Below are 117,407 nucleotides of genomic sequence, written 5' to 3' on the forward strand. Positions count from 1 at the left end.
TTAGCGGGAGATAAGAGCTACTTTGTTTTGCCATGAAAAAGCTGAAACTGAAGCCTGTCAAATTGGTTTATGCACTTTTATAAATGTAGGTATTGGGGTTTAATGGATTCTTTCAAATAGAATATCTAATACTATAATTTGCTGCACATGCAAATCCACTTAAAAGTGTAAATTGTTTCAAGTAGCAATTGTGCCTGCATAGTAAGTCAGGGAACAGCAAAGGGCTACTCAATATTAGTTAATATTCTAATACTGTTAAATTTTGCTTCAGACTTTATTTTTATACTGTATTGAATTCTTTTTTGTGTATTGATTAACCCACTTTTTGATACCCACTGCACACCCAACCTCCCTGTAAAGGGGTCTCTTTTTGAATTGCCTTTTCAAGGGTTTTTTTTTGGGGGATTTTTTGTTTGTTTTTCCTTGTCTGCCTAGAGAGTCGAGGCAGGGTCTGTTAAAGGCCCATTGCGGCACTTGTGAATTTTTGGGCACTACAAAAATATATTGTATTAGTTTAAAGAGAGGTCTGAACAGAATGCGGTCTCTTCAGTCCAAGTGCAATAGAAACTTTGAGTGCTTCAGGTCCTCTACTCCTATAACTGTCCGAAAATTCAAATGTACACTACCACAACAAGAAAAGGGAAATATATTTTTAAATCTATATTGTATAACTCAATGAATCAAACTCCTAAGATTGGATTAATCGGTGTCAGTTAAGAGAAACCCACTAGTACAATATTCAATATCTTAAACCCATTTAGTGACATCAATTGCACCTCAAGAGTGTACATCGGGTTCCAAATTCATCAGATCTTCATTAGAATACCATTACAGAATGATAGTGTCCATGCAATAAACAACTATCGGCAACAATTACAGATTTTAATTTCCTTGAGTGGATCTGTTTAAGCTTTACACACCTGGATTTAGGCATTGTATCCCATTGTTCCTGGCAGATCCTCTTAAGCTTCATTAGTTTGGATGGAAAGCATCTGTAAACTTCCATCTTCAGGTCTTTCCACAGAGGTTATATGGGGCTTAGGCTGGGCCACTGCAGGACACTCAGACTTGTCCCAAATTCACTCCAGTGTTGTCTGGGCTGTAGTGAAGCTGAACCATCGCTTGAGGTCACATGCACTCTGGAGGAGGTTTTCTTTAAGGATCTCTCTGTATTTGTCTGCATTCATCCTTCCCTTAATTTTGACCGGGTTTTTTGTCCCTGCCTCTGAGTAGCGCGTTCACAGTGTGTTGGTGCTACTGTCACACTTCACCATTGACATGCTACTAGACTAAGATGACCAGTGCCAGGTGTTTGACACACATAGTGCTTGGAGTTTTGCCAAAGGTGTTCAACTTTTGTCTCATTAGACTTGAGAATGTTTTTCCTTATGAGCTCAATGTTCTAAACACTATTTAGCAATCTCCAAGTGGGAGTAAAGGATTCAACCATAAACACCTGATTGGAGTGCTGCTGAGATCGTTGTCCTAACACAGTGGCGTCAAACTCTAGTCCTGGAGTGCAGCAGTGGCTACAGGTTTTCATTCTAACCCTTTTCCTAATTAGTGCCCAGTTTTTACTGCTAATTAACTCTTTTTCCCTTCATTTTAATAGCCTTGTTTTTAAAGATCCAGTCCTCTGAATTGATTCCTTTTTTTATTAAATGACTGTTGTATCCAGACACAAAAACTCATTACACACAGGTTTTGCCCAAACATTTTCTTTTTTTAATTTCAATCTCCTCTTTTCCACAAACCACCAGTTCACCACACCCCCTTTATTCCCATCCTGTCCCTTGTCTTTTATGAAATCAACTATGTACAAAACTTCTAATGAAACACAGAGTTCAATGGACATAACAGACAGCGAAACAGAAATGAGATATGAAATGAGCCACCAGATGACCAGCTAAATTGTGGCTACAAACTCCAACCAATTTCTCTCCAACCAGTTTCTTAATGAGAATCCAGTCCTTGTTGTTGATTAAACCCGTTATTTAATTACATGGCTTGTTGCTGCTCTCATTCTGCCACAGCAGACATTTCTAAAACTTGATTTTCTGTCTTTTCTAAGATCATCATCAAGATGTTTTGGTGACTTAGGGCCTCATGTATAAACGGTGCGTACGCACAGAAATGTTGCGTAAGAACTTTTCCACGTACAATTCGCGATATATAAAACCTACACTTGGCGTAAAGCCACGCACTTTTCCACGGTACCTCATACTTTGTCGTACGCAAGTTCTCCGCTCGGTTTTGCAGACTGGCGGCACTCAGCGTCAAAGCAGTGCTACTGTTCCTGTGTGGTTATCCTTTCTTAGACGCACATTCCTGACGCGGTTTTATAAATACACTGAAACTAATTGCATATTGTTTATTAGTGTAATGCATCTGATTGTAATTAACCTGTAACAATATAATGGTCCAGGGAATAGCCATAGTATTCCAAATACCATAACTGCTTTAGCGTTGTTACTCTCACTTCTCCTTCTCCTTCTCCTTCTTCTTCTTCTTTCAGCTGCTCCCTTTAAGGGTTGCCACAGCGGATCATCTTTTTCCATATTTCTCTCACTGCACCACTCGGAGTATTTATATCACTGTATCTGAGTGGGGAATCACAGCAGCAGCTGATCGGAAAGAGAATTATTGGGATACAGCATCAAGCACACGCTGTCTCAGCCACGGCAAAACGCTTCAGAGACTTTCCTGTACGGACCTCACGATTCAGAAACAGTTTCATACCAAGAACTTTAAACACAGTCAATCAGTCCATCAAGTGCTCATTGTAGAACGGTTTGTACTTATAAGTACAATCACCTCACTGTAAACTTGCACTACAGTTATAATATCGCACAACCTGAGCCACTTTATAAAGCGCGTATTTACATATGATGATGATATAATTTTTAAGATGAAATGCAGCAAAATACATTGATTATATTATAGAGATAAAACTAACTTCATTTAATTAATCTGTATTGTTAACAATTAAACTTGTGAGGACACGGTGCTGCAGCGCTAGGTAGTTCACGGATTGATCCTGATTGATTGCCGTATGCTGGAAGGATAGATGGATAGAATAATTAAACACATACTACGAAGATATTTCAATGTTCCTTAAACGTTTTGAAGAATCGTCGTTGTAAGCTTACAGATGGCTTAACGTCTACTACAGAGCTGATTGTGTGGCGATTGAATATTTGGAGAAATAAAAGTAAGGACAGGAATTGGGTGTTAGTACCTTTGAAAGAGACAGTACCGCCACTGTGTTCCCCTGTTTAATAACATGCTTTCATTCCTATCAACATGAAAAAGATATAATATCTCAGTATTTTAATTATTCAGACAGCTGTAATATCACGAATCTAATGGATTCTGTGTCCTGTCGGAGAAAGAGAAAACCGGTTTAAGAATCACGTGGTGATTCATACACATAGAGCACAAAGAAGATCAAATGCAAAACAAAGCACTTAACATGTTACTTTAGTTATGATGGGATTTGAGAAACTAATAAATTAATCAATTTTAAGATGAAGTTTATGATGTTCTACTTTTAATTACAAAATAAACTATGTGATTAAAGTGGAAATTTCGTGATTAAAGTTGACATTTTGTGCTTTTTTCTTACTGTGTGCCTATTTTTTTTTCTCTGTACCCTAATAAGCTTTAATAAGACACTCAGATGTTGAGCTACGACTCGCATTTGTATATGTGACAACTTCTCTTTTATTTTGGGTACTGTGCGACTTGGTGGACGAGCTTTCAAGTTTCTCTGACACTCTGTCACTCGATCAACTTACTTTTCTTGTTTATTCCACTGTTTAAACCAACAAATAGTAAGTTTTTCCTTTGCCTCCACTTGGTATTTGCTGAAATTCTTATATTTTTCCCCGTGCTTTTCTCATTGTCTTTTCACAGAAGGCTGAGCTTAAGGGCTATTTATATTGATTTGCATATTCAAAGAGGCGTAATTGTGGGAGGAGTTCGGGGCGGGACAGGCGGCGCGTGCACGAGCGTTACTTTTCACGCTGACCGGGATTTATGGAGCGGAAGAACGTGGAAGTTGGAGTACACACAGATTCCTGCATCTGGATTTTTCTGTGCTTAAGCACATTTCGGCTTTTGTGCTTACGTCATGTTATAGTGCGAATTCTACGTACGCCATTATGCATGAGGCCCCTGGGGGTATTTTCTGTACGTTGCTTAAATCATCCGAGATCAGATGACTCATCTTGGATGAGTTAATGCCGGTGAAACTCATCCGGGATAAGTCGGTTTTTCAAACACAGCCGTGTAGTAGATTAGTCTAGCTCAGGGGTGGGCAAAGTCATTCCTGGAGAGCCGCAGTGGCTGCAGGTTTTTGTTTCAACCCAGTTGCTTAATAAGAAGCATTCATTGCTCAAGTAACTCTTCTGCTTCATTTCAGTTGTCTCACTCATTAGGATTTTGAACCCTTATTGCTTATTTTAATCTTAAACAGCTGCTCTCTTGGTTTTTAATGGCTTTTTATTAGCAAAAACATTCAAATGACAAAAGCAAGCAGCATTTCTCCTTTTTGCTTGTTTCCATTTACACCTGAGTGTATTTATCGTGCATTATTTGGTTTAATTAAATACTTGGGAGGAAAGTGAAGAGAAAAAAGTGAAAGATTAAGTATTATTCATACTTTTTAGACTTCATATCATTTGGATGATATCATTAGAAGTAAAAAAAATCTAGGATATGGGAATGGCTTGATATGGCAGAGTTAAGGCAATCACAAGCCATGAAATTGAATTATTGGCAAGGATTGTTTTCTAATTAAGCAACTGGGTTGGAGCAAAAACCTGCAGCCACTGCGGCCCTCCAGGACTGACTTTGCCCACCCCTTGTCTAACTGGATCTAATCATCCGAAATGAATGCGCGCACCCGTGCTGATTGAAAAGCCCATATATATTGAGTCCAGAAAACATGATCAGCAAGTCTTTGATAGGCTGTAACAAAATGACAAAAGAAGGGGAGCTTTTTTTCACACAAGCGGAGCAGGACCTTTCATTCGAAGGATATGAAGAATTTCAAGATTTAATATGCACAAGGGCTGACACTGCAAAAGCAGGCCAAACCAGAACAGACGGCTGGGGAAAAAGTGGCTGACAAATTAAACGTGTAAGTTGTGTGCATTGTGCTTACTGAATGCAGCGATTCATTTCCTATCTGTCAGATTAATTATTATTTAATATGCCATAATTCCTGATCAAACGTGACCACAAGGAGAACATGGGAACTGGTTAAAGTGAAGTACAAGAATATGCTTCAAACTGGTAAATAACTATTTAAAGAATTTCTGACATAAAGAATCATATATAATATAAAAACATTAATTTTAAGACTAATAAGAATGCAGACAAGCAAAAAACAGGTGGAGGTCCACACAGTCCAGACCTAACCCCTGCAGAAGAGTTGGCTCTCCAGCAAAATGTCCATCGCTCAGTTTCTGAGGGCATTCCAGGGGGAAGCTCCTCCTCAGAACCAGTGGCAGGATGCAGTAGTAACTTCATTTCAGGTTAAGGATGGTCATTAATTATTTTTGTCCTCAATGTGTGCTATAGGTATGTTCCATATAGCGCTCTTTTTTTGTTTGGTCAGTTGCAGTGAATGTCATATCCCTAGAACTTGTGTCTGACCAACGAGATATTGACGAAGGTCAAATATTTGATGAAGACACTTTATCTGATCATTTATCAGGATGAGAGGTACATTTTCCAAATAATGTTTGATCAAACTCCACTCTGATCAGTCCCATGTGCCCGAATCACATTTGGAAATCCTGGGTAATGAGAATGTTAGGCAAAAACACCCACAGTTCCATAAAGAATCTCACAATCAGCCAGTGTACCTGCAATGGCATGAAACGCTCCTTTTATTGTCTGCACACGCAGGTGTCCAGGAAACACTATGAAAACCCGAAGGAAATATTTCAGAGCCAAACAGACTTCACGAATTGCCTGGCAAACAGCACTTATAGAAAGATTTTCCACATCGCCTACAGTATATAAAAAAGTGCCGCTTGCAAAAAACCTCAAAGCAAAGCATACTGTCTGTGTGGTTGTGAGAGCCCGACTTCACCTAGCTTAACTTCGAATATAAAGTGCTAATAAATCTTTGAGGTACAATATTCCCCCTCGGCTAAAGCGGTGTCTTTCGTAAAGAATTTCCTCTGGGAGCAATAAAGGATCTTACTGATCGTGCAAAACCCTCTCTATATGAAATTCTCTTCTTATAATTTGCGCACCGATAGCAATTGGTTGCTCATTCATGAGCGGCAAAGCCATGACGGAATGAATTTCTTACACAGACAGTGATTAAGTGTGTGAGCGAATCCTAGTTTACATCGAACAAACCTGCTCCGAGCAGGTTTGAGGATTTGGATCTGCTGCTATGACAACACATCCAGTGAGAGTTAAAAAAAAACCGACAGATCCAGGATCAGGCCAAATCATCAACTATTACATCCGGCTAAACAAGTAATCCACGTACGAAAACTTACCCCCCTGAGCAGAGACCTCCACCTTTCTTTATTTTCAGATATTGTGTGATGACTTGGTCATGTGGTGCCTCGTTTTGTGTCTCATTATTCTTTAGCTGCTAATTAAGGAAAAGAAACAACTAAGGGGCCTGAATCAAGTTAATTAAAACAAAGACAAAAGTTAATTAGCAGCCAAAACTGGTCACTAATGAAGAAAAGAGTTAGAATGAAAACCTGCAGCCACTGTGGCCCTCCTGGACTGGAGTTCGACACCCACCCATGTCCTAACAGGTTCTGCCATGTCAGTAAACGACTTCTAAAGGTCTTCCTTTCTTGCCTGGTTACTCAGTTTCTGTCCTGGCTCAGCAGTACGCTGATAATTATTTTTGGGACAAATCAGGAGATGCATGCAAACGGCAAAACAAATAAAATATAAATGAAATGGCCAAATCCCAGACGAGAGTTAAAAATCAAAATCGAAAACTGGACAAGAAGTGAAAAGCCAGGCAAGACAAGAAGATCAATTAGCAGGATACAAGTTTTTAAGTGTTCAAAGCAGTGGTGGCTGGTGGCAAAAAATGGGGTGGTGTTATTTAATGAAATTAAAACAACAAACTGGCGGAGAACATCAAGGTTGATCTGAATCCACCTTGGCCACTAAATGTTTAGTTCTGACATCGCAGCTGGATCATGAAACAGATCCTTTCACCCTCAATAGCAATTACATCCTTGGAGAGAAGACTTTACATAATGTTGTCATTTGACAAGGAAGAATATACACAAAACGTGTCACTTATTTACTTTAAAGTAAGTAAAATGCCAGTTTAACACCCAGCATAAAACCTTGCCTGAAATGAGCAGGATACTCCAACTGAAAGAATTTTCAGCATTCAAGAGCATGGACAACAGTGTCACTCAGCTATGAATGCTATTAAAACTTCATCCACAAATGGGTTCACTTTAGAGCTAAATGAACATGTTTTTATCGGTGGGTCTTAAACATCATCCTGGACAACCAGAATTTTGGTTCAGTCAAATTTTGTTTTAATTTCACAATTAACCTAAACTAGGCACCCTATGTTCCCCCCAGTTTGTGGTAGGGTATAGGTTAATTTAACCATTTCCTAATTGCAGATATTTTTTTTCTCCCCTATAATTTATTTGAGGAGAATCACAACTTTGATCCAACTTTCCACATGTAATTTATTCCATTTACTACTTAGTGAACCTCTGAGGAAAAAAAAAGGAATTGGAAAATCCAAGCTAGTTAAAGAATATCACAGAATGTGTGGATGCAGAATTCAGAGTCCCAGGACCGTATTGGGGAGCCACAGGTCATGATCATACCATTTCAATTAAACTCTGGTGCCTACTGCCTGTTCAGACATTAGAGTAGCACGTTTGAAGTGATGTGAAATCTTCCTTCAGATTTGACTAATGGTGGTTGGAGTGAAGCCTCACAAAGTCTTGAAACATTTGAATCATTTGTGTTGAAAATTGTGTAGAAGCTTCGAAGCATTTGACACTCACCTCTCTAGGGACATCACCTGGCTATTTGCATTAACTACACAAACTCATCATCAAGGTCAATAAGGTCTCTTAAACTTTTATTTTTCGCTGTAACAGTTTGACAGCAGCTTCCATTGTCTGGTGTGTAAAAAAATACATATAAATAATATATATATATATAAAGAATGCTGACAGGCGGAATGTATTATACAATAAGCAAGAGTTTTCTTCTTCTTCTTCTTCTTTCAGCTTCTGCTGTTAGGGATCACCACAGTGGATCATCTTCTTTCATATCTTTCTGTCCTCTGCATTTTGTTCTGTAACACCCATCACCTGCATGTCTTCTCTCGCCACAGCCATAAACCTTCTCTTAGGTCTTCAACTTTTCCTCTTAACTGGCAGCTTCATCCTCAACATCCTTTTCCCAATATACTCAGCATCTCTCCTCTGCACATGTCCAAACCAACGCAATCTCGCCTCTCTGATTTTGTCTCCCAGTCGTCCAACTTGAGTTGACCCTCTAATGTCCTCATTTCTATTCCTGTTCATCCTCATCACACCCAAAGCAAATCTTAGCATCTTTAACTCTGCCACCTCCACCTCTGTCTCCTGCTTTCTGGTCAGTGCCACCGTCTCCAACCCATATAACATAGCTGGTCTCACTACTGTCCTGTAGACTTTCCCTTTCACTCTTGCTGATATCCGTCTGTCACAAATTACTCTTGACACTCTTCTCAACCCTGCCTGCACTCTCTTTTTTTACTTCTCTTCCACAATCCCCATTACTCTATACTGTTGATCCCAAGTATTTAAACTCATCCTCCTTAGCCAACTCTACTCCCTGCATCCTCACCATTCCACTGATCTCCTTCTCATTTACACACATTAGAACACTCTAGACGAGAACAGGCCATTCAGCCAAACAAAGCTCACCAGTCCTATCCTGTTATTTCTTCCAAAAAACATCAAGTGTAGTTTTGAAAGTCCCCAACATCTTACTGTCTACAACACTACTTGGTAGCTTATTACAAGTGTCTGTTGTTCTTTGTGTAAAGAAAAACATCCTAATGTTTGTGCAAAATTTACCCTTAACAAGTTTCCAGCTGTGTCCCCGTGTTCTTGATGAACTCATTTTAAAATAAGAGTCTCATTAGAACATTAGAACATTAGAACAATCTAGACGAGAACAGGCCATTCAGCCCAACAAAGCTCGCCAGTCCTATACACTTGTTTCCTTCAAGAAAACATCAAGTCGAGTTTTGAAAGTCCCTAACGTCTTACTGTCTACCACACTACTTGGTAGCTTATTCCAAGTGTCTATCATTCTTTGTGTAAAGAAAAACTTCCTAATGTTTGTGCGAAATTTACCCTTAACAAGTTTCCAACACTGTCCCCGTGTTCTTCATGAACTCATTTTAAAATACAAGTCTCGATCCACTGTACTAATTCCCTTCATAATTTTAAACACTTCAATCATGTCACCTCTTAATCTTCTTTTGCTTAAACTCTAAAGGCTCAGCTCTTTTAATCTTTCCTCATAATTCAACCCCTGTAGACCTGGAATCAGCCTTGTCGCTCTTCTCTGGACCTTTTCTAGCGCTGCTATGTCCCTTTTGTAGCCTGGAGACCAAAACTGCACACAGTACTCAAGATGAGGCCTCACCATTGCATTATAAAAGGTTGAGCATAACCTCCTTGGACTTGTACTCGACAGATCAAGGCGCTATATAACCTAACATTCTGTTAGCCTTCTTAATGGTTTCTGAACACTGTTGAGAAGTTGATAGCTTTGAGTCCACTATGACTCCTAAATCCTTCTCATAAGGTGTACTCTCGATTTTCCGACCGCCCATTGTGTATTCAAACCTAACATTTTTACTTCCTATGTGTTATACTTTACATTTACTGACATTAAATTTCATCTGTCACAAATCTGCCCAAGCCTGTATGCTATCCAAGTCCTTCTGTAATGATATAACGGATTCCAAATTATCTGCTAATCCACCTATCTTGGTATCATCTGCAAACTTTACCAGCTTGTTACTTATATTCCTATCTAAATCTCAATCCACTGGACTAATTCCCTTCATAATTTTAAACACTTCGGTCAAGTCATCTCTTAATCTTCTTTTGTTTAAACTTTAAAGGCTCAGCTCTTTCGATCTTTCCTCATAATTCATCCCCTGTAGCCCTGGAATCAGCCTGGTTGCTCTTCTCTGGACCTTTTCTAGTGCTGCTATGTCCCTTTTGTAGTCTGGAGACCAAAACTGCACACAGTACTCCAGATGAGGCCTCACCAGTGTGTTATAAAGCTTGAGCAGAACCTTCTGTGACTTGTACTCCACAAATCGTACAATATAACCTGATATTCTTTTAGCCTTCTTAATGGCTTCTGAACACAGTTGGGAAGTCGATAGCTTAGAGTCCACTATGACTCCTAAATCCTTCTCATAAGCTGTACTCTTGATTTTCATCCCTCCCATTGTGTATTCAAACCTAACATTTTTATTTCCTATGTGTAATACTTTAATTTTACTGACATTAAATTTCATCTTCCACAAATCTGCCCAAGCCTGTATGCTGTCCAAGTCCTTCTGTAATGATATAACGGATTCCAAATTATCTGCTAATCCACCTATCTTGGTATCATCTGCAAACTTATGAAAACTTACTGCTTGATACTTATATTCCTATTTAAATTATTTCTATATATTAATAATAGCAGAGGACCAAGCACTGACCCCTGTGGAACATTGGTCAGTTCTGATGAGGTTTCTCGCATCATCACCTTCTGCTTCCTGTGTCTGAGCCAATTCTGCACCCATCTAAAAACATCACCATGAACTCCCACTTCTTTTAATTTGATGCCCAACCTCTCATGTGGCACCTTGTCAAATGCTTTCTGAAAGTACAGATAAATAATATCATATGCTCCGCTTTGATTATATCCTTTTGTTGCCTCCTCATAGAATTCCACATGTATTCTGTCTTGTTCCTACTGAACTTCATTCCTCTCCTCTCTAGAGCATATCTCCACCTCTCCAGGGTCTCCTCAACCTGCCCCCTATTATCGCTACAGATCACAATGTCATCAGCAAACATCACAGTCCACGGGGACTCCTGTCTAATCTTGTCTGTTAACCTGTCCATCACCATTGCAAATAAGAAAGGGCTCAGAGCCGATCGCTGATGTAATACCACCTCCACCTTGAACGCACCTTTCACTCCTACCACAGATCTTACCACTGTCACACTTCCCTGGTACATATCCTGTACAACTCTTACATACTTCTGTGCCACTCCTGACTTCCTAATACAATATCACAGCTCCTCTTGAGCCACCCTGTCATATGCTTTCTCCAGGTCCAAAAAGACGCAATGCAACTCCACTCCTCAGGCATCCTCTCTCTTTACAATATTCCATTAAACAATCTGGTTAAAAACTCCACTGCCATCTCTCCTAAACACTACCATGCTTCAACAGGTATGTCATCTGGACCAACGGCCTTTCCATTTTTTATCCTCTTCATAGCTGTCCTTACTTCCACCTTGCTAATCCGTTGCACTTCCTGATTCACTATCTCCACATCATCCAACCTCTTCTCTCTCTCATTCATCAGCCTCTCAAAGTACTTTTTCCATCTGCTCAACACACTCTCCTCGCTTGTGAGGTACATTTCCATCTTTATCCTTTATTACCCTAAACTGCTGCATATCTTTTCCAGCTCGGTCCCTCTGTCTAGCCCACCGGTCCTTTTCTCCCTCCTTAGTGTCTGACCTTTCAAACAACTCATCACATGCCTTTTCTGTAGCCTTCAACACCTCTCTCTTCACCTTGCACCTTATCTTCTTGTACTCTTGTCTACTTTCTGCATCTCTCTGACTATCCCACTTCTTCTTTGCCATCCTCTTCCTCTGCATACTCTTCTGTACTTCCCCATTCCACCACCAGATTTCCTTTTCCTCCTTCCTCTTTCCAGATGTAGTAAGGGTGACAGCAAGGAGGATGCTTGGCATGACATCTGCTGTAGTTTCCCAGCTGTCTGGTAACTCTTCACTGTCACCCAGTGCCTGTCTCACCTCCTCCCTAAACTCAACCTTGCTGTCTTCCTTTTTCAACTTCCACCATTGGATCTTTGGCTCTGCCCTCACTCTCTTCCTCTTCTTGATCTCCAACGTCATTCTACAGACCACCATCCTATGTTGCCTAACCTACACTTTTCCCAGCCACCACTTTGCAGTCTTCAATCTCCTTCAGATTGACTCTTCTGCATAGGATGTAATCTACCTGTGTGCATCTTCCTCCACTCTTGTACATAACCCTATGTTCCTCCCTCTTCTTAAAATACATATTCACCACAGCCATGTCCATCCTTTTGGCAAAATCCACAATCCTTTGACCTTCTTCATTCCTCTCCTTGACACCATACCTACCCATCACCTCTTCATCTCCACTGTTCCCTTCATCAACATGCCCCTTGAAATCCGCTCTAATCACCACTTTCTGTCCCTTGTGTACACTGTTCATCACTTCATTCAACTCACTCCAAAAATCTTCACTCTCATCCATTGCACATCCAACTTGTGGGGCATATGCACTAACAACATTCATTATTACACCTCCAATTTCCTGCTTCATAATCATCACTCGGTCTGACACTCTTTTCACTTCCAAAACACTCTTGACATTCTGTTCCTTCAGAAAAACCTCTACCTCATTTCTCCTCCCATCCACACTATGATAGAACAATTGGAGTCCACCTCCGATCCACCTGGCCTTACTCCCCTTCCATTTAGTCTCTTGCATGCACAATATTATCAACCTTCCTTCTCTCCATCACATCTGCTAACTCTCTCTCCCCTTACCAGTCATACTGCCAACATTCAAAGTTCCTACCATCAGTTCCACTCTCTTTACTTTCCTCCTCTCCTCCTGCCTCCGGACACATCTCCCCTTTCTTCTTCTCTTCTTCTTCTTCTTCGGCCAACAGTAGCCCAATTTCTGCCAGCACCCTGTTGGCTAACAGTACTGGTGGTGGTCATTGTTAACCCGGGGCTCGACTGATCCGGTATGGAAATTTGTATTGTTGTCTGCATACTGATTTGGCAAAATTTTACACTACGGGCTTGGGACTGGCACGAAGAAACACACTGGTTTGTGCATCCCCTGTGGCTGGGTTATAAGCAAGACTTTTACTAAAACAAAATAAAAATCTATCTAGAAGACCTCACATGGAGCCCAGCTCTTTTAATAATTATTCCCCTTGTATCATCATTATTGCTGGTTTAATTAGGATTACCAGTAACGTCGTGCAGTGAATACACTTGACTTGAGCATTTCTAGTTTTCATCCTCTTTCTCTGTACGTTTAGCATTCATTTGCTCAGAGGCTGATGTGCTTGCTGCTTCCTGAGCAGCTCTTCTTTTCCCCACTCTAGCAGCCTTTTTCTTCCCTTCTTCCATCGGCATCTTTTCCAGTTAAAACTGATTAAGTCAGTGTTTGTGTTGCAATTACTTAGTACGTTTTCCTTAATTTTTCTCTTAAGCTGGTACTTAAATCTTAAATTTGCCTCAAAAATGATTTAAGATATGAAGAGGTAGGTGAAGTGATGGTGAAGGTGGTAGGGAATGAGAACAGTGCCCGTACGCATGCGCCACAAGGACGCCCTCCAGGCTGCTGCCGAGAGTTGATTCTGTAATAAAACAAGATAAAAATAAAAAAAGGAATTACCTTGCAGGTCATTCATCACCCCGAAAGTGAATTGTAGACGTCAGTTCGTATATGTGTACCAGATTTCAGGTCAATAAGTGAAATGGCTTGCAAGCTACAGGTGATTTAAAATCCTGGACAGAAAAATGGACAGCCACATTATAGGGTAATATATAAAAATACATATTTTCTTGAGATCACATTTAATTGACCATCGCTTGGGAATTCATGGCCCTAATGTTGTAATTAGAATAAATAAATAACAAAATAAAAAAAATAAGCCTTCTCTTTTGTCCTCAAATGCTTTCTTTGTTCTGACTTATTTAAAACCAAGCAGATGGAAAATAAAGGTTTAACCCTCTACTTTGCCATAATATATAGGTGAGCACATTTGAGAAAGAAGATATTAAATTGACAAATGTTATTCAATCAATTGATCTGATATTTCACTTGTTTAATACATTACAGTTTTTTGTGGAGCACAAAATTGAGGAGATCGCTATGAAGAAAAGGCGATATCACAGTCAAATCTGTCACCAGCAAAGGCTGTGCTGTCCTGTAGCTCGATTGACTATAAGAAAGTTGCTTTTGTAGTCTGTGCAGAGTGCAAACCCGAGTTCATGTCTGATAAAAGAGTCCGCTAAATTAAAAAAAGGTAACAAATAATGTATGTATAAAGTAATTCGCTAAAATATTTTTGAGAGATACTGTGGAAAGATCACACAAGAGATCAGTTCTGGTATCATCCCCACTTAGATTCGCCATCAAAATGCAATGACTAATTTGCGGAAGGCAGCTCACGAAGTTATAATAATTGATTGCCATTTGACGTCAAAGAATCCCGTCATTGAATAAGGTGATAACAAACCCACTGTGGCAGATCAAGTTGAATTCGCAGTGCTGCACCCAAAATCAAAAGTGTCAATTCCGGAGCAGGTCAAAAAGTTTGAGAGACTCGGCGCAGATTAGTCACCGGCACACTGTCACATATTGGACACTCCAAGGTGAGCATTGTCAGTATTAATGTAGATGGGATCTACTGTACTGTTTATGTAAAATGTAATGTGAATAAAAGTACATGCTGCACAACTAATCTCAACTGTAATTCATATAGAAACAGAAGCCATATAAACGTATTTGTGGTGAAAAGAGAACACAACATTGCAGGGCAGGGTACTCACCTCCCGGATCCCGTCTTGCCGAGGCCCCCGCCTCGGTGTGGCCTTTTGCGTTGCCACGCCGGCCTGGCTCTCCATCTCGACAGCGTGACTTTCGGAGCCCACTGCGCTCCAGCGATGTCTATTCCTCCTCCCGGGGATATCCATGCCGCGGGGTTTTGCACGGGCCGCTCCTGCGGCAAGTGTGTGGAGTCCCCTGCTGCGCCGGGTCATTCACAAAATATTTATCGATATGGGGCCCCCGTCTTGCACCAGACGGTTGGCCCCATGTTGGGCGCCATTGTGAACTTGAACCCGGACAAAGACAGACAGACATCTTAAATTCACCACACACTTGTTTATTTACACTATATACAGCAGTCCCGCGCTCAACTCCCCAGTGCCTCTTGCACCGATTCCCCAAGTCCAGGCCTTACAATGCCTCTCTCTTCTGGCCGCCTCCAGTCCTCCCGCTAGCTCCGTCCTCTTCCACCCGACTTCCGCTCTCAACTGAAGGGAGGTGGCCCCTTATATAGTGCTCCCGGATGAGCACCAGGTGTTTCCGGCATCCAATCCTTGGCCACGCCCCAGCGTGGCGGAAGTGCCGGCTGTCCTCCCGGCAGCTCTCCGGTCGCCACAATAAGTCTTCCCCCCAGCACTTCCTGGTGTGGCGGAAGTGCTGGGCTCCAGGGTTCCTCAGGCTCCAGGGCGCCGCCTGGTGGTGGCCACGGGCCCCTACAGGATTGGGCTTCCAAGCCCTCTACCGTGGCCCCCTACCCAACCAGGGCGATCGCCCCCTTGCGATCTGGAGGAGGCACAAGCCCTCCTCTGGTCTACCTGGGTGTCCCGGCCGGGCTCCATCCTCGGCCCGGAACCACACGGGATAAACCGGCATCGGGGCGCCGCCTGGCGGTGACCTCGGGTCCCTACAGGGTTGTGCTTCTAAGCCCTGTACCCGAGGCCCCCAACACAACCAGGGCGGACGCCCCCTCGCGTCTGGAGGAGACACAAGCCCTCCTCCGGTCCTCCTGGGTGTCCCAGCCGGGCTCCACTACGGATATATATATATATATATATATATTCATTGCATTCGAAGTCTTGAGTCCCGACCTGATTGTATGGGTGGTTACCTACCAGGTAACGCATGTGGTTGGTCTGCCATGTGTCAAACATCCGCCACGGAGCCCTCTTTCAGTTGCGAGAAGCAGATCATGAAATGTGGATGACCGAGGTTTGATCCCCGCCAGGGGTGCAGTGAGTGTGTACGCCTGATGAGTCCAAATGCGGGCGAAACACATGTCGTGTACTCTTTGCATTACTTGACAGTAAACTATGCAACACACACACATATGTGTATATATATATATATATATATATATATATATATATATATATATATATATATATATATATATATATAAAACACGCATATCAAGCTAAAAGTAAAAAATAAGTCTCTCATACATCACTGAAATAAAAGCGTGGCTTTTCATCAATCAACATTAAAAAAACACTTCTTAAAATCTTAGAAAAAATATTATGGAGAGGGAGGCGTCGTGACTCATAAAAATAAAAATCTTATTTGCATTATCAGTATTGTGCATTCTACCAGACTTGTAAGATGTATAATTTATAGTTTTGTTTCTTGTCACTAAGTATTATCAGCACAGTCATTCAAAATGTATTGATCTTCCATAAACATTCATTTCGCCTGACAATTCTGTCAAGTTTTTGAAATCTTGTGATGCCATATGTACTTGAAACGTATGAATACTGATTTGAGGCACTGAACACACGTTAGACACACGTTAAAAGAGGCTCTGCAAGTCTCAACACATTCAAAGGCATTGTGCTCTATATTTTTGAGAGTCTATCTGTAACCTTCTAGCTATATTTTGCAATTTTATTGACATTAGACACTTCAGCTAATATAGTTCAGTGACGGTCTGAAATGACAATTAAGGTAGTTGATGACAATTCAATTTTGTTATTGTGGCTTGCTGTGATTTCCTTTAGTGTCAAAGATATATCATATATCAACTTTATATAAAAAGATTAGCTAAATCGTGCAACCTTTTCATGCAATGCTCAATTTTCTCCAAAACCATACGTTATATAGTATGCAGCTCTATATTTATTTTTTTCGTCTTCATTAGGAGAATACAACAATGATACTCTTGTGTCAATGAAACCAATTTAACGAGCATATGTCAAACAAAATACATTGTCTACATCTACATTGTCTAAGATCAGCAGTAGTTCAGTTGTGTGGAGCTCATTAAGTACTCCAATTTGGTGGCTCAATGGTATCAATGGCATTACAGTTGTCTCTCAGTAAAGACACCAGTGGCCTCATGTATAAACGGTGCGTACGCACAGAAATGTTGCGTAAGAACTTTTCCACGTTCAAATCGTGATGTATAAAACCTACACTTGGCGTAAAGCCACGCACTTTTCCACGGTACCTCATGCCTTGTCCTACTCAAGTTCTCCGCTCGGTTTTGCAAACTGGCGGCACCCAGTGTCAAAGCAATGGTACTGTTCTTGTGTGATTACTCATTATTTTCATGACGCTGCTTTATAAATACACAGAAACTAACCGCATATTGTTTATTAGTGTAATGCATCTGATTGTAATTAACTTGTAACAATATAATGGTCCAGGGAACAGCCATAGTATTCCAAATACCATAACTGCTTTAGCGTTGTTACTCTCACTTCTTCTTCTTCTTCTTCTTCTTCTTCTTCTTCTTCTTCTTCTTTCAGCTCCTCCCGTTAGGAGTTGCCACAGCAGATCATCTTTTCCATATTACTCTCACTGCACGACTCGGAGTATTTATATCACTGTATCTGAGTGTGAATCACAGCAGCAGCTGATCGGAAAGAGAATTATCGGTATACAGCTTTAAGGACACGCTGTCTCAGCCACTGCAAAACGTTTTAAAGCCTTTCCTGTACAGACCTCGCGGTTCAGAAACAGTTTAATCCCAAGAACTTTAAATGCATTCAATCAATTGCACCTTGTAGAACGGTTTGTACTTATAAGTACAATCACCCCACTGTAAACTTGCACTACAGTTATAATATCTCACAACCTGGGCCACTTTATAAAGCGCGTATTTACATATGATGACAATATCATTTTTAATGTGAAATGAAGCAAAATATGTTTGTTAAATTATACAGATAAAACTTTAACTTCATTTAAATAATCTATATTCTTCACTGGGAGTGTCGTGAAGGATAGAATAATTAAACATGTACTACGAAGATATTTCAATGTTCTTTAAAAGTTTTGAAGAATCGGCGCTAAGCTTACAGATGGCTTAACGTCTATTACAGAGCTGATTGTATGGCGATCTGTTACTTGGGGTAAGAAAAGCAAGGACTCTAGGGGCGGCCACGCCAATATATATTGAATATAAAACAGAAAGAGAAAATAACAACACAGCTAAAAACGCAGCGACAAATTTCGACAAAAGATAAATGCTTGTCATGAGCACGAGGCTCATGAAACACATGTTTAATAACGTGCTTTAGCTCCTATCATCATGAAAATGACATCACGTATACATCTCAGTATTTTAGTTATTCAGAGAGCTGTAATATCACGAATGTAATGGACTCTGTGTCCAGTTGGAGGAAGAGAGCCAGTTTAAGAAGCAAGTAGTGATTCACACACATAGATCACATACGAGTAGAAGATCAAATACAAAACAAAGCATTTAACGTGCTACTTTAATTACGATGTGATTTGAGAAACTGGTTGGTTAAACGATTTTAAGATGAAGTTTATAATGTTCTACTAAATGACAAAATAAACTACGTGATTAAAGTGGAAATGTCGAGATTGAAGTTGACATTTCGTGCTTTTTCTTCACCGTGTGCCTTTTTTCTCTGTACCCTAATAAACTTTCATATGACACTCAGACAGTGGGCTTACAACACTTCTTTTCACGGCAACTTTGATATGTGACTTCTTTTTTATTTCCGGCACAGTGCGATTTTGTGAATGTGAGCTTTCAAGTTTCTCCAACACGCTATGTCACTCGATCAACTTCCTTTTGTTGATTATACCACGGTTGATTTGAACAAATAGTATGTTTTTCCTTTGCCTCCACTTGGTATTCGCTGAAATTCTTATATTTTCCCCGTGCTTTTCCCATTGTCTTTTCACAGAAGGCTGCGCTTAAGGGCGATTTATATTGATTTGCATATTCAAATAGGCGTAATTCTGGGAGGATTTGGGGCGTTACAAAATGCGCGTGCACGAGCGTTAGTTTTCACGCTGATCGGGATTTATGTAGCGGAAGAACGTGGAAGTTGGAGTACGCACAGATTCCTGCAAATGGATTTTTCTGTGCGTAAGCACATTTCGGCTTTTGTGCTTACGCTATGTTATAGTGCGAGTTCTACGCACGGCATTATACATGAGGCCCCAGGGGTTCTCGTCATTGATCCTCCTCTTGTAAAAAGTTTTTTTTATTTTTTTTTATTCCTCCATTTAACAAAAAAATCCACTGTACAGGGGGCACACACCAATAATTATATTGTGCATTTTATGTAAAGTGTTTCACTGTAAAACGTAATAAAATTTGAGTTTTTGGAGGCTTGACATAAACTACAGTCCAGAAGGCTTAAATGTCTGTTTTCGTTTCTGATCGCTATACTGCACTTACTTCCCTAGGGCAATTCCCTATAAACAGTTTCCGCCAATCAGCGCCTTCCAAACATGCAGCATGACAGTGTGTCGTTATGCTCTAGAGTCATAAGTCTCGGTAAACAGTAACAAATATTTTTTCTGCAAATTAAAATGAATCATTTTTAAATAAAATTAATAATGATAAGGTGAACAACTCACAGCTGTTAGTAACGTGTGGCGAATTCATTTATCTCAATGGCACCCTAAAATTACCGGTATTTATTTAAATCCGTCTTCACTGTCCAGTATTTGTCCAAGGCCTGAAACATCATAACTAAAAAACGGGACGTGCTCGACGAAAACAGTTTTCAGATTTGGAGTCAGTAAAGGAACTTTGTTAAAAGGATAGGATATGTGAAAGAATCCCAGTAGTGAAATGCTTGTTGACCAATGTGATAAAAAATTTGATTAAATCGAAGCGACATAAATATTCAATAAAGACTTTGTAGAGGCGCCCACAAAAACACTTGACTACAGGCAAGTTAATTACATTTGGCAATGATTTTATTTACACAAGTCTTCCATGTTAGCTTGCAATGTACCAATACGCCCACAATTTTCCTAAATTAAATTATTCGGGTGATGCCCTGAAGAAGTTTAGTATACTTTCTTCTCTTTCGCAAAGCAAATAAGTTTGGTTTTAATTATCGAGAGATTTAAAACCCCAATTGCTTGCCCGTGTAAGAACTGTCAAGTTACTGCTTGAGATGATCTTACACTTTTACGGCGGTTTTTATTTATGATGCTAATTTTATCATCTTCTTGGCTTAATTAACCTCAGTATTTCATGCGTCTTGTTTATTACAAACACGATTGGTGTCTGATTGGCAATCGTTTTCTCCGCACGTGTTACTAACATTAAGAAGTCGAACGCCTTCATTCGTGCATATAAAGACTGAGCTGCACTTCTTCCTTTATTGCGTTTTGCTGCTTTTCCCTTTTTTTGTTTCAATATGTGGCTTAAAGGTAAGGGTCAGATAGCCGTGGTGTTGCTGCTCTTTTACCTCTGCGATGTTTTTGCTCAGCCCCGTTTCAAAGGACGGAAGCTTATCGCAAAGCAACACAAGCCGGCTGTCGTGCAATATGTTGAGTCGAGAGCTGGCGCTCCGCAGACCGTAACCGCTCAGTGCACCGACAGCGAGGTGATCGTCACCATCAGTCCGGACTTGCTGGGCATCCAGAAGCCGGTCCAGCCATCTGATCTTTCCATGGGTGGGTGTGGCGTCACAAGCCCGGCAGGTGCTCAGCCTTTTGTGATTGAAGCCCCTCTGCAAGGCTGTGGGAGCACCGTGGAGGTGAGTGGCTTCAGCACTCTCGCACTTGTCTTTAAATTGGCACTTAATTTCTCAAGGTGACCGTTACCGAAAGTTTTTCTAGCAGGTGGCCGGGGTCTGTTTATTGTTTAGTATTTACTGTTAAGGCGGTCAAGTCACAATTGAGCAGGCACACATTAATGAAATCTTTGTCCCATTTGTGTCCGTTTTGTGAAAGATATATATATACTATTGCACGTAGACGGTGTTGCACTGGAAAGAAATGAGATTTGGCCAGTTAAGTCTCCGTTACATGTCCAGACCCTGGTGTACTAGCCACTCTAACCAGGCACGTGAGCCCACATTAAGGTCAGAGTGCACACAGGTAGATTGAAATCTGATTTATGCAGCACAGTGATTGGTCTAGCAGCTACTTTTGAAATGTAGCCCTATAAGGTTAAAACCTGACACAAAATTCAAGAGCACATAAGGATTAATAGTCCTACTCCAATCCCTAAGCAGGGTACTTGGCTGGTCAGGTTGTGCTTTTCTTCGGGCATTGCTGTGGGTTTTCAGCTGTGAAACTCAAGCTGCTAATGTCTAATCCAACTTGTTGCCTGTATGGAATCTTAAATGGCCTTATCAAAAGATCCTGAATTTTCAAATTGAGAAAGCAGATTTATACTTCTAATTCTCGATGCCTAATCTACAAGACTGCAAAAATGAAACCAAGGCAAGCAAATGGCATTTAGTTATTTGAAATGTAGATCTGGCCCCTAATGTATGTTCCTGTTTTTAAAAATTCTTGGGAGGCTGGTGTGCTCCAGTTTCTGATCTAAGATGACTTGGAGGGCCACCTACAATATCTTGCAGCTTGTAATTTTTCAGGTTATAAAGTGAGCTGTTTTGAGTAATTGGCTAGGTGATTAGGTTTAAATTCTGCAAAATTGCAATAGCACTTACAAATTGACTAAAGTCAATCGGTTAAATAGCTTTAAAAAAAGCTTTAGTTCAAGTTGTTGGCTCATCTCTTTAGATGCTGGGAGCTTTAATTGTGTACACCTTCACCCTTGACTACAATCCTTCTCCAATTGATGGTCTTTCCATTGTAAGAACAAATCCAGCTGTGGTGCAGATTGAATGCCAGTACAACAGGTGAGATGCCATTTAAGGCAAAAGTGGATTTGGCCTACAGTATACTAATCCAAACATGGAACCAAGTGCCAAATACTGACATTGTGCTGTGTTACACTACAAGAATCTGCCCTGATTTGAAGACTTGTCCTGTGGCTCACTTTTTTTTTCCCTCCAACCCAGGCTACATAACGTAAGCAGCAATGCCTTAAACCCCACTTGGGTTCCCTACACCTCCACAATATCTGCTGAGGATATTCTGGGCTTCTCGCTTGTTATAATGAGCAGTAGGTGTACACATTTAAAAATCCTACTTCCCATTTGCACTGATGTGATCTGAACACCTTGTAACATTCCTGTCTGCAGGTGACTGGAGTGGGCCGAGTCCATCCAATACCTTCTTCCTAGGAGACCTCATTAACCTTCAAGCGTCTGTGGACAGCACTAACCACGAGCCTCTCCGTGTCTTTGTGGACAGCTGTGTGGCCACTCCTGGGTCCAATGCATCTGCCCCAGCCTACACCTTCATTGGCAATAATGGGTGGGTGTGAGTAATAGTCTGAACAGATCTTGGTTTGGAAATGTAATGCTATGGTCCCTCTTGTGTATTGCAGGTGTTTCTTAGACAGCCAACTGACAGGTTCCAATTCACAGTTCGTGTCCCCCAGAGTTGCCCAGTCTGTAATGCAGTTCCAGCTGGATGCCTTCAGGTTTTATGGCCTGACTACTAGTTCAGTAAGTCCTCTCCTCCCATCTCCTTTGGAGGAATCCCATTGAATCTCCCAGGTGTGACTATTTTCTTGCATGTCTGCTTTTAGATCTTCATTACCTGCCATCTGAAGGTGACCTTGGTGTCTGCTAATGTCGATCCTTTGAATAAGGATTGTTCATACAACTCTGCACTGAGCCAGTAAGTGACTGACTGGGAGGATGAGGGTGCACCTGCTCAGATGAGGTAGCAGGTTGTGATTGGTGGCTGTGCTTTCAGGTGGATCTCAGTGGATGGGGACAATGCTGTCTGTAGCTGCTGTGACACAAGCTGTGCCAACCCCCCTCCCTTCAGGAGGGGCTCTGGTACCCCTAAACACAGACCCAGGAGAGCAAGTAAGTGACCTCACAAGCAGACTTCCCAGTTTCTAGATTGGGATACACAAGCTGCAATTGTATTTTTCAGGTGAAGTGGGTGCACCAGCTGGATGGAAGGAGACCATTTCTGTTGGTCCTCTTTTTCTGGAGCAGGTCTCTCCTTTGTCTTCTGTATCACAGTCCCTGTCTGTTCACCAAGATAAAGCTTCTCCAGGTAACTTGTTTTGACAGTCTAAATGGAAGCCATGTTGACTTGACTTGGTTTCTAGTCTGAGCATTGCTGTAGTAATTTTTGCAACTTTCACAGCTGAAAAAGCTTGTCCAGAATTTTTAAATGGCCTTCCAAATTTCAGGGTGAATAGATAATCTAGCAGTGTTTAGCATTTGTTCATTCCTAATGCCTTTTTCTCCTTGCAGGCTCCCAATTCCAAGATTCCATCCTTGGTACTGTTGTAGGTGTCCTGGCTGTCTCGTGTGTGGCTGTACTATTCTTGGCCTACAGAAAAGCAAAGGGTGTTTAATACTAAGTAATAAAATTTTAAAACTTGCATTGTCTGTGTTTTTTTTTTTGGGGGAGAGGTGGGGTATGAACACCTTTAATATAATCTGACCTTGCTGAGGGATCTTCATAGATGTGACCACATGTATGGTCATTCAGATCAAGGGTTGCCTAGGAGTACAGGAGATTGTTCTGTCTCGGATATCTCTCTCAAATATAATATGCCTGATCTCCCTTTGCTAGAAAGTGGCATTTGCATAAATAAGCCCACTGCCCTAAGCAATAGTCTCCACTCCAGCTTCCCAAAATCTGAGTTCATCCTTAAGATTTGATGGATCTTTTCAAAGCTGCTGTAATGCCATTGCCTAGAGAGAAAATGACAATATCAAGATCGGTTTCCCAAATAGTCCTGCATTTTGAATCCTGTAGCTCTGATCTGATGTTTAGCCAGCTTGTGAGTGGGGTTTTCTTTTTAGTGTTGCTTCCCAAATTCCTTTATAGGGGAAGGAACCTGAGATTTGGGTAAAGGCTAAAATAAGCATCCCTAGTTTATGGTAAGAGTCAATTTTTAAAGTACACAATTAAAATTCTGGGTTTCCAGGATTAAGTTTGTGACCTCACTGAGCTAAACATTGTGGCTTTGCTCTAAAGTGTTTTTAAAGGCAGTCATAAGTGAGTGACTGGACATGGTGAAAGATCATTAAGATGGGTTTTTTTTTTTTTTTGAATATTCTGGTTGCTAGACACATTCATCAAAGGAACTGATTAGTCAGTGGATTCTGGTCAAATGGCTTCATAATGTAACGGGAAGGATGTAGTTGCTATTAGATGTAAATCGGTTTAATGATCCACTTTGGATGTCGGAACTGAAGATCTGCTGTCTGTAGTGAACACAACTTGCCCGTGATATTCTCTGGCAGTTTGGGTTAATTTCATTTAAATAAACCTCTAGAGCAACACAGTGCTGGTTCCTTGTAACAAGGGGTACCTATCAATTTGGCCTGGACTTTTATCTCCTTCTGCTATAACTACAGATTTTGAATTTTTAGTCAATGTGGATTTTATTTTATATATTTTTTTGGAGCCTATTTTGATTAGCTTTAACTCCAAGTTTGGTAGCTTTTTGCCCTACTGTTTTTGGTTTAAAGTTGGAAAAACCTTTAAACCCAACATGCATTTAGCTTATTTGGAGTAAAGCTGTAAACTGACATTTCAAACTGTCATGGTACCCAATCTGAGTGGTATACTTGTGTCCTTGCCGTAGAAAGGAAAATGCATCATCTAACACTTGCAGGGCTACCCTTGACAGTGAAAGGATCTCTCCAGTCTTGATAGTGTTGGGTTGCTGCAGAAGAAACAGAACTAATGGTGGAGGTGGGTTATCAAGGAAGTAGTTAGTAAGCCTTGCCATTTGGTCAATTAGTAATTGGGTAGGGTTAGGATCATTTTTCTCAGTGTCCATTCTGGTAAATGAAGATCATGAAGTCTCTGGGCTGTGGATATGTCTTGATCATTGACTCTGCATACAGTCTTCTCTGAAGGTTTGGATGTGGCGTTTCAATGGAAGGGCAATTTTAGCAGCTCTGTAAACCTGAGCTGACTTTTGAGAAAAATAGGCCTGCAAATTACATGAGAAATCTTAAGACAATGTCTTATTGTTTAGCGGGAGATAAGAGCTACTTCGTTTTTTCATGAAAAAGCTGAAACTGAAGCCTGTGAAATTTGGTTTATGTGCTTTTATAAATGTAGGAATTGGGGTTTACTGGATTCTTTCAAATAGAATATCTAATACTATAATTTGCTGCACATGCAAATCCACTTAAAAGTGTAAATTGTTTCAAATAGCAATTGTGCCTGCATAGTAAGTCAGGGAACAGCAAAGGGCTACTCAATATTAGTTAATATTCTAATACTGTTAAATTTTGCTTCAGACTTATTTATACTGTATTGAATTCTTTTTTGTGTATTGATTAACCCACTTTTTGATACCCACTGCACACCCAACCTCCCTGTAAAGGGGTCTCTTTGAATTGCCTTTTCAAGGGTTTTTTTTTGGGGGATTTTTTGTTTGTTTTTCCTTATCTTCCTAGAGAGTCGAGGCAGGGTCTGTTAAAGGCCCATTGCGGCACTTGTGATTTTTTGGGCACTTCAAAAATATATTGTATTAGTTTAAAGAGAGGTCTGAACAGAATGCGTTCTCTTCAGTCCAAGTGCAATAGAAACTTTGAGTGCTTCAGGTCCTCTACTCCTATAACTGTCCGAAAATTCAAATGTACACTACCACAACAAGAAAAGGGAAATATATTTTTAAATCTATATTGTATAACTCAATGAATCAAACTCCTAAGATTGGATTAATCGGTGTCAGTTAAGAGAAACCCACTAGTACAATATTCAATATCTTAAACCCATTTAGTGATATCAATTGCACCTCAAGAGTGTACATCGGGTTCCAAATTCATCAGCTCTTCATTAGAATACCATTACAGAATGAGTGTCCATGCAATAAACAACTATCTGCAACAATTACAGATTTTAATTTCCTTGGGTGGATCTGTTTAAGCTTTACACACCTGGATTTGGGCATTGTATCCCATTGTTCCTGGCAGATCCTCTTAAGCTTCATTAGTTTGGACGGAAAGCATCTGTAAACTTCCATCTTCAGGTCTTTCCACAGAGGTTATATGGGGCTTAGGCTGGGCCACTCAAGGACACTCAGACTTGTCCCAAATTCACTCCAGTGTTGTCTGGGCTGTAGTGAAGGTGAACCATCGCTCCAGCTTGAGGTCCCATGCACTCTGGAGGAGGTTTTCTTTAAGGATCTCTCTGTATTTGTCTGCATTCATCCTTTCCTTAATTTTGACCGGGTTTTTTGTCCCTGCCTCTGAGTAGCACATTCACAGTGTGTTGGTGCTACTGTCACACTTCACAATTGACATGCTACTAGACTAAGATGACCAGTGCCAGGTGTTTGACACACATAGTGCTTGGAGTTTTGCCAAAGGTGTTCAACTTTTGTCTCATTAGACTTGAGAATGTTTTTCCTTATGAGCTCAATGTTCTAAACACTATTTAGCAATCTCCAAGTGGGAGTAAAGGACTCAACCATAAACACCTGATTGGAGTGCTGCTGAGATCGTTGTCCTAACACAGTGGCGTCAAACTCTAGTCCTGGAGTGCAGCAGTGGCTACAGGTTTTCATTCTAACCCTTTTCCTAATTAGTGCCCAGTTTTTACTTCTAATTAACTCTTTTTCCCTTCATTTTAATAGCCTTGTTTTTAAAGATCCAGTCCTCTGAATTGATTCCTTTTTTATTAAATGACTGTTGTATCCAGACACAAAAACTCATTACACACAGGTTTTGCCCAAACATTTTCTTTCTTTAATTTCAATCTCCTCTTTTCCACAAACCACCAGTTCACCACACCCCCTTTATTCCCATCCTGTCCCTTGTCTTTTATGAAATCAACTATGTACAAAACTTCTAATGAAACACAGAGTTCAATGGACATAACAGACAGCGAAACAGAAATGAGATATGAAATGAGCCACCAGATGACCAGCTAAATTGTGGCTACAAACTCCAACCAATTTCTCTCCAACCAGTTTCTTAATGAGAATCCAGTCCTTGTTGTTGATTAAACCCGTTATTTAATTACATGGCTTGTTGCTGCTCTCATTCTGCCACAGCAGACATTTCTAAAACTTGATTTTCTGTCTTTTCTAAGATCATCATCAAGATGTTTTGGTGACCTGGGGCCTCATGTATAAACGGTGCGTACGCACAGAAATGTTGCGTAAGAACTTTTCCACGTTCAATTCGTGATCTATAAAACCTACACTTGGCGTTAAGCCACGCACTTTTCCACGGTACCTCATACCTTGTCGTACGCAAGTTCTCCGCTCGGTTTTGCAGACTGGCATCACTCAGCGTCAAAGCAGTGCTACTGTTCCTGTGTGATTATCCTTTCTTTTTTAGACTCACATTCCTGACGCGGTTTAATAAATACAATGAAACTAATTGCATATTGTTTATTAGTGTAACGCATCTGATTGTAATTAACCTGTAACAATATAATGGTCCAGGGAATAGCCATAGTATTCCAAATACCATAACTGCTTTAGCGTTGTTACTCTCACTTCTCCTTCTTCTTCTTCTTTCAGCTGCTCCCTTTAAGGGTTGCCACAGCGGATCATCTTTTTCCATATTACTCTCATTGCACCACTCGGAGTATTTATATCACTGTATCTGAGTGGGGAATCACAGCAGCAGCTGATCGGAAAGAGAATTATTGGGATACAGCATCAAGCACACGCTGCCTCAACCACGGCAAAACGCTTCAGAGACTTTCCTGTACGGACCTCACGATTCAGAAACAGTTTCATACCAAGAACTTTAAACACAGTCAATCAGTCCATCAAGTGCTCTTTGTAGAACTGTTTGTACTTATAAGTACAATCACCTCACTGTAAACTTGCACTACAGTTATAATATCGCACAACCTGAGCCACTTTATAAAGCCCGTATTTACATATGATGATGATATCATTTTTAAGATGAAATGCAGCAAAATATGTTTATTATATTATACAGATAAATCTTTAACTTCATTTAAATAATCTGTATTGTTAACAATTAAACGTGTGAAGACACGGTGCTGCAGCACTATCTAGTTCACGGATTGATCCTGATTGATTGCCGTATGCTGGAAGGATAGATGGATAGAATAATTAAACACATACTACGAAGATATTTCAATGTTCCTTAAACGTTTTGAAGAATCGTCGTTGTAAGCTTACAGATGGCTTAACGTCTATTACAGAGCTGATTGTGTGGCGATTGGTTATTTGGAGAAATAAAAGTAAGGACAGGAATTGGGTGTTAGTACCTTTGAAAGAGACAGTATCGCCACTGTGTTCCCCTGTTTAATAACATGCTTTCATTCCTATCAACATGAAAAAGATATAATATCTCAGTATTTTAATTATTCAGACAGTGTCCTGTTGGAGAAAGAGAAAACAGGTTTTAGAATTACATGGTGATTCATACACATAGAGCACAAAGAAGATCAAATGCAAAACAAAGCATTTAACATGTTACTTTAGTTATGATGGGATTTGAGAAACTAATAAATTAATCAATTTTAAGATGAAGTTTATGATGTTCTACTTTAATTAAAAAATAAACTATGTGATTAAAGTGGAAATTTCGTGATTAAAGTTGACATTTTGTGCTTTTTTCTTACTGTGTGCCTATTTTTTTTTTCTCTGTACCCTAATAAGCTTTCATAAGACACTCAGATGTTGAGCTACGACTCGCATTTGTATATGTGACAACTTCTTTTTTATTTTGGGTACTGTGCGACTTGCTGGACTTGAGCTTTCAAGTTTCTCTGACACTCTGTCACTTGATCAGCTTCCTTTTGTTGATTATTCCACTGTTTAAACCAACAAATAGTAAGTTTTTCCTTTGCCTCCACTTGGTATTTGCTGAAATTCTTATATTTTTCCCCGTGCTTTTCTCATTGTCTTTTCACAGAAGGCTGAGCTTAAGGGCTATTTATATTGATTTGCATATTCAAAGAGGCGTAATTGTGGGAGGAGTTCGGGGCGGGACAGACGGCGCATGCACGAGCATTACTTTTCACGCTGACCGGGATTTATGTAGCGGAAGAACGTGGAAGTTGGAGTACACACAGATTCCTGCATCTGGATTTTTCTGTGCTTAAGCACATTTCGGCTTTTAGTGCTTACGTCATGTTATAGTGCGAATTCTACGTACGCCATTATGCATGAGGCCCCTGGGGGTATTTTCTGTACGTTGCTTAAATCATCCGAGATCAGATGACTCATCTTGGATGAGTTAATGCCGGTGAAACTCATCCGGGATAAGTCGGTTTTTCAAACACAGCCGTGTAGTAGATTAGTCTAGCTCAGGGGTGGGCAAAGTCATTCCTGGAGAGCCGCAGTGGCTGCAGGTTTTTGTTTCAACCCAGTTGCTTAATAAGAAGCATTCATTGCTCAAGTAACTCTTCTGCTTCATTTCAGTTGTCTCACTCATTAGGATTTTGAACCCTTATTGCTTATTTTAATCTTAAACAGCTACTCTCTTGGTTTTTAATGGCTTTTTATTAGCAAAAACATTCAAATGACAAAAGCAAGCAGCATTTCTCCATTTTGCTTGTTTCCATTTACACCTGAGTGTATTTATCGTGCACTATTTGGTTTAATTAAATACTTGGGAGGAAAGTGAAGAGAAAAAAGTGAAAGATTAAGTATTATTCATACTTTTTAGACTTCATATCATTTGGATGATATCATTAGAAGTAAAAAAAATCTAGGATATGGGAATGGCTTGATATGGCAGAGTTAAGGCAATCACAAGCCATGAAATTGAATTATTGGCAAGGATTGTTTTCTAATTAAGCAACTGGGTTGGAGCAAAAACCTGCAGCCACTGCGGCCCTCCAGGACTGACTTTGACCACCCCTTGTCTAGCTGGATCTAATCATCCGAAATGAATGTGCGCACCCGTGCTGATTGAAAAGCCCATATATATTGAGTCCAGAAAACATGATCAGCAAGTCTTTGATAGGCTGTAACAAAATGACAAAAGAAGGGGAGCTTTTTTTCACACAAGTGGAGCAGGACCTTTCATTCGAAGGATATGAAGAATTTCAAGATTTAATATGCACAAGGGCTGACACTGCAAAAGCAGGCCAAACCAGAACAGACGGCTGGGAAAAAGTGGCTAACAAATTAAACGTGTAAGTTGTGTGCATTGTGCTTACTGAATGCAGCATTTTATTTCCTATGTGTTAGATTAATTATTATTTAATATGCCATAATTCCTGATCAAACGTGACCACAAGGAGAACATGGGAACAGGTTAAAGTGAAGTACAAGAATATGCTTCAAACTGGCAAATATTGGTATATAACTATTTAAAGAATTTCTGACATAAAGAATCATATATAATATAAAACATTAATTTTAAAACTAATAATGCAGACAAGCAAAAAACAGGTGGAGGTCCACACAGTCCAGACCTAACCCCTGCAGAAGAGTTGGCTCTCCAGCAAAATGTCCATCGCTCAGTTTCTGAGGGCATTCCAGGGGGAAGCTCCTCCTCAGAACCAGTGGCAGGATGCAGTAGTAACTTCATTTCAGGTTAAGGATGGTCATTGCATATATTTGTCCTCAATGTGTGCTATACAGTGGTGTGAAAAACTATTTGCCCCCTTCCTGATTTCTTATTCTTTTGCATGTTTGTCACACAAAATGTTTCTGATCATCAAACACATTTAACCATTAGTCAAATATAACAAAAGTAAACACAAAATGCAGTTTTTAAATGATGGTTTTTATTATTTAGGGAGAAAAAAAATCCAAACCTACATGGCCCTGTGTGAAAAAGTAATTGCCCCTTGTTAAAAAATAACCTAACTGTGGTGTATCACACCTGAGTTCAATTTCCGTAGCCACCCCCAGGCCTGATTACTGCCACACCTGTTTCAATCAAGAAATCACTTAAATAGGAGCTGCCTGACACAGAGAAGTACACCAAAAGCACCTCAAAAGCTAGACATCATGCCAAGATCCAAAGAAATTCAGGAACAAATGAGAACAGAAGTAATTGAGATCTATCAGTCTGGTAAAGGTTATAAAGCCATTTCTAAAGCTTTGGGACTCCAGCGAACCACAGTGAGAGCCATTATCCACAAATGGCAAAAACATGGAACAGTGGTGAACCTTCCCAGGAGTGGCCGGCCGACCAAAATTACCCCAAGAGCGCAGAGACAACTCACCTGAGAGGTCACAAAAGACCCAGGACAACGTCTAAAGAACTGCAGGCCTCACTTGCCCTTAATTATGGTCAGTGTTCACGACTCCACCATAAGAAAGAGACTGGGCAAAAACGGCCTGCATGGCAGATTTCCAAGACGCAAACCACTGTTAAGCAAAAAGAACATTAGGGCTCGTCTTAATTTCGCTAAGAAACATCTCAATGATTGCCAAGACTTTTGGGAAAATACCTTGTGGACTGATGAGACAAAAGTTGAACTTTTTGGAAGGCAAATGTCCCGTTACATCTGGCGTAAAAGGAACACAGCATTTCAGAAAAGAACATCATAACAACAGTAAAATATGGTGGTGGTAGTGTGATGGTCTGGGGTTGTTTTGCTGCTTCAGGACCCGGAAGGCTTGCTGTGATAGACGGAACCATGAATTCTACTGTCTACCAAAAAATCCTGAAGGAGAATGTCCGGCCATCTGTTCGTCAACTCAAGCTGAAGCGATCTTGGGTACTGCAACAGGACAATGACCCAAAACACACCAGCAAATCCACATCTGAATGGCTGAAGAAAAACAAAATGAAGACTTTGGAGTGGCCTAGTCAAAGTCCTGGCCTGAATCCAATTGAGATGCTATGGCATGACCTTAAAAAGGCGGTTCATGCTAGAAAACCCTCAAATAAAGCTGAATTACAACAAGATAAGTGGGCCAAAATTCCTCCAGAGCGCTGTAAAAGACTCATTGCAAGTTATCGCAAACGCTTGATTGCAGTTATTGCTGCTAAGGGTGGCCCAACCAGTTATTAGGTTCAGGGGGCAATTATGTTTTCACACAGGGCCATGTAGGTTTGGATTTTTTTCTCCTAAATAATAAAAACCATCATTGAAAAACTGCATTTTGTGTTTACTTGTGTTATATTTGACTAATGGTTAAATGTGTTTGGTGATCAGAAACATTTTGTGTGATAAACATGCAAAAGAATAAGAAATCAGGAAGGGGGCAAATAGTTTTTCACACCACTGTAGGTATGTTCCATATAGCCCTCTTTTTTTGTTTGGTCAGTTGCAGTGAATGTCATATCCCTAGAACTTGTGTCTGACCAATGAGATATTGACGAAGGTCAAATATTTGATGAAGACACTTTATCTGATCATTTATCAGGATGAGAGGTACATTTTCCAAATAATGTTTGATCAAACTCCACTCTGATCAGTCCCATGTGCCCCAATCACATTTGGAAATCCTGGGTAATGAGAATGTTAGGCAAAAACACCCACAGTTCCATAAAGAATCTCACAATCAGCCAGTGTACCTGCAATGGCATGAAACGCTCCTTTTATTGTCTGCACACGCAGGTGTCCAGGAAACACTATGAAAACCCGAAGGAAATATTTCAGAGCCAAACAGACTTCACGAATTGCCTGGCAAACAGCACTTATAGAAAGATTTTCCACATCACGTACAGTATATAAAAAAGTGCCGCTTGCAAAAAACCTCAAAGCAAAGCATACTGTCTGTGTGGTTGTGAGAGCCCGACTTCACCTAGCTTGACTTCGAATATAAAGTGCTAATAAATCTTTGAGGTACAATATTCCCCCTCGGCTAAAGCGGTGTCTTTCGTAAAGAATTTCCTCTGGGAGCAATAAAGGATCTTACTGATCGTGCAAAACCCTCTCTATATGAAATTCTCTTCTTATAATTTGCGCACCGATAGCAATTGGTTGCTCATTCATGAGCGGCAAAGCCATGACGGAATGAATTCCTTACACAGACAGTGATTAAGTGTGTGAGCGAATCCTAGTTTACATCGAACAAACCTGCTCCGAGCAGGTTTGAGGATTTGGATCTGCTGCTATAACAACACATCCAGTGAGAGTTTAAAAAAATCGAGAGATCCAGGATCAGGCAAATCGTCAACTATTACATCCGGCTAAACAAGTAATCCACGTACGAAAACTTACCCCCCTGAGCAGAGACCTCCACCTTTCTTTATTTTCAGATATTGTGTGATGACTTGGTCATGTGGTGCCTCGTTTTGTGTCTCATTATTGTTTAGCTGCTAATTAAGGAAAAGAAACAACTAAGGGGCCTGAATCAAGTTAATTAAAACAAAGACAAAAGTTAATTAGCAGCCAAAACTGGTCACTAATGAAGAAAAGAGTTAGAATGAAAACCTGCTGCCACTGTGGCCCTCCTGGACTGGAGTTCGACACCCACCCATGTCCTAACAGGTTCTGCCATGTCAGTAAACGACTTGTAAAGGTCTTCCTTTCTTGCCTGGTTACTCAGTTTCTGTCCTGGCTCAGCAGTACGCTGATAATTATTTTTGGGACAAATCAGGAGATGCATGCAAACGGCAAATCAAATAAAATATAAATGAAATGGCCAAAACCCAGACGAGAGTTAAAAATCAAAATCGAAAACTGGACAAGAAGTGAAAAGCCAGGCAAGACAAGAAGATCAATTAGCAGGACGTGAGTTTTTAAGTGTTTAAAGCAATGGTGGCTGGTGGCAAAAAATGTGGTGGTGTTATTTAATGAAATTAAAACAACAAACTGGCGGAGAACATCAAGGTTGATCTGAATCCACCTTGGCCACTAAATGTTTAGTTCTGACATCGCAGCTGGATCATGAAACAGATCCTTTCACCCTCAATAGCAATTACATCCTTGGAGAGAAGACTTTACATAATGTTGTCATTTGACAAGGAAGAATATACACAAAACGTGTCACTTATTTCCTTTAAAGTAAGTAAAATGCCAGTTTAACATCCAGCATAAAACCCTGCCTGAAATGAGCAGGATACTCCAACTGAAGGAATTTTCAGCATTCAAGAGCATGGACAACAGTGTCACTCAGCTATGAATGTTATTAAAACTTCATGCACAAATGGGTTCACTTTAGAGCTAAATGAACATGTTTTTATCGGTGGGTCTTAAAAATTGACTGAACCAAAATTCTGGTTGTCCAGGATGATGTTTGTTTTAATTTCACAATTAACCTAAACTTGGCACATTATGTTCCCCCCTGTTTGTGGTAGGGTATAGGTTAATTTAAACATTTCCTAATTGCAGGTTTTTTTTTCTCCCCTATAATTTATTTGAGGAGAATCACAACTTTGTTCCAACTTTCCACATGCAATTTAGTCCATTTACTACTTAGTGAACCTCAGAGGAAAAACAAAGAAATTGGAAAATCCAAGCTAGTTAAAGAATATCACAGAATGTGTGGATGCAGAATTCAGAGTCCCAGGACCGTATTGGGGAGCCACAGGTCATGATCATACCATTTCAATTAAACTCTGGTGCCTACTGTCTGTTCAGACATTAGAGTAGCACGTTTGAAGTGATGTGAAATCTTCCTTCAGATTTGACTAATGGTGGTTGGAGTGAAGCCTCACAAAGTCTTGAAACATTTGAATCATTTGTGTTGAAAATCGTGTAGAAGCTTCGAAACATTTGACACTCACCTCTCTAGGGACATCACCTGGCTATTTGCATTAACTACACAAACTCATCATCAAGGTCAATAAGGTCTCTTAAACTTTTATTTTTCGCTGTAACAGTTTGACAGCAGCTTCCATTGTCTGGTGTGTAAAAAAAAAATATATATATTTATATTGTGAACGATAGGGGGCGCCCTCGCTCCCTTGAACCCCTGTCCACGACTCCAGACACCAGGTAAAAGTCCAAATGTTGACTTTATTTTCTTGCCAGTGTACAAAGCACACTCTCCTCCACAATACTCATAAATCACCAATAAATCACAATAATACACAATAAACCAATCCTCCAGCTCCCAGACGCATTGCCACCCTTCCACCCAGCTCGTTGTCTGGGAGTTCCCATAGTCCTTTTATAATCCCTGACCCGGAAGTGTTTCTGCCCAATAGTCCACAAGTCCTTTTCCCTTCTGGGTCAGGGTAAATAGTCCCTTTCTTCAACCCGGAAGTCCGTCGCTCTTCCTGTGACGAACCTCTGGGTCACAGGGCACAAAGAAGCCCTCGGTCCTCCCTGCAGCTCCCTCCTGTGGCCCCACGGCATCCAGCAGGGCTTTGCATAAAAACTCCAATGTCCATGATGCCCTGCTGGTCTTCTGGGGACCTCCACGCTGCAAGGAGGGCTCCACCTGGCGGCTTGGGGGTATTGGCCGGGATAAATGGCCGGCCATCGATTACAGTATTCCCCCCCCAGCGACGAATTATTATTGGGAGCGGCCTGCCCCGAGAGGGAAGTCTTCCTCCAAGAGGACATCCTGGTTGAGCCTTGATTAAAACGAACATCTTGGTCCCTGAAGAACCTAGGGGGAATATTATTCCAAATTGACATCTTCTCCCCCTCTCTCCAAGGACAGTTCCGCCAAATATGGCCCAACCTTCGGCACCCGTAACACTGCCTCTGTCCTCCTGGTATTCTTCCCCTATGGGACTGAAAACAATAAGGAACTGTTAGGTCCGCCCCTTTTTCTGGGAGAGAAACCCTGCCGCCTCTACTGGTGCTTTTTCTCTTTTTGCTTCTTTCCCTTTGACAGGAGACCCCCGTTTTATTTTCGGGATCTCCTGCTTAATCTGGGGCTTGTCCACAGTCTGAGTCTCTCTATTAAGTAAAGAGAGACCCTTTACTGTTTGCACCCCTTTACTTTTACAAATTACGGTGGTGGCGTCTTCAGGGCTGCCTCGCTCCGGGAGTCAGCACTGTCTAGCTGCCCCGGATCGATTAGCCCTTCCGCCGACCACTTTCGGTTAACGTACCGACCTCTCTTGTAGGGTACGCCGTGTATTGGCACCGCTACTTATTAAAGCGGGCCCGGATCACACGCGTCCCTCTATTATATACGATACGGGTCTCGCTTTCCTGTATCGCCGCATCATTCATTACGGGAGGCTCCTCACCAAATCGCCGCACGTAGGCCCTCACCTTCTCCAACGGCTCTCTGGCTGCCACTCCCAAATCCCCGACGATCTTTTCAATGGTCGTCAGGACCTGCAAGACACTCGCTACGGGCTTGATTAGTTTTTCGAGCTTCCTCAAGTTTATATCATTATTCATTTCGACCGGCAGAACACTCACTTCCTTGTTCGTGTTACCCGCCGACCGGGAGCCAATGAGCACGCCCGCTTCAGGCACGTGCTCTGACGGGTCTCGCAGAGGCTTCTGGGATTTGGAGTTCTCAGAGGGTCGAGTTGCCTTCTTCGGCGAACTGCGGTCTGTCTTTATTATTTTTTCCACATCCCGATCAGCTACTTCCCGACCCTCCTTACCTTCTTGTGGGTTGAGCGATGCCTCGCTCGCCTCCCCCTTCCCCTTCGGAAAGACCAAGTCCATTCCTTCGGGCTCGAAGGTGCAAACAGCAGGACGCTGAGCTCCTCCTTCCCAGAATGCACCGGGTTTGCTACCGTGTCCCTCGTCGGTTGCCATCATGCGGAAGTCGATTTCTAGGCGCTCTGGCCGACAGAGAAGGCCGCCGTCTTGGGGCAGTCTCCTTTTCCCTCGGAGCCTCCAGGTGGTCATCTCCAAGGTACATGCACGGGACAAGGTGAGAAACAATAAAAGGATTTTTAATGTCGTTCCGGGCACGTACCTTAGAGGATCGTTGCTTCCTGGAGGTTTCTCCGGACTTGTAAGGCCTCTCCTTAACTCCTCCCGAGCATCGGCCATTGCACCTACGGCACTCCCGCTGGCGTTGTCGCTTTGCTTGCCCTTCTTTTTTCCCATTTTGGACTCGGTTTTTTCGGGTTTTGGCGATGCTGTGGTGATTCCTGAATCCGTAGTCTTCTCGGGGTTCGTTATCCACAGAAATATTTTATTCAGGTCCTCTGCAAACGACGCTAGAGTATCCTGCCGGCTACGCCACTGTGAACGATAGGGGGCGCCCTCGCTCCCTTGAACCCCTGTCCACGACTCCAGACACCAGGTAAAAGTCCAAATGTTGACTTTATTTTCTTGCCAGTGTACAAAGCACACTCTCCTCCACAATACTCATAAATCACCAATAAATCACAATAATACACAATAAACCAATCCTCCAGCTCCCAGACGCATTGCCACCCTTCCACCCAGCTCAGCTCGTTGTCTGGGAGTTCCCATAGTCCTTTTATAATCCCTGACCCGGAAGTGTTTCTGCCCAATAGTCCACAAGTCCTTTTCCTTCCGGGTCAGGGTAAATAGTCCCTTTCTTCAACCCGGAAGTCCGTCGCTCTTCCTGTGACGAACCTCCGGGTCACAGGGCACAAAGAAGCCCTCGGTCCTCCCTGCAGCTCCCTCCTGTGGCCCCACGGCATCCAGCAGGGCTTTGCATAAAACTCCAATGTCCATTATGCCCTGCTGGTCTTCTGGGGACCTCCACGCTGCAAGGAGGGCTCCACCTGGCGGCTTGGGGGTATTGGCCGGGATAAATGGCGCCATCTATTACAAATATATATATATATATATATATATATATATATATATATATATATATATATATATATATATATATATAAATAATATATATATATATATATATATAAATAATATATATATATATATATATATATATATATAACGCTGACAGGCGGAATGTATTATACAATAAGCAAGAGTTTTCTTCTTCTTCTTCTTTCAGCTTCTGCTGTTAGGGATCACCACAGTGGATCATCTTCTTTCATATCTTTCTGTCCTCTGCATTTTGTTCTGTAATAACCATCACCTGCATGTCTTCCCTCACCACAGCCATAAACCTTCTCTTAGGTCTTCAACTTTTCCTCTTAACTGGCAGCTCCATCCTCAACATCCTTTTCCCAATGTACTCAGCATCTCTCCTCTGCACATGTCCAAACCAACGCAATCTCGCCTCTCTGATTTTGTCTCCCAACCGTCCAACTTGAGTTGACCCTCTAATATCCTCATTTCTAATCCTGTCCATCCTCATCACACCCAAAGCAAATCTTAGCATCTTTAACTTTGCCACCTCCACCTCTGTCTCCTGCTTTCTGGTCAGTGCCACCTTCTCAAACCCATATAACATAGCTGGTCTCACTACTGTCCTGTAGACTTTCCCTTTCACTCTTGCTGATATCCGTCTGTCACAAATCACTCTTGACACTCTTCTCAACCCTGCCTGCACTCTCTTTTTTACTTCTCTTCCACAATCCCCATTACTCTATACTGTTGATCCCAAGTATTTAAAATTTATCCACCTTCGCCAGCTCTACTCCCTGCATCCTCACCATTCCACTGATCTCCCTCTCATTTACACACATTAGAACACTCTAGACGAGAACAGGCCATTCAGCCAAACAAAGCTCACCAGTCCTATCCTGTTATTTCTTCCAAAAAACATCAAGTGTAGTTTTAAAAGTCCCCAACATCTTACTGTCTACAATACTACTTGGTAGCTTATTCCAAGTGTCTGTTGTTCTTTGTGTAAAGAAAAACATCCTAATATTTGTGCAAAATTTACCCTTAACAAGTTTCAAGCTGTGTCCCCGTGTTCTTGATGAACTCATTTTAAAATAAGAGTCTCATTAGAACATTAGAACATTAGAACAATCTAGTCGAGAACAGGCCAATCAACCCAACAAAGCTCACCAGTCCTATCCACTTGTTTCCTTCAAGAAAACATCATGTCGAGTTTTGAAAGTTTTAACGTTTTACTTTCTACCACACTACTTGGTAGCTTATTCCAAGTGTCTATCATTCTTTGTGTAAAGAAAAACTTCCTAATGTTTGTGCGAAATTTACCCTTAACAAGTTTCCAACTCTGTCCCCCATGTTCTTGATGAACTCATTTTAAAATACATGTCTCGATCCACTGTACTAATTCCCTTCATAATTTGAAACAGTTCAATCATGTCACCTCTAAATCTTCTTTTGCTTAAACTGTAAAGTCTCAGCTCTTTTAATCTTTCCTCATAATTCAACCCCTGTAGACCTGGAATCAGCCTAGTCGCTCTTCTTTGGACCTTTTCTAGCACTGCTATGTCCTTTTTGTAGCCTGGAGACCAAAACTGCACACAGTACTCCAGATGAGGCCTCACCAGTGTGTTATAAAGCGTGAGCAGAACCTTCTGTGACTTGTACTCCACACATCGTACAATATAACCTGATATTCTTTTAGCCTTCTTAATGGCTTCTGAACACAGTCGGGAAGTCGATAGCTTAGAGTCCACTATGACTCCTAAATCCTTCTCATAAGGTGTACTCTTGATTTTCATCCCTCCCATTGTGTATTCAAACCTAACATTTTTATTTCCTATGTGTAATACTTTAATTTTACTGACATTGAATTTCATCTTCCACAAATCTGCCCAAGCCTGTATGCTGTCCAAGTCCTTCTGTAATGATATAACGGATTCCAAATTATCTGCTAATCCACCTATCTTGGTATCATCTGTAAACTTAACCAGCTTGTTAATTATATTCCTATTTAAATTATTTCTATATATTAAAAATAGCAGAGGCCTAAGCACTGACCCCTGTGCAACATTGGCCAGTTCTGATGAGGTTTCTCGCACCATCACCTTCTGCTTCCTGTGTCTGAGCCAATTCTGCACCCATCTAAAAACATCACCATGAACTCCCACTTCTTTTAATTTGATGCCCAACCTCTCATGTGGCACCTTGTCAAATGCTTTCTGAAAGTACAGATAAATAATATCATATGCTCCGCTTTGATTATATCCTTTTGTTGCCTCCTCATAGAATTCCACATGTATTCTGTCTTGTTCCTACTGAACTTCATTCCTCTCCTCTCTAGAGCATATCTCCACCTCTCCAGGGTCTCCTCAACCTGCCCCCTATTATCGCTACAGATCACAATGTCATCAGCAAACATCACAGACCATGGGGACTCCTGTCTAACCTCGTCTGTCAACCTGTCCATCAACATTGCAAATAACAAAGGGCTCAGAGCCGATCGCTGATATAATACCACCTCCACCTTGAACGCATCTGTCACTCCTACCACAGACCTTACCACTGTCACACTTCCCTGGTACATATCCTGTACAACTCTTACATACTTCTGTGCCACTCCTGACTTCCTAATACAATATCACAGCTCCTCTTGAGCCACCCTGTCATATGCTTTCTCCAGGTGCACAAAGACACAATGCAACTCCACTCCTCAGACATCCTCTCTCTTTACAATATTCCATTAAACAATCTGGTTAAAAACTCCACTGCCATCTCTCTTAAACACCACCTTGCTTCAACAGGTATGTCATCTGGACCAACGGCCTTTCCATTTTTCATCCTCTTCATAGCTGTCCTTACTTACTCCTTGCTAATCCGTTGCTCTTCCTGATTCACTATCTCCACATCATCCAACTTCTTCTCTCTCTCATTCTCTTCATTCATCAGCCTCTCAAAGTACTTTTTCCATCTGCTCAACACACTCTCCTTGCTTGTGAGGTACATTTCCATCTTTAACCTTTATTACCCTAAACTGCTGCATATCTTTTCCAGCTCGGTCCCTCTGTCTAGCTCACTGGTCCTTTTCTGCCTCCTTAGTGTCTAACCTCTCAAACAACTCATCACATGCCTTTTCTGTAGCCTTCAACACCTCTCTCTTCACCTTGCACCTTATCTTCTTGTACTCTTGTCTACTTTCTGCATCTCTCTGACTATCCCACTTCTTCTTTGCCATCCTTTTCCTCTGTATACTCTTCTGTACTTCCCCAATCCACCACCAGATTTCCTTTTCCTCCTTCCTCTTTCCAGATGTAGTAAGGGTGACAGCAAGGAGGATGCTTGGCATGACATCTGCTGTAGTTTCCCAGCTGTCTGGTAACTCTTCACTGCCACCCAGTGCCTGTCTCACCTCCTCCCTAAACTCAACCATGCAGTCTTCCTTTTTCAACTTCCACCATTGGATCTTTGGCTCTGCCCTCACTCTCTTCCTCTTCTTGATCTCCAATGTCATCCTACAGACCACCGTCCTATGCTGCCTAACCTACACTTTCCCCTGCCACCACTTTGCAGTCTTCAATCTCCTTCAGATTGACTCTTCTGCATAGGATGTAATCTACCTGTGTGCATCTTCCTCCACTCTTGTACATAACCCTATGTTCATCTTCTTAAAATTCATATTCACCACAGCCATGTCCATCCTTTTGGCAAAATCCACAATCCTTTGACCTTCTTCATTCCTCTCCTTGACACCATACCTACCCATCACCTCCTCATCTCCACTGTTCCCTTCACCAACATGCCCCTTGAAATCCGCTCTAATCACCACTTTCTGTCCCTTGGGTACACTGTTCATCACTTCTTCCAACTCACTCCAAAAATCTTCTTTCTCATCCATTGCACACCCAACTTGTGGGGCATATGCACTAACATTCATTATTACGCTTCCAATTTCCAGCTTCCTAATCATCACTCGGTCTAACACTCCTTTCACTTCCAAAACACTCTTGACATACTATTCCTTCAGAATAACCTCTACCTCATTTCTCCTCCCACCCACACTATGATAGAACAATTTGAATCCACCTCCGATCCACCTGGCCTTACTCCCCTTCCATTTAGTCTCTTGCACGCACAATATTATCAACCTTCCTTCTCTCCATCATATCTGCTAACTCTCTCTCCCCTTACCAGTCATACTGCCAACATTCAAAGTTCCTACCATCAGTTCCACTCTCTTTACTTTCCTCCTCTCCTCCTGCCCCCGGACACATCTCTCCCCTCTTCTTCTTCTTCTCTTCTTCATCTTCTTCTTCTTCTTCTTCTGTGGCCAACAGTAGCCCAATTTCCACCAGCACCCTGTTGGCTAACAGTACTGGTGGTGGTCATTGTTAACCCGGGGCTCAACTGATCCGGTATGGAAATTTGTATTGTTGTCTGCATATTGATTTGGCAAAAATTTACACTACGGGCTTGGTACTGGCACGAAGAAACACACTGGTTTGTGCATCCCCTGTGGCTGGGTTATAAGCAAGACTTTAACTAAAACAAAATAGAAATCTATCTAAAAGACCTCACATGGAGCCCAGCTCTTTTAATAATTATTCCTCTTGTATCATCATTATTGCTCGTTTAATTAGGATTACCAGTAACGTCGTGCAGTGAATACACTTGACTTGAGCATTTCTAGTTTTCATCCTCTTTCTCTGTACGTTTATCATTCGTTTGCTCAGAGGCTGATGTGCTTGCTGCTTCCTGAGCAGCTCTTCTTTTCCCCACTCTAGCAGCCTTTTTCTTCTCTTCTTCCATCGGCATCTTTTCCAGTTAAAACTGATTAAGTCAGTGTTTGTGTTGCAATTACTTAGTACGTTTTCCTTAATTTTTCTCTTAAGCTGGTACTTAAGTCTTAAATTTGTCTCAAAAATTATTTAAGATATGAAGAGGTAGGTGAAGTGATGGAGAAGGATCACCCCAAAAGTGAATAGTAGACATCAGTTAGTATATGTGTACCAGATTTCAGGTCAATAAGTGAAATGGCTTGCAATCTACAGGTGATTTAAAATCCTGGACAGACAAATGGACAGCCACATTATAGGGTAATATATAAAAAGATTATTAACCTTCATCTTTTCTTGAGATCACATTTAATCGACCATCGCTTGGGAATCTATGGCCCTAATGTTGTAATTAGAATAAATAAATAAATAAGCCTTCTCTTTTGTCCTCAAATGCTTTCTTTGTTCTGACTTATTTAAAACCAAGCAGATGGAAAATAAAGGTTTAACCCTCTACTTTGCCATAATATATAGGTGAGCACATTTGAGAAAGAAGATATTAAATTGACAAATGTTATTCAATCAATTGATCTGATATTTCACTTGTTTAATACATTACAGTATTTTGTGGAGCACAAAATTGATGAGATCGCTATAAAGAAAAGGCGATATCACAGTGAAATCTGTCACCAGCACAGGCTGTGCTGTCCTGTAGCTCGATTGACTATAAGAAAGTTGCTTTTGTAGTCTGTGCAGAGTGCAAACCCAAGTTCATGTCTGATAAAAGAGTCCGCTAAATTAAAAAAAGGTAACAAATAATGTATGTATAAAGTAATTTGCTAAAATATTTTTGAGAGATACTGTGGAAAGATCACACAAGAGATCAGTTCTGGTATCATCCCCACTTAGATTCGCCATCAAAATGCAATGACTAATTTGCGGAAGGCAGCTCACAAAGTTATAATAATTGATTGCCATTTGACGTCAAAGAATCCCGTCATTGAATAAGGTGATAACAAACCCACTGTGGCAGATCAAGTTGAATTCGCAGTGCTGCACCCAAAATCAAAAGTGTCAATTCCGGAGCAGGTCAAAAAGTTTGAGAGACTCGGCGCAGATTAGTCACCGGCACACTGTCACATATGGGACACTCCAAGGTGAGCATTGTCAGTATTAATGTAGATGGGATCTACTGTACTGTTTATGTAAAATGTAATGTGAATAAAAGTACATGCTGCACAACTAATCACAACTGTCATTCATATAGAAACAGAAGCCATATAAACGTCTTTGTGGTGAAAAGAGAACACAACATTTTTCACGGATGCCGGCATTAAAGATCGGAGTGCTGCAGCAGTTGGGATGAACACATCTGGTCCTGCTGTCAAAAAAGCATCTGACTTTACCAATAACATCCCTCCCTTGTGAACAAATTTTCAAAGTCTGGACAGGCGACCAATAAGTCGTCTTAGTCACAGCACAGCATAATAATAAAACATTTCCATCCATCCATTATCCAGCCCGCTATAGCCCAACTACAGGGTCACGTGGGTCTGCGTGAGCCAATCCCAGCCAACACAGGGCGCAAGGGAGGAAACAAACCCCGGTCAGGGTGCCAGCCCACCCCACTAATAAAACATTTCCTTAAATAAAAATGATAGTTCTCCTGTCTGTATTATTCTCTTCCAGTTACAGAAGCACAATAAGTCAATAACACCTTTACCGTGTAGCCCCCATTAACTATCAAAGTAAGAATACATTCCATCTGATTAAATCAATATTTAATAACTATAGCTGTGTAAGCCCGTGCAGTAAAAAGCCTGGGGTCCTAGAAACTATTGAAATCGTAGAAAAAACTATATATATATATTAAGTTGAAAAAAAAAATATATATATATATATATATATATATATATATATATATATATATATATATATATATATATATATATATACTGCTCAAAAGAATTAAAGGAACACTTTTAATCAGAGTATAGCATAAAGTCAATGAAACTTATGGGATATTAATCTGGTCAGTTAAGTAGCAGAGGGGGTTGTTAATCAGTTTCAGCTGCTGTGGTGTTCATGAAATTAACAACAGATGCACTAGAGGGGCAACAATGAGATGACCCCCAAAACAGGAATGGTTTAACAGGTGGAGGCCACTGACATTTTTCCCTCCTATTTTTTCTGAACGTTTCTTCACTAGTTTTGCATTTGGCTACAGTCAGTGTCACTACTGGTAGCATGAGGCGATACCTGGACCCTACAGAGGTTGCACAGGTAGTCCAACTTCTCCAGGATGGCACATCAATACGTGTCATTGCCAGAAGGTTTGCTGTGTCTCCCTGCACAGTCTCAAGGGCATGGAGGAGATTCTAGGAGACAAGCAGTTACTCTAGGAGAGCTGGAGAGGGCCATAGAAGGTCCATAACCCATCAGCAGGACCAGTATCTGCTCCTTTGGGCAAGAAGGAACAGGATGACCACTGCCAGAGCCCTACAAAATGACCTCCAGCAGGCCACTGGTGTGAATGTCTCTGACCAAACAATCAGAAACAGACTTCATGAGGGTTGCCTGAGGGCCCAAATGTCTACTGCGCCCTGTGCTCACTGCCCAGCACCGGGGAGCTCAATTGGCATTTGCCATAGAATACCAGAATTGGCAGGTCCACCACTGGCGTCCTGTGCTTTTCACAGATGAGAGCAGGTTCACCCTGAGTATATGTGAAAGACGTGAAAGGGTCAGGACAGGCCGTGGAGAATATTATGCTGCCTGTAACATCGTTTAGCATGACCAGTTTGGTGGTGGGTCAGTGATGGTCTGGGGAGGCATATCCATGGAGCGACTCACAGACCTCTACAGGCTAGACAACGGCATCTTGACTACCATTAGGTATCAGGATGAAATCCTTGGACCCATTGTCAGATCCTACGCTGGTGCAGTAGGTCCTGGTTTCCTCCTAATGCACGACAATGCCCGGCCACATGTGGCAAGAGTATGCAGGCAGTACCTGGAGGATGAAGGAATTGAAACAATTGAATGGCCTTCACGATCCCCTGACTTAAACCCAATAGAACATCTGTGGGACATTATGTTTCGGTCCATTAGGCGCCGCCAGGTTGCTCCTCAGACTGTACAACAGCTCAGGGATGCCCTCATACAGATCTGGGAGGAAATGCCATAAGACACCATCCGTTGTGTCATTATGAGCATGCCCCGACGTTGTCAAGCATGTATACAAGCTCGTGGGGGCCACACAAGATACTGAAAAGCATTTTGAGTAGCACAAATTAAGTTTTTGAAAAATGGACTAGCCTGCCACATCTTCATTTCACTCTGATTTTTAGGGTGTCTACACAATTGAGCCCTCTGTAGGCAGAAAACTTTTATTTCCATTAAAAGACTTTGCATCCTTTTTTTCCTAAGACATTGCCCTGTCGTTATTTGTATGGATATTCAACTTCATATTGAGATCTGATGTATCTAATGTGTTTTTTAAAGTGTTCCTTTAATTTTTGTGAGCAGTTTATATATATATATATATTAATATATATATATATATATATATATATATATATATATATATATATATATATATATATTGTGGACTTGAACCCGGACACACACAGACGGACATCTTAAGTTCACCACACACCCTTTATTTTACAATTATTTACAGTTCAGTGCACATCCCAGTGCCTCTTGCATCGTTCCCCCAAAGTCCAGGCCACACAGTCTAAATGCCTCTCTGGCCGCCTCCCGTCCTCTCTCCAGCTCCGTCTCTCTTCCACCCGACTTCCGCCCTCGACTGAAGGGAGGCGGCCCCTTAAATAGGAACCCAGATGGGCTCCAGCTGCTTCCCGGTATTCCTCCATAGCCACGCCCCAGTGTGGCGGAAGTGCTGGCTGCGCACCCGGAAGCTGTCTGGGTGTCCCCTGTCGTCTTCCCCCCAGCACTTCCTGGTTTTGGGGAAGTTCTGGGCTCAAGGGATATTCAGGCACCAGGGCGCCGCCTGGCGGTTGCCACGGGTCCCTACAGGGCTGGGTTTCTTAGCCCTTTACCCGTGGCCACCAACATAACCAGGACGGACGCCCCCTCGCGGTCTGGAGGAGACACAAGCCCTCCTCCGGTCCTCCTGGGCGTCCCGGCCGGGCTGCACTACGAATCTATACTAATAAAAGGCAAAGCCCTCACTCACTCACTCACTCATTCACTCACTCACTCATTCACTCATTCACTCACTCACTGACTCACTCACTCACTCACTCACTCTCTGACTCATCACTAATTCTCCAACTTCCCGTGTAGGTAGAAGGCTGAAATTTGGCAGGCTCATTCCTTACAGCTTACTTACAAAAGTTGGGCAGGTTTCATTTCGAAATTCTACGCCTAATGGTCATAACTGGAAGGTATTTTTCTCCATTAACTGTAATGGAGTTGAGCTGGAAAGACGTGGGGGCAGAGTTTCGTGTGACATCATCACGCCTCCCAGTAATCCGTGAACTGACTGTCAACGCAGTGCGTAGAAAACTAGGAAGACCTCCAAAAAGCGCTTAAGAAAACATGCATTATATAATTGAGAAGGCAGCGAAACAATAAGAAGCGAGCGAGTGACATATACTACCATATTCATGAGTGCTGCTACCTCGGAAAGAAAGCAAGGTGTAAACCTAAACTTTTAATTAAGTTCATAGACAGGCTACCGCTGGCGTTTCACATGCCCACAGGTAATGTGGGATACAAGTTTAATGAGAGGACGCAGGATATAAATGAGAGTTTTGATCACTTTGTAACTAAGTTAAAATTGTAGGTGAAGGGGTGTGCTTATGCAAATTCCGAGACTGTGTTTGTGGGGATTGACAGTTAAGGCGGGCGGGGGACTCATGTCATCATCTCCCCTCCCATTCATCTCATTTCGCTCTGAGCTGAGCTCCGCGGCTAACGCCGTCTTCCGAAGCAACTTCGTCAGACTGCCACCAAATACTCACAGAAAAATCCACAAGTTAATACACACGCTGTCTCTAGAGTTTCTCCACACTGAATCCTCCAGGCACTACTTACAAAAGGTTACATTGACAATCGTGTTACGTTATTTTTAAAATCTTTCCTTTTCTTAGCACAAGCACAGCTGAGAAGCTTGATGCATGTGCTCCATAACGTTAAAAAAACATTTAATCACACTTTGCATTACAAGCAAAGGGAGCTTTTGTCAATGCATGATTTCCTGGTACACGATTACATTGATCAGCGCATCCCGATTCATTTTACCCTCGCACCACCTTAGTTTGAGAAGAAGTATGAAAAATATGAGGTTAACACAGAAAACAGATCACCAATTCAAGCTTTATGAATAATCGATTCACCATCAATAATTGTTTTGGTAAAGCCATCCTCCTTCCATTTTATAATTTTTCCGCCACTAGCCATGATTAAATGAGCGGTAAAAAGTAAGAGCAAGCGAGGGTGACTTATTTAGGCAGGCATATATATGACAGCAACACTCATGACAATGTCAATCATGTTACGTTATTATTAAAATGTTTCCTTTTCTTTTTCATTACTTCTTTAACACACTACTTCTCCGCTGCAGGCGTGGGTATTTTGCTATATATATAATATATGAATTACCTCCAAAGAGCGCTGAGACTTTTGATATCATGAGCGTGTTGCAAAAGGGGTCTCCTGCCCAGCAAAAGTCGAGCAGCCAGCGCGCGTGCATAGCTGTGCCGGCCTTTGAGACGCTGACTGCGCTTCTGCCTTAAGTCAAAGTGAGCACTTTTAATTTTTTTCATCCTCCCCCTGCGCTATAGCCCAGACAAGTGCAAACACGGACCCCTTTTCTACACCACGGCAAAATAATATTAAGGCGATTCACACTTTCTTTTGCACGTATACGATTATGAGGTCCTCAGCTCGGATTATGAAGACACGCACACGAGTGGAGGACTGACAGTGCCATCACAGCCGATTAATGGCGGGGACGTCTCACCAGTCTACACAAGACCCACGCGACTGTCCCCAAAAGGTGATCATAACGTCAGCGAACACATCTCTCTATACTATATAAAAGAAAAGGCAACTTTCCTTTCTTTACACCTTTTTTCCTTTGATCCCAAACCAAAGCCTTTCTCTCTTAACACTGCAGAGGACACACAAAACTAATTTTCTTTAAATGCCGGTAAGGCACATTACCAGAGGCACAAATTTGAACGTTCACATAGAAAATGTAATTTCTATACCACAGCCGTCGTGTAGCGCCTTTCAAAAGGGATCTACTACCGAGAGATGATCCATATACATTTTAGCTGCTGTTAGTTACTTACCTGTTGTGTTACACAGTCTTTAAAATGTAGTTTACCCGCAACCACTCCAGTAGTGCTCAATGTACCTGTACTTCTTGAAACGTTAATGTTTTACTGTTTAATAACTTATAGACTATATTTTATTATTTCTCCCTTGCACTCAGTGACCAAAGCTATACACACACATATATAAAAGCTATACACACAAGTATATGTATGTGTATATATGTATGTATGTATGTATGTGTGTGTGTGTGTGTGTGTGTGTGTATGACAGCAGCAATCCAAGCTGTGAGAAAACAGCAAAAAGGAGGCGTGTCAGACGTCGTGTTACATTTTCTGATGCAGCTAGACGAAAAGAACTCTGTGACGCTGCCACCAAATACACAAAACAATTACTTTGACAATCATGTTACATTATTTTTAAAATGTTTCCTTTTCTTTTTCATAACTTCTTTAACACATGACATCGCTGCGAAGCGCGGGTATTTTGCTATATATATATATATCTCACAGCGACACTCATAACAGTGACAAAACAATTACATTGACAATCATGTTACGTTATTTTCAAAATGTTTCCTTTTCTTTCTCTTTCCTTCTTTAACACACTACTTCTCCGCTGCCAAGCGCGGGTATTTTGCTATATATATATAGATATATATATATATATATATATAGATAGATAGAGATATATATATATATATAGATAGATAGATATGAGAACAACACTCATATCAATGACAAAAGAATTACATTAACAACCATGTTACGTTATTTTTAAAATTTTTCCTTTTCTTTTTCGTACCTTCTTTAACACACTACTTCTCCGCTGTGAAGTGCGGGTATTCTGCTAGTATATATATATATAGATATATATATATATATATATATATATATATATATATATATATATATATATAGATAGATATGAGAACAACACTCAAACACTCATATCAATGACAAAACAATTACATTAACAACCATGTTACGTTATTTTTAAAATTTTTCCTTTTCTTTTTCGTACCTTCTTTAACACACTACTTCTCCGCTGTGATGCGCGGGTATTCTGCTAGTATATATATATATATATACGAGGTGTGACAGAAAAGTAATGAGACTGGCAACACTGCAAGCAATCTGGCAACGCTGCACTGTTGTCCTTGATAGAGCACGTGTATCAGTACCCTCCCATAGCTCAGTGCGAGTTTCAACTCCTTCTGTTAACTACGTGATTTTTGTGACTGCTTTTAGTGAAGTTGTTTTTTTGGTTGTGCGTCACTCAAAATGGAACAGCGGAATTTGGATCAATGTTGTGCAATTAAATTTTGTGTTAAGCTTGGAGAATCGGCAAGTGTGACGTTTGAAAAGTTAAAACAGGCCTATGCGGAACATTCTTTATCCCGAGCTCAAGTTTTTCGCTGGCACAAATCATTTTTGGAAGGCAGAAAACACGTTGAAGATGAACACCGTTCAGGGAGGCTTTCAATTTCGCAAACCAATGAAAACATCGAACGTGTGAACACTCTTGTGAGATCAGACCGTCGTTTAATATTCAGAATGTTCAGAAAAAGGGTCATTCGCGTGAGACCAGACATTGCAGACAAATGGATGCTCCATCAGGACAATGCCCCATGTCACACTGCCCTCTCCATAACAGAATTTTTGACCTCAAAAGGCATTCCTGTGGTTCCCCAGCCCCCTTATTCACCTGACCTCAGTCCATGTGACTTTTTCCTTTTTCCTAAACTGAAAAACGTCCTCAAAGGACGTCAGTTCGGGACTTTAGAAAACATCCAAAAGAGTGTAACGGACATGCTGAAGACCATACCGGTTGAAGACTTCCAGCGCTGCAACCAACAGTGGGAACAACGTCTCCATCGGTGTGTAGCTACCCAAGGGAACTACTTTGAAGGGGATAACATTGATGTTTGAAAAAAATAAAAACTTTGGTAAATAAAAAATCAGTCTCATTACTTTTCTGCCACACCTCGTATATATTCATTGCATTCGAAGTCTTGAGTCCCGACCTGATTGTATGGGTGGTTACCTACCAGGTAACGCATGTGGTTGGTCTGCCATGTGTCAAACATCCGCCACGGAGCCCTCTTTCAGTTGCGAGAAGCAGATCATGAAATGTGGATGACCGAGGTTTGATCCCCGCCAGGGGTGCAGTGAGTGTGTACGCCTGATGAGTCCAAATGCGGGCGAAGCACATGTCGTGTACTCTTTGCATTACTTGACAGTAAACTATGCAACACACACACATATGTATATATATATATATATATATATATATATATATATATATATATATATATATATATATATATATATATATATATATATATATATATATATATATATATATATATATATATATATATATATATATATATATATATATATATATATATATATAAACTGCTCAAGACAATTAAAGGAATACTTTCAAAAACACATCAGATCTCAATGGGAAAAAGAAATCCTCCTGGATATCTATACTGATATAGACTGGGTAATGTGTTAGGAACGAAAGGATGCCACATCGTTTGATGGAAATGAAAATGATCAACCTACAGAGCCCTGAATTCAAAGACGCCCCAAAAATCAGAGTGAAAAAATTATGTGGCAGGCTAGTCCATTTTGCCAAAATTTAATTGCAGCAACTCAAAATTGTACGCAGCACTTTGTATGGCCCCTGTGTTCTTGCATACATGCCTGACAACATCGGTGCATGCTTCTAATGAGATGACAGATGGTGTTGTGGGGGATCTCCTCCCAGATCTGGACCAGGGCATCACTGAGCTCCTGGACAGTCTGAGGTGCAACCTGGTGGCATTGGATGGACCAAAACATAATGTCCCAGAGGTGTTCTATTGGATTTAGGTCAGGAAAGTGTGGTGGACAGTCAATGGTATCAATTCCTTCATCCTCCAGGAACTGCCTGCATACTCTCACCACATGAGGCCAGGAATTGTCGTGCACCAGGAGCCACTGTACCAGCATAGGGTCTGACAATGGGTCCAAGGATTTCATCCTGATACCTAATGGCAGCCAAATTGCCTTTGTCAAGCCTGTAGCGGTCTGTGTGACCCTCCATGGATATGCCTCCCTAGACAATCATTAACCCACCACCAAAGTGCTCATGCTGAAAGATGTTACAGGCAGCATAATGTTCTCCATGCCTTCTCCAGACCCTTTCACTTCTGTCACGTGCTCAGGGTGAACCTGCTCTCATCTGTAAAAAGCACAGGGCACCAGTGGTGCATCTGCCAATTCTGGTATTCTATGGCGAATGCCAATCGAGCTGCATGCTGCTGGGCAGTGAGGTCAGGGACCATTAGAGGACATGGGGCCCTTGGGTCACCCTCATGAATTCTTTCTGGTTGTTTGGTCAGAGACATTCACACCAGTGGCCTGCTGGAGGTCATTTTGTAGGGCTCTGGCAGTGCTCATCCTGTTCCTCCTTGCCCAAAGGAGCAGATACTGGTCCTGCTGATGGGTTATGGACCTTCTATGGCCCTCTCCAGCTCTCCTAGAGTAACTGCTTGTCTCCTAGAATCTCCTCCATACCCTTGAGACTGTGCAGGGAGACACAGCAAACCTTTTGGCAATGACACGTATTGATGTGCCATCCTGGAGAAGTTGGACTACCTGTTCAACCTCTGTAGGGTCCAGGTATCGCCTCATGCTACCAGTAGTGACACTGACTGTAGCCAAATGCAAAACTAGTGAAGAAACAGTCAGAAAAGATGAGGAGGGAAAAATGTCAGTGGCCTCCACCTGTTAAACCATTCCTGTTTTGGGGGTCATCTCATTGTTGCCCCTCTAGTGCATCTGTTGTTAATTTCATTAACACCACAGCAGCTGAAACTGATTAACAACCCCCTCTGCTACTTAACTGACCAGATTAATATCCCATAAGTTTCATTGGCTTTATGCTATACTCTGATTAAAAAGTGTTCCTTTAATTCTTTTGAGCAGTTTATATATATAAACACGCATATTAAGCTAAAAAGTAAAAAATAAGTCTCTCATACATCACTCGTAAAATAAAAGCATGGGCGCTTTTCATCAATCAATATTAAAAAAACACTTCTTAAAATCTTAGAAAAAGTATTATGGAGAGGGAGGCGTCGTGACTCATAAAAATAAAATTCTTATTTGCATTATCAGTATTGTGCATTCTCCCAGACTTGTAAGATGTATAATTTATAGTTTTGTTTCTTGTCACTAAGTATTATCAGCACAGTCATTCAAAATGTATTGATCTTCCAAAAACATTCATTTCGCCTGACAATTCTGTCAAGTTTTTGAAATCTTGTGATGCCATATGTACTTGAAACGTATGAATACTGATTTGAGGCACTGAACACACGTTAGACACACGTTAAAAGAGGCTCTGCAAGTCTCAACACATTCAAAGGCATTGTGCTCTATATTTTTGAGAGTCTATCTGTAACCTTCTAGCTATATTTTGCAATTTTATTGACATTAGACACTTCAGCTAATATAGTTCAGTGACGGTCTGAAATGACAATTGAGGTAGTTGATGACAATTCAGTTTTGTTATTGTGGCTTGCTGTGATTTCCTTTAGTGTCAAAGATATATCATATATCAACTTTATATAAAAAGATTAGCTAAATCGTGCAATCTTTTCATGCAATGCTCAATTTTCTCCAAAACCATACGTTATATAGTATGCAGCTCTATATTTATTTTTTTTCGTCTTCATTAGGAGAATACAACAATGATACTCTTGTGTCAATGAAATCAGTTTAACGAGCATATGTCAAACAAAATGCATTGTCTACATCTACATTGTCTAAGAACAGCAGTAGTTCAGTTGTGTGGAGCTCATTAAGTTCTCCAATTTGGTGGCTCAATGGTATCAATGGCATTACAGTTGTCTCTCAGTAAAGACACCAGGGGTTCTCGTCATTGATCCTCCTCTTGTGAAAAGTTTTTTTTTTTTTTATTCCTCCATTTAACAAAAAAATCCACTGTACAGGGGGCACACACCCCTAATTATATTGGGCATTTTATGTAAAGTGTTTCACTGTAAAACGTAATAAAATTTGAGTGTTTGGAGGCTTGACATAAACTACAGTCCAGAAGGCTTAAATGTCTGTTTTCGTTTCTGATCGCTATACTGCACTTACTTCCCTATCGGGCAATTCCCTATAAACAGTTTCCGCCAATCAGCGCCTTCCAAACATGCAGCATGACAGTGTGTCGTTGTGCTCTAGAGTCATAAGTCTCGGTAATTAGTAACAAATATTTTTTCTGCTAATTAAAATGAATCATTTTTAAATAAAATTAATAATGACAAGGTGAACAACTCACAGCTGTTAGTAACGTGTGGCGAATTCATTTATCTCAATGGCACCCTAAAATTACCGGTATTTATTTAAATCCGCCTTCACTGTCCAGTATTTGTCCAAGGCCTGAAACATCATAACTAAAAAACGGGACGTGCTCGACGAGAACAGTTTTCAGATTTGGAGTCAGTAAAGGAACTTTGTTAAAGGATAGGTGAAAGAATCATAGTAGTGAAATGCTTGTTGACCAATGTGATAAAAAATTTGATTAAATCGAAGCGACATAAATATTCAATAAAGACTTTGTAGAGGCGCCCACAAAAACACTTGACTACAGGCAAGTTAATTACATTTGGCAATGATTTTATTTACACAAGTCTTCCATGTTAGTTTGCAATGTACCAATACGCCCACAATTTTCCTAAATTAAATTATTCGGGTGATGCCCTGAAGAAGTTTAGTATACTTTCTTCTCTTTCGCAAAGCAAATAAGTTTGGTTTTAATTTTCGAGAGATTTAAAACCCCAATTGCTTGCCCGTGTAAGAACTGTCAAGTTACTGCTTGAGATGATCTTACGCTTTTACGGCTGTTTTTATTTATGATGCTAATTTTATCATCTTCTTGGCATAATTAACCTCAGTATTTCATGCGTCTTGTTTGTTACAAACACGATTGGTGTCTGAGTGGCAATCGTTTTCTCCGCACGTGTTACTAACATTAAGAAGTCGAACGCCTTCATTCGTGCATATAAAGACTGAGCTGCACGTCATCCTTTATTGCGTTTTACTGCTTTTCCCCCTTTTTTTTGTTTCAAAATGTGGTGTAAAGGTAAGGGTCAGATAGCCGTGGTGTTGCTGCTCTTTTACCTCTGCGATGTTTTTGCTCAGCCCCGTTTCAAAGGACAGAAGCTTATCGCAAAGCAACACAAGCCGGGCGTTGTGCAATATGTTGAGCCGAGAGCTGGCGCTCCGCAGACCGTAACCGCTCAGTGCACCGACAGTGAGGTGATCGTCACCATCAGTCCGGACTTGCTGGGCATCCAGAAGCCGGTCCAGCCTTCTGATCTTTCCATGGGTGGATGTGGCGTCACCAGCCCGGCCGGTGCTCAGCCTTTTGTGATTGAAGCCCCTCTGCAAGGCTGCGGGAGCACCGTGGAGGTGAGTGGCTTCAGCACTCTCGCACTTGTCTTTAACTTGGCACTTAATTTCTCAAGGTGACCGTTACTAAAAACAGACCCCGGCCACCTGCTAGAAAAGCTTTCGGTATTTACTGTTAAGGCGGTCAAGTCACAATTAAGCAGGCACACGTTAATGAAATCTTTGTCCCAGTTGTGTCCGTTTTGTGAAGGATATATATATATATATATATATATATATATATATATATATATATATATATATATATATTGCACGTAGATGGTGTTGCACTGGAAAGAAATGAGATTTGGGCTGTTAAGTCTCCGTTACATGCCCAGACCCTGGTGTAGTGCCCACTTTGACCTTAATGTGGGCTCATGTGCCTGGTTAGAGTGCACACAGGTAGATTGAAATCTGATTTATGCAGCACAGTGATTGGTCTAGCAGCTACTTTTGAAATGTAGCCCTATAAGGTTAAAACCTGACACAAAATTAAAGAGCACATTAGGATTAATAGTCCTACTCCAAACCCTAAGCAGGGTACTTCGCTGGTCAGGTTGTGCTTTTCTTCGGGCGTTGCTGTGGGTTTTCAGCTGTGAAACTCAAGCTGCTAATGTCTAATCCAACTTGTTGCCTGTATGGAATCTTAAATGGCCTTATCAAAAGATCCTGAATTTTCAAATTGAGAAAGCAGATTTATACTTCTAATTCTCGATGCCTAATCTACAAGACTGCAAAAATGAAACCAAGGCAAGCAAATGGCATTTAGTTATTTGAAATGTAGATCTGGCCCCTAATGTATGTTCCTGTTTTTAAAAATTCTTGGGTGCCTGGTGTGCTCCAGTTTCTGATCTAAGATGACTCGGAGGGTCACCTACAATATCTTGCAGCTTGTAATTTTTCAGGTTATAAAGTGAGCTGTTTTGAGTAATTGGCTAGGTGATTAGGTCAAAATTCTGCAAAATTGCAATAGGATTTACAAATTAAAAAAAGCTTTAGTTCGATTGACTTTAGTCAAAGCTCTTTAACCAAGTTGTTGGCTCATCTCTTTAGATGCTGGGAGCTCTCATAGTGTACACCTTCACCCTTGACTACAATCCTTCTCCAATTGATGCTCTTCCCATTGTAAGAACAAATCCAGCTGTGGTGCAGATTGAATGCCAGTACAACAGGTGAGATGCCATTTAAGGCAAAAGTGGATTTGGTTCAATGTTTGGATTAGTATACTGTAGGCCAAGTGCCAAATACTGACATTGAGCCACAGGACAAGTCTTCAAATCAGGGCAGATTCTTGTAGTGTAACACAGCACACTTTTTTTTTTTTTTTTGTTTTTTTCTCCTCCAACCCAGGCTCCACAATGTCAGCAGCAATGCCTTAAACCCCACTTGGGTTCCTTACACCTCCACGATATCTGCTGAGGATATTCTGGGCTTCTCGCTTGTTATAATGAGCAGTAGGTGTACACATTTAAAAATCCAACTTTCCATTTGCACTGATGTGACCTGAACACCTTGTAACATTCCTGTCTGCAGGTGACTGGAGTGGGCCGAGTCCATCCAACACGTTCTTCCTAGGAGACCTCATTAACCTTCAAGCATCTGTGGACAGCACTAACCACGAGCCTCTCCGTGTCTTTGTGGACAGCTGTGTGGCCACTCCTGGGTCCAATGCATCTGCCCCAGCCTACACCTTCATTGGGAATAATGGGTGGGTGTGAGTAATAGTCTGACTAGATCTTGGTCTGGAAACACAATGCTATGGTCGCTCTTGTATATTGCAGGTGTTTCTTGGACAGCCAACTGACAGGCTCCAATTCCCAGTTCGTGTCCCCCAGAGTTGCCCAGTCTGTAATGCAGTTCCAGCTGGATGCCTTCAGGTTTTATGGTCTGACTACTAGTTCAGTAAGTCCTTTCCTGCCATCTCCTTTGGAGTTATCCCATTGAATCTCCCAGGTGTGACTATTTTCTTGCATGTCTGCTTTTTAGATCTTCATTACCTGCCATCTGAAGGTGACCTTGGTGTCTGCTAATGTTGATCCTTTGAATAAGGATTGTTCATACAACTCTGCACTGAGCCAGTAAGTGACTGACTGGGAGGATGAGGGTGCACCTGTTCAGATGAGGTAGAAACAGCATGTATTTAAATTGCACATTTTCGTACAAAAAAGTAGCTCAAAGTGCTTTACATAATGAGGAGAAATAAGACGCAATAAGGAATTAAGACATTAGTTTACATAGAGGTCTGTTGGCCAGGGAGGAAAAACTCCAGACAGCTGGAGGGGGAAAAAAATGAAATCTGCAGGGCTTCCAGGCCCCTCTGGGCGTTCTACCTACCATAAATGAAATGTCCTTGTATTTAGGGTTCTCACAGAAGGATTTTATGATGGTCATGCAGACTTCTGGCTTTTAATCTCACTGTTGGAACACAACGGTGCTTGGAGTAGCAGGTTGTGATTGGTGGCTGTGCTTTCAGGTGGAGCTCAGTGGATGGGGACAATGCTGTCTGTAGCTGCTGTGACACAAGCTGTGCCAGCCCCCCTCCCTTCAGGAGGGGCTCTGGTGCCCCTAAACACAGACCCAGGAGAGCAAGTAAGTGACCTCGCCAGCAGACTTCTGTAGTGTCCAGCCTGGGATATACCAGCTGTAATTCTTTTTCAGATGAAGTGAGTGCACCAGCTGGATGGAAGGAGACCATTTCTGTGGGCCCCCTTTTTCTGAAGCAGGTCTCTCCTTTGTCTTCTGCATCACAGTCCCTGTCTGGTCTGCAAGAAGCTTCTCCAGGTAACTTGCTTAAACAGCCAAGATACTATGCCTGATTAAAGAGCAGTCCTTAACATGGCTTGTAAGAGTTGTTCAAATATCTAAATCACCTCACTCCTAATGCCTTTTCTCCTTGCAGGCTCCCAATTTCAAGATTCCGTCCTTGGTACTGTTGTAGGTGTCCTGGCTGTCTCGTGTGTGGCTGTACTATTCTTGGCCTACAGAAAAGCAAAGGCCATTGAAAATACTAAACAATAAATTTTTAATGCTCATGTTGTCTAAAGTGTTTTTTTGGTTATACAAACGCTGATTAACATAATCCTGATCTTGCTGACAGATCACCTAGACAGATGGTACCACATGCATGGTCCGTAGATCATGCTTTCTACGCTACTTCAAATTGCTTGAAGGTCAAACTGAATACTAAGCAAACTTAAAGTGGCATCTCAACAAATGAAATCTCAAGCTTGTGCATGGTCTTTTAGCAAAGAATTCATTGGTACTGTTAGACTCTCTACTGGTACAATTTTCACAGGGGGGAATGGCACAGTCCATACAAACTCAGTCTCCTTGATTTTTGACTTGTCAATTTCATTGTCATTTTAAGAAAACATGCCTGCTATAGACAGTTCAATAAGTGCTCTGTTTGGATATCCAGAATATAATCTCAATGAAGTGGGACTTGTGAGTAGTAATATGTGATTGAGAAATTCTAATGCTTAACACTAGAATTACCAGAGCCTATGAAAACTCACAAATCCATCCCACCTTAAATCGCTTCTTAAAATTGTTCACAGCTCTCCACCAGCGTCTTTTGTCATCTAAATGTGCTGATAAAATCAGGCTGCACGCAGCCGGCTATTCCATTCCTCCCCACCGACTTAGAACATGTGTGTTCCAAACAACAATCTATTTCCACTCTAAAACTCCACTTCACTCCCAGATAATCAATCCAGGCATGAGCTGGGAGAAGTTTGTGCACTTTCTAAGTCGGTGGGGGGATGGAATAGCCGGCTGCTTGCAGCCTGATTTTTATCAGCACATTTAGATGACAAAAGACGCTGGTGGAGATGTAAGAACGGTTTTAAGAAGCGATTTAAGGTGGGACGGATTTACGAGTTTTTTCGTAGGCTCTGGTAATTCTAGTGTTAAATACAGGAGCAAGTAAAAACTATAACTGCCTGAAACAGACTGTAAACAGGCATCTCAATAAATTGGGAGGCCTGTGTGTGCATTTCCATATTGATTTAAAAACTAAGCCACCTGTTGTACCAAATTGTATCTCAAACGGCACATAACAGTAAATTGTTTCATTTACTTAGCAGCGCGGCCTTGTAGTCTAACAATGAAGGTTCAGATGTTGCAGCAGGTAGTCGGTTTTACTGTTTGCTTAACATTTCATTTTCAGGACAGGGCGATGGACAGAAATGGCAAAACATTTCAGAATTTAAGAAATACGTTTGCTCTCCAGAAAAGTGAAGCCAAAATCAAGGAAAATGTTTTTCTTGGTCCTGAAATCTGTGAACTGATGCTTGACGAGGAGTTCAAAAGGAAACTGAAACCAACTGAATGAGCAGCATGGGAAGCATTCGTGCAGGTTGTCCAGAATTCACAGTGCAGAGAATAACGCTGAGCTTGTGGAGAACCTGCTGAAAATATATTAGTTCATGAGATCCAGAAAGTCACTGAAGGTGCATACATTCTTGTCTTGACTATTCCACCAAAATCTGGGCGATGTCAGTGATGAGTACGGGGAATGATTTCATCAAGATATAAAGGTGATGGAAAACCAATATTAGGGAGAATTAACTCCGAGCATGATGGGTGGCTACTATTGGCTTTTGCAAAGAGAGACGGATGTGCAGTGCAAGCGCCTCAGACATTTTTGAGAAGGCTGACCTCACTTTTATATTGAGGAAAAATGACATAAACATGTTTTGATGTGTCTCTGGTGTCGTCTTCTGGTTTGTTTTAAGATTAAACACATCAAAACAATTTTGGTGGGACACAGTTCAAACTCCAGATATTGTGTTGATATTTTATATTGATATTGAAAAGTGTCAAAACATCAAGTAGGTGTATCTCAAAAACGTGACGTGTTAGCTTAACTCTGATTTCATATATGAAGTCAGTGTAAAACACTTAAGAAAGAGCTGTTCTGAAGATCCCGGTAGCAAACAAAAAATGTTTTATTTGTAGACCAGTGATATGGATTAAGGTTTTAATTCATTTTTAAATTGTTTGGTGTTATGCAGACATAATGTCTAACGGTCTGTTGTGGTAAAATAAAATCATCTCCAATATCAGCCTTACAAAGTGCAGACAGGACAATCATCCTCTTATTTACATTGAGTTCATGTCTTATTGTTTAAGCATTAAAGGTCATAAAGCAAATCGCCCTGTAAAAAAGATAGTGGAAGGCAACTGGGGGCACCTCAAATAAAGCAGGTGCAGATTTGGGTGGATTGGTTTAAACAATGCAGAGACAGTAGTAAATATTGTTTTTGTAGCTGTGCCTGTGACTTCTCCGAAGTTGATCTCAGATTACATCAAAAAATTGTTTTTTTTTTCTATTTATGTAATAGTGAATCAATAGTTTTGTGGTGTAAAAGTGTCCAGGAACGGCACTTTAACCTTTCAGGTTTTTTTTTATATAATAATACCTGTTCAACATTCTCTCTGCACCGATAAGCTCAAATACAAAGCAAGAATATCTCAACATTGGCCAAGGTAACCTACCTCAAGTTCAGTATCTTATTACGAGCTATAAAGCCAGTCGACTCATGAGACATCCCTGCCAGGATTCACTTAAAAACAATTTCAGAATAATATGTCTGTAATGATAAGTCTAATGCTGTAGTCAGATGGTCTGGGAGGACAGAAAAAAATAATAAGAACTCCAGGAGTTGTGATGTAAGGGAAAAACACAAAATCTGCAGGGGCTCAAAGGCCAGATGAATGACGAGCTGACTGCACATTCTACTTAACATCAATATGCGTTAAAAGTTCCTGTTGTTTTTATAAGCTTCATCTTGGAAGAGTAAATAAGTATATCCTTCAGTGAATTTCAGCAAGTTTCACTCTCTCTGTCCATTGAAATCACACTTCGGCGCATTGTTCAAAATTAGTGCACAATCCAGCAGCAACATGTTCATTTGACTTCAATGAGCCTAATGGCCGAGTACTGTACTGCACTCATAGGTCAACTTGAATGTTATGTATTGTGTCAGCTTCATTCTGTAACTTACAAATTGCCTTTATGTTTTAATTCTCCCTATATATATGTAGCGGATTGATTTCCAAAGAAACAGGCAAATTGTTGCAGTGCTACAGCAGTGAAAAAATGTTAAATAATTATTTTCTTTGTGAAAAATAAACACACTGAAACAAAAAAAGTGCTGTTAATGTCATGTGTCAGGGAGCTCTGTCTTCAATTTCTTCTCTGATTGAAAGACACCATCCTTATCGGATTGTCAATTTATACATAACCCTCAGATTGAAGGAGTATGGTGTGGATCACTGAAAGGGGAGTGGGGCTAGGCCTCCAGTCCAGGGGACCTCCCAGCCCCATTGTAAAAGTAGGAGAGATCACCCCATCCTGAATTGGAACGTATCAAACCTTCTGAATGGTCCCCACTCTCATATGCATGATTCTCTCTCTCTGTAATAAGAATATAAGTTTAATCTCACTGTGCTCTGTACAAAAAATATTTTATAAATCCATTCACATGTACAGGCCAGGCAAAAGTTAGCACACAGGGGCTCTCAGCATTTTGAAGTGCTGGGCCAAGCATAGGACAAGATAGACAAAGACAGCTGGAGGAATGTATAGTCAGCCTAAAGACAGGTGTATACTATTTTGTCCTCTATTAACAGTCAGCACAAAATCTTCTTTCCTTGTTTGGAAATGGACTATTTGCTGACGTGGGGGCCTGCACGTGGAGGAACCAGTATAAAAAACTTGGACAGCAGCGAAATACTTTGAAACCAATGGACGAATGGGTGATAATGTTATCCATCCTGAAAATCCTTTCAGCGCAGCAACAAAAATGACAAACTATACACAAAGTGTTGTCATGGCTTCCTCGTCTGTAATGCTGCGTAAATCGTCATTAAAGAAAGGTAAGTTATTTTCTCTTATGTGACTTTTACCGCCGTATCACTATGGGAGGGATATCGCCTTTTTTACATACAGTGGTGTGAAAAACTATTTGCCCCCTTCCTGATTTCTTATTCTTTTGCATGTTTGTCACACAAAATGTTTCTGATCATCAAACACATTTAACCATTAGTCAAATATAACACAAGTAAACACAAAATGCAGTTTTTAAATGATGGTTTTATTATTTAGGGAGAAAAAAAATCCAAACCTACATGGCCCTGTGTGAAAAAGTAATTGCCCCCTTGTTAAAAAATAACCTAACTGGTGTATGACACCTGAGTTCAATTTCCGTAGCCACCCTCAGGCCTGATTACTGCCACACCTGTTTCAATCAAGAAATCACTTAAATAGGAGCTGCCTGACACAGAGAAGTAGACCAAAAGCACCTCAAAAGCTAGACATCATGCCAAGATCCAAAGAAATTCAGGAACAAATGAGAACAGAAGTAATTGAGATCTATCAGTCTGGTAAAGGTTATAAAGCCATTTCTAAAGCTTTGGGACTCCAGCGAACCACAGTGAGAGCCATTATCCACAAATGGCAAAAACATGGAACAGTGGTGAACCTTCCCAGGAGTGGCCAGCCGACCCAAATTACCCCAAGAGCGCAGACGACGACTCATCTGAGAGGTCACAAAAGACCCCAGGGACAACGTCTAAAGAACTGCAGGCCTCACTTGCCTCAATTAAGGTCAGTGTTCACGACTCCACCATAAGAAAGAGACTGGGCAAAAACGGCCTGCGTGGCAGATTTCCAAGACGCAAACCACTGTTAAGCAAAAAGAACATTAAGGCTCGTCTCAATTTTGCTAAGAAACATCTCAATGATTGTCAAGACTTTTGGGAAAATACCTTGTGGACTGATGAGACAAAAGTTGAACTTTTTGGAGGGCAAATGTCCCGTTACATCTGGCGTAAAAGGAACACAGCATTTCAGAAAAAGAACATCGTAACAACAGTAAAATATGGTGGTGGTAGTGTGATTGTCTGGGGTTATTTTGCTGCTTCAGGACCTGGAAGGCTTGCTGTGATAGATGGAATCATGAATTCTACTGTCTACCAAAAAATCCTGAAGGAGAATGTCCGGCCATCTGTTCGTCAACTCAAGCTGAAGCGATCTTGGGTGCTGCAACAAGACAATGACCCAAAACACACCAGCAAATCCACCTCTGAATGGCTGAAGAAAAACAAAATGAAGACTTTGGAGTGGCCTAGTCAAAGTCCTGACCTGAATCCAATTGAGATGCTATGGCATGACCTTAAAAAGGCGGTTCATGCTAGAAAACCCTCAAATAAAGCTGAATTACAACAATTCTGCAAAGATGAGTGGGCCAAAATTCCTCCAGAGCACTGTAAAAGACTCATTGCAAGTTATCGCAAACGCTTGATTGCAGTTATTGCTGCTAAGGGTGGCCCAACCAGTTATTAGGTTCGGGGGAAATTACTTTTTCACACAGGGCCATGTAGGTTTGGATTTTTTTTTCTCCCTAAATAATAAAAACCATCATTTAAAAACTGTATTTTGTGTTTACTTGTGTTATATTTGACTAATGGTTAAATGTGTTTGATGATCAGAAACATTTTGTGTGACAAACATGCAAAAGAATAAGAAATCAGGAAGGGGGCAAATAGTTTTTCACACCACTGTATTTGCACAACGGTGTCAGCGCATGTCAATATCCTTTAAAAATTGGTTTATCCTTTTGATTGTTTCAATTCTGTGTGAATACCTATATTTCCTGAGTGAAGGAAGGCAGCCACATGAGTGTATGGAAGTCCGTGATCTTTTGGCAATCAGGTTACCTGATGCTGCCCTTTATTTGGTTGCTTTCAGATTTTTCCAGGTAAACAGCTCTGTGCTCTCCAAATGTGTCCACATTCATTGGCAGAGAGTTAGTATTGTTTAAGTTTTGTTTTTTTTTTTTTTAATCTAATGTGATCGGACAATCATTATTACACTATCATCAATACATAGTTCACACCCGCCTTTAACATTACATAACTAGAGATAAGCGAGTGTGACTTTAGGGAGATAGCAACTTCAAGCAGAACTTCAGAAATCAAAGAAGTTTGGCTTATTTTGTTAAAAAAAATACTCCTTCATAAACTGTTCACTTGAAGAAAAAAAAAAATATAAAGGACCTTGGATAGGACTGACCTGATGTAAAAATTCAACAGCAGGTAAGTGATTGAGGACAAACTTACACATGGACATTTTCCATGTAAGCTAACTACGAATACAGAAAGGGTAGATATTTGTGTGTGTGTGTATGTTATTTGCACAGAGATCAGCTCCTGAGAGTTTAAAATTCCTAAGTTTTTAATGGTGCTTTTAGGGTTACTTTATGTAAGCATTCATTTTTCCAAACCATGCATTAAAAAGGTTGAGAAAGTTCTGGAGGCTAAACCTGTAGCAACAGTTGCTTCGATAACAAAGGGCCTTCTTTATACTATAAAGTGCTATAAAATGCTTAGTTAAACATTCAAAATATCCAAAAGGAGTAATTGCAGAAGTAATTCAATGCTGTGCTATGTTATTTATTTCAGCTGTGTAAGCCCATGTTGTAAAAAGCCAGGACTTCTAGAAGCCATGGATTCTGGCACTTCAATCGCATTGGATGTTCATTAGCCTCTAAACGAGGTTTTCCTTTTTCACCGGTTTAGTTTTGCTGACCTGCTCCCCTCCGTTGGCGATCAGCAGCTAAGCATGTTTCTCTGTTCTTGGAGATTGTTTTACCAATGTGCTCGCCTCACTTTGGTGACAGAGTCACTTTCTTTGAACTGTGTCTGTCCCACCCAGGAGTGTGAGGCTACAGCGTAGAAAGACAAACATCCACATGTAGATGCTTATATAAGAAAATACAAACTAAATATTAATACAAGGAAAATAATATGCATCCTATGCAACAATAGACTTGGATTTCTGTCATTCATGTGGTTTGTTATTTCTGTCAGCATTTCAAAAGCAGTCTTTGATGCTCTTGTTCCATGCTGCATTGTGCGGTTGCCTTTTTTTATGTTCATACCGAGCACAAAAAGATCTACTCTGGTTACTATATTGTTTTTTGTATCATGTTGTTGCTAAATTATGTGAATTTCCCCTTGGGATTAATAATTTAAAAAATATGAACAAACTTGTTTGCCTTAGCAAGTAGTTAAATGTTAAGGAAAAATGACACTGGTTTTGAGCAATGTTAGACATGTCCAAAATGTTTAGTCATAATTTTGACAATAATGGAACTTCTGGAACCAAGAAATATTTCCAGCATCATGATACTGACATTTATAGCAGATCTGATGTAGTAACTGTACTTTCATACATTTCATAGTGTACTGTAGTCCTAAACACCATCTTACCCAATTACAAAACATGCAGAGTCTGTTTTGTTTATACATCATGGATTTTATTCTGTCAGTGTGCTTTAGTAATAGGCCTGCTGGCTGTTAACCCTTAAACCGACAGAACCAGCTTTAGTCAGTTGCCAATGCAATTTGCCAACATGATTTGGCAAAGTGTATTTGTTGAATGCAACAGGCTAAAGTCTGTTTCCAGTGCAATTTAGAACCATGCCGAGCATATTCAGCAATATGTGTTAATTGAATGATGTGACTTGCTACAGTAGTGTCTCAGTGCAATTTGCCAGCACGCAGGGGCAGAGTATATTCGGCCACATACATTCATTGTATGCTGTAGCTGGCTATAGTTGCTTTAGAGCAATTTGCCAACATGTCGGAGCTGATTCTTGATAAATTTCAGTCAGGTTTTAGAACAAATCACAGCACAGAAACTGCACTCGTTAAAGTAGTAAATGACTTGCGGGTAAATGCAGACAGAGGCCATTTATCTGTTCTCATCATCTTAGATCTGAGTGCTGCATTTGACACCATTGATCACAACATTCTTAGAAATCGCCTTGGTCAATGGGTGGGCCTCTCTGGCAGGGTCTTAAATTGGTTTGAATCCTACCTGACAGGGAGAAAATATTTTGTTAGTTGTGGGAATTACTACTCGAAGACACATGATATCCGATATGGTGTTCCACAAGCCTCTATCCTGGGTCCACTGCTCTTCTCAATCTACATGCTTCCGTTAGGTCAGATTATCTCAGGGCACAACGTGAGTTACCACAGCTATGCTGATGACACACAGCTGTACTTATCAATAGCTCCTGATGACCCTGATTCTATTGATTCACTAACACAATGTCTGACTAGTATCTCAGAATGGATGAATAGTAACTTTCTCAAGTTAAATAAAGAGAAAACTGAAATTTTAGTGATCAGCAATAATGGATACAATGAGGCTATTAGAAATAAACTGGATACATTAGGATTAAAAGTCAAGACGGAGGCAAAAAGCTTAGGGGTGATTGTTGACTGTAATCTGAATTTTAAATCACATATCACAGATTAGGACAGCATTTTTTCACTTAAGAAACATAAGTAAAGTTAGACCTCTTATATCACTGAAAGATGCTGAGAAATTAGTTCACGCGTTTGTTTTCAGTCGACTAGATTACTGTAACGCACTCCTCTCTGGACTACCCAAAAAAGATATAAATCGTTTGCAACTAGTGCAGAATGCAGCTGCTAGAATCCTAACTAGGAAAAGAAAATCTGAACACATCACACCAGTCTTAGCGTCACTACACTGGTTACCTGTGTCATTCAGAATTGACTTTAAAATTCTGCTTATGGTTTATAAAGCCTTAAATAATCTTGCCCCATCTTATATATCGGAATGTCTGACACCTTATATTCCAAATCGTAACCTCAGATCCTCAAATGAGTGTCTCCTTAGAATTCCAAGAACAAAACTTAAAAAGAAGTGGTGAGGCGGCCTTCTGCTGTTATGCACCTAAAATCTGGACTAGCCTGCCAATAAGGAATTCGCCAGGCTGATACAGTAGAGCACTTTAAAACACTGCTGAAAACACATTAACATGGCCTTTTTATAACTTCATTTTAATCTTAATTTAACTTAATCCTGGTACTCTATGTTCAATTCATCATAATAACTATTCATGGTGGCTCTAAAATCGGTACTGACCCCTACTCTCTTTTCTGTTTCCGGTTTCTTTGTGGTGGTGGCCTGCGCCACCTCCACCTACTCAAAGCTTCATGATGCTCCAACAATGGATGGATTAAAAGGAAGAAGTCTACGTGACCATCATCATCATCAAGCCCTTCCGTGAGAATCCTAAATCCAAAGAGGACTGTTTCATTTATGTTAGGTAGAATGCCCAGAGGGGACTGGGCGGTATCATGGTCTGGAATCCCTACAGATTTTATTTTTTCTCCAGCCGTCTGGAGTTTGTTTTTTCTGTCCCCCTGGCCATTGACTCTTATTTGATGTTAATGTTGATTTATTTTGTTTTATAATTGTGTCTTTCATTTTTCTATTCTTTAAATATGTAAAGCACTTTGAGCTACTGTTTATATGAAAATGTGCTATATAAATAAATGTTGTTGTATCAGTCAGTCCCACACATTTGTTATGCTGCAGTGGTCATGAGCTGGCTACTCAATTGTCCCTGGGATTCAGCTGCTACACTAGCCTACAAGCATCAGCACTTACCTGTGTGTGCGCACACGCACTGGTGTACAGGCAGGTCAAGCACAGTTGGCTTGGCAATTTACTGAATATCAATCATGTCAGTTGCATCTTGTACATACAATTGGAGTAATTGTGATGCTCTTTGCATGGAAAATTTCCATTAATTTTACATTTTGTGACATTTACTTACACATGCAAAAAAAAAAGTCTAAGGTCATAAAAGTTGAACCAAGCAAGAAAACCCATTCACTTGACAGTGTTCACGGTTGCCTATTATTGGCATCTATAGTTTGGGTGCCATCATGACATTTTTTTGCATCATTGTAAGGCCATACATTTGGTTCTTATACTTTCCAAGGATAGATTAACAGATGGGTCTTTGAATTTGTGTATGCATCTTCACATTACAGCAGCTTTTAAATGCAAGATCTTCCTCCTGATTTGACACATTTGTGGAGACTGAAGATAAGCCCCTCATATTGCTTAGAATATGACTGTATGCCCCTTTCTAGTAAAAAGAGTTTGGTTGCAACGACGTTTGCTTAGTATTCAGTTAGACCTTCAAACTATAAGCTAGATTCCACATCTCAAATCTTTATGCTTAGGCCACCCATAATCTAATGACAATTAATGTGGTCACATCTGTCTAGAAAATATTTCAGCAAAATCAGATTATGCTGTTAATCAGGTGCTTATATCCCCCACCCCACCCCCTAAACAATACTATAAACAAAGTTGCAAGTTAAAATTTTTATTGCTTAGTATTAACAATGCCCTTTGCTTTTCTGTAGGCAAAGAATAGTACAGCCATACACGACAGAGCCAGGACACCTACAACAGCACCAAGGATGGAATAGTGGAATTGGGAGCCTGCAAGGAGAAAAGGCATTATGAGCAAGGTGGTTTAATCTGGCATAACCAGAGTTGACCAAAAATCTAAAGAGCAGTCCTTAGCATGGCTTGTATTTAGGTTGTTGAAACAAGTTACCTGGAGAAGCTTCATTTTGTAGGCCAGACAGGGACTGTGATGAAGACAAAGTAGAGACCTGCTCCAGAAAAACAGGGCCAATAGTAATGGTCTCCTTCCAGCCAGCTGGTGCACTTGCTTCACCTGAAAAAAAAAAAAATTTACAGCATGTGTACCCCCAGGCTGGACATGGGGAAGTCTGCTGTTGAGGTCACTTACTTGCTCTTCTGGGTCTGTGTTTAGGGGCTCCAGAGCCCCTCCTGAAGGGAGGGGGGTTGGCACAGCTTGTGTCACAGCAGCTACAGACAGCATTGTTCCCATCCACTGAGCTCCACCTGAAAGCACAGCCACCAATCACAACCTGCTACCTCATCTGAGCAGGTGCACCCTCATCCTCCCAGTCACTCACTGGCTCAGTGCAGAGTTGTATGAACAATCCTTATTCAAAGGATCAATATCAGCAGATGCCAAGGTCACCTTCAGATGGCAGGTAATAAAGATCTGAAAGTAGACATGCAGAAGACTAGTCACACCTGGGAGCTTCAATGGGGTTCCACCAAAGGAGATGGGAGAAAAGGACTCACTGAACTAGTAGTCAGGCCATAAAACCTGAAGGCATCCAGCTGGAACTGCATTACAGACTGGTCAACTCTGGAGTGCACGAACTGGGAATTGGAGCCTGTCAGTTTGCCATCTAAGAAACACCTGCAATACACAAGATGGACCATAGCATTGTGTTTCCACACCAAGATCTAGTCAGACTATTACTCACACCCACCCATTATTCCCAATGAAGGTGTAGGCTGGGGCAGATGCATTGGACCCAGGAGTGGCCACACAGCTGTCCACAAAGACACGGAGAGGCACATGGTTAGAGTTGTCCACAGATGCTTGAAGGTTAATGAGGTCTCCTAGGAAGAAGGTGTTGGATGGACTCGGCCCACTCCAGTCACCTGCAGACAGGAATGTTACAAGGTGTTCAGATCACATTAGTGCAAATGGAAATTAGGATTCAAGTGTACACCTACTGCTCATTATAACAAGCGAGAAGCCCAGAATATCCTCAGCAGATATCGTGGAGGTGTAGGGAACCCAAGTGGGGTTTAAAGCATTGCTGCTTACATTGTGTAGCCTGAGGGGAGAAAAAAATAAAATAAACCACAACACATTTGCAATCTGTCCTATTGATCCAAGTTCCAAAGCCAGACCCGAGTACTCTAGGCCATTTGAATCAATGAAGATACAGCCAGCAATTGGGAGGTTTAACATAGCACAAATGTCACTTAACACCTGCATTATAGGTACAATCATACCTGTTATATTGGCATTCAATCTGCACCACAGCTGGATTGGTTCTTACAATAGGAAGACCGTCAATTGGAGAAGGATTGTAGTCAAGGGTGAAGGTGTAGGTTATTACAGCTCCCAGCATCTAAAGAGAAGATGCCAACTACTTTAAAGTCACCTAAATGGCTTTAAAGATTCATTTTTAGTTCAATATTGAACTATGTTATTCCATGGAATTTTGGGCCTCTCACTACCATGTCAACTACTCCTTTAAATCAAAACAGCTCACTTTCAATTTATAACCTGATATTACAAGTTGTAAGATTGTAGGTAGCCCTCTGGTGTGCTTCCGTTTCAGATGGGAAAGTGGCTCAGGTTGGGACACCCAAGAAGGTTTTCTAACAGGTTCAAAAATTCAGGGGCAGGTCTCATTCTTGGAGATCAAATTTGGTTTCTTGAAATGTAGATATTCTGAATTTAATTTGGCCTCTCTTTAGAATCTACAAGACTGCAAACTAATTTGAGAACTGTTATTGTGGATAGGATTATTACCACTGTGACAAAGGCTAATCAACTTATTACCTGTATGGAATTGCATTAACTTTATTTTAGAACTGGAAAGTACAGCTATGCAACGGCTGAAGCCTTAAAAGTACCAACCAACTATCCAAGTACCCCTTTAAGGTTTGATCAGGACTAATCTTTTCACTCCAAACCTGTTGCCCTCTTTAAACATGGGTGACGTTTCCCTTAGTGTAGCGGCTGTGCTTTTGAAAGCAAAGGCTAATCGCCGTGTTGCGCAAGTCCGGGTTTAATCCAACTCCTCCGCGGTCCCATAGGCCCACATCAAAAGGTCACAGGTGTGCACTACATCCGGGTCTGAACACGTAATGGAGCCTTAACTGTCCAAATCTCATTTCTTCCCCGTACAATAAATTCTTTACGCATAACCGACACTTGGATCAAGATTTCATTAATCTGTGCCTAATCAATTGCGACTTGTCCGCCAAATACTAACAAAACAGATCCGGGCCACCAACTACACATTTTTTTTTTTTTTTTTAAACTAATGATCTTAAGAAACTGTAGTTATTAGTAATAGTTCTATAGCAGTGAAGCCACTCACCTCCACGGTGCTCCCACAGCCCTGCAGAGGGGCTTCAATCACAAAGGGCTGAGCACCGGCCGGGCTGGTGACGCCACATCCACCCATGGAAAGATCAGAAGGCTGCACCGGCTTTTGGATGCCCAGCAAGTCCGGACTGATGGTGACGATCACCTCACTGTCGGTGCACTGAGCGGTTACGGTCTGCGGAGCGCCAACTCTCGGCTCAACATAATGCATGACCGCGGGCTTCTGCTGCTTTGCAATAAGCTTCCGTCCTTTGAAACGGGGCTGAGCAAAAACATCGCAGAGAAAAACGAGCAGCAACACTACGGCTATCTGACCCTTACACCACATAATATATTATATTAATTTATATATTAAATTTATTATAATATTTTATATATATAATATTATTATTATTTATTTATTATTTTTTTTTTTTTAAATAACAAAGGGAAAAATCAGCAAGGCACAGTAAAAATCGACGCGCAGCGCAGACTTTATATACACAAATGATGGAAGTCATCTGCTTAATGTTAATAACACGTGCGGAGAAAAAGATCGCTAATCAGACACCAATCGCGTTTGAAATAAACAAGGCACTTGAAACACTGAGGTTAATTGGATAAGAAGATAATAAAATTAGAATCACAAATCAAGACAGCCGCCAAAGATTAAGATCGACCCAGGCAGTCACTTGAAAATTCTTATGTAGAACACGGGGCAAGCAATTGTGGTTTTAAATCTCTCGTTAATTAAAACCAAACCTATTCACTTTGCGAAAGAAAAGAAAGTATACTAAACTTTGAATTATTCGAGTGATGTTATGAAGAAGTTCAATTTGGAAGATTTGTGGGCTTATTGGTACATTGCAAACTAACATGGCAGACTTGTGTAAATAAAATCATTGCCACATGCAATTAAGTTGAACAAGTGTTTTTGTGGTACAAGGCGCCCCTACAAAGTATTTATTGAATTTTTATGTCGCTTCGATTTAATCTAATTTTGATCACACTGGTCAACAAGCATTTCACTACTGGGATTCTTTCAGGGCCGTTTGAAGGAATTTGGGGGCCCCAAGCAAAATGGACATCGAGGCCCCCCGCACGCACGCACGCATGCAAAGGAACCACAGCATAGCCATACTGTACATATTTCTGCTAGCCTACCTGCTGAAAAATTGCACCATTTGTACAAGACAAGTAGAGCTATTTTATGTGTGTAATTTATCACTTACCACTGTCTTGTTTTTTCTTATCCTCCTCTTCCTTTCTCTTCTTTCTTTTTTGGCTTCCTGAAGCATAATTCCGCTTCATGACTGCCGAGGAAGTTTTGTATTTTGCCGGCAGCAGAGATCGCGTGGTTGGCTGGCTGCTGTCAGCGAGGGGGGCCCCCTTGAGGGGGATCCCGATAACAGTGTCATTGCACTTTACTGCATTCACTATCAATGGGGCGCTCACACAGTTTGTCGCTGCATTTTATTCTTAATCAGTCGTTGTCTTGGGGCCCCAGGCCAGCTCGGGGCCCCAAGCAATTGCTTGGTTTGCCTGCCTTGTCGCGACGGGCCTGGATTCTTTTACATGTACTTTAACAAAGTTCCTTTACTGACTCCAAATCTGAAAACTGTTTTCGTCTCACATTCCGTTTTTATAGTTATGATGTTCCAGGTCTTGGACAACTAGGGTGACTGGGACAGTAAAGGAGGATTTAGGTAAAAAACAGTAATTCCACTAGGGATGCCTTTGAGATAAACAAATTTGCCCCCACATTACTAACAGATGTGAGTTGTTCACCTTGTCATTACTAATCTAATTTTATTTAAAAATTAATTTTTATTTAGCCAAAAAAATATTTGTTACTGTTTACCAAGTCTTGACTCTAGAGCATAATGACACACGTCAGACGTGTATAGTCGATTTTACTGTTTCCTTAACATAACATCGCATTTCAGGACATTTCATTCGTTAGTTTCGCCATTACTTTGAAAATGTTGTCAAGGCGATGGACAGAAACGTCGATGCGTCCGCATTTAAGAAATAAGTCTGGTCTCGAGAAAAGTGAAGCCAAAATGAAGGAAGGAGTTTTTGTTGGTGCTGAAATCCGTGAACTGATGCTTGTCGAGGAGTTCAAAAGGAAACTGAAGCCAACTGAATGAGCAGCATGGGAAGTATTCGTGCAGGTTGTCCAGAATTCACAGTGCAGAGAATAACGCTGAGCTTGTGGAGAACCTGATGAAAATATATTAACTCGTGGGAGCCAGAACGTCACTGGATTCATACATTCTTACCTCGACTTTATTCCTTCAAATGTGGGCAATAAGCACCGGCAAAGATTTCAGCAAGATATAAAGGAGATGGAAAACCGAAATCAGGGAGAATTCCCTCCGAGCATGGTGGGTATACTGTTGACTGTTATAAAGAGAGACGGATGTGCAGTACAAGCGTAAAAGCACGCTGACCTCACTCTTATATTGAAGTAAAGTGACATATCCATGTTTTAACATGTCTCTCGTATTCTCTTCTGGTTTGTTTTAAAAATAAACATATCAAAACAATTTTGGTGGGAAATTCCAGATATTGTGTTGATATATTATATTGATATTCAAAAGTGTCAAAACATCAATGAGGTGTATTTGAAAAACCTGACATGCTAGCTTAACTCCGAGTTTATATTCAGAGTCCTTCCACGTGCAAAAGTTCGCTGATGACACTGCTATTGTGGGCTGCATCAGGAGTGGACAGTAGGAGGAGTATAGGAAGCTAATCAATGACTTTGTTAAATGGTGCGTCTCAAACCACTTACACCTGAACACCAGCAAGACCAAGGAACTGGTAGTGGATTTTAGGCAGCCCAGGCCCCTCATGGACCCCGTGATCATCAGAGGTGACCGTGTGCAGAGGGTACAGACCTATAAATACCTGGGAGTGCAGCTGGATGATAAATTGGACTGGACTGCCAATACTGATGCTCTGTGTAAAAAGGTTCAGAGCCGACTATACTTCCTTAGAAGGTTGGTGTCCTTCAACATCTGCAATAAGATGCTGCAGATGTTCTACCAGACGGTTGTGGCGAGTTCCCTCTTCTACGCGGTGGTGTGCTGGGAAGGCAGCATAAAGATGAAGGATGCCTCACACCTGGACAAACTTGTTAGGAAGGCAGGCTCTATTGTAGGAGTAAAGTTGGACAGTTTAACATCTGTGGCAGAGCGACGGGCGCTAAGCAAACTCCTGCCAATCATGGAGAATCCACTGCATCCACTGAACAGTGTCATCTCCAGGCAGGGGAGTAGCTTCAGTGGCAGACTGCTGTCACCGTCCTGCTCCACTGACAGACTAAGGAGATCGTTCCTCCCCCACACTATGCAACTCTTCAATTCCACCCAGGGGAGTAAACGCTAACATTATTCAAAGTTATTGTCTGTTTTTACCTACATTTTTATTACTCTTTAATTTTAAATTGTTTGTGTATCAGTATACTGCTGATGGATTATGTGAATTTCCCCTTGGGATTAATAAAGTATCTATCTATCTATCTATCTATCTATCTATCTATCTATCTATCTATCTATCTATCTATCTATCTATCTATCTATCTATCTATCTATCTATCTATCAAAAGTCAGTGTGAAAAATTTAATAAGGAGCTGGTCTGAAGTTCCCGGTCGCAATCAAAGTGTATATTTTTTGTAGACCAGTGTTATGGATTAAGATTTTCCATCAAATTTGTTTCTTCTGAAAAGTTTGGTGTTCTGTAGACAAAATCTCTAAGGATCTGTTGTGATAAAATCAAATCAACTCCAATGTCAGCCTTGCAAAGTGGAGACAGGACAATCATTCTTCCATTTGAGTTCATGTCTTATTGTTTAAATACAGTGGGTACAGAAAGTATTTAGACCCCCTTCAATTTTTCACTCTTTGTTATATTGCAGCCATTTGCTAAAATCATTTAAATTAATTTTTTCCCTCATTAATGTACACACAGCACCCCATATTGACAGACAAAAAAAAGAATTTTTGAAATTGTTGCAGATTTATTGAAGAAAAACTGAAATATCACATGGTCCTAAGTATCCAGACCCTTTGCTCAGTATTTAGTAGAAGCACCCTTTTGAGCCAATACAGCCATGAGTCTTCTTGGGAAAGATGCAAGACGTTTTTCACACCTGGATTTGGGGATCGTCTGCCATTCCTCCTTGCAGATCCTCTCCAGTTCTGTCAGGTTGGATGGTAAACGTTGGTGGACAGCCATTTTTAGGTCTCTCCAGAGATGCTCAATTAGGTTTAAGTCAGGGCTCTGGCTGGGCCATTCAAGAACAGTCACAGAGTTGTTGTTAAGCCACTCCTTCGTTATTTTAGCCATGTGCTTAGGGTCATTGTCTTGTTGGAAGGTAAACCTTCGGCCCAGTCGGAGGTCCTTAGCACTCTGGAGAAGGTTTTTGTCCAGGATATCCTTGTACTTGGCCGCATTTCATCTTTCCCTCGATTGCAACCAGTCACCCTGTCCCTGCAGCTGAAAAACACCCCCACAGCATGATGCTGCCACCGCCATGCTTCACTGTGGGGACTGTATTGGACAAGTGATGAGCAGTGCCTGGTTGTCTCCACACATACCGCTTAGAATTGAGGCCAAAAAGTTCTATCTTGGTCTCATCAGACCAGAGAATCTTATTTCTCACCATCTCAGAGTCCTTCAGGTGTCTTTTAGCAAACTCCATGCGGGCTGTCATGTGTCTTACCTCTCCTCAGTGTGTGGAGACAACCAGACCGAAGCCAGGGATCAGGAGGTCTCCAGACCCATGTGGATGGAAGTAGGAGGAAAGGGCAGCTGCAGAGAGAACGTCTCACTTGTAGGGCCCGTATGGGAGAAGCAGGTGAGACGCTAACGCTAACAGGAAAGAAGCACCGAGCTTGTCATTTGTTTTTAAAAAAAACTGCTTCCTATAGAACGTTTTAACCTCGTTTTAAAGGATTGTTTTTTCTATTGTTTTTACCTCCATGTTTTCTTTTATGGATTATTTATTTAATGAAGAATTTTGAAAGCACTGCACTTTATTTGAACACTTTTTGTTGACTGTTTTAATAAAAGCACTTTTGCACATTTGAACCATCCCATTGCTGTGTTGTTGCCTCCACTGTCTAGCTCATCTCGGTGACATTATTGACGGTGTTGGGTTCTAGGGCTCCCAAACAGCGATGGGAGCATGGACTTGAACCCGCATCGTCACAATGAGTTCAAAAGTAGCTGTGCCTGTGACTGCTCCATGGTTATGTCATAATCCGGAAGTTGATCTCAGATTACATTAAAATAAATGGTGTGTGTTTTTTTTTTCGTTCTCTTCAATTTAAGTAAAAGTGAATCCATAGTTTTGTGGTGTAAAATTATCCAGGAAAGGCAAACTTTAACCTCTCAGGTTCTTTTTATATTGGTGCATAATACGTATTCAACATTCACTGGGCACAGATAATGTCAAATACAAAGCAAGAATATCTCAACATTGGCCAAGGTAAACTACCTCAAGTTTAATATCTTATCAGGCACTGGAAAGCCACTCGACTCATGAGATGCCCTTGCCAGGATTCACTTAAAAACCATTTCAGAATAATACATCTCTGATGATGTAGTCAGATGGCCTGGGAGGACAAAAAAAAACAAAAACTCCAGGAGTTGTGATGTAAGGGAAAAACACAAAATCTGCAGGGGGCTGAAAGGCCAGATGAATGCCGAGCCGACTGCATATTCTACTTAATATCAATGTGCCTAAGAAGTTCCTGTTGTTTTTATAAGCTTCATCCTGAAAGAGCAAATAAATATATCCTTTGGTGAATTTCAGCAGGGTTCACTCTCTCACTTCAGCGCATTGTTCAGCAGTAGTGCAATCCTGCAGTGGAGCGTCCATGTTTATTTGACTTTAATGAGCCCAATGGCCAAGTGCTGTGCTCTGCATGCCTGAACTACTCATAAGCCAACTTATTTGTGTTGTATTGTGTCAGCTTCAATCTGTAATTTTCAAATTGCCTTTATGTTTTAATTTTCCCTATCCTGTATATATATAGTTGATTTATCTCCATACAAATATGCTAATTGTTGCAGAGCTATAGCAGTGAAAACCCCATTAAATAACAATTTTGTTTGTGAAAAATAAAAGCACTGAAGCAATTCAATTGTCGTTCACGTTGACAATAATGGTATTGAGAGAGCTTCTTTTTCTTCTGTGATTGAAAGACACCATCCTTGTCAGATTGTCCTTTTATGCATAAACCCCAACCAGAAATAATATGTTGTAGATCACTTTTTGGGTGGCTGCGCTAGGCCTCCAGCCCAGGGGACCTCTCAGTCCCCTTGTAAATATAGGAGACATTGTTAGAGACATCACCCCATCCTGCCTTGGAATGTATCGATGGGCTTACTGGAACAGGAAGAAGAAAGACATATAAGGATACAGCATGAAGCCGAAAGAGAAAATGACTCCATCACCAAAGTGAAACCGGTGAGGAAAGTCAAATGAGAGAGAAGCTTGCCTAGCTGCTGATAGACTAGGAGGGCGAACACATCCACAAAAAGAAACCTCAGACTCTGCATTTCAAATGTTTTTCTGACAATTTCAAAAGTCTCTAGGAGCCCTGGCTTTTTACAGCATGGAATTACACAGCTAATATATATATATATATATATATATATATATATATATATATATATATATATATATATATATATATATATATATATATATATATATATATATATATATATATATATATATATATATATATATATGATCGAGGACAAACACACAGACTTTTTCCAACTGTTGTTATGACAAATGGTAAGCTAACTATGAATACAGAAAGGGAAAATCTTTATGTGTGTGTGTTATTATTTGCTAGGAGATCAGTTCCTGAGAGTTTAAAATTGCTGAGTTTTTAATGCTGCTTTTAAGGTTATTTTATGTAAGTGTTCACTTCTCCAAACCATGCATTAAAAAGTTGAGAAAACGCTGTGGTGGCTAAACTTGCAGCAACAGTTAACTTGATAACAAAGGGCCTTCTTTTACTAAGCATTTTATAGCACTTACAAGTATAAGCATTCAAAATATCCACAGAAGCAACTCAATGCTGTGCTAAGTAATGCTATTTATTTCATAAAATAGAAACTAAATATTAATTAATACAAACAAGCAAACCTTTTTGCATTCTACCTGACAATAGACTTGGGATGTTGTGATTCAGAAGGTTTATTATTCCTGCTAGTATGTCAAAGTCAGTCTTTGATGCTCTTGTTCCATGTTGTATTGTGCAGTTGCCTTTTTTTCTTGTTCCTATTGAGCACAAAAAGAGATCTACTCCGGCATTTGAAAATGTGAACAAACTTGTGTGCCTTAGCAACTGGTTGAACGTTAAGAAGGAAAATTAATGATTACACTGGCCTTGAGCAATGTTACAGACATGTCCAAAATATTTTGTTTAGTTTGAAATCAATTTGAAAATAAGTGGAATTTCTGAAATCCTCTGAGAATTATGTCCAGTATCACAATACTGACGTTATTATATTTATATAAACAATATGGCATTGTGCTTTGAGGTTTTTCCACTTGATTTCCAGACTTTTATTAACCTTCCACTGAACTGCCACATCCAAACCTTCAAGAGAGAAGACTGCAAGTAGAGTTAATGTCACTGATCAAGACCTACCCACAGCCCTGAGACATCATGGGCTTCATTCATTTACCACTATGGTCACTGAGAAAAATGACCCTAACCCTACCCATGTACCAATTATGAGCCAAAAGGCGAGGATTATATGAAACATATCCTCACACCCTTAATAATGACATCCTTTGAGAGAAGACTTTTACATAATGTTGCCATTTGAGAAGGAAAAACTGACGCAAAACTTCTCATTTACTTCCTTTAAAGTAAACAGAATGGCAGTTTCTGGCACCCAACATACAAACTGTGTGAAGTGAGCAGGATACACAATCTTAATGAACAGTCACCATACAAGGTCAATCAGTTGTGACTGCCTTTAACACTCAGTCCACTAAAGAGTTCACTTTAGAGATAAGCCGACATGTTTAGATCAGTGGGTCCCATAACTTTATCCTGGACACCCAGGATTTTGCTCCAGTGTTCTTATTTTAAATTGGACTCCTAGCCTAAAGTAGCCACATGTTATTTTCCCTCCCAGTTTGTGGTGGGTGTAGGTATGTTTAGACTTTACCTAATTACAGGTTTTTTCTACAGTATATTGGTATTACTTACTTTGAAGGTAACCACATATTAAAGGAGGTCTCGCTATCCATGTTTTATCTTAACGTCTGTTAGTATTTATTTAGATCTAAAACCTCCCACATTGCATGGATCAGTGGCAGCTAATGAGGACACAACTTGTGCATGTTCTGCAATGAAGACATATGTGGTTTGTACTTTACATCACAATATCAAAATTTCAGAAAAAATGACATTTCATTGTTTTTAATAGAATCTTATTTATTAGCTCACCATGGATGTTAAATTTTTCGAAATTATTTTGTGTTTTGTTGCTGAATCTGTTCTCTTAGGGAGAAAAACAATTGAATTTCTGGTATGAATACAAGGTTTGTAACTGTAAGGAATAAACAACAAGAAAAAATGAAAAACAGTAAGCTGTTGTGGGGGTACAAATATCTGACTCGTACCATTTATTTATTTATTTATTTCTGGGAGTGCACAGGAGGAGCAGCACAGGCTGATCAACAGTTTCAAATTGACCCAAGAAAAGGAGGCAAGGCGTAAAGTGGTCACTTTCCCAAAATTCACTTGCATAGAGAAAGAGAAATCAGGAGATTTGTGGATCTAAAAAATACAAACTTTACAATGCTGGTTCTTTAATGGCACTTTATGGGTTCTTTTCTGGTTCCTCATTGAACTGTTGCTTGACCACGCACTATTTCATTCTGGGAATGTTCTTTGCATGTGAAGTTGGTTCTTTGTGCTTTGAAAAACTTCTTAATATGTTAAAAAAAAAACAAAAAAAAAAAAATACAAACTGAAGTTCTTAATGTCTAGTTACTAGTAGGTGGCAGGACACCAGCAGATTCAGTAAACCTGGACTTGGCCCGTGTTTTTGAATGCAGTGAGAGTCCTTTCAAAATCAGGCACTCGGTCACAAATCATTTGCTAGATTTATTTACTGTTTGTAGCTTGTTATGAATATAAAAAAAAATGAAAGTTCTTTCTGGAACCTTCATGTGGACGGATCTTTTGGGAACCTGTTGGTTCCCCTGTGGCATCACTCTGAAGAACAACTCTAGCACGATTTGTTTTCAATGCTATTTTTATAAAAATTGATCTATTTGTATGGAATGAATACAATAAAATCAATAAAAAAGAGTGATATCTTCAAACATTTTCAGAGGAATACAATACAGACATCCCGGAATAACTCTGATGCTATAATACACGTAATATCTAATATGCCTTGTATTTGCACATGCATCAATTAATTTTTGTACCCAAAAAATAATTACAAATTTAGATTGAGTATCCAAAGTATCTTTAGTATTTGTATGTATTTGAACAGCTGGTCTTGGATGACATCACGATGAATGATATTGTACTCAATATAAAACGTTTGGCAGCATTAATATCCTTAAAACAAAACGATTCTGCACAGCGACTCCCCAATACCAGCTCCATGTGGTGTTACATTAAACTGTGAAGGCCAGAGGCTTAAAAAAGTTTTTATTGTTGTTGTTAATACAACTGAATCACAACTTGAAAAGTAAAACTACAATACTTGTCATAGTATTTTATACAGCAAATAATTAATCTACAATACATTTTTTTTTACAAATACAATCTCACAAGATCCAAATCATAATATAATAACTTTTTAGTCTAACGTTTAAATTGATGGTCTGCTTTATATGCCCATTTGAAATTAAAAGTTGACCTCACCATTGATGTGTCTAAAGGTAAAGTAAATGTTGTATCTATGTGTGTAGAACAATGAATGGACCCTCTTTACTTGTTTAGCTACTAATTACATTGGATGATATGCATTCTAACGCATGGAGTTCTTTCTTTTTCTTGTTCTTTATATAGATTAGAAGCATTACACAGATTTGTTTTCCTATTGTGTCCCTTTTGTTACGTGGCTGAATAAAAATTCAAATCAAATTTTAAGTAACATCTCCAGCCAGTTGAAGACTAATACAACATATTGCGTACTACAGCTTATTGTTTCCACTTTTAATGGATATATCTCATCATGTAATTTGTAAAAAAAAACAAAAAAAAAAAAACATAGTAATAAAAGGTAAATATATCAACAAAAAAAAAACAGCTTCTTCAGTTTTTTTGAAAGACTAAATCAGTTAGGTCATTTAATGGCGACTTTTGCTGATATTTTGAATTCGCCTGAAATCGTTTGATTGACAGCTCTTAGACCCGCCTAATTGGACCGTGTGGCAAGATGGTGACGTCACCAGAGCGACGGATCAGGTCGGACCGGCTGGCCAGTGAGTGGCTGATATTGTCGCCCACCTGTGTTTGGGAAAAGGTATGTACTTAAAAAAATTAATGAAAATGAGACACAAAAATTGAGAAAAGGAAGATCCATTATCGGCGTAGGAGTTCAGTGTAGACAAAAACACAGACTGCAGCCACCGAACAGCACGTGAAGGCTCTTCCGAGTCTGTTGTGTGTCGTGATGACTCTCTGCTCGGGTCTTGACACCTCGGTCAGGGATCCGGAGAAGGTATCCGCACGTACTTAGGTGGTCGATCATTGAAGGGCTACGAGGTTTACGGGGTTTAGACGTGTTTCTTTACACGCCAGGTCAGTGTTCTGTACTCGCGGCTCTTACGGGTGCTGCACTTGTGTTTGCACTGAGTGTCTCTGTGGGTCGCTGTGCCAACGGTTTACGTTCTGCTCAATTTTCAGTGCCAGTTCTTAAAATTCATTCTAATAGTCAGTCCGGGATTGCGTGCTCGTATCCTGCAATTAATTGGTGACCTGTGCACCATATGCTTGTATTTATGTGTTTTGCACGCGGCGTATTTAGAAAATATAATCCACACAGCAGGAGTAATTTGTCAACTCTCTCTTTATATTCCTCTTTGTCATATTAGTTAAAATGAAAGAGATTCCTGATTAGACTTACTGTTACTTAAAATTAGTCAAGACAGAGGGGCGTCTGTCCTTACTGGTGTTTTAATGGACAGCGGGTTTCAATGAAGGAGATTGTGCTTCATGAATTAGCTGGAGGTTTTGTGAGTTTTAGAAGCATCAGATCATAGATGATCACACTTTATTATTTAGCTCAGCTTATCGAATGTGTGTTACACTGCATGTCATGAGAGCCTAACTGGCAAATTACAAGATGTGAGACTCCAGAGTCCAGTCCACAGGGTGTCACTGAATTTCCTTTAATGAAGAAAGGAGCACTTTATGGGGAGGTGATTGTATTCTGTAGTCCGTCAGTGAGTGGAGATCAACGTGGGGCTCTGAGGTCTTTCTTTGAAATTATTTTGATAAAGGTGTACCTTAACAATTTAGTTAAATTCACAGGTAATCCTAAATTAAATGGGCTATCAGATCCCATAAAGACAGGTTCGCCCAAACAGGTGCATACTGGACACGATTTAGATTTGGGTTGATATGTGGTACATGAAGTAAAATGTAAAGGCATGTAAAATGAAGCCAAAATGTTAAATATAATTGATTATACAGTAAGGGGTGTGCAGGTTTAAAGTTCATGTTATGGAAAAGTCTTGGAAGTCCTGGTGCACTCACTTCTGTCCACAGCAAGATGGTTCATAGCAGCATTAAATCAAGTCTAACAGGATTTTGCGTTATATACATAGCACTCACACTATATGGGGTCAGCTTAAACTAAATGGCATTCTGTCAAAGGCCACACCTGGAACACTGTGTTCAGTTTTGGGATTTATATTGTAAGGAGCTGCACATAAAAACGACTACAAAATGTCAAGCAAGCAGTGCCACCGAGCAGTAAGCCGTGAGAAAAGAACAGAGGAGTTGGCTGAGGTGTGTTCAGTGCTTTTTGGTGCATTTTAAATGTATTCTGTTTTGTTCTTTCATCTTAGAGAGGAAGAAAAGGGAAACTTTATAAAAGACGTGTAATATGGAGGACATGGGCCCAGTTACCCAGGAGCCTTCTAAGATGGCATATAAATATGAAGAAGCAGACTCAAAAGAGGTGAGCAATGAGGAGGAAGAGAAGAGTCACACACTACATACGGGCCTCCATTTCACGAGTAACTTGGAGGAAAGACGTGTGGACATCAAGAAAGAGGACTGTGAATGGGAATATGTGCACCTTCCTCAGGACTGGGCTAGCATTAAGGAGGAGGACAGTGAGTCCGAGGTGACATTTGACAGCAGTGACATGCAGGAAACTGAAATGGTAAGCAGTGTGAAAAGAGAAGACTTCAAACTGGAGGACGTGTGTTCAGATATCACCGGATTAGGCCTCAGTCTGAAGGGTCATCACACCCTACAGCGTCACTCTGTCCCCGCGAAGTCTGAGTGTTTGGAGTCTGACGTGACCAGGATTGAGAAAGAATTAAGTTCATGTCCCTCTGGAGAAGGTAGGTGTCAAAGACAAACGCCATGTCAGGCCTGCAGCTTGTGGGATTTTATGTTGGGGTCTTGTTTTTTCACTGAGTATGCAAATTAATTGCTGAAAAGTTACAGATTTTTAAACACTTAATAACATAATGGTGTATTTTAAACTGAAGACATTTATTTCAGACAGAAAGAGAGATAAAGTCAATAGGAACAGTGGAGGGAGTGGAAGGATTGATGTTGGCCATCGTGAGCAAACTGATTACATGAGCTGAGACGTTTTATGCATTCGGAAAAACTCTATGGAGCAAATGACTAGGAAACAAAATGTAATACGGCATTGGAGAAAAACTCGAGTTCAGACGGCACATCGGCATGTCAGTGTTGTGCAGATAAGTCCTGCCAGTCAGATAAAGCAGTGTAGATGGGTACTGGAGAAACAGCGGGCTGTAAAGGAGAGAGTGGCGTGAGGTACTTATTTAAAGTTAAAATACAGGGAAGTGGCCATCATGTTTAAATAGTGTAGAGGCATTTATATCATTGAACTAAGAGTATTACTGTAGACACTGTAAGGTCCTTGAGTATTTGGACAGTGACACAGTATTCATAATTTTGGTTCTGTGCACCACCACAAAGGAATTTAAAATAAAACAATCAAGATGTGATTGAAGTGTAGACTTTCAGTTTTAATTTAAAGGGTTTACTACAAATATCATATGAGCCGTTTAGGAATGGCAGCCATTTTTATAGATGCCCCCCCACCCCCTTTTTTCAGGGACTCAAAAGTATTTGGACAGACTAACATAATCATAAATATAATGGTTGAAACTCCCTGTACAGACAATGACTGCCTGAAGTCTGAACCCCTGGCCATCTCCAAGTGCTGGGTTTCCACCCCGGTGATGCTGTGCCAGGCCTTTACTGCCGCTGTCTTCAGGGGCTGCTTGTTTGTTGGACTTTCTGCCATCAGTTTTGTCTTCAGCAAGTGACATGAAATGTCCAGTTGGGTTGAGGTCAGTCGATTGATTTGGCCATTGAAGAATATTCCACTACTTTGTATTGAAAAGCACTTGGTTTGCTGTCACAGTATGTTTTGGCTTGTTGTCCATCTGCACTGTGAAGTGTCGTCCTATCAGTTCTGCAGCATTTGCCTGATTCTAAGCAGACAGTAAAGCACCCTGCACACTTCAGAACTCATCCTGCTACTTCTGTCAGCAGTCACATCATCAATAAACACCAGTGAGTGACTGCCATTGGCAGCCCCGCATGATCATGGCACAACCCTACCTCCACCGTGTTTCACAGATGATGTGGTATTCCTCGGATCAGGAGCTGTTTCTTCACATCTCCATGTTGTTCTCTTTCCAACATTCTAGTACATATTGATCTTAATTTCATTTGTCCAAAGAAGACTGTTTTTTTTTTAATGTTTTCTGGCAAATGGAATGCAGTTGACTGAATTTATTATTATTATGTTTTCACCTTCACTTTCTTCCTTAAGATAATTAATATTTTAACTTAACACTGCAGAAAGGGTTTTATTCAGGTATCCAAAAACTTGGATGACATTAGCTCTGTGCTGCCATCTTCTGTAGCATTAAAAGCTAGCATCACATGACTAGCAGCCATCACTATCAAAACACCCAATGGACAAATTGAACGTGTTGTGACATGTTCAAAATAAAGATTAATGAATAAAAATACAAAACATTACCAGAAACTAGTTTATAACGTACAGATTTTGACTTTTAATAAAACAAGTTTTGTTGATTTTTTTTTTCTATGACACACGTTTCATGAGTGATTCTATCCAGTGACCTCATGACCCCCCATGCTCTCCCAATCCGTCTACTGACTTCATAGGAAGAGTCACCAGAGATATGAATGTCACTGCCAAGGTAAGTAAACCTCTTGACAAGGTTGATACTCTCTCCGCAGACAGACACACTGCTGACGGCTGTGCCCAAGAGGTCATTAAAGGCCTGGATCTTGATGTTTATCCAGGACACTCATAAGGCCTAGACACTCAGACTCCTCGCTCAGTCTCTCAAGCGCCCCGATCAGAGCCTACATTGACTCCACAAAGATCACAGCATTGTCGGCAAAGTCAAGATCCGTGAATCTTTCTTCACCAACAGATGCCCCACAGCCGCTGGACCACACGACCTTGTCCAACACCCAGTCCATACAAGCATTGAACAGAGTAGGAGCAAAAACACAACCCTAGCAAACTCCAGAATCAACTGGAAAAAACACAGAGGTCCTGCCTCCAAGTTGAATGGTTATATAAAAAAAAAATGGACTCTTTGTCCACAAAGAGATGCATAAAAATCACATCCAACTATTACCCTCAGTTAATTTCTTGTAGTAAAGGTAACACCAAGTCTTTGTTTTCATTACTTAATAATTTTACACCACCTCCAGACTCTTTAGCATCTCACCTTTACTCGACTGAGTGCAGCCTTTGATACTATTTGTCAAACCACTTTCTTTAATAGATTATCTTTGATTGGAATTACCCACACTCCACTAGATTGGTTCAGATCGTACCTCTCAAGCCACACTCAGTTCATTCAGCTTAAAACTTTCACAACCCAACCCACTGCTGTTACTTCAGATGTGCCCCAGGGCTCTGTCCTGGGGCCTCTTCTTTTTATTATTTACCTTCTTCCCCTTGGCAATATCTTTTGTAAATATAACCTTAATTTTCACTGTTATGCTGATGACACCCAGCTGTACCTTACTAGTAATCCCACCTCTTCTTTTCCACCATCTTTGCTTATTGACTGCATTGCTGAAATTAAATCCTGTTTTTTCTTCAAATTTTCTTAAATTAAACAGTGACAAGACTGAGGTTCTCCTAATTAGTACACAATCATCATTGTCCAAGTCCGTTAGTCTTTCACTTGCTATTGATAACTCCTTTGTTTCCCCTTCACCTTAGGTCAAGAGTCTGGGTGTCATCCTTGACAGTACTTTATCTTTCCAATCTTACATTATTAACATCACTTGGTCTGCTTACTTCCACCTATGTAATATTAATTGCATCTGCCCCTCCCTCACTCCCCATACCACTGCCATTCTTGATCACAGTCTTGTTATTTCTCGTCTCGACTTTTGCATTTCAATCCTCTGTGGTCTCTGTAATAAATCTCTTCATAAGATTCAGCCAGTCCAGAATTCTGCTGCTCGTTTCATTACTCGAACCCCATCTATTCATCATATTACTCTGGTCTTGCAGCGGCTTCATTGGCTCCCAATCAAGTTTCGAAATGATTTTACAATTCTGTTGTTAACATTTAAGGCCATTCATAACCTCGCCCCTCCATATCTGTCCGACCTTCTTCATGTTGCCATTCCATCCCATAATCTTAGACCCTCTTCCTCCATCCATCTGACCGTCCCTCTTGCCTGTCTAACCACCATGGGGAACTGAGCGTTCAGCCGTTCTGCTCCCTAGCTTTGGAACTCGCTACCTACTGAGCTTAGAAATATTGAATCATTTTCAACCTTCAATTGTAAACGTAAAACCCATCTGTTTAAAATGGCTTTTTCTTTATGATTACAGTGGCTTTGTTTGGTTTTAATTTTTTATATTTTCTGTATTTTCTGATGTTTTAAGTTTTGTTTATAATGTGTTTTATTTATTGTTTGTTCGGTGTCTTTGAGTGCTTAGAAAGGTGCCTTGTATAAATAAAATGTATTATTATTATTAAATGCTATGGCTTTGGTGGGTTGGATCTTTACAGATGCTCTATGCTTTTCTGCAGCAGCGGGTAGTATAGATATCTTCCAGTGATGGTAGCTGAGTACCAGTAATTCCCTGAGCCATTTTGATGATACGCTGGAGGGTCTTCCTGTTCTCTAAGGTGTGGCCAGAGTGCCACGCTGTAGTGCAGTACGTGATGACAGACTCTATGGTGCACCTCCAGAAGTTAACCAGCAGTTGTGGGAATTGTGCGTTCTTCAGGCTTGTCAGAAAGTGTAGCCTCCGAAGACCTTTCTTGGCCATTGCTGCCTGTTTGTTGTCCACGACAGGTCCTGGCTCATGTGGACTCCCAAGAATCTGAATCACCCTCTAGCTGTTAATGCTTATGGGATGGTGACCACTGTAGTTCAGTATCCTGATGTCCAGAATCAGTTCCTTTGTTTTCTAGGAATTGAGTGCAAGGTTGTTGTTGTGGGTCCCACTCTCCAGGTTCTTGTCCTCTTCTCTATAGGCTGCTGCATCATTATTGGAGATCAGGCCTATCACTGTGGTGTTGTCTGCAAACTTTATTACGATGTTAGTATCATGGGTAGGTTTGTAGACTTTTGTGAAGTGGGAGTAAAGGAGAGGGCTCAGCACACAGCCCTGTGGAGGTGGGGATGTTGCTCTTAATGCGTCTGAGGACAAGCCATTCAAAGTACTTCAGAACAATATGGGTCAGGGCCACTCGGGGACCTCACCACTGCCTGTTTTGGAATAGTGGCAATTGTAGAGGACTTGAGGCAACTGGGGACAGTGATGGCTGGTGAATGCTGCGCTCTGCTTTTCCACACAAGGCTTCTGTTGCTCCTTTCTGTCCTCTTCACACTGATTGTTTCCCAGCCTGATCCTAAAACCACCAACCCTGTCTTAGTGTCTTTTTCTCCCATATTAAATTTGTAAAAGCATTTTTTTAAATTTTGTAATACACTTTCAATGGATCACTACAAACAAGTGGCAGCAAATATTCAAATGATTGTTTTGAAGGCCTTTGTTTCGAGTCGAGTCTTTTATGTTCCTTTAGTTACAGTACCCGATAATTTGATTGAATTGTAGTATGATTTTGGTGTCATTATTTATTAAGGTAGCTACTTCAACAGAGTTTAAGGCAAGCTGTTACCGTAGAAATCGATGAGAGTTGGAAAAATGACCTGATCGTCAATGCAGGATCGATATCAGGTTTAGTAAAACAACATTTTGTTTTCCAGAGGTTTTCTGATGCAGACTTGTAGATGAGGCATTGTGGACCTGCACGGCCAGAAAAACTGAGCCTTGTTTGCCTCATCTTGTAATGTGGTATTGCGGAAAAAACAGAATTATGTTTACCAACATCCTTATATAAGCCATACAGCCCTCTCATTTACTGCAAATAAACGTCTAGCTCATGGTTTATGGTATATTCAGGGAAAATATGGAAGGTTATTTTAATTTTTTAGTTACATTTCTCTTTACTTTCCCCTTTTTATATTTGACTGAAGTTAAAGTTAAAAGATATGATAAAAAATTACACTTTAGAATATTACTGCTATTGATTAGATTAAATTATCAGCTGTAGATATACTTTTCTTTTTTATTTGTTAATAAATTTAATTGCATCATCGGGCAGATGTACGACTGACACAGTGGAGGTGCTGCTAGCAGAGGTTGTCTATGTTGAAATTCTTTGTCATCAGATGTTATATTTGAGTTATTGTGGCAGGTTTGGGGTGTAACACGGCTCGTGTTGGCCTTTGCCCAATAACGTTTGTAACTGCATCTCATCAGTACTCCATTCAAGATGCTACTTGCACAAATTGTTAATGTCAAAACGCAATAAAAAAGAAGACCTCCATAATTTGACATTTGTAAGTCTCTGCTTTTTCTTTGAGTACTTTAATCTGTGCACAGAGAGATTCTGAAAGTCAGCCCCAAATGGGTTATCAAGCACCCCAGTGCACTCAAGTAAAGAGATGCCTGCCAGCCTGCTTCTGTCCAGGTGGGCCAGATTCAGGGCTGGGAATCCCACCGTCGAAAGGTTCTTTCATTTACAGTGCTACCGCAGTGGCACAATAGCAGTAAAAAAACCACAGTAACACCCACACAAGTCCATCCCAACACAAATAATAAGTGGAAGCTTAGCCTGAATTAAAGAATCTTTCAGTATACAAATCCATAATTAGCTTTTGCAACGAGGCTCGAGGTAAAAGTCAACAGTCAGCTGAGGTGCTCTCGGTGCGCCAGCCATTATGTTCTCTGAGGGCTGTCAGAGTATGAAGAAGATTGGACTGGGAAATGTTATGGAGGAGCACACTTCATAAGTTCCAGTCGAGCAGATCAGCAGCTGTGGTGGTGCTCCAGTTGTGAGCTTTTATAACTATACGACAATATGGTCTTGGAAGAGCAAACCAGTCAGGCAGTAACTCCCTCAATCACCCACCTCAATCCCTGTGCTAGAGAGAACTTCATCAGCATTTCACGTGGCACCACTCAAGACACGTGTTCTCATTGTATAATAATAGAATGGAAACAAAAGCAAGAGTTTATAAAAAAAGAAGAAAGAAAAACAAGCAATGTAGCCTAATTAAGAAATATGTGCAAACACATTCCCTCTGTAATAATAAAAATCCACCTAATCTAGAAATGGTACATTAAAGAATAAGAATTTATAAGGAGGTTACAGTATATGAGTGCAAAGCTGATAGAATTCACCAAACCACATATTAATTAAGTCCATGACTGCTTACAGCGCTCCTCCAAATAAAATGGAAGGTGGATACAATCTGTAGTGGGCTACATTTGAAAATGGTTACCCGTTCTTACTGGCTACGAGGCCATGCATTTCAGTGAATACAGCTGAAGCTGTGAGACAAATGCTGTGAAGAGGGAACGTGCTGCTCCTGCAAAATGAGGATGGTGATGTACTGCATAACTCGTTATTTATTTATTTTATTTATTTATTTATTTAAGCAAGCATCTGTAAAATTTTCATTTTCCCTTGTGGGTAAATAAAGTTCTATCTATCTGTCTGTTTGTCTGTCTGTCTGCCCGCCCCCATTGCTTGGCCCAGGCCCTGAATTATGCTGCCATCAAGAAGGAACAGTGCACAGTGCTGCATGACTGGCGTACCAGGGTGGCTGAATTAAGATGGGAGGTTTGGGAGTTATCCGTTATTTCCTTCCAAATGTTTTGGTACTGAGTTCCCAATGCTGGTATTAATACCAAAGCCTAAAAATCCAGCACTAGTCACTTGTGGTCCCACTTCAGAGGCGGCTTCCTCTTGAGGAACAGACCTGGATGCCGCTGCCTTGATCTGCTACAAAAGCCTCCTCCTCTGTAAGCGCTCTCCATTAAACCCTGTAACCTTGTTACTTGTTTTAAACCTTGGATTGATGAATGAAGCCGTGTCCAACAGACCATTTGTATCATGGTCACCATATTTATCACTGAGATAAATTTAATGGTCCTGATCAGGTTGCCATCATCCTCCTGAACTGAGATGTTGAACAGATACAGCCCAGGTTTGATATAGGAAATGGTGACAAGTGCTTCATCTGTAAAATACGTTATGAGAGCCTTAGGGATTGACTAAATTAAATATCTTGTGTTCTTCTCAGAGGCCAAAACTTGGGAAATAGCTCTTTGCAGCTCCAGTACCCTTTCTATCATCTTATTCCCGGACCCCCTTCCTTGTGGGAGACTCAGTGATGAGCTGGCATACACAAACATTCAGCTCTGTCTGAGCACTGGTCAGTTCTTTCCTTCTTTTCCATCTGTATGAGAAGCTGCTCACAATCTTCTTGCAGAACAGCTCATTCAACTCTGGGTTCTTTCATACTCCTCTCTATGAGGAGACCAAATACAATATTACATTCACAACATATACCCCCAATATACAATATGATTGTGTATATCACAATATACAGGGAGATTCACTTGAAAGAGGCCCTGAATATTCTGTAATAACTGTTGCTAGGACAAAGCAATCTGAATGAAACAACATGCAATGTGGTCCTCAGTATATGAAGCTTCGAACAAGCCGGGATGCCCCTGTGTTGGAGTGATGAGGTAGGTGCCAGACAGCCGTCACGACCTTTAACCTCCATTTGGAACTTCTGAGTGCATACCGCCCGTTCCCCTTAACTCAGTCACTCGACTTCTCATTAAAATGGTGGTGTACAGTATTGAGCAGACCATCTTCATGGTGCGAACTTCTTGAGTCATCAGTTCATTTAAGTGATGCCAGAATCAACTGGATGATCGTGAGTTAATGGAAGGTTTACTTCCAGCAAAATGGAGCAACGTGTCACACATCGGCAAGGAGCAGGGCAGAAATTGAGTTCTTCTTCAGTAACAGGGTAATTTCAAGGGAGCTTTGGCCACCACAGTCACCGGATCTGACACCACCAGACTTCTTCTTTTGGGGTCTGCTCAAAGGAAAAGTCTATGGGAACAAGCATTGCACTGTGGAAGGAAAACATCCAACGAGAAATTGCTCCTATACCCAAGATGCTTGACAATACATTCAGGAACATGGACGCATTGAAATGTGTTTCGCAGGAATGGACACCACTTCCAGCATCGCATGTAATCTAGTCGATTACACATACGTCAAGGTATAGAGCGTATTTTGTTTGATTCAGATTGCTTCGTCTTCACGGGAGTTCCAACAGAATATTTGGGGCCTCTTTCAAGTGAATCTCCCTGTGCAATAAAGTATATGATTTATGAATTATATAGTATAGACATATTTTGATATTTGTAGATCTTGGTCTTTTCAATATTTTTCTCTCACACATGCAAACACAAATCTGTTAGTTATAAAGAATTTTAAAATACCAGTAATGGTGCACTGCACAATAATGTGCCATGAATACACTTGACTTGAGCATTCATAGTTTTCGTACTCTTTCTCTGTACATTTTCGTTCATTTGCTCAGAGGCTGATACGCTTGCTGTTTCCTGAGCAGCTCTTCTTTTCTCCACTCTAGTGGCCCGCTTCTTCTTTTATTTCATTGGCTTTTTTTCACGTTAAAACAGATTAAGTCAGTGTTTGTGTTGCAATTACTTAGTACGCTTTCTATAATTTTTCACTCGCACTGGCACTTAAGTCTTCAATCTTCCTCCAGAATGATTTAAGATATGAAGAGGTAGGGGAAGTGACAGCGAAGGTGGTAGGGATGAGAACGACACCCGTACGTGTGCGCCACACAGCCGCCCTGCTGGCCGCTGCCAAGAGTTGATTCTACAATAAAATAAAATAAAAATTAAAAGAGGAATAACCTTGGAGGTCAATCAGCACCCCATAAGTGGACACTATAGGTCACGTATTATATATGTACCAAATATCTGGTCAATAGTTCAAACAGTTTGCGAGCTACAGGTGATTTAAAATCCTGGACAGACAAACGGACAGCCAAGGGAGCATATTATACAAGAAGATATTTTCTGGTGTCAAGCATACATCTGTTAAGTTATACCTCCTCTCGCCCACATACATTGAAAACAACAACATCATTTATTTCAAAGTGCTTTTCACCGTGTTAAAGAAGTAGTGACATGCAAAGAAAATAAAATTAGATAAGAATAATCGTGCATAAATAGTATACTAGAAATGAATAATGCACACTTAAGTCTGTTGTAATTGGTTACTCTGAAGTCTTATCTGTTGTTACACATGCTATTGAGCAGAATATTACAAATTAAAAGAAAACTCAATCTGTGGTTTTGATTAAGTAATCATGATAAAGCTTACTCACCAATAGCAAGGTGCAGCCGGTGTACAAAACACTGTACGCTGTCCTTATCCATTCTTAATGCACACATATGCTTTTTTTCTACAAATTTCAAGCCTTTTCTTCATTTTTTAGGCCTTCTGCAATGATCTGTCCAGTCTGGTCTTTGGGAAGGTAGCTTATTTGTTGACATGCACATTTTAACTCTCCGTTTATCATGAAATGTACAGTAAGGCTGTCTGCTTGAGCACAAACCTGTGATGGTCACAAAGTAAAGTTTTTCAGTAATTTTCTCTCCGACCTCAATGTATAACTTTGGTAATGCTTTGGCGGAGGAAAACCCGATTTGGTCGTGACCCAAAGTAATTTCCCCCTTAGGATTGTATGTGAATACAATTAATCCGCCACGGACCGTACAAGCTGTATGTAAATATATATATATTTTTAAAGCTTTTTAAGCTCAATAATAGTTAATTATACCATAGAATGCACAGTGTAATAGTAAACTAAATGCAAAAACATTGAATAACACTGAGAAAACAGAGAAAACTAACCTTGCAGTCTCTTTAAAAACAACCCCGGTGCATTCTTAAACTGCCTTCTCGCACTTAATCTCTCTTTCGCTCACGCTCTCTATCTCTCTCTCTCTCTCTCACTCGCTCTCACTCGCTCTATGCACAGGGAATGCATAGGGAGAGACTGAACATGTGCAGAAAACATCGGCGCGTACGAACCAGAAGGGAAACTGGCTTTTTCATCACCCGAGTGTGTGGTCGAGAACAGATGCAAATGTTTGGCGAACGTTTTTGTTATAAATTGATTTGTACGTGGTCCAAGATGTTCGTGACCCGAGGTTCCACTGTAGTCTTCTTATTTAATACGCTACCATGGCTATTCGTTTGTCCGTCCAGGATTTTAAATCACCTATGGCTCACACACCGTTTTACCTATTGACCTAAATATTGGTACATATATTCTATGTGACGTCTACTATCTGCTTTCGGGGTGAAGATTTTTACTACTCTTTGTATTTTTATTTTATTTTATTGTAGAATCAACTCTCAGCAGTGCACAGCAGGGCGGCCATGCGGTGCATGCGTATGGGCCTCGTTCTCATTCCCTACCACCTTCGCTGCCACTTCCCCTACCTCTTTATATCTTAAATCATTCTTGAGGCAGATTGAAGATGTAAGTGCCAGCTTAAGTGAATCGGTTTTAATGCAAAAAGATGCTGAGAGAAGAAGCGGGCCGCTAGAGTGGAGAAAAGAAGAGCTGCTCAGGAAGCATCAAGTGCATCAATCTCTGAGCAAACGAATGCTAAACGTACAGAGAAAGAGGATGGAAACTATAAGTCAAGTGTATTCGCTGCACATTATCGTGCAGTACACCGTTACTGGTATAATATGATTTTTCTGCCAAACACCCCTATTTGCTATTCAGGTTTATGGCAAAGTTCAGTTAAATAATTCTGGTTCGAGTCCTCAATAATTAAGTTAATAAACTACAACCTATCAAACCCCAAGTTTTGTTAATATAAACATCTTGTAGCTCTCTCTTCCTTTTAACCCACGGCATCTCCAGTATTCACAACTTGGTGTCTTGAACTCCTTTGCAGATAACTGTGCTTCAGCTGTAACTACATGGAGTTCCTCTTCCTGCACGACATGGACACACCTTTGACATAATTCACGTAATTTGAACACACAAACATCCACCCACCCATCCACTGCTGAACTCATTTTAATATATTTCAGGTTTCCAGCAGCACCAGGCACAAAGCAGAAAGCAGTCCAAGGCACAGGTTAGTTCATCCCAGTGTGCCCTCTTGGACACAGCTAGACTCTCAGACCAGGTCAGTTTAGAGCTGCCATCAAGCCTAATCTGCTCGTCTTTGAGACTAAAGAGGACAACCAGGGGACAATCCCATGCAAACACTGGGAGAAGTCAGACAGTGATACAAAGCAAAGGAAACTTGGGGGTGCTGTTTACCACTAAAACATCTTTTCTCTTTAAAATATTGGAGATTCTGTGTTTCCATTGTTTGTCTTTTTTACTTTCTTATATAGGAAGTATAGGGAAAGTATTGGAATCCTCCAAAAATTCCATTTCGAGATTTTGATGAATCTCAAAATTTTAGACCTCCCAGAGTCCGAAAATACCATTTTTGGAATTATGTTTGTGTGTAAACATGATAACTTGAAAATGCTTTCACTTAGGTCAACCAACTTTTGCATACAAGTGCAGTGGAACCTCGGTTCACGACCATAATTCGTTCGAAAACTCCGGTTGTAAACCGATTTGGTCGTGAACCGAAGTAATTTCCCCCATAGGACCGTATGTAAATACAATGAATCCATTCCACACCGTACAATGTATGTAAATATATAAATATATAGTATAGTAAATGTATATAAATATGTAAATATATTTTTTGAAAGATTTTTAAGCACAAATATAGTTAATTATACCATAGAATGCACAGCGTAATAGTAAACTAAATGTAAAAACATTGAATAACACTAAGAAAAACTTGAACAACTAACAATGCAAGAGTTTGTGCTATAGCGCCACGAACCGCTCGCTAAAAACACTTTTTTATAATGAGTTTTATGCACAGGGAAAAAAATTTTAATTTGAAAAATGTGTAATTTAATAAACCACCAAGAAAAGTAACATTGCAACAATGCATGCTACGAAACGATTGATGTAAACAGAAGTGAAGTGGAGGTTAACATCTGTATTATCGTGGTATTTCCCTCCACTTGCCCTTTTACCTGTTTCCTCAAGGGTAAGGATTCTCGTCAAGTTCATTATCGGGTGGGTCTACTGTTGCACTTTAAGATGAACACACACACACACAGATAAACACACACACACAGACCCTAACCACAACAGTGCTCCATGAATGACACACACACGCTGATTAACCCTTCGCACTTTAAACCACACAAGTGCTATAGGAATAACAGCCTGTCATTCAGCACTTCAAGAGACTTACTTATTTTCGGCACGAACAACAATACGATGTTTTAATGATATCTCAGACCTAAATATTACTTTTGGTCTACAAGAATACATTTAAACATACAAAGACTCTGCACTCTTGACTATAGGCCATTCATCAGCCAAGAATACCTTCTTTCTCATATTTGTTCCTTCTGTTGAGTATAGCGCTCCTCACTCTCAGCCATATAAACCTCGCAGCACAGAAATAATGGCAAAAATCCGGCTGTCACCAGGTGCTCAAAGAAATCTAACTTATTACTTTAATCACTCTAGACATTAAGACAAAGCACTGAAAGTTAAAAGCAGCATGGTATTTATTACAAGAATAATAATAATACCACAAGAACAAAGAATACTAGAAAATAGGTAGTGATAGGAAAGTCTGAATATATATAGTCTTTAGAAAAAGCTTACGAAAAAGCTACAGATGACAAGGATGAATGTCCCAGGGAGGCGTTTGATTTAGCAATCGATGTTCATGATGCCTTTCTGACGACCAGGGCCGTCTTCGTCCGTTCCTCTTCTTCTTTCTTCTTCTCCCTTTGCTTCTCTTTCTTCTTCTTTTGCTTCTCTTTCTTCTTTCCAAACCAAGGCATATTTATTATGAAATGTCAAGCCTTGGTTTCACAACACATGCACCTGATTGGCTGGCTGTCCAAATGATTGATGAATTAATTCAATGTCCGTTTTCCCACACAACAAAACCTTTGATGTACTCGGAGGCATCAGTAGTTCTTCCTGTCCTAGGCTATAAAGCAAATTGTTGTTCCAGATGTCCATCCATCAATAGCCTGAGGTATCAGCTCAGCATCCTTTGCCAGGCTATAAAACCAAATTAGCATGAAGCTATGAACAAGTGTTATAAAAGTAAGGTGTAAGGGAAGAAAACCTGCTTTAATTTAATTTCATCTGTTGTCTTGTCTTGAACAAAATATAATGGAAACCAAAATGTACAGATTTTATACACCATAACAACATCCAATAGAAAAAATTTTTCATTAAATACAACGAGGTTTAACCAATGCTCGGATCTGTCTCTTTTAAAGCAAACCTGGTGCATTCTTTAACTGCCTTCTCGGCCTCATGCGTCCAGCCATCTCTCTCTCTTGCTCGCTCACTCACTCACTCACTTGCATGCTCACGTGTGACTGTGTGTGTCTGTCAGTCAGTCTCTGTTTCTGTCTCTCTCGTGCGTGTGTGTGTGTGTCTCTCTCTCTCTCCCTTGCACGTATCTGTGTGTGTGTCTCTCTCTCTCTCCCTTGCACGTATCTGTGTGTGTCTCTCTCCCGCGCGTGTATCTGTGTGTCTCTCTCTCTCTCTCTCTCTCTCTCTCTCTCTCTCTCTCTCTCTCTCTCTCTCTCTCTCTCTCTCTCTCTCTCTCTCTCTCTCTCTCTCTCACTCGCTCACTGGCTGCACAGGGAATGCACAGTGAGAGACTGAACACATCGACGCGCACAAACCGAAAGGGAAACTGGCTTGTTCGTATACCGAGTGTGTGGCCGTGAACAGTTGCAAATGTTTGGTGAACATTTTGGTCGTAAACCGATTTGTACATGTTCTGAGACTTTCGTGAACCAAGGTTCCACTGTATTAGGTACAAAACGTACATTTCTGTCCACTTTTGGGCTATTTCTGTTAACCAGAAGTGATACTTTACATTTTATTCATGCAGCTGCATGAATAACTATTCAATATTTTATTAATTTGGTTTGATTTGTTGTTGTGGTTCTTTAATTTACAGAATTTAAAAATATAATCATTGTCTTGCAGTTTACTCCTCAAATATCCATTCCCATATCTGAGTATACAAGAAAATCTAGAGGAGACCAAGAAGATAAAGATTTTTTTCATCAATATCATGCAAATCTGAAAGTTTGTCTCTCATTGTGAGTTTCTTTCCACAGGAGTACGCTGTTACACACTAAATGGTTATCTCTTGTCAGTTCTCTTTCAAAACTTTGTATATTTACATGAAATTTTGTATCTGTCTATTTCTGCAGATTTACAAGAAAGTCACACATCATTATTCCCTCTTCACTGTAAACCACAGCAAAATGAACATGTGAAAAAGCTTAAGTCTGGTGCAGATGTTTTGTTGTCAGCAATTTTGCCGTGTAGTCCTCTGCCTTTTGAAAAATTAACATGTACAAATGCACTCAATGCTCAACAACAGGTGTATGATACAGATGTAACAGCTTCTAAACAGAAATCTAAAACCAAACATAAGTGGAGTCATACAAGGCAAAAATCCTACTGCTGTACTGAATGTGGCAAAGAATTCTTTACCAGTGTTGACCTTCAAACCCACGAAAGAATTCATACTGGTGAGAAGCCATATTGCTGTTCTGAATGTGGCAGGCAATTTTATAACAAGAGCAGTCTTAAGAACCACACAAAAGTTCACACTGGAGAGAGGCCATATTGCTGTTCTGAATGTGGCAAACGATTCTCAAGGAATTGCAATTTTCAGATACATGCAAGAATTCATACTGAAGAGAAGCCGTATTCTTGTTCTGACTGTGGTAGGCAATTCTCGCAAAAAGGTCATGTTCAGAGTCACATGAGAATTCATACTGGAGAGAAGCCATATTGCTGCCGTGAATGTGGCAAAAAATTCTCTAATAAACGCAATCTTCAAACCCACAGCCGAATTCACACTGGGGAGAAGCCATTTTGCTGTACTGAATGTGGAAAACAATTTTCTACAAGTAGCCATCTTCAATTCCACACACGAATTCATACTGGAGAGAAGCCATACTGCTGTATGGAATGTGGCAAACTATTCTCCAGGAGTAACAATCTTAATTCCCACAGGAGAATTCACACTGGGGAGAAACCACATTGCTGTCCAGATTGTGGCAAACGATTCTTCACCAGTAGTAATCTTCAGAGCCACACAAGAATTCATACTGGAGAAAAGCGATTCAGCTGTTCTGACTGTGGTAAAAGATTCTTTGACAACTGTGGCCTTAAGATCCATAGAAGAATTCACACTGGAGAGAAGCCATATTGCTGTTCCGAATGTGATAAACGTTTCAGTACCAGTGGTGACCTACAAACCCACAGACGGATTCACACTGGTGAGAAGCCATATTGCTGTTCTCAATGTGACAAACGATTCTGCACCAGTAGCAGTCTTAAGACACACTTTCGAATCCATAGTAGGGAAAGTAAATACAGAAGTAAGCATCAGAACATGACTGAACTGAAAAGGAATGGATTTAAAGTGGAACATAATCTGTCATATTGAGATACTGGCAAGGACAATGAATGTTTTGAAGAATTTAAGCAAAGCATAGAAGCACAAATGAGGTAAAGTGACAGCAGAATCATAAGTTGTACAAGCTACACAGTAATCTCAATAATATTGTCCCTGCTATACAACAAGCAGAGACTAGAAAAGTAAACATAGTAAGTGCACCAATTTATGTCTTAAAAGTATTAAAAATACTCAAAATAGGCAGAAGTAGCTCTAACAATATGGACAAAGTCAGTCATTGGCCAACCCGCTATATCCTATCATAGGGTCACTGGGGTCTGCTGGAGCCAATCCCAGGCAAACACAGGGCGCAAAGCAAAAAGCAAACCCCGAGCGGGGCGCCAGCCCACTGCAGGGCACACACACCAAGCATATAGTAGGGACCATTTAGGATCGGCATTGCACCTAACCTGCATGTCTTTGGACTGTGGGAGGAAACCGGAGTACCACTCTGCCACTGTGCTGCCCATGTAGAAAAAGATTTTCCATGAAGTGAATTTCCCCTTGGGATTAATAATCTATCTATCTATCTATCTATCTATCTATCTATCTATCTATCTATCTATCTATCTATCTATCTATCTATCTATCTATCTATCTATCTATCTATCTATCTATCTATCTATCTTTCTTTCTTCAATGGGGCAAAAAAGTATTTAGTCAGCCACCAATTAAAAAGATGAAAGAGGCCTGTAATTTTCATCATAGGTATACCTCAACTATGCGAGACAAAAATGAGAAAAAAAATTCCAGAAAATCACATTGTCTGATTTTTAAAGAATTTATTTGCAAATTATGGTGGAAAATAAGTATTTGGTCACCTACAAACAAGCAAGATTTCTGGCTCTCACAGACCTGTAACTTCTTCTGTAAGAGGCTCCTCTGTCCTCCACTTATATATACTGTACATATATAACATACACATGAAATGATTTGCAAAACTATGCATGAAAAGAGCATCTTCAGAGTCAAGGTGCAATAAAGTCAAGAGCTTCATAGTAATTCATAACCTACACTTGAAGTTCATCAGACATGGGGATCCTTGATCAATTGTACAATACTGGTGGATTCTCAAAGCAAAGTAGGCATCTTAGAGAAGTGGCTGAGGCTATGGACTTTAAGTCACAAGGTTCCAAGTTCAACTCAACTATTCTCTAACAGTATGAACCAGAACAAGTCACTTAATCATATAGATACCTGTAAATAGCTGTCATATGTCTTGATCTTATTAATCTGTCTTAGATAAACATGCCAGCCAAGTGTACTTTATAAGTATTTATACAGAGAATGGCCTCACAAAATTGCCAGACAAGTCCATGGGAAATGACAAATGTGTAGCATGGCAGAAAATATAATGGACAATGATGAAGACCCTTTTAGAATGGAAAATGATTACAAGGCAACTGAATGCAGAAAGGCGCTAGTGGCCAGTGCGTTCTATGACCGGAGAGAAAGAAATTTGGAAAATGTCAACATTTACCACCCAAAATTACCCAGTTAGGGAAAATAATAGCTGACTAATTCATATTTGAACTGGTTCCATTAATTAAAAACTGTCCCTCCTCTTGATGTCCAGTCTAATTCCATCACTTTTATGAGTTAAAGGCACTACATGTACTATGCAGAGATTATTCCGCAAATACAAAAATGTTGTGACCACTGGGTAAAAGTTCATTCCTGTTGTTACATTGTTATTTACATCTGTATGTTGATTATCAGGAAATCAATAGAAATAAAAAAAGAAAACAAACCATACCCTTCCATTGTTTTTATCTTTACTTTATCTAGTAACAGGTTCCACAATGTTTTTGTAAACCTGATAAATTTAGAGTGTGTATACTCATTTAAAGAGACAGAGGATGATTTTCAGCACCACCACTGGACTTTATGGATACTGTGTGATGCCCAATGGATTGGCCACTGTACCCACTGGCTTCTAATTAATGACAGTTTTGGCAGTGTTTCAGGAGTGTACATGTTGGTCTATATTGATTATACAGGCAGAGATCCACATGTGCAAGATTATTTATTCATATATATATATATATATATATATATATATATATATATATAATATACTCTTTTATGTTCTGTCTAGCAGAACAACACCATTGCTAGGTCTGTCTCTCCCTGCATCCTCGCTTTCAGTTTTGAATTTAGAATGTTTTTCTTTTTAATCCCTTATCATGGAGCCTTTTAACTCAAAAATCACACAAATTACCATTTGTTTCAGGGCAGTTAAGACATTATTGAAAATCCCACCCTACCATTGAGTACGAGTGTGAAAGACATACCTTTCATGTGCAGCTTCCAGGAGGGCTATCAAGTTGGTAAAGGAATTCACCAGCCCTGGTTCGTTGAAGGAAGGGAACATCCTAAAAATCAAACTCTCTTCCCACACAGGTCTTAATCAATTAAGATAGTTTTAATACTGGTCATAATGAAACATAATTATAGTCTCAAAAAAAAACAAAAAAAAACTGTATAGCTCCTAATAAAAAAGTATAGTCAATAATTATAACAAATTTGACCATTACACTAGGGGTCTGATCAGCCAGGAGAATTCAAATAATTAAATACTTCAATCCAGACACCACCTGGCAGGCACAGGTTAAGTGAGTAATTAAAACTGTTTAATGAAATAGCAAAAAAAAAAAAAGCACACACACACACACACATATATGTATTGTATGTATATAATATATAAGGGTGGGGAACTGTGATTGACACATCCAGGACGCTAGATGGCATCTTCCCTGCAGCATGGAGGTGCTCCAGATTCTCTCAGGGCACCATGGGAAATGGAGTCCGGCTTCACAGCCCTGCTGGGTACCGTGGGTGCTACCGTGTGATGCTGCAGGGAGATGCATGGATTCTTATTTTCCCTATAGCCCGGAAGGACTTCCAGGTCATGTGGATGGAAGAACAGAAGTACTTCCGGGCTGAAGAAAAATGTAGTTCTCCATCTAACCCAGAAGTGCTGACAAGTCATGTGAACAGAAGAGGAGAAGCACTACCGGGTCAAGGACTATTTTAAGGACTGGTCGAGACCCAGCAGGGAGAGCTGGAGTTGAGAGGTAGTGTGATGGAGCTGCTGGGAGGAGAGGAGGATATTTATTGTGATTATTGATTTGTTCATTGTGGTGGTTTCTAGCACAATATTGGGGAAAAAAAGAAAATAATAAATTTTTTTTCCTGGTGCTATTACCTGTTGTCTAGGACGTTTGTCTGTGGGGTTTGAGGAGTGACTGTGCCCTCTAGTGTCACAATATATATGTTAAACAAGTGTAACAGTAAAAGAAAACTGGGAACAACTACACAAAACACATTAATACTACACAAAAGGACCACTCAGAAAAAGTGTGAGCCACAAAGCCAGGCTGCCAGGTGGGTGGGTGCTAAACCCAAATTGCCACATCGAGTGTCACCCGGGCTAATCAAACAACCCCCATACAACATTTAAACTAAATATTTGGCCAGCTGAAAACCCAATAAAACTCTTAAAAGTTTAATTAACCCAGTAGCACTGCTAAGACAAACAATGAAACACAAACAGTAATCAAAGAAGTAAACCCCAAATAAACTGTAGAAAAACCATAATCTGTGCTCTCTGTCTTTCTCTATCAAGCTACTTTTGAGTCGGGTTCAAATACACAACGGGTTGCCCAACCAACATTTATTTGGTCTCAGATAAGGAACCACAGTTCAACTTGAAGAAAATGAAGACACATCAGTTGAAGTCAGACGTTTCCATTCACTTAGGTTGAATTCTTTAAAACTCACTTTACAAGCCCTCCACAAATTTTATACTAACAAACTATAAAGTTGGCATATGGTTTAAGACATAGACTTTGTGCAGGGCAAACGTAACTTTCTCCAAAAAGATTCACAGACCTTTCACTTTTTATTGACTATATCACAATTTTAGTGTGTAACACGTTTTTATACACTTTGTTAATATTTGGTAGCATTGCCTTTAAATTGTTTAACTTGAGCCAAACATTTTGGGTCATCTTCTACACCCTTCTTACAATAAGTTGCTGGAATGTTAGCCCATTCCCCCAGACAGAACTGGTGTAACTGGGACAGGTTCATAGACCTCCTTGCTTGCATACACTTTTTCAGTTCTGCCCACTAATGTTCAATCAGATTGAGGTCAGAGCTTTGTGATGGCCACTCCAATACTTGCTTCGACTTCCTCGCTTTAGCTCTTTGAGAAGCTGCTGCAGTACATCTCCAGAATTTTCCTTCCTCATGATACCATCTGAGGTCCCTCCTCTAGCTAAGCATCCCCAACAACATGATGCTCCCACCGCCATTCTAGATAGTTGGGATGGTGTTCTTTGGCCTCAGCCTTTCCCCTCCAAACATAACAATTATCATTATGGCCAAACAGTTTGATCTTGGATTCATGAGAGCAAGAGGACATTTCTCCAGAAGGTAAGATCTTTGTCCCCATGTGCCATTGCAAACACAGGCTGGCTTTTTGATGGCAGCTTTGGAGCAGTAATTTCTTCCTTGCTGAGCAGCCATTCAGGTTATGTTGATATCAGACTCGTTTACTGTGGATAGAGATACTTGTCTACCTGTCTCCTGTTGCAGTACAACTAGATTATCTTGACTAAAGAGTGAGACCCCTGTTTTGATAGAAGGCGCAATAAGAGTGTTTGGACAGTGCAGATCTACAGAAATGACATGTACAGCAGAAGACAATCATGTCAAGATTACGGAGAGAGGTTTACTCCTTTTTTTGATAGCACACACAAATAATTTGTAGAAATTAACCATTGAGAGAGAAAAACAAAAGGCAAAACATAAACAAATGTAGAATCAGAAACCGTAGTTCATCTGGTTGTGAGTTGCTGAAGGCTAAATACACACAATAAGATTGCCAGATCACTCCACTTAATCTACTTACTCCCTGGGCCGGTTCTAGACAGGCATATATGAGGGGGCAGACAGAAATGTGAAGGGGGCACATGGTGACGACGGAGGCGGGAAAGGGGTGGGGGTGCTCTGGATTACTGTTTTTGTCATGTCATTGGATTGCACTTTGTCAGGCCTCTACCCTAAGACCTGTCCAACTTGGGTGTCCCTCCTGAAGGCTAAGCTTCTGCTGGTGTAGCTCTTAGGGTCACTGAGGCACGCAACCCCCCTGACCACAATAAGGTGGCAATCCCTCAGGAGAAAAACTGAAAAATAAAACAACAAAAAGTAAAATAAAATATTCCTCATCAAATTATAACAACTAAAAACATGACATTTACCTTAATTGGATGGCCTATATCAAATATATTCGAACCCAACAATAACACTTCTCACTATTGCCAGTACTAACAAAACTAAAAAGGGTAGGCCAAGTTATAAAAAAAATCAATTCACCAAGTCTTGAAAAATAAAAAATAAAATAAAATATCCATCCAGATCTTTACAACCAACAACATAAAAATTATCTTAATTGGATGGCCTAATTCTCAAATAAATTTGCAAAATAAAGTAAGAATAAAATAAGACCTCTCAATATAGCCAATATTTACAAAACTAAAAAGGGTTGGCATAGTAATTAAAACAACAAATAAAAAAGTTGTAGAGTGAACTAAATAGGCTAAAAAATCTTTTTGCACACGGCTCACTCTGCATGGCATGCACAACCACTAGGTACAGTTGGTGGTTGTAGCAGTGGATGTATGGGACATATCTGTCAAGCCTCTTTTGGAGCAGAGCTTGTACCCCACCTCTAACCCCACTCATCACACTGGCTCAGTATACTGTCAGCATTGTGGTCAGCATCAGAAAGGTGTGACAGCATCTCAGAGGTGATGTACTCGGCATCAAGTTGTTGCAAGTTGAGCAACCCAACAAGATGCTCCTCTGACATGGAATTTCTGACAAACCGTATTATCACAGACACATTTTCCACACTGCACCTATCCCTGGTCCCATCATTTTTGAGGCAAAACCCTGCAGAATCAGCACTTTCATATTTTTTCCTGACCTTTCCAAGCACCATATCAGCCAGTGTTTGGATAATTTCATTTTGGATATCCTTAGATTTGTATTTTGCACTTTTTGGGATACCCTTAGCAATGCTTGCTAGCTTCTCATCCTTCTCTAAGGTATATTCCATCAGTTTTAGAAAAATACCTGAAGCAATGTCATCATCATTACCCGCTGCATCATGTCTCAAGATTTCTGCAGTCCCACGGAGCCCCAACTCATTTACACAGAGAAACCTTATAGCACTACCAATACTCTTGACATAATAATGTTTTTTTTCAGGTTGTGTTTTACCAACCAACATTGAATCCACAGTCCCCCCTGTGGCCTCTCTACTTTTATGCTCAGTCCAGATGGTTGAAGCATGCACATGGTTGTGGCTGGACACATGCTTCTGTAGCCCCTTGTCTCGATCAAGTGCTATTTCCAGTTGTTAAAACCAGTTAAGATAAAAACTACATCCCTATCATTAACAGTGCTGCCATATTTCTGACATGGGAAACAGAAGCATGCGTCCCGCACAACAGAGTACTCCAGCCATGGTCGTGTGTGGTACCAGGCAGGATTGAACGATCTTAATGTTGTACCACCAAATACACGTTTGGGGTAAATACCCAGTATTGGCTGGGATGGTGTATCGCCATTTAAGTCACTGGGTAGCTGAGCAGGTTGCTTTGGGGCAGCAATTGTTGGCAGAGGTACAGGAGAAGCAGTGCCTGTTGATACCACAGGAGTAGACATGCTAGTTGCTGTCCCTGATCATTGCTACTGCTATTGGTACAGCCAGGATCAGCGTCACACTTTTTAAAAGTTTGGGGAAAAGGATGCATCTCACAGCATTAACTTTCCCTTTGTGAACTGCTGGAAGCTGGGGAGGAAAGTAATTAAGCTTTACTAAAATCACTGTAATTTCATCAGTATATGAAACAAGAAAACTTGAGTGCAACGTTGAAAGCTGGGGCGGGGCTTTGTGTCGGGGTCTGACAGACAGACACTGGTCCTCCAGTTGGCACTATGCAGCAGACAGACTCACGGTGGTGCTTGTGGGATCAAGAAAGAAACACTTCTCTACTAGACTGAAACTGTGAGAAGAACAATGAACTAGTCCCCCATTGACTGCACAAATACAAATGTATTTTTTAGTTGTTAATTATTTCACGAGTCGCTATGATTTTGACAACAGAGATTGCTGCTTCCTCAAAGCCTGCCGCTGTTGCGCAGCCCTGCCTACTGAGAAACCTGACACCGGGACATTTGCATACTAACAGTGATTGGATGTTTAGCTGTGGGGGGAGGGTGAGTGGTAGATCGCTGCGGAGTGCTCTGTGAGCTGCAGACAAACAGAGCACGGAGAGAAAGAGCAAACAAGAGGTGAAGCCTATCATCTCATTTGTGCATTTTCCAGTGGATTTTTCAGCTACTGTAGTACATCTTGTCCATATTCAGTTTGTGGGTAATCTAATATTTTCTCTCTCAGCTTCTAAAAGTTTGAATTAAGGGGGCATTGCCCCCCTTTGCCCCAGCGTGGAGCCGGCCCGCTTACTCCAAAAAAAAAAAATGCAGTGCCACTGAGATACTTTGATTTCACACCAGACTGAATAATAGAACCTGAGGAGGTGTTAGTCACTTGAAACGCACACGTTCTAAGAGAAATGGAAAAGCAGATGTTACAGATTCAAGGAAACTGTACAATTATTAAGGAAAGACATGCTGTTGGAGTATGTCTAGTGGAGGTGTCAGACCCAGGTGACAACTTGGTCTTAAGAAAGAAGAAGCAAAAAACATAATGAATACCAACAGATGCAATCTAAGATATGCCATATGTGGATTAAAATGACATCAGTGGTATTGGTACAAACAGTTCTCCTTCAAAGAAACTAAGTGGTCGTCTTGACATCCCAACAACTGCCATCTTTACATTATTAAGAGAGTTTGTGAGGCTTGGGGGAATGTGTGTCATAAATGGTGGTGACAACTGTCCAGTCTGCCTTCCTGTTCACCCACTGCACAACAGAATTCCAGCATGATACCTGTACTTGCCAACTACAGAAATGTTCAGATAACTTGAACTTCCTGAGTCCGAGTTCAGGAAAGTCGCGGAGGACTTTGACTTGTGGTGCAGGGACAACAACCAGCAACTCAACATCAGCAAGACAAAAGAGCTGGTGACAATCTTTCAGCATGCCAAGAAGCCTCCGAGGCCAGTCAACCATCCAGGGGGAGGATGTGGAAATGGTGTAGAGCTACAAGTATCTGGGGGTTCACATAAACAACAAACTGGACTGGTCTGACAATGCAGTGGCACTGGACAAGAAGGAACAGAGAAGACTGGACTTGCTAAGGAGACTCAGATTTTTTGATGTGTGCAGCAAGCTGCTGGAAATGTTCTACCAGCCCATAGTAGCCAGTGTGGTTGTTCTACACTGTGGTCTTCTGGGGAAGAAACTTGAGCTCAAAAGAAGCACAATTCCTAAAAAAAAAACTTATCAGGAAAGCCTGCAATCATTGGACACACTGGAAGCCGCTGGGAAAAGGAGGATGGTGGCAAAATTGGACGCCATCATGAAAAATCCCATCCAGGAGGCGCTGCATTGGAACACTTTTAGTCACAGGCTCATTCAACCACAGTGTGCTCCTCTGGGGGTCTTTTCTGTCCACTGTGATCAGTCAGTTCAATGTTGCCACCCAATGTACTCATTAATCTTATTTTTATTTATATACTAGGGGGCTTCACCCGCTGCTCACTTTGCTCACCAACCCCCCAGCCTGCGCTACATGCCAGCCACTTTATGTCTCTGCCACCCGCGTATGTGGATTTCACTTTCAGCAAACAACAAATCTTTTAAATTTTGTGGACAGGCCTCTTCATTGAGAAGAAACACTACTTTTCCCTGAAGGCAACACGAATTAGACGATCTACAAGTCTCCGACTTAAACTTTTATTCCAACCAGTATATTCAATCTCTTTTCACTATTCTGTTATTTCACAGAGTAATAATTTCCATTTGTTTGCATTAATGCGACCTTTACTATAATTATTTTGAGACTTTCGAATTTTCGTACTTTCATTATCTCTAACCTGCTCTGCATGTGTATCGTGCCAACGTTTTTTCTACTCTTTGTCTTTTATTCCCGGCCCTGGGCGTGGTTAAATCTCTTGGCATTAAGTCTCGTCTCTCGGGACTTGAAAGTATCTCTCTGAAAAAAGTCAAGTCTCATCTCAGTATAAAAAGTCTTGTCTCGTCCCAGGAACTGTTTTTATATAATAGAGAGATTTCTTATCAATTGATTGGTTGATTAGCTGTATAATCTGTCCTGTGAGTCTGTATCTTTGATTTTTTTTTATGTTTCTGCTGCTTTTTGTATTTGAATTTCCCAATGGGATTAATAAAGTTTATCTCATCTAATTATCTAATTTAATCTTGATGTTTACAGAAGTACACGAGAACTGTCAAGAATAGTGAATGATGGTCATGATGTTTTCATAGTTTGAAGAAATTGACCCCAGAAAGAAACCCCTCTGACTGGAACTCGTAGGAAGTACAGTAAGTTGGAGGGTAAAGAAGGAGGGAAGCTGTCAAAACTAACCCTAATAACTACTGAAGTTGATGAGTACCTTCGTGTGGTGGGCTTTTATTGTGTTTACTAAGTGTAATTCAGGCAAAATCACCCATAGTATGAAGACTATTTGAAAAATTAATTCATCTTGGCTCAGCATCCCCCATGATCTGAAGGTGCCCACTTCCTGCAACATGGTAGGTGATGGTGGTAACAGTAGTGCCAAATCATGCGATTAAGACCACCAATGTGATAGCTTTACACATGGACAATGTTACTGACCTCACCAAAATGGAACAGATAAGACTACGTGTGCTCACCTTGAGCAAGAAGGAAAGAGGACAAGGTACAGTCCAGTGGCCAATGGAGGAGAAATAGGATGTCATGTGCTACTACTTCTACACAACAGATCTTGAGTTGCCAACGAAAGGATATGCCAGGCAGGCATATACAGTTCTGCAATCCAGCAACATAACTTTGATTTCTAAAATGGGAGAAGATAGGTGAGGCAAGTTTAAGATTTCTGATTTGAATAATTAAAGGAAGACCAAACTATATACATTGGTAAGTAATTTTGTTTTTAAGGAGGTATTGTATTGCATGAAAAAGCTAAGACCCGAAAACAATAAGACCTGGAATGAAGTAGCCAAAATTTGAATATAAAGAGGAAGTAGGCATATCTGAAAGCAAATCTGAAAATAAATGCCCAAGTATTGAGAAGTCAAGCAAAATGGCACCTTTTATTGGCTAATTGATAAGACTGCAAAATGCACTGCCTGGAGAAGGGGCCTGAGTTGCCTCAAAAGCTTGCATATTGTATGTAATCTTTTTAGTTAGCCAATAAAAGGTGTCATTTTGCTTGACCTTCTATCACATCCATAAAGGCTAACATGGTACAGCACCCTCGTACTATGGCCAAGTACAAAGTGGACACATTTGGAAAGTGATCATCACCCAGATATCTAGTTAGTGAATAGTGAAATCCGGGGGGTTTAGAGAAGCTAAGGGAGGTGGTGGAGGTACAGCAGATAGAAAGTGGCAGCAAAAGTCCAACCAAAATCAAAAATGAAGACTGACCTAATGGTCCAAGAGGAAGAGGAGGAGGAGGAGCAACCAGAATCAGAAACATCAAACAGATACTCACTACAGTCAGCCCAACTCAATACAAGGACTATTCGAAGAAAATAATTTCTCAAGCAAAAGTGTGGCATTAATCAAAGTCCACAAAGTCTACATGGAAGGAATTAATAATGGCATGCCACAGGAGCACAAAATCTGGAGTTAATAATGATGAAACAAAAAACAAATCTCAAAATCCTGGCAAGATGTTAAGGATATGTGAAAGGAAGCAAAGTGAAAAGGTATGGAACAGATATTCATAAAAAAAAAATTATGCTCAGTGGGGATGCTTTGGTAGTAACTTCACCACCAGACAAACAATAAGCTGAAATGTTTGGGAAAATATTTACAAAGACACTCAAGAACAGTCAAGCAGTGATATGGATAACAGTCTACAGGTAGAGACAGAAAACATCCAAATGTAAGAAATGAAATGACGTGAGGAAACAGCAAAAGATGGAGAAAACAAACTGCTAATTGGAAGAACGCATCTCAAGCCACTGCACCCAACACCCCTGCACCAAGATATGGATTTCACATTGGTACTCAAAATCAACATCACTTCTACATCATCACTGACATCTTATTTGTATTTGAGAACATTAGAACAGTCTAGATGAGAACAGGCCATTCAGCCCAACAAAGCTCGCCAGTTCTATCCACTTAATTCTTCTAAAAAACACATCGTCGAGTTTTAATACGAGCAAGGTCTTGCAATACGTGTAGTACATATACAATTTGCCTGCTGACCGTCACGTGATCACAACTGAGCTGATGGTTCTTTTCTCTCTTGCTGTGGGATTGTGGGTAATCAACTCCCATTCTCGGTTTCAGTGAGTGTTCCTCACTCATATAGTCAACATCCATACGAACATATACTGTTTACTTAGCATTGTGACCACGTGTGTGTGTAGTAACGTGTAAGTCCCTGTCTTGCACCCCAAAATACGAGGCTGAGTCTCAGTACTTTAGCAACACCAACTTTATTCAGCTTGAAGCAGGAACAGCACGGTTATTTATTGTAGTGGGATCTGCCACTCTCCCATACACAGACACAGCAGTCCGGCAGAGTCATGGCCAGGTTAATGGCCAAGTAATACTGTGCCTTTGCAGGTATAATGTTCCTTGCATCACCTATTAACAGCAGGCGCTTATAGCTTGACCACGATCTTTTCTGATTCTCTTTCACGGTGAACTGCTACAGCACTGGGAGCCTGCGGTTGCTTCGGGACGCTCTTCCGCGTGTCATCCCATTGGGTTGAATCCCAAAAGAGTTCAAAACCTTACAGTGCGTAAAGCATTTTTTTAGTTTGTGTCCAAGTGTAGTGACTCTTCTTGAATATTAAAGTCGCAAAAAAAGAAGATTCCAGTGAGCCACAGGTAGCAGTGATTCCATTAGTTAGAGTGAAAGTCATCGTTCACAATAACCCTGCTCCTCTCTCTCATCTCCCTCATACCAGCCACAATTATTTTCAAAGGTAAAGTGCAGGTTAATTTATTTAATGTAGTTTTACTTTATATTTTGTACTAGCAGGAGTACCTGGCGTTGCCCCGGAATCTATAACCGGTGAATTTCCCAAATGAAAGAAACAGAACATAGAAATAGAACAAACAGTTTTCTGATTCACATTTTATTGTAGCAGGTAATATAAGTGCTCATTCCAGAGCTGCTGGATACACTATATTTTTTGTTCTCCCTTGTGGTGAGAAAATGAACAAATTGTGAGGATTGCCCATTGTAGAACATGCCACATAGAGTTGGCCCTGTGAAAAGCATGGATTTTTGAAATTGATACCTGCAACTTGCAGTGATTGTCGTTGAGCTTTATTAATTGACATAGCAAAACGAACAGGAAATTTGAGCAGTTTGAAATCAAAGGGTAAATCATTCCTAATCAGTGATACGTCTTTACGTCTTGCGCAATGTGTCATAATAGTTACTTCAATAATATTTGGATAGAGAGTCTTGACACAACGGTGAGTGGTATTACACGGTAAGTTGAACCGTGCTGCCATCTATCGGACGTTGGTGATGGTAACTACAGAGAGAAGTGAAATACAACCGCTGCTGCGTGTGTGGAAAATGGCGGGGGAAGGATGCTGTCTTTTTAAGGCGAGTCTTTGTTCAAACGTGCTGTCATATAATGGACATTGGAGAATGAAATACAGCACTATCAGTTCATGTGGGGATGTGACTCGCGGAAACACAGGTGGTCACGCACACTGGGTCGATCACGTTTTACATCCATGCATCAGTTCCCCTTCACCCGATCAAAGCCGCTAGATGGCGCCGCTGCGATGATAAGTACGGGGACGTGTGTTGAAGGTTGTGTCAGTGAAAATGTGCCCTGTGCTTCACCATGAACTTTTTTCCCAAACAAACACACCCCATGACCTCCTCCTGGTCATAAAGGAGCCCTATCCCCAGATTGGTGGTGATCGGATGCCCGGTGCAGATGTGTATGGCGGACAAACAAACATACATCAACTCTGCTTTATATACTAGACTAGCAAAATACCCGCGCTTCGCAGCGGAGAAGTAGTGTGTTAAAGAAGTAATGAAAAAGAAAAGGAAACATTTTAATAATAACGTAACATGATTAATTGTGTTGTCATTGTCATGAGTGTTGCTGGCATATATATATATATATATATATATATATATATACACACACACACATATAAACATATATATACACATCATATATATATACATATATACTATATATATATATATATATATATATTAGGGGTGGGACTTGATTAAAAAAATTAATGTAATTAATTAGAGGCCGTGTAATAATTAATCTTGATTAATTGTACGTAATCACACATGAAAATTTGCCTCAAATCGCAAAAGTTTTTTTTTAATTTAAAAGGGTTTTAGTGGGTGACAGAATCAAATAATAGACATGGACATGAATATCGTAAACTCAAGCTCTTTTAATTTCTGAAAAAAAAAATGCTTTTAAACTGGATTTCAATTTAAAATAGAAACAAAAATATCATCCTTGGCTAAAATTGGGCAGAATTAAAAATAAAGTGGTATTTTAAGTACTTTAAGTACATTTTCAGAATAGTATTGTCTTTAAATAATAATAACCAAAATTTCAACATAAAGTGCAGTTTTTCTTCTTAAAAAAATAAGTCAGAAACATAATTTGACCAGCTTCATCTTTAAACTCTGAATAACCTTAGCCAAAATTATTTTGTACATTAGGCTAAAACAGTGTGATCATTGAACATTTTGTAATTAGATGTATTTAGAATTACTAACAGTCACGGGAGTCCAATGATCCCCAGTAAGAGCCACAAAGTCCGCTTTCTGTAATGCATCTAATTTTGCTTGCTTTTCAGTGTGCACAAAACCATGCTTTTATCAAGGCTTCGCTCGGGTAGTTTTTTGAAATGAAATTTTCCTCCGATTAGTCGTAGAAATGCGCTTTATTCCGACTCTAACATTTTTATAGCTCTGATGTGTGCATCAGTGTAATCGATGTACAGGGTCGCTGCTGGCCAAATGGGTGCCCTAAGCAGAAATTTACTTTTGTGCCCCCTCCCCCAAATATTACGGAAGTAAAAATAAAATAATAATAAAAAAAAAAACACCTACTATAGGGGCCAAAATAGAACTTTATTCAAATAAAAGTAAATACATAAATAAATTGTATCATTTATAAATTACAATTGTAGCTCTACAGCAAAAAATACAAACTAAAATTACACTTTAAATAAAACATTTAAAATAAATAAAATAAACAATAATAAACTGAAATAAAATCAACACTGTCATCTGTTGGAGCTTTCTAAAGTTCAAAAATTACAAAGGCATACTTCTGCTTTTTCTTGAGGCAAAGTCGTAAATGAGCTCTTCATATGATAAAGCATTTGCTAATTCAGAGTTGATGCTGACAATTGCCAGACCACTCATGCGCTCTTGTGCCATAGATGAGTGCAAGTACGTTTTGATGAGCTTAATTTTAGAAACACTTCGCTCAGCAGAGGCAACAGTTACAGGGAGCGTCATTGCTATGCACAGAGCAATCCAGAGATTTGGGTACATGCACGGGCTTCATCTTGGGCTTTTTTTTTTCTTTCGTTTCTCGGCGCCGGACTGTTGATGTCTCTTTCCAGGAGCAGGCATATTGCTCAATTATTATCATTTTTGGCCAAATAGGCAGCCGTAACAGAGGAGAGGGCGCGCGCGTCATCACGTGTGCTTAGCCTACTCTGCGTTCACTGTAAAATGCAATATATACGTTTATATTTTTGTTTATTTGTATATGTATATTATTAATATTAATTTATTATTATAATATATAAAACGATTTTCTTGAGCAGCTGGGATGGTGCCCCCCTGGGAGTTGGTGCCCTACGCAGACTGCGTACTCTGCATATAACGAGCGGTGGTACTGTCGATGTACAGTACCAGGAAATCATTCATTGACAAAAGTTCCCCTTTGCTTGGAATTGAAAGTGTGATTAAATGCGTTATTTTTTTTTTTAACGCGTTATGGAGTACACGCATCAAAGCTTCTCAGCTGTGCTTGTGCTAAGAAAACGAAACATTTTAAAAATAACGTAACATGATTCTGCGTTAACCGCATATTTTTTCATACGTCTCAAACCAAGGGGATGCGAGGGTAAAATGAATTGGGAAGCGCGCGAACATACTCAGTGCATCCCCTCTCGGGTATCGAACCTCGGATGTCAGCGCCTCTACCATTGCGCCACAGCGTGTGGCTTGTCTATTTGAGAGTATGTAGATCGGGGTATAAATATAAATATACATATACATATGTATATATATATATATATATATATATATATATATATATATATATATATATATATATATATACATATGTATATATACACACAGTATGTATAATATATATATATATATATATATATATATATATATATATATATATATATATATACCCGCGTTTCACAGCAGAGAAGTAGTGTGTTAAAGAAGTTATGAAAAAGAAAAGAGAACATTTTAAAACTAACGTAACATGATTGTCAATATACAGTAATTGTTTTGTGAGTGTTGCTGTCATCAAGGATTTGATCATCATTATTTCTTGCAGTCAGGTTCATATTTGGAGGATGTGTTTATTTAATGTTAGCTAAGACCCGGCACTTAAAAGTTTCTTGCTACAGCAATTTTAACTCTATCATAAAGTGATCCAAAGTCTCGTTTATACCTTGTATCTTCTCAGTAATCTTGTATGTCACGAATACCGTCATTCATCGTAGGCATGACAAATGGCAGCAGGAGTGTGTCTATAAACTTAATGTAAACTTACAGTTCACGCCGTGCTTTGTTTCCGCAGTAGCTGCACTTATGAATATGCATTGGCCTCGCTCACTGAGTGCAAGGGAAAAAAATAAAATGTAGTCTATAAGTTATTAAAAGTAAAACATTAACGTTTTGTTCAGTTTCTTGCTACAGCTATTTTAACTCCGTTACAAAGTGATCCAAAGTCTCATTTATACCTTGTGTCTTCTCAGTAAACTTGTATCTCGCGAATACCGTCATTCACCGTAGGCATGACAAACGGCAGCAGGAGTGTGTCTATAAATTTAATATAAACTTACGGTTCACGCCGTGCTTTGTTTCCGCAGTAACTGTACTTATGAATACGCTTGCATCACTTGCTTCATAATCTTTTTCTGCCTTCTCAATTGTGAAATGGCGTTTTTTGTTCAACGCTGTTTGGAGGTCTTCCTTGTTCTCTACATACTGTAGGAGATGTGATGAGGTCACACGAAACTCCGCCCCCCACGGCCATCCAGCTCTCCATTACATTATATGGAGAAAAATAGCTTCCAGTTATGACCATTACGCGTAGAATTTCGAAATGAAACCTGCCCAACTTTTGTAAGTAAGCTGTAAGGAATCAGCCTGCCAAATTTCAACCTTCTACCCACACGAGAACTTGGAGAATTAGTGATGAGTCAGTGAGTGAGTGAGTGAGTCAGTCAGTGAGGGCTTTGCCTTTTATTAGTATAGATGAATCATTGTTATATGAATAGTTTTGATTTGTGGAATGAATCCTCTGAGTTTCCATTATTTCTTATAGGGAAATTCTCTTTGATATACGAGTGCTTTGGATTACAAGCACATTTCCAGAACGAATTATGCTCGCAATCCAAGGTTCCACTGTAACATCCATCCATACATTATCCAACCCGTTATATCCTAACTACAGGGTCACGGGGGTCTGCTGGAGCCAATCCCAGCCAACACATGGCGCAAGGCAGGCAATAAACCCTGGGCAGGGCACCAGCCCACCGCAGGGCGCGCACACACACACATATCCACATACCAAGCACACACTAGGGACAGTTTAGAATCGCCAATGCACCTAACCTGCATGTCTGTGGGAGGAAACCCACGCAGACACAGGGAGAACATGCAAATTCCATGCAGGGAGGACCCAGGAAGTGAACCCGGGTCACCTAACTGCGAGGCTTCAGCGCAACCCACTGCGCCACCATGTCGCCATCCACTGTAACATGATAGTTATAATTTGTCACTAACCCTCACCTATTCTGTTTCTCTTCTCATTACTCGAATGTGGCACTTGGTGCCATGGCCCACCCGCCAAGTTGTTTGCCTGCCTAAGGTAAAGTCATCTCTGATGGAGGATCACAGGAATCATTGAGTAGAGGGGTCCTTTCATCAAATTGGCTGGCCCAGCACTGACCAAGCTGAGGAATGGCCAATAGGGGGAGGCAGCTTGATGGCTGAGGTCTCTAGGACTTTAAACAAATCCAAATCCTATTATGTGATATCATCTACTGTTGAATTCTGCTCCGTACTTGTAGTATTTTTATTTTACTATTATATTATATTGAGGATTACTTGTGTTCTCTTCTGTGTATTGTATTGTATTGTATTGACCCCTTTCTTTTTGACACCCACTGCACGCCCAACCTACTTGGAAAGGGGTCTATCTTTGAACTGCCTTTCCCAGGGTTTCTTCCATTTTTTTTTCCTACAAGGGCTTTTTGGGAGTTTTCCCTTGGCTTCTTAGAGAGTCAAGGCTGTGGGGTTGTCAAAAGGCAGGGCCTGGCAAAGCCCACTGCGGTACTTCTTGTGTGATTTTGGGCTATACAAAAATAAATTGTATTGTTGCCTGTCAGAGTTTGAATGACTTTGTTCCATATTGATGGCACTGTTGTTTTAAATTATTTTTGTATACAAAGTGTATTGGTTATTTTGTGTTTTTGTTTTTATTATTCAAGTCTCTGGCTTTTGTAAATTAAATACTAGCCGTGCCCCGGCTGCGCCCACATATTAGTT

General features: G+C 40.4%; 4 protein-coding genes across 5 annotated transcripts; 3 read left to right on the plus strand and 1 right to left on the minus strand.

The window, feature by feature from the left end:
• The first annotated feature begins 20,484 nt into the window (after nt 1-20,484).
• On the plus strand, nt 20,485-23,602 carry LOC120533216 (zona pellucida sperm-binding protein 3-like). Its single transcript, XM_039759991.1, has 9 exons — nt 20,485-20,876; nt 21,871-21,989; nt 22,152-22,255; nt 22,335-22,509; nt 22,583-22,703; nt 22,787-22,878; nt 22,957-23,072; nt 23,143-23,268; nt 23,472-23,602. Exons 1-9 carry the CDS (start codon nt 20,535-20,537, stop codon nt 23,573-23,575), a joined length of 1,299 nt encoding a protein of 432 aa, XP_039615925.1. The 5' UTR covers nt 20,485-20,534; the 3' UTR covers nt 23,576-23,602.
• Nucleotides 23,603-54,911: 31,309 nt separating this feature from the next.
• Nucleotides 54,912-58,314, plus strand: LOC120533208 (zona pellucida sperm-binding protein 3-like). Its single transcript, XM_039759977.1, has 9 exons — nt 54,912-55,303; nt 56,336-56,454; nt 56,633-56,736; nt 56,816-56,990; nt 57,064-57,184; nt 57,269-57,360; nt 57,756-57,871; nt 57,941-58,063; nt 58,182-58,314. Exons 1-9 carry the CDS (start codon nt 54,962-54,964, stop codon nt 58,298-58,300), a joined length of 1,311 nt encoding a protein of 436 aa, XP_039615911.1. The 5' UTR covers nt 54,912-54,961; the 3' UTR covers nt 58,301-58,314.
• A 10,181-nt stretch (nt 58,315-68,495) lies between these two features.
• On the minus strand, nt 68,496-71,512 carry LOC120533213 (zona pellucida sperm-binding protein 3-like). The gene is made up of 9 exons (XM_039759987.1): nt 71,141-71,512; nt 70,041-70,159; nt 69,756-69,859; nt 69,506-69,680; nt 69,312-69,432; nt 69,137-69,228; nt 68,947-69,062; nt 68,749-68,871; nt 68,496-68,630 (listed from the first exon to the last, which is right to left on the minus strand). Exons 1-9 carry the CDS (start codon nt 71,474-71,476, stop codon nt 68,512-68,514), a joined length of 1,305 nt encoding a protein of 434 aa, XP_039615921.1. The 5' UTR covers nt 71,477-71,512; the 3' UTR covers nt 68,496-68,511.
• A 10,072-nt stretch (nt 71,513-81,584) lies between these two features.
• On the plus strand, nt 81,585-99,726 carry LOC120533192 (gastrula zinc finger protein XlCGF57.1-like). 2 transcript variants are annotated; one of them, XM_039759939.1, is made up of 3 exons: nt 81,585-81,661; nt 83,211-83,714; nt 98,157-99,726. In XM_039759939.1, exons 2-3 carry the CDS (start codon nt 83,249-83,251, stop codon nt 99,404-99,406), a joined length of 1,716 nt encoding a protein of 571 aa, XP_039615873.1. In that variant the 5' UTR covers nt 81,585-81,661; nt 83,211-83,248; the 3' UTR covers nt 99,407-99,726. The 2 variants fall into 2 exon arrangements, with proteins under 2 accessions (XP_039615873.1, XP_039615875.1); XM_039759941.1 differs by lacking the exon at nt 81,585-81,661 and adding an exon at nt 81,754-81,939.
• Nucleotides 99,727-117,407: the final 17,681 nt, after the last annotated feature.

The sequence above is a fragment of the Polypterus senegalus genome, chromosome 8 (assembly GCF_016835505.1).
Source record: "Polypterus senegalus isolate Bchr_013 chromosome 8, ASM1683550v1, whole genome shotgun sequence".
In the NCBI taxonomy this organism is placed as follows: Eukaryota; Metazoa; Chordata; class Cladistia; order Polypteriformes; family Polypteridae; genus Polypterus; species Polypterus senegalus.

Excerpts from the sequence above, each read along its gene's own strand:
- LOC120533192 (XM_039759939.1), top strand. The coding sequence starts at position 83,249 with ATGGAGGACATGGGCCCAGTTACCCAGGAGCCTTCTAAGATGGCATAT. Across the intron at positions 83,715-98,156 it reads TTCATGTCCCTCTGGAGAAG|ATTTACAAGAAAGTCACACA; the intron begins GTAGGTGTCAAA and ends CTATTTCTGCAG.
- LOC120533213 (XM_039759987.1), bottom strand. The coding sequence starts at position 71,476 with ATGTGGTGTAAGGGTCAGATAGCCGTAGTGTTGCTGCTCGTTTTTCTC. Across the intron at positions 69,681-69,755 it reads CTCGCTTGTTATAATGAGCA|GTGACTGGAGTGGGCCGAGT; the intron begins GTAGGTGTACAC and ends TCCTGTCTGCAG. Across the intron at positions 69,433-69,505 it reads ACCTTCATTGGGAATAATGG|GTGTTTCTTAGATGGCAAAC; the intron begins GTGGGTGTGAGT and ends TGTGTATTGCAG.
- LOC120533216 (XM_039759991.1), top strand. The coding sequence starts at position 20,535 with ATGTGGCTTAAAGGTAAGGGTCAGATAGCCGTGGTGTTGCTGCTCTTT. Across the intron at positions 22,256-22,334 it reads CTCGCTTGTTATAATGAGCA|GTGACTGGAGTGGGCCGAGT; the intron begins GTAGGTGTACAC and ends TCCTGTCTGCAG. Across the intron at positions 22,704-22,786 it reads ATGGCCTGACTACTAGTTCA|ATCTTCATTACCTGCCATCT; the intron begins GTAAGTCCTCTC and ends GTCTGCTTTTAG.
- LOC120533208 (XM_039759977.1), top strand. The coding sequence starts at position 54,962 with ATGTGGTGTAAAGGTAAGGGTCAGATAGCCGTGGTGTTGCTGCTCTTT. Across the intron at positions 56,991-57,063 it reads ACCTTCATTGGGAATAATGG|GTGTTTCTTGGACAGCCAAC; the intron begins GTGGGTGTGAGT and ends TGTATATTGCAG. Across the intron at positions 57,361-57,755 it reads TACAACTCTGCACTGAGCCA|GTGGAGCTCAGTGGATGGGG; the intron begins GTAAGTGACTGA and ends CTGTGCTTTCAG.